This window comes from Salvelinus alpinus, chromosome 7, assembly GCF_045679555.1.
Source record: "Salvelinus alpinus chromosome 7, SLU_Salpinus.1, whole genome shotgun sequence".
Classification (NCBI taxonomy): domain Eukaryota; kingdom Metazoa; phylum Chordata; class Actinopteri; order Salmoniformes; family Salmonidae; genus Salvelinus; species Salvelinus alpinus.
The window spans coordinates 81346100-81490278 of NC_092092.1; the positions used below are offsets into that span (position 1 = coordinate 81346100).

The 144179-nt window shown below is 42.8% G+C and overlaps 1 protein-coding gene across 2 annotated transcripts; it reads left to right on the plus strand.

Moving 5' to 3' along the window:
• The first annotated feature begins 25877 nt into the window (after positions 1-25877).
• Positions 25878-118183, plus strand: tsc22d3 (TSC22 domain family, member 3). 2 transcript variants are annotated; one of them, XM_071411912.1, is made up of 3 exons: positions 25878-26643; positions 115626-115677; positions 116505-118183. In XM_071411912.1, the coding sequence occupies exons 1-3, from the start codon at positions 26306-26308 to the stop codon at positions 116787-116789; spliced, it is 675 nt and encodes a 224-aa protein (XP_071268013.1). In that variant the 5' UTR covers positions 25878-26305; the 3' UTR covers positions 116790-118183. The 2 variants fall into 2 exon arrangements, with proteins under 2 accessions (XP_071268013.1, XP_071268015.1); XM_071411914.1 differs by lacking the exon at positions 25878-26643 and adding an exon at positions 114637-114992.
• Positions 118184-144179: the final 25996 nt, after the last annotated feature.

Sequence of the window (144179 nt, forward strand, 5' to 3'; positions counted from 1 at the left end):
TAGTAGAGTAGATGTCTGTGACAGATAAATCTGTATTCATGCAACTCACGCTTCTTTTATTGGTACACGTTGGTTTTACCAGTACAGGTTGGTTTTACCAGTACAGGTTGGTTTTACCAGTACAGGTTGGTTTTATTGGTACAGGTTGGTTTTACCAGTAGAGATTGGTTTTATTGGTACAGGTTGGTTTTACCAGTACAGGTTGGTTTTATTAGTCCCGGTTGGATTTACCAGTACCGGTTGGTTTTATTGGTACCGGTTGGTTTTACTGGTACAGGTTGGTTTTATTGGTACAGGTTGGTTTTATTGGTATCGGTTGGTTTTATTGGGACAGGTTGGTTTTATTGGGACAGGTTGGTTTTATTGGTACAGGTTGGTTTTATTGGTACAGGTTGGTTTTACCAGTACAGGTTGGTTTTATTGGTACAGGTTGGTTTTATTGGGACAGGTTGGTTTTATTGGGACAGGTTGGTTTTATTGGAACAGGTTGGTTTTATTGGTACAGGTTGGTTTTATTGGTACCGGTTGGTTTTATTGGGACAGGTTGGTTTTATTGGAACAGGTTGGTTTTATTGGTACAGGTTGGTTTTATTGGGACAGGTTGGTTTTATTGGGACAGGTTGATTTAACCAGTACAGGTTGGTTTTACCAGTACCGGTTGGTTTTATTGGTACAGGTTGGTTTTATTGGAACAGGTTGGTTTTATTGGTACAGGTTGGTTTTATTGGTACCGGTTGGTTTTATTGGGACAGGTTGGTTTTATTGGGACAGGTTGGTTTTATTGGGACAGGTTGATTTAACCAGTACAGGTTGGTTTTACCAGTACAGGTTGGTTTTATTGGGACAGGTTGGTTTTATTGGAACAGGTTGATTTAACCAGTACAGGTTGGTTTTACCAGTACAGGTTGGTTTTATTGGGACAGGTTGGTTTAACCAGTACAGGTTGGTTTTACCAGTACAGGTTGGTTTTATTGGGACAGGTTGATTTAACCAGTACAGGTTGGTTTTACCATTACAGGTTGGTTTTATTGGGACAGGTTGGTTTTATTGGGACAGGTTGATTTAACCAGTACAGGTTGGTTTTACCAGTACAGGTTGGTTTTACCGGTACAGGTTGGGTTTTACCAGTACAGGTTGGTTTTACCGGTACAGGTTGGTTTTACCGGTACCGGTTAGTTTTATTGGTACAGGTTGGTTTTACCGGTACAGGTTGGTTTTACCGGTACATGTTGGTTTTACCAGTACCGGTTAGTTTTATTGGTACAGGTTGGTTTTACCAGTACATGTTGGTTTTACCAGTACCGGTTAGTTTTATTGGTACAGATTGGTTTAACCGGTACACGTTGGTTTTACCGGTACACGTTGGTTTTACCGGTACAGGTTGGTTTTACCGGTACAGGTGGGTTTTACCGGTACACGTTGGTTTTACCGGTACAGGTTGGTTTTACCGGTACAGGTGGGTTTTACCGGTACACGTTGGTTTTACCGGTACAGGTTGGTTTTACCAGTACAGGTTGGTTTTATTGCTACAGGTTGGTTTTACCAGTACAGGTTGGTTTTACCAGTACAGGTTGGTTTTACCGGTACAGGTTGGTTTTACCGGTACAGGTTGGTTTTACCGGTACACGTTTGTTTTACCGGTACACGTTGGTTTTACCGGTACAGGTTGGTTTTACCGGTACAGGTTGGTTTTACCAGTACAGGTTGGTTTTACCGGTACAGGTTGGTTTTACCAGTACCGGTTAGTTTTATTGGTACAGGTTGGTTTTACCAGTACATGTTGGTTTTACCAGTACCGGTTAGTTTTATTGGTACAGATTGGTTTAACCGGTACACGTTGGTTTTACCGGTACACGTTGGTTTTACCGGTACAGGTTGGTTTTACCGGTACAGGTGGGTTTTACCGGTACACGTTGGTTTTACCGGTACAGGTTGGTTTTACCGGTACAGGTGGGTTTTACCGGTACACGTTGGTTTTACCGGTACAGGTTGGTTTTACCAGTACAGGTTGGTTTTATTGCTACAGGTTGGTTTTACCAGTACAGGTTGGTTTTACCAGTACAGGTTGGTTTTACCGGTACAGGTTGGTTTTACCGGTACACGTTGGTTTTACCGGTACACGTTGGTTTTACCGGTACAGGTTGGTTTTACCGGTACAGGTTGGTTTTACCGGTACAGGTTGGTTTTACCGGTACAGGTTGGTTTTACCGGTACAGGTTGGTTTTACCGGTACAGGTTGGTTTTACCGGTACATGTTGGTTTTACCGGTACAGGTTGGTTTTACCGGTACAGGTGGGTTTTACCGGTACAGGTGGGTTTTACCAGTACAGGTTGGTTTTACCGGTACAGGTTGGTTTTACCGGTACAGGTTGGTTTTACCGGTACAGGTTGGTTTTACCGGTACAGGTTGGTTTTACCGGTACAGGTTGGTTTTACCGGTACAGGTTGGTTTTACCGGTACAGGTTGGTTTTACCGGTACAGGTTGGTTTTACCGGTACACGTTGGTTTTACCGGTACACGTTGGTTTTACCGGTACACGTTGGTTTTACCGGTACAGGTTGGTTTTACCGGTACAGGTTGGTTTTACCGGTACAGGTTGGTTTTACCGGTACAGGTTGGTTTTACCGGTACATGTTGGTTTTACCGGTACATGTTGGTTTTACAGGTACAGGTTGGTTTTACCGGTACATGTTGGTTTTACCGTTACAGGTTGGTTTTACCGGTACATGTTGGTTTTACCGGTACAGGTTGGTTTTACCGGTACATGTTGGTTTTACCGGTACAGGTGGGTTTTACCGGTACAGGTTGGTTTTACCAGTACAGGTTGGTTTTACCGGTACAGGTTGGTTTTACCGGTACAGGTGGGTTTTACCGGTACATGTTGGTTTTACCGGTACAGGTTGGTTTTACCGGTACAGGTTGGTTTTACCGGTACATGTTGGTTTTACCGGTACATGTTGGTTTTACCGGTACAGGTTGGTTTTACCGGTACATGTTGGTTTTACCGGTACATGTTGGTTTTACCGGTACAGGTTGGTTTTACCGGTACATGTTGGTTTTACAGGTACAGGTTGGTTTTACCGGTACATGTTGGTTTTACCGGTACATGTTGGTTTTACCGGTACATGTTGGTTTTACCGGTATAGGTTGGTTTTACCGGTACATGTTGGTTTTACCGGTACAGGTTGGTTTTACCGGTACATGTTGGTTTTACCGGTACATGTTGGTTTTACCGGTACATGTTGGTTTTACCGGTACAGGTTGGTTTTACCGGTACAGGTTGGTTTTACCGGTACATGTTGGTTTTACCGGTACATGTTGGTTTTACCGGTACAGGTTGGTTTTACCGGTACAGGTTGGTTTTACCGGTACAGGTGGGTTTTACCGGTACAGGTTTGTTTTACCGGTACAGGTGGGTTTTACCAGTACAGGTTGGTTTTACCGGTACAGGTTGGGTTTTACCAGTACAGGTTGGTTTTACCGGTACAGGTTGGTTTTACCGGTACCGGTTAGTTTTATTGGTACAGGTTGGTTTTACCGGTACAGGTTGGTTTTACCGGTACATGTTGGTTTTACCAGTACCGGTTAGTTTTATTGGTACAGGTTGGTTTTACCAGTACATGTTGGTTTTACCAGTACCGGTTAGTTTTATTGGTACAGATTGGTTTAACCGGTACACGTTGGTTTTACCGGTACACGTTGGTTTTACCGGTACAGGTTGGTTTTACCGGTACAGGTGGGTTTTACCGGTACACGTTGGTTTTACCGGTACAGGTTGGTTTTACCGGTACAGGTGGGTTTTACCGGTACACGTTGGTTTTACCGGTACAGGTTGGTTTTACCAGTACAGGTTGGTTTTATTGCTACAGGTTGGTTTTACCAGTACAGGTTGGTTTTACCAGTACAGGTTGGTTTTACCGGTACAGGTTGGTTTTACCGGTACAGGTTGGTTTTACCGGTACACGTTTGTTTTACCGGTACACGTTGGTTTTACCGGTACAGGTTGGTTTTACCGGTACAGGTTGGTTTTACCAGTACAGGTTGGTTTTACCGGTACAGGTTGGTTTTACCAGTACCGGTTAGTTTTATTGGTACAGGTTGGTTTTACCAGTACATGTTGGTTTTACCAGTACCGGTTAGTTTTATTGGTACAGATTGGTTTAACCGGTACACGTTGGTTTTACCGGTACACGTTGGTTTTACCGGTACAGGTTGGTTTTACCGGTACAGGTGGGTTTTACCGGTACACGTTGGTTTTACCGGTACAGGTTGGTTTTACCGGTACAGGTGGGTTTTACCGGTACAGGTGGGTTTTACCAGTACAGGTTGGTTTTACCAGTACAGGTTGGTTTTATTGGGACAGGTTGGTTTAACCAGTACAGGTTGGTTTTACCAGTACAGGTTGGTTTTATTGGGACAGGTTGATTTAACCAGTACAGGTTGGTTTTACCATTACAGGTTGGTTTTATTGGGACAGGTTGGTTTTATTGGGACAGGTTGATTTAACCAGTACAGGTTGGTTTTACCAGTACAGGTTGGTTTTACCGGTACAGGTTGGGTTTTACCAGTACAGGTTGGTTTTACCGGTACAGGTTGGTTTTACCGGTACCGGTTAGTTTTATTGGTACAGGTTGGTTTTACCGGTACAGGTTGGTTTTACCGGTACATGTTGGTTTTACCAGTACCGGTTAGTTTTATTGGTACAGGTTGGTTTTACCAGTACATGTTGGTTTTACCAGTACCGGTTAGTTTTATTGGTACAGATTGGTTTAACCGGTACACGTTGGTTTTACCGGTACACGTTGGTTTTACCGGTACAGGTTGGTTTTACCGGTACAGGTGGGTTTTACCGGTACACGTTGGTTTTACCGGTACAGGTTGGTTTTACCGGTACAGGTGGGTTTTACCGGTACACGTTGGTTTTACCGGTACAGGTTGGTTTTACCAGTACAGGTTGGTTTTATTGCTACAGGTTGGTTTTACCAGTACAGGTTGGTTTTACCAGTACAGGTTGGTTTTACCGGTACAGGTTGGTTTTACCGGTACAGGTTGGTTTTACCGGTACACGTTTGTTTTACCGGTACACGTTGGTTTTACCGGTACAGGTTGGTTTTACCGGTACAGGTTGGTTTTACCAGTACAGGTTGGTTTTACCGGTACAGGTTGGTTTTACCAGTACCGGTTAGTTTTATTGGTACAGGTTGGTTTTACCAGTACATGTTGGTTTTACCAGTACCGGTTAGTTTTATTGGTACAGATTGGTTTAACCGGTACACGTTGGTTTTACCGGTACACGTTGGTTTTACCGGTACAGGTTGGTTTTACCGGTACAGGTGGGTTTTACCGGTACACGTTGGTTTTACCGGTACAGGTTGGTTTTACCGGTACAGGTGGGTTTTACCGGTACACGTTGGTTTTACCGGTACAGGTTGGTTTTACCAGTACAGGTTGGTTTTATTGCTACAGGTTGGTTTTACCAGTACAGGTTGGTTTTACCAGTACAGGTTGGTTTTACCGGTACAGGTTGGTTTTACCGGTACACGTTGGTTTTACCGGTACACGTTGGTTTTACCGGTACAGGTTGGTTTTACCGGTACAGGTTGGTTTTACCGGTACAGGTTGGTTTTACCGGTACAGGTTGGTTTTACCGGTACAGGTTGGTTTTACCGGTACAGGTTGGTTTTACCGGTACATGTTGGTTTTACCGGTACAGGTGGGTTTTACCGGTACAGGTGGGTTTACCGGTACAGGTGGGTTTTACCAGTACAGGTTGGTTTTACCGGTACAGGTTGGTTTTACCGGTACAGGTTGGTTTTACCAGTACAGGTTGGTTTTACCGGTACAGGTTGGTTTTACCGGTACAGGTTGGTTTTACCGGTACAGGTTGGTTTTACCGGTACAGGTTGGTTTTACCGGTACAGGTTGGTTTTACCGGTACAGGTTGGTTTTACCGGTACAGGTTGGTTTTACCGGTACACGTTGGTTTTACCGGTACACGTTGGTTTTACCGGTACACGTTGGTTTTACCGGTACAGGTTGGTTTTACCGGTACAGGTTGGTTTTACCGGTACAGGTTGGTTTTACCGGTACAGGTTGGTTTTACCGGTACATGTTGGTTTTACCGGTACATGTTGGTTTTACAGGTACAGGTTGGTTTTACCGGTACATGTTGGTTTTACCGTTACAGGTTGGTTTTACCGGTACATGTTGGTTTTACCGGTACAGGTTGGTTTTACCGGTACATGTTGGTTTTACCGGTACAGGTGGGTTTTACCGGTACAGGTTGGTTTTACCAGTACAGGTTGGTTTTACCGGTACAGGTTGGTTTTACCGGTACAGGTGGGTTTTACCGGTACATGTTGGTTTTACCGGTACAGGTTGGTTTTACCGGTACAGGTTGGTTTTACCGGTACATGTTGGTTTTACCGGTACATGTTGGTTTTACCGGTACAGGTTGGTTTTACCGGTACATGTTGGTTTTACCGGTACATGTTGGTTTTACCGGTACAGGTTGGTTTTACCGGTACATGTTGGTTTTACAGGTACAGGTTGGTTTTACCGGTACATGTTGGTTTTACCGGTACATGTTGGTTTTACCGGTACATGTTGGTTTTACCGGTATAGGTTGGTTTTACCGGTACATGTTGGTTTTACCGGTACAGGTTGGTTTTACCGGTACATGTTGGTTTTACCGGTACATGTTGGTTTTACCGGTACATGTTGGTTTTACCGGTACAGGTTGGTTTTACCGGTACAGGTTGGTTTTACCGGTACATGTTGGTTTTACCGGTACATGTTGGTTTTACCGGTACAGGTTGGTTTTACCGGTACAGGTTGGTTTTACCGGTACAGGTGGGTTTTACCGGTACAGGTTTGTTTTACCGGTACAGGTGGGTTTTACCGGTACAGGTTGGTTTTACCAGTACAGGTTGGTTTTACCGGTACAGGTTGGTTTTACCGGTACAGGTTGGTTTTACCGGTATAGGTGGGTTTTACCGGTACATGTTGGTTTTACCGGTACAGGTTGGTTTTACCGGTACAGGTTGGTTTTACCGGTACATGTTGGTTTTACCGGTACATGTTGGTTTTACCGGTACAGGTTGGTTTTACCGGTACATGTTGGTTTTACCGGTACATGTTGGTTTTACCGGTACAGGTTGGTTTTACCGGTACATGTTGGTTTTACCGGTACAGGTTGGTTTTACCGGTACAGGTTGGTTTTACCGGTACATGTTGGTTTTACCGGTACATGTTGGTTTTACCGGTACATGTTGGTTTTACCGGTACAGGTTGGTTTTACCGGTACATGTTGGTTTTACCGGTACAGGTTGGTTTTACCGGTACAGGTTGGTTTTACCGGTACAGGTTGGTTTTACCGGTACATGTTGGTTTTACCGGTACATGTTGGTTTTACCGGTACATGTTGGTTTTACCGGTACAGGTTGGTTTTACCGGTACAGGTTGGTTTTACCGGTACATGTTGGTTTTACCGGTACATGTTGGTTTTACCGGTACATGTTGGTTTTACCGGTACAGGTTGGTTTTACCGGTACATGTTGGTTTTACCGGTACAGGTTGGTTTTACCGGTACAGGTTGGTTTTACCGGTACATGTTGGTTTTACCGGTACATGTTGGTTTTACCGGTACATGTTGGTTTTACCGGTACAGGTTGGTTTTACCGGTACATGTTGGTTTTACCGGTACAGGTTGGTTTTACCGGTACAGGTTGGTTTTACCGGTACAGGTTGGTTTTACCGGTACAGGTTGGTTTTACCGGTACAGGTTGGTTTTACCGGTACAGGTTGGTTTTACCGGTACAGGTTGGTTTTACCGGTACATGTTGGTTTTACCGGTACATGTTGGTTTTACCGGTACAGGTTGGTTTTACCGGTACATGTTGGTTTTACAGGTACAGGTTGGTTTTACCGGTACATGTTGGTTTTACCGGTACATGTTGGTTTTACCGGTACATGTTGGTTTTACCGGTATAGGTTGGTTTTACCGGTACATGTTGGTTTTACCGGTACAGGTTGGTTTTACCGGTACATGTTGGTTTTACCGGTACATGTTGGTTTTACCGGTACATGTTGGTTTTACCGGTACAGGTTGGTTTTACCGGTACAGGTTGGTTTTACCGGTACATGTTGGTTTTACCGGTACATGTTGGTTTTACCGGTACAGGTTGGTTTTACCGGTACAGGTTGGTTTTACCGGTACAGGTGGGTTTTACCGGTACAGGTTTGTTTTACCGGTACAGGTGGGTTTTACCGGTACAGGTTGGTTTTACCAGTACAGGTTGGTTTTACCGGTACAGGTTGGTTTTACCGGTACAGGTTGGTTTTACCGGTATAGGTGGGTTTTACCGGTACATGTTGGTTTTACCGGTACAGGTTGGTTTTACCGGTACAGGTTGGTTTTACCGGTACATGTTGGTTTTACCGGTACATGTTGGTTTTACCGGTACAGGTTGGTTTTACCGGTACATGTTGGTTTTACCGGTACATGTTGGTTTTACCGGTACAGGTTGGTTTTACCGGTACATGTTGGTTTTACCGGTACAGGTTGGTTTTACCGGTACAGGTTGGTTTTACCGGTACATGTTGGTTTTACCGGTACATGTTGGTTTTACCGGTACATGTTGGTTTTACCGGTACAGGTTGGTTTTACCGGTACATGTTGGTTTTACCGGTACAGGTTGGTTTTACCGGTACAGGTTGGTTTTACCGGTACAGGTTGGTTTTACCGGTACATGTTGGTTTTACCGGTACATGTTGGTTTTACCGGTACATGTTGGTTTTACCGGTACAGGTTGGTTTTACCGGTACAGGTTGGTTTTACCGGTACATGTTGGTTTTACCGGTACATGTTGGTTTTACCGGTACATGTTGGTTTTACCGGTACAGGTTGGTTTTACCGGTACATGTTGGTTTTACCGGTACAGGTTGGTTTTACCGGTACAGGTTGGTTTTACCGGTACATGTTGGTTTTACCGGTACATGTTGGTTTTACCGGTACATGTTGGTTTTACCGGTACAGGTTGGTTTTACCGGTACATGTTGGTTTTACCGGTACAGGTTGGTTTTACCGGTACAGGTTGGTTTTACCGGTACAGGTTGGTTTTACCGGTACAGGTTGGTTTTACCGGTACAGGTTGGTTTTACCGGTACAGGTTGGTTTTACCGGTACAGGTGGGTTTTACCGGTACATGTTGGTTTTACCGGTGCAGGTTGGTTTTACCGGTACAGGTTGGTTTTACCGGTACAGGTGGGTTTTACCGGTACATGTTGGTTTTACCGGTACAGGTTGGTTTTACCGGTACATGTTGGTTTTACCGGTACATGTTGGTTTTACCGGTACATGTTGGTTTTACCGGTACATGTTGGTTTTACCGGTACATGTTGATTTTACCGGTACAGGTTGGTTTTACCGGTACATGTTGGTTTTACCGGTACATGTTGGTTTTACCGGTACATGTTGGTTTTACCGGTACAGGTTGGTTTTACCGGTACAGGTTGGTTTTACCGGTACAGGTTGGTTTTACCGGTACAGGTGGGTTTTACCGGTACAGGTTGGTTTTACCGGTACAGGTTGGTTTTACCGGTACATGTTGGTTTTACCAGTACCGGTTAGTTTTATTGGTACAGGTTGGTTTTACCAGTACATGTTGGTTTTACCAGTACCGGTTAGTTTTATTGGTACAGATTGGTTTAACCGGTACACGTTGGTTTTACCGGTACACGTTGGTTTTACCGGTACAGGTTGGTTTTACCAGTACCGGTTAGTTTTATTGGTACAGGTTGGTTTTACCAGTACATGTTGGTTTTACCAGTACCGGTTAGTTTTATTGGTACAGATTGGTTTAACCGGTACACGTTGGTTTTACCGGTACACGTTTGTTTTACCGGTACAGGTTGGTTTTACCGGTACAGGTGGGTTTTACCGGTACACGTTGGTTTTACCGGTACAGGTTGGTTTTACCGGTACAGGTGGGTTTTACCGGTACACGTTGGTTTTACCGGTACAGGTTGGTTTTACCAGTACAGGTTGGTTTTATTGCTACAGGTTGGTTTTACCAGTACAGGTTGGTTTTACCGGTACAGGTTGGTTTTACCGGTACAGGTTGGTTTTACCGGTACAGGTTGGTTTTACCGGTACAGGTTGGTTTTACCGGTACACGTTGGTTTTACCGGTACAGGTTGGTTTTACCGGTACAGGTTGGTTTTACCGGTACAGGTTGGTTTTACCGGTACAGGTTGGTTTTACCGGTACAGGTTGGTTTTACCGGTACAGGTTGGTTTTACCGGTACAGGTTGGTTTTACCGGTACAGGTTGGTTTTACCGGTACAGGTTGGTTTTACCGGTACACGTTGGTTTTACCGGTACACGTTGGTTTTACCGGTACAGGTTGGTTTTACCGGTACAGGTTGGTTTTACCGGTACAGGTTGGTTTTACCGGTACAGGTTGGTTTTACCGGTACAGGTTGTTTTTACCGGTACAGGTTGGTTTTACCGGTACAGGTTGGTTTTACCGGTACATGTTGGTTTTACCGGTACATGTTGGTTTTACCGGTACATGTTGGTTTTACCGGTACAGGTTGGTTTTACCGGTACAGGTTGGTTTTACCGGTACATGTTGGTTTTACCGGTACAGGTTGGTTTTACCGGTACAGGTTGGTTTTACCGGTACAGGTTGGTTTTACCGGTACAGGTTGGTTTTACCGGTACAGGTGGGTTTTACCGGTACAGGTTGGTTTTACCGGTACAGGTGGGTTTTACCGGTACAGGTTGGTTTTACCAGTACAGGTTGGTTTTACCGGTACAGGTTGGTTTTACCGGTACAGGTGGGTTTTACCGGTACATGTTGGTTTTACCGGTACAGGTTGGTTTTACCGGTACAGGTTGGTTTTACCGGTACATGTTGGTTTTACCGGTACAGGTTGGTTTTACCGGTACATGTTGGTTTTACCGGTACAGGTTGGTTTTACCGGTACAGGTTGGTTTTACCGGTACAGGTGGGTTTTACCGGTACAGGTTGGTTTTACCGGTACAGGTGGGTTTTACCGGTACAGGTTGGTTTTACCAGTACAGGTTGGTTTTACCGGTACAGGTTGGTTTTACCGGTACAGGTGGGTTTTACCGGTACATGTTGGTTTTACCGGTACAGGTTGGTTTTACCGGTACAGGTTGGTTTTACCGGTACATGTTGGTTTTACCGGTACAGGTTGGTTTTACCGGTACATGTTGGTTTTACCGGTACATGTTGGTTTTACCGGTACAGGTTGGTTTTACCGGTACATGTTGGTTTTACAGGTACAGGTTGGTTTTACCGGTACATGTTGGTTTTACCGGTACAGGTTGGTTTTACCGGTACAGGTTGGTTTTACCGGTACAGGTTGGTTTTACCGGTACATGTTGGTTTTACCGGTACAGGTTGGTTTTACCGGTACAGGTTGGTTTTACCGGTACAGGTTGGTTTTACCGGTACAGGTTGGTTTTACCGGTACAGGTTGGTTTTACCGGTACAGGTTGGTTTTACCGGTACATGTTGGTTTTACCGGTACAGGTTGGTTTTACCGGTACAGGTTGGTTTTACCGGTACAGGTTGGTTTTACCGGTACAGGTGGGTTTTACCGGTACAGGTTGGTTTTACCGGTACAGGTTGGTTTTACCGGTACAGGTTGGTTTTACCGGTACATGTTGGTTTTACCGGTACATGTTGGTTTTACCGGTACATGTTGGTTTTACCGGTACATGTTGGTTTTACCGGTACAGGTTGGTTTTACCGGTACATGTTGGTTTTACCGGTACAGGTTGGTTTTACCGGTACAGGTGGGTTTTACCGGTACATGTTGGTTTTACCGGTACAGGTTGGTTTTACCGGTACAGGTTGGTTTTACCGGTACATGTTGGTTTTACCGGTACATGTTGGTTTTACCGGTACATGTTGGTTTTACCGGTACAGGTTGGTTTTACCGGTACAGGTTGGTTTTACCGGTACATGTTGGTTTTACCGGTACATGTTGGTTTTAACTGTACATGTTGGTTTTACCGGTACATGTTGGTTTTACCGGTACATGTTGGTTTTACCGGTACAGGTTGGTTTTACCGGTACAGGTTGGTTTTACCAGTACAGGTGGGTTTTACCGGTACAGGTGGGTTTTACCAGTACAGGTTGGTTTTACCAGTACAGGTCTATCCACCTATTTGTAGTTCAGGTTTGACTGTATGTATAAATATCTCACTTCCAATAACCAATAGCTCTTATCCTGTGTAGAAATGATGTTTTAATCAGGTCCTAGTCATGCTTCAAAATGAGTTAGGGGAACACATACGTTTGATTGTTTTTGTGGATATTACTTATACAGGTGATACAGCCTATACCAAAGGGCTCAAATTACAGTACTTTCAGCCTTGGGACGATTTTTCCTTGAGTTGATGGTCAAGGTGCCGGAACATAGTTATACATCATTTGTATTCTGTAAATTGACAGCAGGAATCCCAAACAGATATAGCATTTGAGAAAAACATAATCATTTCAAACCTTGATTGACATTGAGATACGATCACATATGCCTCTCGGAATACTTAGGAACAGATTTCCCCCAAAATAAAATCAAGTTGAGCTCATTTCCTGGTCATTTGGTGAGGATTTTATGTCCAAGAACTGAAATTAAATATATATTTTTGAAATAAAACATTTTGGCCGATGGGCCACCTATTGGGGAATCCTGGCCTACACATTTCTGGCATCAAATATGAAATAAAGCAATGTATCTGAGTCTGCTACCCGTTCTGTTACCCGTTCTGTTACCCGTTCTGCTACCCGTTCTGTTACCCGTTCACTCCAGTAATAATATTCATCACTGCAAATAGAGTATATTTGTCTTCCATCAGTGTATCTGTCTGATTTATGATTACGACAGTAATACGATTCATTTATTACTGCATAAAGAGTATATACCATATTTGTCACATTTTGAAAGTGGCTGATCTCTTCCCTGCTGTGCCTGGGCAGACCCTCAGGATTATACAGCAGTGTCTAATCCTCTCATTGGTCTGGGAGGAGATATCACAGTCTCACCCTGAGTTCCTCTCAACCTCTCCAACGTTTCCTAGACTTCACAGTGGAAGTGTGTGTGTGTGTGTGTGTGTGTGTGTGTGTGTGTGTGTGTGTGTGTGTGTGTGTGTGTGTGTGTGTGTGTGTGTGTGTGTGTGTGTGTGTGTGTGTGTGTGTGTGTGTGTGTGTGTGTGTGTGTGTGTGTGTGTGTGTGTGTGTGTGTGTGTGTGTGGATACAGTCAGGTTTCTCTCATCCTGTAGATGTGTGTGCCCTCTTCCGTGTTCAGCTGAACCTATCCGTGTTCAGCTCACCTACCCGTGTTCTGCTGAATTACCCATTTTCAGCCTACCTACCCATGTTCAGCTGACTCTACCCATGTTCAGCTTGATACCACTGATTGCTGTGTCTGTCTAGTCCCACAGCTTTGATGTAGGACTATCTGGAATAACAGAACACAATCTGACTGACTTTAGCTCAACCAATGAGTGAGTCCTGCCGAGGTCATTTCAAAGTTAAACCGCTGTGGAGTGTAGAGAACAGTAGTGTGGTTCACAAGGGTGTCTAAAATAGATGTTCGATTTGATATTGTGTCTCATCTAACTGATGCTCCATTATCCTGAAGTATCTTATTAACTCTGCTGTACAGCAGGAGAGAACAGAATCTTAGAACAGAATCTTAGAACAGAATCTTAGAACAGAATCTTAGAATGTGTAATGATTCCATGTGACAGTTTAATATCCAGACCACTGAGCTAGACTAAATGCATCATGTCTGCCTGTCACTCTGTAAGGCCTTCAGAAACCATACGCTCTGTCAAATCCTTGTCTTGCTCTGAGGAAGGTCGTCGTTGACTGAAAGCTCGGCACATTAAATACTGAAACATGCATCTGATTTAAGTACGCACAGACTTCTTTTCAAAGTAAGACTTGTGAATCTGTCATCAATACATTTGACCAATAACGACATGGAGACAGCTGAGATCATTTGGTGTAGATGATGCTGTGAGATTCAGAGTTTTTATGTTTGAGAGTCAGTTAGTTTTTAAGTTTGCTATTCAGTTAGTTTTTACATTTGGTATTCAGTTAGTTTTTAAATTTGGTATTCCGTTAGTTTTTATGTTTGAGATTCAGTTAGTTTTTATATTTAGGATTCAGTTCATTTTTATGTTTGAGATTCGGTTTGTTTTTATATTTAGGATTCAGTTAGTTTTTATGTTTGCTTGTTGCACCCTCTATTGTATTTTTTCATCCTGAGAATCCTTCCGTTTGTGAGGCAATGCCTCAACACCAGCAGTACACCTTTCTTTCCAACGGGGGGCAGTAAAAACCCAAGTAGCTCAGACTCACATACTGTACACATGTCCAGTGACGTATATTCCATACTGTTGGGATTGAAGACAAAAAATAAAACTCCACGTTGTTCTGGAAAAGCCCCAGAGCTACGTACCACATGACAAATGGTAGTAGTCAGTGGCGACCCGTCATTCAGGGCAGGTGGGGAAGAGCCCACATTTTTTGCAAAAATAAATAAATAAAAAATAATATATATATATATATATAAATACATTTTTTGGGGGGGGCTTACCTGTTTTGTATGTTATTTTGTATTAATACGTGTCACATATCAGTTTGCAGTTTGCAAAAAAATATGTATCATTTTAAAATAAAGCTGCATACACACTCTTTTTTGTTTTCTTGAGTAAGGCAGCTCCAAAACGCAGGTGTTTCAGCCTAGCTCAGTGCTTTCTGTGGTGGCGGGGCGAGCCAGCAGAAAATACAAAGCGTTGCGTCGTGATTGGCTCAGTGTTCTGTCACTCATGGGGACAGTACGTCATCACCAAGTTTAAGTCCTTAGTAGGGTAGACATCCAAAATTTCAATCCTTTGGTTCCTGCCATATAGTTATATTAGTAGTGCCCTTCCAAGAAGGCTCAAGGTCATTGGCCACAGATAAAATTATGTCAAATCACGTTATATCTACAGTAGCTTTGATTGGACAACATCATTCTTTCAAAATCTTAGCTAGCAGTCATCATCATGAATCAAGTCGACAATCTACGGACAAATCCTTTTTAATCCTCGTCATATGAAGAGAAATAATGAAGAGAAATTATAGATAAAACGTATCGGTGCTCATCGGCCATTGGACATAAAGATAACACGAGAAGTTGGAAATTGCAAATCCAGTCTTTTGGAAGGAATCAGTGGCTAACTGCAAGTGTTACATAGAAACCACTAACGTTAGCCTGCTATTCAATGGAGTGGCTGTGTGGTTTTTTCTCTGAATTCCCACCATAAATCCACAGAATGCCAGACTTTGATGACAAAGTTTTATGACAAAATTTGCCCACAAAGGACCGCTGCACCACTTTCACAAGTTGGGTCCAAGAATGTCTTGTATGCTGCTGCATAAATGATGTAATATGCCAGGGAGATATGTATACTGTAGCTAAGAAAGTAATACTAAGTGTATGTTGTGTAGTAAGCTGTTAGTAGCCCATGTGCCTCACCCTAATAATTTGGTGTATTTTCACCAACACGGTATTGTAAACACATCGTTCGTGGCCCGGTGTGTGCTTGTTTTTTTTTTGTACAGCTTTGACAGGTCTACTGATAGTAGTGGTGGCGCTTGGCTTCCACATGCAGATTCAGCACACACAACATTCTATAATAGAACTGTGTTACTTGACGTGTCAAAATAAAATATTATTTAATGCGTCAAATAGTGTTATATGACGTGTATCTTTTAAGACACGCAAAGACCCAAACGGCGTTCAAACTGCCTCACCCTAATAATTTGGTATATTTTCGTCTCTTAATTTCGCCTACTGTTCTAACTTGATGGCGCACAAATAGCCTATAACCTGTTTTAGAGAAATGTCATCATTGAATATTATAAAAGCTTTCATTGTCTGTTTATATGCCCCCTTCATTTATCCTACGGTTCTGACTTGGTGTACAGGGAGAACACTGTAAGAACGGCCTACGTTCTGAATTCTGTCGCTGTACATTTCAAAAGTGCTGAACAAATAGTTATATTGACTATGTCCATCTTAGCTCGGTGTCACGAACATCAATGGGAGAGAGAGAGGACCAAGGCGCAGCGCGTGAAAAATACATCTTCTTTAATGAAGGAAAAAACAACCACTTACAAAATGAACAAAACAAACATGAAACTAAACTGAACTAAGTGCACACATGCAACATAGAACATACCTAGACAACTACCCACAAAAGCCTACTGCCTATGGCTGCCTTAAATATGGCTCCCAATCAGAGACAATGAATGACAGCTGTCTCTGATTGAGACCCAATCCAGGCAGCCATAGACATAACTAGACAACTATACTCTACTCTGCCCCATACACATACAACACCCCATAGACTAGACAAAACACACAAAAACAACCCACCCCAACTCACGCCCTGACCAACTAAATAAATAAAAGAAAAAGGAACAATAGGTCAGGAACGTGACACTCGGTCATTAATGTCTTTTATTATGGAAATGATGGATTTCCTCTTATCCGCTTGTCGTCCCCTTATGCCATAGTTTGTACGTGTGAATTGTCAGTAGATGTCACGCCCTGACTATAGAGAACTTTTACTCTCTATGTTGGTTAGGTCGGGGTGTGATTAAGGGTGGGTCATCTTGGTGAATTATATTTCTATGTTGGCCTAGTATAGTAGCTGTTTATCGTTGTCTCTGATTGGGGATCATATTTAGGTAGCAATTTTTCCCATTGTGCTTTGTGGGATCTTGTCTATGTATAGTTGCCTGTGAGCATTATATTAGCTTCACGTTTCGTTCGTTTTGTTCGTTTTGTTCTTTGAAGTTTCCTATTCCAAAATAAAGGATGGAAACATACCACGCTGCATCTTGGTCTACTCCTTATAACGATCGTGTCAGTAGAAACCACATTAGTTTAAGCAAGTCAGCCATATCAGCTATGTTTTTTTAAAAGGCAGTAAATGAGGCTGAATGAACTGTTTCACTGCCAGACAAGGCTCCACTGAAAGCCAGGCGTAGCAGTGCACTAAAGAGGGAAGAGGCAGTGATTTGGGACACATCCCAGATCTGATTAGAAGACCGGTTCAATATTGGGACTGTGGTCTTACTACAACACCATGGTGGCAGAACATTGGTTAGCCATATCATCATACGATTTCAATGTAGCTTCCTTTTATAATTTTACCTTTTCAAACTTAAATTTGAACATCAATTGTAGTTGATCAACAGGCTGTTTTAGATGTAGCTTCCTGACACAGTCTGATTGTAGTTGATCAACAGGCTGGTTTGGATGTAGCTTCCTGACAGAGTCTGATTGTAGTTGATCAACAGGCTGGTTTGGATGTAGCTTCCTGACACAGTCTGATTGTAGTTGATCGACAGGCTGGTTTGGATGTAGCTTCCTGACACAGTCTGATTGTAGTTGATCGACAGGCTGGTTTGGATGTAGCTTCCTGACACAGTCTGATTGTAGTTGATCGACAGGCTGGTTTGGATGTAGCTTCCTGACACAGTCTGATTGTAGTTGATCGACAGGCTGGTTTGGATGTAGCTTCCTGACACAGTCTGATTGTAGTTGATCGACAGGCTGGTTTGGATGTAGCTTCCTGACACAGTCTGATTGTAGTTGATCGACAGGCTGGTTTGGATGTAGCTTCCTGACACAGTCTGATTGTAGTTGATCGACAGGCTGTTTTAGATGTAGCTTCCTGACACAGTCTGATTGTAGTTGATCAACAGGCTGGTTTGTATGTAGCTTTCTGACACGGAGTCTGATTGGGAAAAGACGAGACAAGAGTCCTTCTACAGATCATGGGTTGCATTCCACGTGTCACCAAATGGCACCAATAGGGCTCAAAAGTAGTGCCCTAAATAGGGAATAGGGTGCCTGAGCCAACTCAGTAAATATTGACATGTTTTGGAATGACAACCTAAATCTCAGATCCCATGTCTCCTCCCCTTCATCTACACTGATTGAAGTGGATTTAACAAGTGACAACAATAAGGGATCATAGCTTTCATCTGAATTCACCTGGTCAGTCTAAGTCATGGACAGATCTTTGTACATTCAGTGTATAGCGAGGAGGACTTTGGCTGAGCCTTCATAACTGGGTCAACATATTAAGCAGTTTTGTTATGGTCCTGTCACCTCAGTATGAGGGGTAATGTTACGGTCCTGTCTCCTCAGTGTGAGGGGTAATGTTATGGTCCCGTCACCTCAGTGTGAGGGGTAATGTTATGGTCCTGTCTCCTCAGTGTGAGGGGTAATGTTATGGTCCTGTCTCCTCAGTGTGAGGGGTAATGTTACGGTCCTGTAACCTCAGTGTGAGGGGTAATGTTATGGTCCTGTCTCCTCAGTATGAGGGGTAATGTTATGGTCCTGTAACCTCAGTGTGAGGGGTAATGTTACGGTCCTGTCACCTCAGTATGAGGGGTAATGTTATGGTCCTGTCTCCTCAGTATGAGGGGTAATGTTATGGTCCGGTCTCCTCAGTATGAGGGGTAATGTTATGGTCCTGTCTCCTCAGTATGAGGGGTAATGTTATGGTCCTGTAACCTCAGTGTGAGGGGTAATGTTACGGTCCTGTCACCTCAGTATGAGGGGTAATGTTACGGTCCTGTAACCTCAGTGTGAGGGGTAATGTTATGGTCCTGTCTCCTCAGTGTGAGGGGTAATGTTATGGTCCTGTCTCCTCAGTGTGAGGGGTAATGTTACGGTCCTGTAACCTCAGTGTGAGGGGTAATGTTATGGTCCTGTCACCTCAGTATGAGGGGTAATGTTACGGTCCTGTCACCTCAGTATGAGGGGTAATGTTGTGGTCCTGTCTCCTCAGTGTGAGGGGTAATGTTACGGTCCTGTAACCTCAGTGTGAGGGGTAATGTTATGGTCCTGTCTCCTCAGTGTGAGGGGTAATGTTACGGTCCTGTAACCTCAGTGTGAGGGGTAATGTTATGGTCCTGTCTCCTCAGTGTGAGGGGTAATGTTACGGTCCTGTCACCTCAGTATGAGGGGTAATGTTGTGGTCCTGTCTCCTCAGTGTGAGGGGTAATGTTATGGTCCTGTCTCCTCAGTGTGAGGGGTAATGTTACGGTCCTGTAACCTCAGTGTGAGGGGTAATGTTATGGTCCTGTCACCTCAGTATGAGGGGTAATGTTACGGTCCTGTCACCTCAGTATGAGGGGTAATGTTGTGGTCCTGTCACCTCAGTGTGAGGGGTAATGTTATGGTCCTGTCACCTCAGTGTGAGGGGTAATGTTATTGTCCTGTCACCTCAGTATGAGGGGTAATGTTACGGTCCTGTCACCTCAGTATGAGGGGTAATGTTACGGTCCCGTCACCTCAGTGTGAGGGGTAATGTTATGGTCCTGTCACCTCAGTGTGAGGGGTAATGTTATTGTCCTGTCACCTCAGTATGAGGGGTAATGTTACGGTCCTGTCTCCTCAGTGTGAGGGGTAATGTTACTGTCCTGTCACCTCAGTGTGAGGGGTAATGTTACGGTCCTGTCTCCTCAGTGTGAGGGGTAATGTTATGGTCCTGTCACCTCAGTGTGAGGGGTAATGTTACTGTCCTGTCACCTCAGTATGAGGGGTAATGTTATGGTCCTGTCTCCTCAGTATGAGGGGTAATGTTACGGTCCTGTCACCTCAGTGTGAGGGGTAATGTTATGGTTCTGTCACCTCAGTGTGAGGGGTAATGTTATTGTCCTGTCACCTCAGTATGAGGGGTAATGTTACGGTCCTGTCACCTCAGTATGAGGGGTAATGTTACGGTCCTGTCACCTCAGTATGAGGGGTAATGTTACGGTCCCGTCACCTCAGTGTGAGGGGTAATGTTATGGTTCTGTCACCTCAGTGTGAGGGGTAATGTTATTGTCCTGTCACCTCAGTATGAGGGGTAATGTTACGGTCCTGTCACCTCAGTATGAGGGGTAATGTTATGGTCCTGTCACCTCAGTGTGAGGGGTAATGTTACGGTCCTGTCACCTCAGTATGAGGGGTAATGTTACGGTCCTGTCACCTCAGTATGAGGGGTAATGTTACGGTCCCGTCACCTCAGTGTGAGGGGTAATGTTATGGTTCTGTCACCTCAGTGTGAGGGGTAATGTTACGGTCCTGTCACCTCAGTATGAGGGGTAATGTTATGGTCCTGTCACCTCAGTGTGAGGGGTAATGTTACGGTCCTGTCACCTCAGTATGAGGGGTAATGTTATGGTTCTGTCACCTCAGTGTGAGGGGTAATGTTATTGTCCTGTCACTTCAGTGTGAGGGGTAATGTTACGGTCCTGTCACCTCAGTATGAGGGGTAATGTTACGGTCCTGTCACCTCAGTATGAGGGGTAATGTTATGGTTCTGTCACCTCAGTGTGAGGGGTAATGTTATTGTCCTGTAACCTCAGTGTGAGGGGTAATGTTACGGTCCTGTCACCTCAGTGTGAGGGGTAATGTTATGGTCCCGTCACCTCAGTGTGAGGGGTAATGTTATGGTCCTGTCACCTCAGTATGAGGGGTAATGTTATGGTCCTGTCTCCTCAGTATGAGGGGTAATGTTATGGTCCCGTCACCTCAGTGTGAGGGGTAATGTTATGGTCCTGTCTCCTCAGTATGAGGGGTAATGTTATGGTCCTGTCTCCTCAGTATGAGGGGTAATGTTATGGTCCTGTCTCCTCAGTATGAGGGGTAATGTTATGGTCCTGTCACCTCAGTATGAGGGGTAATGTTATTGTCCTGTCACCTCAGTATGAGGGGTAATGTTACGGTCCTGTCACCTCAGTATGAGGGGTAATGTTACGGTCCCGTCACCTCAGTGTGAGGGGTAATGTTATGGTCCTGTCACCTCAGTGTGAGGGGTAATGTTATTGTCCTGTCACCTCAGTATGAGGGGTAATGTTACGGTCCTGTCTCCTCAGTGTGAGGGGTAATGTTACTGTCCTGTCACCTCAGTGTGAGGGGTAATGTTACGGTCCTGTCTCCTCAGTGTGAGGGGTAATGTTACTGTCCTGTCACCTCAGTGTGAGGGGTAATGTTACTGTCCTGTCACCTCAGTATGAGGGGTAATGTTATGGTCCTGTCTCCTCAGTATGAGGGGTAATGTTACGGTCCTGTCACCTCAGTGTGAGGGGTAATGTTATGGTTCTGTCACCTCAGTGTGAGGGGTAATGTTATTGTCCTGTCACCTCAGTATGAGGGGTAATGTTACGGTCCTGTCACCTCAGTATGAGGGGTAATGTTACGGTCCTGTCACCTCAGTATGAGGGGTAATGTTACGGTCCCGTCACCTCAGTGTGAGGGGTAATGTTATGGTTCTGTCACCTCAGTGTGAGGGGTAATGTTATTGTCCTGTCACCTCAGTATGAGGGGTAATGTTACGGTCCTGTCACCTCAGTATGAGGGGTAATGTTATGGTCCTGTCACCTCAGTGTGAGGGGTAATGTTACGGTCCTGTCACCTCAGTATGAGGGGTAATGTTACGGTCCTGTCACCTCAGTATGAGGGGTAATGTTACGGTCCCGTCACCTCAGTGTGAGGGGTAATGTTATGGTTCTGTCACCTCAGTGTGAGGGGTAATGTTACGGTCCTGTCACCTCAGTATGAGGGGTAATGTTATGGTCCTGTCACCTCAGTGTGAGGGGTAATGTTACGGTCCTGTCACCTCAGTATGAGGGGTAATGTTATGGTTCTGTCACCTCAGTGTGAGGGGTAATGTTATTGTCCTGTCACTTCAGTGTGAGGGGTAATGTTACGGTCCTGTCACCTCAGTATGAGGGGTAATGTTACGGTCCTGTCACCTCAGTATGAGGGGTAATGTTATGGTTCTGTCACCTCAGTGTGAGGGGTAATGTTATTGTCCTGTAACCTCAGTGTGAGGGGTAATGTTACGGTCCTGTCACCTCAGTGTGAGGGGTAATGTTATGGTCCCGTCACCTCAGTGTGAGGGGTAATGTTATGGTCCTGTCACCTCAGTATGAGGGGTAATGTTATGGTCCTGTCTCCTCAGTATGAGGGGTAATGTTATGGTCCCGTCACCTCAGTGTGAGGGGTAATGTTATGGTCCTGTCTCCTCAGTATGAGGGGTAATGTTATGGTCCTGTCTCCTCAGTATGAGGGGTAATGTTATGGTCCTGTCTCCTCAGTATGAGGGGTAATGTTATGGTCCTGTCACCTCAGTATGAGGGGTAATGTTATGGTCCTGTCACCTCAGTATGAGGGGTAATGTTGTGGTCCTGTCTCCTCAGTGTGAGGGGTAATGTTATGGTCCTGTCACCTCAGTGTGAGGGGTAATGTTATGGTCCTGTCTCCTCAGTGTGAGGGGTAATGTTACGGTCCTGTCACCTCAGTATGAGGGGTAATGTTATGGTCCTGTCACCTCAGTATGAGGGGTAATGTTATGGTCCTGTCACCTCAGTGTGAGGGGTAATGTTATGGTCCTGTAACCTCAGTGTGAGGGGTAATGTTATGGTCCTGTCACCTCAGTATGAGGGGTAATGTTATGGTCCTGTCACCTCAGTGTGAGGGGTAATGTTACGGTCCTGTCACCTCAGTGTGAGGGGTAATGTTATGGTCCTGTCACCTCAGTGTGAGGGGTAATGTTACGGTCCTGTCACCTCAGTGTGAGGGGTAATGTTATGGTCCCGTCACCTCAGTATGAGGGGTAATGTTATGGTCCCGTCACCTCAGTATGAGGGGTAATGTTATGGTCCTGGGGTGGTCATTGAACCAGGCGCGAACCAGAGCAGCCCGATGGAAACTCAAGTTATCCCAAATGACAACATTTTGATGGCTTGCTCTGGTTGCCCTGGCTCCCCTTCCTGTTGAAGAATGTTATTGTGCAGCTGATCTAGAAATTGAAGGAGTTGTGTTGTACGGACCCACTTTGACATGGCTGTGGAAGACGCCACGATTGCTGATGGCTGCACGTAGGGTGACGTTGCCTCCCCTCTTACCAGGAACTTGTACGATGGCACGGTGACCAATGACGTTGCGCCCTCTTTTGCGCCTTTTTGTTAGGTTGAACCCTGCCTTGTCGATGGAGATGTACTCCTGTGGGTCAGCCATGGCATCCAGCTCAAAGATGCTCTACAGAAGTCAAAAACACATATTACTCTACTACAAATACAGTACTGTAGTGTACTACTGTAATGGAATGAAAGATTATAGTAATGTGTTATAGTAACTGCAGTACACACAGTACTGTGTTGATATGGTGTAGAGATGGGTCAGACTCTAAATACAGTAAAAATTCTGTACAGTATAGCAATTACCTGCACATACTGGACTCTTTGTTCCTTAACTCTGTTTGAATTCCTTTCAAAAGGCACACGGTACAGCTGCTTTGTCCTTATGGAGGTTCTTCTGAACGATCCAGTTAATGGTGGAAATGCTGATGCTGTCAAATCTTTGGAAGACTACCTGGACCTCAACTATTTGGGTTTGAATTTCCCTCAAAACGGATGGCATTATTGGCAATCACCATATTCACCAGGGCAGTCTCCTGCTCAGCTGTGAGAAGTCTCCACCTACCTTCATATTCACCAGGGCAGTCTCCTGCTCAGCTGTGAGAAGTCTCCGCCTACCTCCAATAGATGGCCGCCTCTCAGTTCTGCAAAAATGAAATTTGACCATTACTGACCTATGGTTATTCATTACTGACCTATGGTCATCCATTACTGTGGTAAAAACTACACTGAGAACAAAGTGAAGATTCAGTCTCTATGTACTACAGCTGTCCCGCCCTGACCTTAGAGAGCCTTTTTATTTCTCTATTTGGTTAGGTCGGGGTGTGATTTGGGTGGGCATTGTAGTTTTTCTATTTCTTTGTTGGCCCGGGTATGGTTCCCAATCAGAGGCAGCTGTCTATCGTTGTCTCTGATTGGGGATCATACTTAGGCAGCCTTTTTTCCACCTTTAGTTTGTGGGATCTTGTTTGTGTGTAGTTGCTTTCTGCACTGCATATTGCTTTACGTTTGGTTTTGTATTTGTTGTTTTTTCGGTGTTGATTTAATAAATTAAAATGTACGCCTACCAACGCTGCACCTTGGTCCGATCCTTCCATCGATGAACGTAACAACAACAGTACATGAATCACAGTAACAACAAGGCAAATGACCTCTTTTTCCTTCTGAAAGTACGGACAATGGATGCAACCGTGTAACGGTTTAGGTTGGGTTGCACCAGCTGTCCAGCTTCTCTCATAGTCCTCCCATGTCTGAGCACATGATGAACTAGGGTGGCACGGATTTCATCTGAGATTACCTTGTCTTTGTTGTTGTTGTTGTCCTCGTCCTTGTCCTCGTCCTCTTCCTCTCTGTTGTCTTGCAACTTCGGTATTGTTAGGATCCATTGTTCCAAAGCACATGCCTCTAGGCCCTATTTATTGAACCTGCAATTCTGATTGCACTAATATATAATCACACCCAGACCCTCCCCTATAGGTTCAGATTTTGCGGCCAGAGTCCGCACATTTGGGGGGGGGGGGGGGGGGGTACTGTCACGCCCTGACCTTAGAGAGCTTTTTATGTCTCTATTTTGGGTTGGGTCAGGGTGTGATTTGGGTGGGCATTCTATGTTCTATTTTCTACTTTTTTGTTTTTCTTTGTTTTGGCCGGGTATGGTTCTCAATCAGGGACAGCTGTCTATCATTGTCTTGTGAAGCCTATGGGCATCCTAGAGCAAAACAACCAACATGTACGTGTTGCTGAGAGTCGCACCTTCGTGAGAGTCTCAACACAGAGGGGTCATGTTAGTGTGTAACTCAAACTGTTCGGACACTACAGACAGAAGTTGGCAGATCGGCTGTACCGACGTCAGACTAGTCCAAGGACGCTTGTGGGCATCTTAGAACAAAACGGAGAACATCGTTTGCAAGAATCTCATCTTTCCATAGAGGGGTCATAATGTAGGACAAATCATTTGGACACGACAGACGATTTTGTGAGACCAATTTTCGGGATGTCTCATGTTCTGACAAACACTGCTGTAGCTCTGTCACCATTCACCACAGATGTGGAAGTGCGACATAGGCGGATGAGGTTGATTGAGACGCTTCCAATGATATCTCTAGTTTAAACTGAAGGATTTTGATAGAGATATTTGATCATGCTAATTCGATTTCCATATGTATTCATGCTCTCTCTTCCTCTTTCTCTTTCTCTCTCTCTGTCACTCTCTTTCTCTCTCTCTCTCTGTCTGTCTCTCTCTTTCTCTCTGTCTCTTTCTCTCTCTCTCTCTCTCTGTGTCTCTCTCTCTCTCTGTGTCTCTCTCTCTCTGTCTCTCTCTCTCTCTGTGTCTCTCTCTCTCTGTGTCTCTCTCTCTGTGTCTCTCTCTCTGTGTGTCTCTCTCTCTCTCTGTGTCTCTCTCTCTGTGTCTCTCTTACTTTATCTCTCCCTCTCGCTCCCTCTCTCTCCCTCTTTAATAATAACAATCGTGATGTAGCAGAGAGCAGAGAAAGAGGAGGGCCAGTCGTTTACCAATCACAAGGGTTTCCCCCCCTCCCTCCCTCCCTCCCTCCCTCCCTCCCTCCCTCCCTCCCTCCCTCCCTCCCTCCCTCCCTCCCTCCCTCCCTCCCTCCCTCCCTCCCTCCCTCCCTCCCTCCCTCCCTCCCTCCCTCCCTCCCTCCCTCCCTCCCTCCCTCTGTCTACCAATCACAAGGGTTTCTCCACCTCCCTCCCTCCCTCTGTCTACCAATCACAAGGGGTTCCCCACCTCCCTCCCTCCCTCCCTCTGTCTCTAAGCACGCAAACGGTGGACAAAAAAAAGTGATAAGCAGCTTTGAAACGCGTTCCCGCTGAATCAGGGTGAGTGTGTTCGACACAGACACAGACAGCACAGCATTGGCTAACTCTCTCTCCTCCACAGACACAGACAGCACGGCATTGGCTAACTCTCTCTCTCCCCCCACAGACACAGAAGCGAGTGTCTCACAACCAAAGTAAACAAAGCCTTATTAACGTGACGAGTTTGAGACTCAGGGAGACCCGACTGACTGCCTACTCTCAGGGAAGAGGAGGAAGCTGGTCGACACTTGACTTACCAACACCCCAACCCAGAGAACCTGGAGGGAGGCAATCCTTCCCTCTGCATACGCTGAGGAATACACCCTACACACAACAACAACTACAAGCCTGAGAAGAAGAGAGACCAGTGCCAAGGTCTCTCTCTCTCCTGCTGTGGAGCTCTGTACTTGTCTCTCCTGTCCCTCAAGGTGTTCTGCTGACCTGACTGCCTGATCTGCTGTCATCATGTCAGAAGGAGAAGAATGTCGCTCTCCCATCGGTCTGGACTGCTGCTCCTGCTGCCTGGACCTGGCCAACTGTGAAGACCCAGCTGGAGGTGGGGGCGAGGGCAGAGGCCACAGCACCCCTCTGATGGGCAGCCCCACGTCGCTCAGCCACTTCCGCCAGTTCCGGGAGCAGCTGACGTTCCAGAACCAGAACGTGAACACGGACAAGCTGAACAGCATGATGAGACTGGACTCTCTGGAGTCGGTGGTCAGAGACCCCTGTTACCTGCTCAACGAGGGCATCTGCAACAGCAACATCGACCAGACCACTCTGTCCATCCTGCTGTTCTTCCACAGGTACTGTTCTTCACCTCCATACACCACCCATCCTCATTCTCACGTTGTTATGTCATCTGAGGGTGCTTCTCCACCTTTAATTCATCCTGTTAAGTTGTTGATACATGAAACACCTCACAACATCTCTTCACATTATCTCACCACTCATTACTGTGTCATTATTACTGTGTCATTATTACTGTAATTATTACTGTAATTATCACGGTGTCATTATTACTGTAACTACTGTACAATGTAATCATTATTGTGATTACTCATTGTTATATTGTGCTTACAGCAGTAATCCTAACCGGCCCTAGGCCTTGCCATAATCCTAAATGCAGTGTAAGTGCAATGTAACAATGAGTAACTTCAATACTGTCACTGTATTTACAGGTACAATAATAATCATTCAATACTGTCACTGTACTTATGGGTACAATAATAATCCTTCAATACTGTCACTGTACTTATGGGAACAATAATAATCATTCAATACTGTCACTGTACTTATGGGTACAATAATAATCCTTCAATACTGTCACTGTACTTATGGGAACAATAATAATCCTTCAATACTGTCACTGTAATTATGGGAACAATAATAAACCAGGCACTGTTATGTAAAGAGAGACCCTTCCTCCTCCTAATCACCTGAACTGAAAGTGGTTAAACCATCCCTTCCCCCTTTCTGTTTTACGATACAGTTTCACTTTCTGATGATGTACTTTTTCAATGTTAATTTACAAGGAATGTATTGGTGTTATGCCTGTCATAAACACAAATGTCAACAATAATATCATCAACATAATCAAAAACAATAATACAACTCTTCTATCTTAAATCAAAACAATAAGTTGACCAATGAGGATCTTTAAAGCCTTACCTCTAGACGTAACTGTAAACACAACGCATCACAAAGACCTATTTGTTTTTGTTCTAAAAGACAGCTTGTCCTATTGGACTCAGTATTCATTAGTTTGGGTGGGTTGCAGAAGGCTTATTAACCTATACTACGGTTAGTTTAATTCAGGGTTACACAGAGCAGTTTCTTAGTAGTCTTCAACAAATCTACTTTGAAATAAAAGTATACACCTCCACACACATGTTTATGGGCTGATATAGAGTTTAAATGTATTCTATTTTCAGTTTGCATCCCAATATGACACTTTATATACATCACAGAAGACTGAAATATAACAACCGTTTTACATAAAATCACAGGATTTTCGGCAGGTTCTGCAAAATAATGTTTACTAATAATTAAATTATGAATCCTATTAATAACATTCCACATTCATGAAGCTACTAAGTCATTTGACTACAGGAAAGAGATCACATGTCAATACACAGGACTTACTCCTCTCTCATCGTGGCCAAATTGTAAATCTAAATCCCAGGTTTGTTTGGAAACGTGCTGACGTGTTCGTGGGGATTAAACAAGTCATGCAGCAGATTACTGCCAGTTCACATCTATGTTTGGCAACCCTAGGAATGACTTCAACTCAGTTCAAATTCAAATGACCAACATGACCATTGGAACTATTCCATAGCTTCTGCAGCCATCATTGCTGTGCTTCTGATTTATGAAAGTACTAACAGTACTGTCTACAGACTACAAGCACTAACAGTACTGTCTATACACTGAAAGCACTAACAGTACTGTCTATACACTGAAAGTACTAACAGTACTGTCTATACACTGAAAGTACTAACAGTACTGTCTATACACTGAAAGTACTAACAGTACTGTCTATACACTGAAAGTACTAACAGTACTGTCTATACACACTGAAAGCACTAACAGTACTGTCTATACACACTGAAAGCACTAACAGTACTGTCTATACACACTGAAAGCACTAACAGTACTGTCTATACACACTGAAAGTACTAACAGTACTGTCTACACACTGAAAGTACTAACAGTACTGTCTACACACTGAAAGTACTAACAGTACTGTCTATACACACTGAAAGTACTAACAGTACTGTCTATACACACTGAAAGTACTAACAGTACTGTCTATACACACTGAAAGTACTAACAGTACTGTCTACACACTGAAAGCACTAACAGTACTGTCTACACACTGAAAGCACTAACAGTACTGTCTATACACACTGAAAGTACTAACAGTACTGTCTATTCACACTGAAAGTACTAACAGTACTGTCTACACACTGAAAGCACTAACAGTACTGTCTATACACACTGAAAGCACTAACAGTACTGTCTACACACTGAAAGCACTAACAGTACTGTCTATACACTGAAAGCACTAACAGTACTGTCTATACACACTGAAAGTACTAACAGTACTGTCTATACACACTGAAAGTACTAACAGTACTGTCTACACACTGAAAGTACTGACAGTACTGTCTACACACTGAAAGTACTAACAGTACTGTCTATACACTGAAAGTACTAACAGTACTGTCTACACACTGAAAGTACTGACAGTACTGTCTACACACTGAAAGTACTGACAGTACTGTCTACACACTGAAAGCACTAACAGTACTGTCTATACACTGAAAGCACTAACAGTACTGTCTATACACACTTTGAAAGGTACAGATTGCAAGTGGTTTCTGAGCAGTAAAATGTGAAGGCCTACTGAGAAATATCTTAGCTAGGACAGGGAGGAAGACATTATTTTCGACAACGAGCACCGTCGTCAACGGCGACGCCACCTTTGATCTCCATATACATTGATCTGGGAAGCATTCATGTCCGCGAAGCAGAGATATTGGTTAAAAATTCATGTCAAAGAAAAGTGCAATTATATATTTAAAACATATTTCTAAATATATATTACACGTAACAGATAATTAAGTAATAAAAAACATGTTGGACATCTTCTCATTGGTGTGACCTAAGTATTCTCCTTTGACATCAACCTCACCTGAAGCATCAGAGTTCTTGGAAATGTCTGAGAACCACGAGACTACTTTGATTAGAAGGTATTCTGTAACACTTCAATCGTAATGAGTTGTTACGCCTTACAAATTAATTTTAAGACTTGTTGTGGACGTGTATGACCCTGTTAGAATATCGTTTACGTCTTATAATGATCCTCACAACAACAACAAAAAACTGCCGTTTTTAATCAGTCGAAATGTTGACACATAGAGAGACAAAAAAGTCATAAATAATTATACCTGCAGGCTTTAATTATCAAGTCGTCAAATCATCAAGCCCAGTATGATTGGTGTAAGAACTCAAACAAGTCTAAACACAATACATGTACTGTAGCCGATTTGGGTGAGAACAGTTTTTATAGATGTGTTTACATTAGGTGTGTTGCTCAATGGAGTGTTATGAGAAACGCGGCCAAACTTCTGTCGCCATTAAGACTGAAGGTTAGTTATCAGTTGGCTGCCACTGTCATTTTCACAGCTTTATTCTTGTCAAATATGTAACTCACTTCATGGCAGCTTTATTCTTGTCAAATATGTAACTTTACTTCATGGCAGCTTTATTCTTGTCAAATATGTAACTTTACTTCATGGCAGCTTTATTCTTGTCAAAGATGCTAGCATAAATAACTTCATGACAAAGTCACCAAGAGTATCCAAGTAACTCAACTGTTAAAATCAGTTTTTATTGTGTTGGCGGTCACTTCTCTTCTTGGCATTGACTGTACTAGCTACAGTGTCTTCAGAAACTATTCATACCCCTTGGCTTATTGCACATTTTGTTGTGTTACAGCCTGAATTCAAAAATGAGTTAAATATTATTTTATTTTTTACCCATCTACACACAATACCCCATAATGACAGTGAAAAACACGTTTTTGAATTGTTTTGCAAATGTATTGAATATGAAATACAGAAATATCTCATTGACATAAGTTTTCACACCCCTGAGTCAATGCTTTGTAGAAACACCTTTGGCAGCGATTACAGCCATGTGTCTTTCTGGGTAAATATCTAAGAGCTGTGAGTCTTTCTGGGTAAGTCTCTAAGAGCTGTGAGTCTTTCTGGGTAAGTCTCTAAGAGCTTTGAGTCTTTCTGGGTAAAGCTCTAAGAGCTGTGAGTCTTTCTGGGTAAATCTCTAAGAGCTGTGAGTCTTTCTGGGTGAGTCTCTAAGAGCTGTGAGTCTTTCTGGGTAAGTCTCTAAGAGCTGTGAGTCTTTCTGGGTAAGTCTCTAAGAGCTGTGAGTCTTTCTGGGTAAGTCTCTAAGAGCTGTGAGTCTTTCTAGGTAAATCTCTAAGAGCTGTGAGTCTTTCTGGGTGAGTCTCTAAGAGCTGTGAGTCTTTCTGGGTAAATCTCTAAGAGCTGTGCGTCTTTCTGGGTAAGTCTCTAAGAGCTGTGAGTCTTTCTGGGTAAATATCTAAGAGCTGTGCGTCTTTCTGGGTAAGTCTCTAAGAGCTGTGAGTCTTTCTGGGTAAATCTCTAAGAGCTGTGAGTCTTTCTGGGTAAGTCTCTAAGAGCTGGGAGTCTTTCTGGGTAAATCTCTAAGAGCTGTGAGTCTTTCTGGGTAAGTCTCTAAGAGCTGTGAGTGTTTCTGGGTAAGTCTCTAAGAGTTGTGAGTCTTTCTGGGTAAGTCTCTAAGAGCTGTGAGTCTTTCTGGGTAAGTCTCTAAGAGCTGTGCGTCTTTGCGTCTTATTTTCAAAATTCTTCAAGCTCTGTCACATTGGTTGTTGACCGTTGCTAGACAACCATTTTTCAGGACATGCCATAGATTTTCAAGTCCATGTAACTTATTGTGACTTGTATAGCACATCTTTACCTCTGAACTTATTTAGGTTTGCCATAACAAAGGGGTTGAAAAATTAATGACTCAAGACATTTCAGCATTTCAGCATTTACATTTTTTATGAATTAGTATAAATAAAAATAAATAAAAAAACATAATTCTGCTTTCACATTACAGAGTAGTGTGTGTGTGTAGGCTACTGACAACAACAACAAAAAAGTAATCCATTTTAAATTCAGGGCTGTAACACAACAACATGTGGAGAAAGTCAAGGGGTGTGAATACTTTCTGAAGGCACTGTACGTTTATCTCTTGTGATGATATATAAACAACAGAGATAAGAAGAGAGTACATTGGAAGACCTATCACCATTCCACCCTACTGTGTGTGTGTGTGTGTGTGTGTGTGTGTGTGTGTGTGTGTGTGTGTGTGTGTGTGTGTGTGTGTGTGTGTGTGTGTGTGTGTGTGTGTGTGTGTGTGTGTGTGTGTGTGTGTGTGTGTGTGTGTGTGTGTGTGTGTGTGTGATGTTTGCAAAGGGAACACTCTGTTCTTGATGTATTTATGATAGCTGTGGGTGTGTCGGACTTATAGGACTATTACAAAACAGGGGTTAATAAAAGCCTTTTGGCTAAAGCCACTGTGGTCAACTGGTCCTTCCTCCCTCTTCAGAGTTGAGCAAATTTCCTGCAGAAACTAAGATACTTGTTTATGCCAGGCGGTACTTTATTCATCACTTAGATGAAATACTATAAACACATGATTTATACTTGTATATGATGAAGGGGTGTTAAATGCTGCAGGGCGGCCATATACTCTGAGTGCACAAAACATTATGAACACCTGCTCTAACTATGATCCCTTTTTGATGTCACTTGTTAAATCCTCTTCAATCAGTGTAGATGAAGGAGGGGGGAGACAGGTTAAAGAAGGATTTTTAAGCCTTGAGACAATTGAGACATGGATTGTGTACGTTTGCCATTCAGCGGGTGAATGGGCTTGACAAATTATTAAAATGCCTTTGAACGGGGTATGGTAGTAGGTGCCAGGCACACCGGTTTGTGTCAAGAGTTTTTCACGCTCAACAGTTTCCTGTGTGTAACAAGAATGGTCCAACACACAAAGGACATTCAGCCAACTTGACACAACTTTGGGAAGCATTATGGTCAACATGGGCCAGAAATCCCCGTGTAATGCTTTCAACACCTTGTAGAGTCCATGCCCTGACGAATTGAGGCTGATCTGAGAGCAAAAGGCAGGTGGAGAGGGGCAACTCAATATTAGGAAGGTGTTCTTAATGTTTTGTACACTCGGTTTACAATGGTCTGGATTGCAATGGGATGGTGAAAGAAGGGTACAGAGGGAGTAAAACATGTATTTAGGACAGAAGTCTACAATTTCGTTCCTCCACCTGGAACCTCCCTATATCTGCAGACTTTGTAGCTGGCACAGTGTGAGGGTGTGTACCCTGGCGTTGCCCACATTGACCCGTGGTGACACGATGTTGGTAGTGAGACAGAAGGTAGTTGTAACGAGAACATCAGTCTGCAGACAGAACACTCAGCCTAGTACCTGGAACCTCCGTATACCTGGTCTTTGGAGCTGGCATGAGTACCCGTCTCCTCTTCCTGCCAACGCAACTGTTGGATGTGTGTGTATTGTTTTGTACTGTTAGGTATTACTGCCCTGTTGGAGCTAAAAACATAAGCACCTGCGATAACATCTGAAAAATATGTGTACACTATGCGACTAATAACAATTTGATTCGAGACTCAAATAGAACCTTTTGTTCTCAACCTCTCAACCATCTTGATTTTTTTTCTGTGGAACTAGTTTCTTACCAAGACAGATTCATCATTAAGATGGATTAAGGTGTAACTAGGAGCTCCCTCATGTAGACTACACCCACAGACACACACACACACACACACAGACACACACCCACATACACAGACAGACACACCCACAGACACACCCACAGACACACCCACACACACAGACACCAAATAAATAAAACACACACACACACACACACACACACACCGACACACACACCCAGACACACAAACCCAGACACACACCCACAAACCCAGACACACACACAGAGACCAAATAAATAAAAAAACACAAACACACACACACAAACAGACAGATGGACAGATGGACACATGCAAAACTCTGTGAAAATGAGAAATGTGATTCTGTGAACACAATAAATAATTAAGATTAATGAAATGTACACTTGTCATCGCGTGTTAGTGAGTTAAAAAGGGGAAGGAGAAGAGTAGAGCTGGCTGACTTGACGTCTACAGGATTAAGACGTTCTTCGGATATTTTTGTGTCATCTGGGCCAGGAATGTAAAAATGACTCAAAGACTGTCCAGTTGTGTGTTTGTAAGTGGTCCTTCTGATGAGTCCATCCTAACCGCTCCACATAATTATGTCTCACCAGTCATTTAGTTCACTGGGGGGGGGTTTGTTAGAAGTCTATGTCTATGTCTGCTTCCCAAAATGGTCCCCAATGTGTCCTGGTCAAAAGTAGTGCACTATATAGGTCATACGGTGCTATTTGAAATGTAAAGGAACAAGCGGACCAGTGGGCTGTGGCAGCCATGTTACGTAAAATCCTTGGTAGGGTCATGAGAGGCTCCTGGCTTTCTGGCTCAAGAGGCTTTTCCTTGCTTTCCTTTGAATGTGGCTTTGAAAAAAAAACAGATCTGTGATCCAACAGGATGAATAGGGTGGGGGGGGATAGTTGGCTTTGAGGAGCTCTGACTGCAGGCTCTGAGGCTATTGGCTTTAGAGAAGGAACACTAGCTTCTACCGTTGGCAGTGTTAGTGAGCTAGCGCTTGTTATAAACTCATTGACATGGCCACCTCAAGCAGTGAGACCCACGTTACATTAGCAACAAAGCATTTTGGGAATCTGGCCACTGTCCAGTCAGTGAATTTGCATGCTCTCCAGAAGGGAAAGAATACACTCATCCTGTCACATAAGAGTTGCATGTGGACAGCAGGTCCCTCGATGAAGGCAGACCCATTTCAATAGATGTGCCTGATTTCTAAAAGGTGAAGAGTACACAGTGAACTCAAACACAGCAAACTTTGAATAGCAGCAGCTCCTCTCGTCACATGACATCTCAGACAGACTGTAGTTTGGGACTGTGGATGTAGTACAGTCTATATGTGATCTACAAACGTATCATACTGTTGACAGACTTACACTGAACGTTTATTTAACAAAGTACAAACAAGGTTGCCCTACTGAACCAGATACGATACACAATACGGGTGGCAGTTAGCCTAGCAGTACGGGTGGCAGTTAGCCTAGCAGTACGGGCGGCAGTTAGCCTAGCAGTATGGGCGGCAGTTAGCCTAGCAGTATGGGTGGCAGTTAGCCTAGCAGTATGGGTGGCAGTTAGCCTAGCAGTATGGGCGGCAGTTAGCCTAGCAGTATGGGTGGCAGTTAGCCTAGCAGTACGGGCGGCAGTTAGCCTAGCAGTACGGGCGGCAGTTAGCCTAGCAGTACGGGCGGCAGTTAGCCTAGCAGTACGGGTGGCAGTTAGCCTAGCAGTAGGGGCGGCAGTTAGCCTAGCAGTATGGGCGTAGCAGTATGGGCGGAAGTTAGCCTAGCAGTATGGGCGGCAGTTAGCCTAGTGTAACGGATGTGAAATGGCTAGCTAGTTAGTGGGTACGCGCTACTAGCATTTCAATCAGTTACGTCACTTGCTCTGAAACCTAGAAGTAGTGTTACCCCTTGCTCTGCAAGGGCCGCGGCTTTTGTGGAGCGATGGGTAACGATGCTTCGTGGGCGACCGTTGTTGATGTGTGCAGAGGGTCCCTGGTTCGCGCCCGGGTCGGGGCGAGGGGACGGTTTAAAGTTATACTGTTACACTAGCAGTACGGGCGTAGCAGTATGGGCGGAAGTTAGCCTAGCAGTACGGGCGGCAGTTAGCCTAGCAGTACGGGCGGCAGTTAGCCTAGCAGTATGGGTGGCAGTTAGCCTAGCAGTACGGGCGGCAGTTAGCCTAGCAGTACGGGCGGCAGTTAGCCTAGCAGTATGCGCGGCAGTTAGCCTAGCAGTACGGGCGGCAGTTAGCCTAGCAGTATGGGCGGCAGTTAGCCTAGCAGTATGCGCGGCAGTTAGCCTAGCAGTATGGGCGGCAGTTAGCCTAGCAGTACGGGCGGCAGTTAGCCTAGCAGTACGGGCGGCAGTTAGCCTAGCAGTACGGGCGGCAGTTAGCCTAGCAGTACGGGCGGCAGTTAGCCTAGCAGTACGGGCGGCAGTTAGCCTAGCAGTATGCGCGGCAGTTAGCCTAGCAGTACGGGCGTAGCAGTATGGGCGGAAGTTAGCCTAGCAGTATGGGCGGCAGTTAGCCTAGCAGTACGGGCGGCAGTTAGCCTAGCAGTATGCGCGGCAGTTAGCCTAGCAGTATGGGCGGCAGTTAGCCTAGCAGTATGGGCGGCAGTTAGCCTAGCAGTATGGGCGGCAGTTAGCCTAGCAGTATGGGCGGCAGTTAGCCTAGGTCAATAACCTAAAGGTTGCTGGTTCAGATCACTCAGCTGACTAGGTGGGAACAAAATCTGTTGTTGTGCCCTTGAGCACGGTACTTAACCCTCTGGATAAATGTTTCTGCTAAATGACTAAAATGTCAATGTAAAATGAATGTACAAACCAGGGGCATCAATTGGGTAAGTCACGATACCCTAGCTCAACACCAACAACTTAAAACAGGCTGTATTTATATACTTTTTTTCTCTCCAATTTCGTGGCATCCAATTGGTAGAAGTGAAGTTAGAAGTAGAAGTTACTGAATAGACACTGTCAATAGTAGTAGAGTAGTACTGAGTAGACACTGTCAATAGTAGTAGAGTAGTACTGAGTAGACACTGTCAATAGTAGTAGAGTAGTACTGAATAGACACTGTCAATAGTAGCAGAGTAGTACTGAGTAGATACTGTCAATAGTAGAGTAGTACTGAGTAGACACTGTCAATAGTAGTAGAGTAGTACTGAGTAGACACTGTCAATAGTAGCAGAGTAGTACTGAGTAGATATTGTCAATAGTATTAGAGTAGTACTGAGTAGATACTGTCAATAGTAGTAGAGTAGTACTGAATAGATACTGTCAATAGTAGTAGAGTAGTACTGAGTAGACACTGTCAATAGTAGCAAAGTAGTACTGAGTAGATAATGTCAATAGTAGTAGAGTAGTACTGAGTAGACACTGTCAATAGTAGTAGAGTAGTACTGAGTAGATACTGTCAATAGTAGTAGAGTACTGAATAGATACTGTCAATAGTAGTAGAGTAGTACTGAGTAGACACTGTCAATAGTAGTAGAGTAGTACTGAGTAGATACTGTCAATAGTAGTAGAGTAGTACTGAGTAGATACTGTCAATAGTAGTAGAGTATTACTGAGTAGACACTGGTAATAGTAGCAGAGTAGTACTGAATAGATACTGTCAATAGTAGTAGAGTACTGAATAGATACTGTCAATAGTAGTAGAGTAGTACTGAGTAGACACTGTCAATAGTAGTAGAGTAGTACTGAGTAGATACTGTCAATAGTAGTAGAGTAGTACTGAATAGATACTGTCAATAGTAGTAGAGTAGTACTGAATAGATACTGTCAATAGTAGTAGAGTATTACTGAGTAGACACTGGTAATAGTAGCAGAGTAGTACTGAATAGATACTGTCAATAGTAGAGTAGTACTGAATAGATACTGTCAATAGTAGTAGAGTACTGAATAGATACTGTCTAGAGTAGTACTGAGTAGATAATGTCAATAGTAGTAGAGTAGTACTGAGTAGACACTGTCAATAGTAGTAGAGTAGTACTGAGTAGATACTGTCAATAGTAGTAGAGTAGTACTGAGTAGACACTGTCAATAGTAGCAGAGTACTGAGTAGACACTGTCAATAGTAGTAGAGTAGTACTGAATAGATACTGTCAATAGAATAAAGAGACTACTGAAATGCTGACCTCGCCCTTCGCTTGTCCTTGAAGAGATAAGCTAATAATAATTAGACTGTTTAATCTCCAGGGGTCGTTGTGTGAATCAGCTGCTGTTCCGACTGTTCCCTGTAATTCACTGCCTTGTGACTCAGTCTATGGGTCCCGGCTCTGTGTTGACGTTTCACCATGCCCCACTTGATCAATAAGCTTCTGTTTACATCTAATACAGTTTTTTTACAATCACTTTGGCACTAATTTCCGGAACCTTGATGTCATTTTTCAAAAGTCTAGACACAAAACTCACAACCAATGATCAAAATGCAAATTTTTCTTAACTCTAACATTTTTTCCAATTGCTTGGATACAATACACATAAAGCTAAGATCATTTGTTCAGTGAACTAAAATCACCTGTTCAAAATGACACAACTTAACATCACAGTATTACCATTTCAAAATGCAATTCACACATTACATCTGAAACGACTGTCTATTCATGTCATTACAATGATCTATCTATCAATTGATACAACTGCTCAAAATGATAAGTAACTGTTGCATTACTCTTAATGCAGAGTTTTATGGAAACTGACAAACAATTTTCCATGTTTAGATCATGAACGTTTCAGGATAACGAGATCCATTGACACCAATTACCGTGGAACATGAACCAATTGGACTACATTATCTATGGATGTAATATTTCATCATCATTCTTTATCAGACACGGTTTCTATGGTCACATCCACCACTTTTCCAGACCATGTTTTCAGATTTGACATTCCTGTACACTCACCGGCCACTTCATTAGGTACACCTATCTAGTACTGGGTAGGACCCCCTTTTGCCTCCACAACAGCCTGAATTATTCACGGTGTTGTACGTTAAGAGACGCCCTTCTGCACACCACTGTTTTAAACAGCTGTTATTTGAGCATTTGTGGCCTTTCCGTTAGCTTGAATGAGTCTGGACATTCTCCTCTGACCTCTCTCATTAACAAGGTGGTTTTGCCCACAGAACTGCCGCTCACTGAATGTGTTTTGTTTATCGCACCATTCTCTGTAAACTCTAGAGACTGTAGTGCGTAAAAATCCCAGGAAGGCAGCTGTTTCTGAGATGCTGGAACCACCATGTGTGGCATCAACAATCATACCACGGTCAAAGTTACTTAGATTACTCATCTTGCCCGTTCTAATGTTTGGTCAAACAACATCTAAAGCTCTCTACTCTAAATACTCTATATATTGAGTTGCAGGCAGCCAAATGATTCGCTGTTCGAATATAACCTTCCTTGATGGGCTAAATCAGGTCTGTAGAGCTGATGGCATGACCTATGTCATTGTGTGGGATAATGTCAGGTTCCACCATGTTCAAATGGTGCAAGCATGGTTTCAGGCCCTTTACTTACCCCCGTACTCTCCTTTCTTAAAACCCGATTGAGGAATTTTTCTCCACATAGAGGTGGAAGAGTATATGATAGACACCCTCATGAACAAGCCGCCCTTCTCCAGGCCATGGATGACGCATGCAATGACATCACGGCAGACCAGTGTCAGGCCTGGATTCACCATGCCCGAAGATTCTTCCCAAGATGTTTGGCTAATGAAAACATGATGTGGATGATGTGGATGAGAACCTGTGGCCAAATCCACAAGACAGGGTTGATGGATAAATAGAAGTACAGTAATCAAGCCTTTGTTTTGATTTTTACAGTAAGCCAGGTGAGGAACAGTTGACGTTTTACTGTAGTTTTTTTCTTTTTTTGTAGCTAATTATTTTTGCTTTGATTCAAAGAAACCTATGTTGTGATTTTATTGCATTTCATCAATAAATGTCATATTTTGTTCAATGATTCCACTGTGTCTGTAGTATTCTCTCTACTAGTCCTTTTACAGTGATGTATTTACGTGTAGTAGATATGTAAATATGTATCACATATTTTGTACTACAATATTTAATGATTGTACGAACAACTACACAGTGAAACTATCGGTATCTTGTGCGTGGGTGATCTAAATTAATGTTCCTATGGTATTTCATGATAAATGAGTTATTTGAACCAATGATTCTGCAAGTGCAAGGTTTCTTTAAAGATATGAATGCACAATGCAATGTATTGAACATTGGACAGCCTGTGTTTACAAGTGATGACCGTGTTGAGTTTTGTGTCTAGAGTTTTGAAAAATGACCACAAGGTTCTGAAAATAGTGCCAAAGTGATTGTATAAAACTGTAATGACAAACTTGCCACTTCTTGCTCTGTTGATGTACAACAGTGTCTTACAAATAAGATTGATTGATACTTAGAAAAGATTTGGTAGAGCAGGAGGGAAGTGATAATGAGTTATTCTGTGAATAACATTATCTCCGTGAAGAACTCGTCATCTCCGTGAAGAACTCGTTATCTCTGTGAAGAACTCGTTATCTCTGTGAATAACTCGTTATCTCCGTGAAGAACTCGTTATCTCCGTGAAGAACTCGTCTTTATTTTGAGGACACAGATTACTTTTTTTTTCAGTTGGACTATAGTGCAAACTTTTTCTTGAAAACAAATCTTGAATGGCTCAACTCTGCCACACTATCATGACTTCAGTCTTGGGCAGAATTCCACAAAAACAGTCCCACCCATTGGTACAGTACCCACTGTACCCAACAAAGCACAGTACAAAGCCAACACCCCCATATGTAATAGTAATCAGTATTCCAAATCAAAAGGTTCTACATTTTTTTTGGGGGGGGGTTGCCAACTTCAAAAAGACGCAAGGGAGTGCCGCCACCACCCATCCATTACAATCTATGTCTCATTGTGATTGGTCTGCTTGTTGGTGCCACACATTCAGCTAGAACATTCTAGTCGGGATGGAAGGGATTGTGTTACTTAAATTCAGTGGCAGAGGTTGAGTGGTGATAACTGGCTGTAGTGTGTGTGTGTGTGTGTGTGTGTGTGTGTGTGTGTGTGTGTGTGTGTGTGTGTGTGTGTGTGTGCAGTGGTAAAGTGGTGATAGCTGGCTGTAGTGCTGGGCGACACACCAGTCTTATCTGCTTGGACTCAGGCTCAGTCTGGCACGCATTAAAGATAATGAAACAGGCTGTCAACACAACGCACCCCTGTCAATACACAGAACACTAGCCATCCTGGCTGTCAACACAACACACCACTATCAACACACAGAACACTAGCCATCCTGGCTGTCAACACAACACACCACTATCAACACACAGAACACTAGCCATCCTGGCTGTCAACACAACACACCCCTGTCAACACACAGAACACTAGCCATCCTGGCTGTCAACACAACACACCCCTGTCAATACACAGAACACTAGCCATCCTGGCTGTCAACACAACACGCCCCTGTCAACACACAGAACACCAGTCATCCTGGCTGTCAACACAACACACCCCTGTCAACACACAGAACACCAGTCATCCTGGCTGTCAACACAACACACGACTATCAACACACAGAACACCAGCCATCCTGGCTGTCAACACAACACGCCCCTGTCAACACACAGCCATCCTACAGTACCTGTGTATTTAGGGCTAATATAATGATGATATAAGAGTCTTGAAACGGTCTTCCCTTTTCAGTTAGCCAATCAGGAGATATTGCACAACCAGAACATGAGAAAGTTACACTTAACAGAACCAGTGTGCTATCTATCCCTCAGGCTGTCACGTAGACGACTCAAACAGTGCACTACGTACGGAATACAATGCCATTTTGGAAGCATTCAGTACACGCAGATTATCCCTGTCCTGTTGGTACAAACAGGCGACAGGGCAACATGCCTGGCGACAGGGCAACGTGTTCGCAGGGGGGTAGACGTAGTCTGGTCCTAGATAAGTACTGAAGCTCTTCATTCTGCCTGGCGACACCCCAGTGATGTCACAGTCCATTGCTTGGAAAAGATTCTGTAACGAGAAGAAAAATAATGACTTCTCAATTCCGTTCTACATGTTTATGAAGTAATATTAACAGGAAATATGACATATACATTTGCAGTAATGTGTTGTTAAGTTGTTAACATGCATGTCACTATAAAACTTGGTTATTTTGGGGTCATTGTATTTTTAATATAGATTTTTTTTTGTAAACAACTTTCCAACTCAGTTGTTTTCCTGGACTTGGACATATAACGATTGTAACGAAGTCCCCAAAACACAAGTCTCTTGTCACGGCATGAGACAGATGAAATGAAATTACAAGAGAACAGAATGTTTCTCCTGCTGTGGCTCATAAAACAAATTAAACAACAGGCCTCCTCATTAAACTCTGTCTCAGGCCTCCTCATTAAACTATGTCTCAGGCCACCTCATTAAACTCTGTCTCAGGCCTCCTCATTTGACTCTGTCTCAGGCCTCCTCATTAAACTATGTCTCAGGCCACCTCATTAAACTCTGTCTCAGGCCTCCTCATTAGACTCTGTCTCAGGCCTCCTCATTAGACTCTATCTCAGGCCTCCTCATTAGACTCTGTCTCAGACCACCTCATTAAACTATGTCTCAGGCCACCTCATTAAACTCTGTCTCAGGCCTCCTCATTAGACTCTGTCTCAGGCCTCCTCATTAGACTCTGTCTCAGGCCTCCTCATTAGACTCTGTCTCAGGCCTCCTCATTAGACTCTGTCTCAGGCCTCCTCATTAAACTCTGTCTCAGGCCACCTCATTAGACTCTGTCTGCCTCCTCATTAGACTCTGTCTCAGGCCTCCTCATTAGACTCCCTCAGGCCTCCTCATTAGACTCTGTTTCAGGCCTCCTCATTAGACTCTGTCTCAGGCCACTTCATTTGAAGTTAAGTGATAATTACTCCACGTCGTTTCCCAAAATTCATTGTAGAAACTAAGAGGACACTAGAGAAGACTCCTTCCATTCCTGATGCTGTGTTTTTGGGTGGAGAACAGTTGGGCAAGTAGCGTACTTCACAAGAATTCAGCAATCGTTTCGTCAGACTTGTGTGAAATATGTCACTCTGCACCCATCGAAGAGAGTTCTCACCCCTCCCAAAGCATGGCACTTTGCATCAGAGGGCGATGGTCATGCAGAGATGTGCTGCTCTTGTAGAAGCTCCAAGAACATGTGAATGTGAAATATTTACAATGAAAAGGGGAACACTTCTAGTCTGGTGCCAGATCTGTTTGTGCTGTCTGGGCAACTTTGGAAAGAGGGCACAAACCGATCAGCGACCTGACATGAAAGTGTAATTATGAATCACTACATTGGACTGGTCCAAAGCGAAGTCTGACGAGTGAAGACGTAATTAAATCTTCAATGTAATGAATCCACTTTCCTGTTGTCTTTCCACAGTTCCATAGCTTCCCACTTTCCTGTTGTCTTTCCACGGTTCCATAGCTTCCGACTTTCCTGTTGTCTTTCCACGGTTCCATAGCTTCCCACTTTCCTGTTGTCTTTCCACAGTTCCATAGCTTCCCACTTTCCTGTTGTCCTTCCACGGTTCCATAGCTTCCCACTTTCCTGTTGTCTTTCCACGGTTCCATAGCTTCCCACTTTCCTGTTGTCCTTCCACGGTTCCATAGCTTCCCACTTTCCTGTTGTCTTTCCACGGTTCCATAGCTTCCCACTTTCCTGTTGTCTTTCCACGGTTCCATAGCTTCCCACTTTCCTGTTGTCCTTCCACAGTTCCATAGCTTCCACTTTCCTGTTTTCCTTCCACGGTTCCATAGCTTCCCAATTTCCTCACCCTAATTTATTTCTCCATGGATGAGTCCCAAACGGCCCGTTATATGCTATTTAGTGCAACACTTTTGGCCAGAGCCCTATGGACCATGGTGAACAGTGGTGCACTATTCAGGAAATAGGGTACAATTTGAGCCGCAGCCTGTGTGTATTCTCCATGTCCTCATCATAGTGTATTTTGGGGGGGAGAGGTTGAAACTGTAGGCACTGCCACTGGGGAAGCTGGGAAACTGAGAAGGTTCTGGAAACTCTCCTGGGGTTTTTAGGAAATCTTCTGCCCTTCCTAGACTCCATTAGCCAGCCTCTATCACTCATCATAGATATCAGGACACCACCCAACCCATTTAACCCCCACCAAGTCCAGTCTTGATTTCCACAGTTACAGTAATGAGGCAGATTAGGCAGGTCCACTTCAGCCATTTAACTCTCTCTGAGAATGAAAGAAGTTATTCATCCAGGCCATTCCGTGCAGACTACAGAAGAGTAGAGTAGAGTAGAGTCTTCACATCTGTGGATTGTTTACAAGAGCAAGTTGTTATATGGGTACAGGGAGGGTACAGGGCAGGTACAGGGAGGGTACAGGGCGGGTACAGGGTGGGTACAGGGCGGGTACAGGGTGGGTACAGGGCGGGTACAGGGAGGGTATAGGGCGGGTACAGGGTGGGTAGAGGGAGGGTACAGGGTGGGTACAGGGAGGGTACAGTGTGGGTACAGGATGGGTACAGGGTGGGTACAGGGTGGGTACAGGGAGGGTACAGTGTGGGTACAGGGTGGGTACAGGGTGGGTACAGGGAGGGTACAGGGTGGGTACAGGGAGGGTACAGGGAGGGTAGAGGGAGGGTACAGGGCGGGTACAGGGTGGATACAGGGTGGGTACAGGGAGGGTACAGGGCGGGTACAGGGTGGGTACAGGGTGGATACAGGGCGGGTACAGGGTGGGTACAGGATGGGTACAGGATGGGTACAGGGCGGGTACAGGGAGGGTACAGTGTGCATGGGGGCAGCATTAGGCATGTGGGACTGTTGGTGTGAACACTATATCCATATGCGTGTGTTTCTGTTGCCATGACTGTGTTCAAATGGCACCCTATTCCCTAAATAGTGCAGCCCTGTGGGCCCTGATCAGAAGTAGTGCACTAAATAGGGAATAGGATGTCATTTGTAGACAAATCCCATCTTTTTAGAACAACTATGTACGCTAATTGGTGATGCCATTTAGCCTGTACTGGCTGGCTGACTGGTGGGCTGGCGGCATTCTTTCCACTGAGATGTCATGGCAGTGATTCACCATTACAGCGATGCACGGTGATGGTCACTTAGTTTGTTTACGTGCTACAGAGGTTAAACAGACGGAATGAGGAGTAAACAGGACAGAGAGCAGAGCTCTGGAAGGAACACAGAGACACAGAGAGCAGAGCTCTGGAAGGAACACAGAGACACAGAGAGTAGAGCTCTGGAAGGACACAGAGACACAGAGAGTAGAGCTCTGGAAGGAACACAGAGACACAGAGAGCAGAGCTCTGGAAGGAACACAGAGACACAGAGAGTAGAGCTCTGGAAAGAACACAGAGACACAGAGAGCAGAGCTCTGGAAGGAACACAGAGACACAGAGAGCAGAGCTCTGGAAGGAACACAGAGACACAGAGAGTAGAGCTCTGGAAGGAACACAGAGCAGAGAGTAGAGCTCTGGAAAGAACACAGAGACACAGAGAGCAGAGCTCTGGAAGGAACACAGAGACACAGAGAGCAGAGCTCTGGAAGGAACACAGAGACACAGAGAGTAGAGCTCTGGAAGGAACACAGAGACACAGAGAGCAGAGCTCTGGAAGGAACACAGAGACACAGAGAGTAGAGCTCTGGAAGGAACACAGAGACACAGAGAGTAGAGCTCTGGAAGGAACACAGAGACACAGAGAGCAGAGCTCTGGAAGGAACACAGAGACACAGAGAGTAGAGCTCTGGAAGGAACACAGAGACACAGAGAGTAGAGCTCTGGAAGGAACACAGAGACACAGAGAGTAGAGCTCTGGAAGGAACACAGAGAGTAGAGTTCTGGAAGGAACACAGAGACACAGAGAGTAGAGCTCTGGAAGGAACACAGAGCAGAGCTCTGGAAGGAACACAGAGACACAGAGAGTAGAGCTCTGGAAGGAACACAGAGCAGAGCTCTGGAAGGAACACAGAGACACAGAGAGCAGAGCTCTGGAAGGAACACAGAGACACAGAGAGCAGAGCTCTGGAAGGAACAAAGAGCAGAGTTCTGGAAGGAACACAGAGACACAGAGAGTAGAGCTCTGGAAGGAACACAGAGCAGAGCTCTGGAAGGAACACAGAGACACAGAGAGCAGAGCTCTGGAAGGAACACAGAGACACACAGAGTAGAGCTCTGGAAGGAACACAGAGACACAGAGAGCAGAGCTCTGGAAGGAACACAGAGAGCAGAGCTCTGGAAGGAACACAGAGAGCAGAGCTCTGGAAGGAACACAGAGAGCAGAGCTCTGGAAGGAACACAGAGAGCAGAGCTCTGGAAGGAACACAGAGACTGGATAATGCAGGCTTAGTTAGGAGTGATGTAGGAATGTGAAACATTTCTCTCTCTCTATGCCTCTCTCTCTCTCGCTCTATGCCTCTCTCTCTCTCTCTGCCTCTCTCTCTCTATGCCTATCTCTCTCTCTCTCTCTCTCTCTCTCTCTCTCTGCCTCTCTCTCTCTCTCTCTCTCTATGCCTCTGTCTCTCTCGCTCTATGCCTCTCTCTCTCTCTCTATGCCTCTCATCCGTATAGCTCTATAAGGACTTGCAGTGCTACGGCTGGGGTGATCCAGGGAGAGAGTTTCTCAGGCCAGGCTGCTGTGCATACAAAAATACCTTTCTATCACGGAACTGGATGAAAGGTGTCATACAGGAGACGTTAAGTTGACGGGGAAGTATGAACACGGTGAAGGAAATGAAGTAACATTTCACTTGGCTGAGGAGAATATTGTAACTATTGTCAATATGGTGGTTAAAAGACAGGGTTTAGACTGTTTCTACACTGAACAAAAATATAAACGCAACATGTCAAGTGTTGGATCCATGTTTCATGAACTGAAATAAAAGATCCCAGAAATGTTCCGTACGTACTAAAAGCTTCTTTCTCTCAGCTTTGGAAGTTTGAATCAACAGAGATACAGAGACGAGATCCTGAGGTCCGTCGCCATTCATCCACCGCCATCACCTCATGTTTCAGCATGATAATGTACGGCCCCATGTCGCAAGGAGCTGTACACAATTCCCCAAAGCTGAAAATGTCCCAGTTCTTCCATAACCTGCATACTCACCAGACATGTCACCTATTGAGTATGTTTGGGATACTCTGGATCGACGTGTACGACAGCGTGTTCCAGTTCCCGCCAATATCCAGTGACTTCACACAGCCATTGAAGAGGAGTGGGTCAACATTCCACATGTCACAAACAGCCTGATCAACTCTATGTGAAGGAGATGTGTCGCGCTGCGTGGAGGTAAATGGTGGTCACACCAGATACTGACTGGTTTTCTGATCCAGCCTCTTTTTTTAAAGGTGTCTGTGACCAACAGATGCATATCTGTATTCCCAGTCATGTGAAATCCATAGATTAGGGCCTAATGAATGTATTTAAATTGACTGATTTCCTTGTAAGAACTGTCACTCAGTCAAATCTTTGAAAGGCTGCTACCCTCCGACCTGTCCGGTTTGGTTACACCTGCCAGGGGGACTGCATATACCACTCTGCTTTAACTCTAAGGGTCGTTGGCCTCTTGCTCTGGCTGCCTAATCTGCTTTGACAAGGTGACAGATGACCCCTAAATTCACCTGTAAAGTAAAGCCTTATTGGGGTCAACTAAGGTCCTACAGTCCCACTACACTGGCACCTTTCTCTTGGTAGAGAGGCCATCCTATTACAGTCCCACTACACTGGCACCTTTCTCTTGGTAGAGAGGCCATCCTATTACAGTCCCACTACACTGGCACCTTTCTCTTGGTAGAGAGGCCATCCTATTACAGTCCCACTACACTGGCACCTTTCTCTTGGTAGAGAGGCCATCCTATTACAGTCCCACTACACTGGCACCTTTCTCTTGGTAGAGAGGCCATCCTATTACAGTCCCACTACACTGGCACCTTTCTCTTGGTAGAGAGGCCATCCTATTACAGTCCCACTACACTGGCACCTTTCTCTTGGTAGAGAGGCCATCCTATTACAGTCCCACTACACTGGCACCTTTCTCTTGGTAGAGAGGCCATCCTATTACAGTCCCACTACACTGGCACCTTTCTCTTGGTAGAGAGGCCATCCTATTACAGTCCCACTACACTGGCACCTTTCTCTTGGTAGAGAGGCCATCCTATTACAGTCCCACTACACTGGCACCTTTCTCTTGGTAGAGAGGCCATCCTATTACAGTCCCACTACACTGGCACCTTTCTCTTGGTAGAGAGGCCATCCTATTACAGTCCCACTACACTGGCACCTTTCTCTTGGTAGAGAGGCCATCCTATTACAGTCCCACTACACTGGCACCTTTCTCTTGGTAGAGAGGCCATCCTATTACAGTCCCACTACACTGGCACCTTTCTCTTGGTAGAGAGGCCATCCTATTACAGTCCCACTACACTGGCACCTTTCTCTTGGTAGAGAGGCCATCCTATTACAGTCCCACTACACTGGCACCTTTCTCTTGGTAGAGAGGCCATCCTATTACAGTCCACACTGGCACCTTTCTCTTGGTAGAGAGGCCATCACATTACAGTCCACACTGGCACCTTTCTCTTGGTAGAGAGGCCATCACATCACAAGACAATTGTGTTTTGTGCAGTCAGTCAGTGAGTCAGTGAGTCAGTCAGTCAGTCAGTCAGCGAGTCAGCCAGTCAGTCAGTCAGTCAGTCAGTCAGTCAGTGAGTCAGTCAGTCAGTCAGTGAGTCAGTCAGTGAGTCAGTCAGTCAGTCAGCGAGTCAGCCAGTCAGTGAGTCAGTCAGCCAGTCAGTGAGTCAGTCAGTCAGTCAGTGAGTCAGTCAGTGAGTCAGTCAGTCAGTCAGCGAGTCAGCCAGTCAGTGAGTCAGTCAGCCAGTCAGTGAGTCAGTCAGTCAGTCAGTGAGTCAGTCAGTGAGTCAGTCAGTCAGTCAGCGAGTCAGCCAGTCAGTGAGTCAGTCAGTCAGTCAGTCAGTCAGTCAGTCAGTCAGTCAGTCAGTCAGTCAGTCAGCCAGTCAGTCAGTCAGCTCACCTAAAGTACTAGGAGTTCAGCCAAGACCGCTACTATCAGAGGAAGGACAGCAGAATAACAGCTGTGTGAGACGAGCCCTCCCTCCCTCCCTCCCTCCCTCCCTCCCTCCCTCCCTCCCTCCCTCCCTCCCTCCCTCCCTCCCTCCCTCCCTCCCTCCCTCCCTCCCTCCCTCCCTCCCTCCCTCCCTCCCTCTCCTCCCCCCTCCCTCTCCTCCCTCTCTCTCCTCCGCCTCGTCTTTCTCTTCCTCTTTTGTCATTTCTCTATTTTGGTGTTATTTTAGCTACCCTGTCAGGCACCTGGAGATACAGGGTGAGGTCTCTCCTCACTTCTCTAACAAACACTGCTGCTACTGCTATTATCAGATGATCTATGTCTCTGTAAAATAGGATTGTATTGGTATAACACTAGTTTTTGGTGCATGTCTGCATAGAGGAGAGCCCTAGTCTATCTGTTTGATACAAAAACTATCTTGTAGAATTATTAGCTTGCATTCGGTGTCACCAGTTCCAAAACAAGTGACAAACACAATATCCTGAAAATGTACTGATAATAACAAAAATAATTCCCCTTATTTTTTGTAACATAAACAGGAAATTCAGTGACAGAATGTGGTCAGTAATATCTTGAAAATATAATATGTCACTTCCATGACCCTGTGTCATCCAGGGTCTGCCTATTAATAGTGACCTTTCTCTCTCTCTCTGTATCTCAACTTCCTTGTTGTCCCTATGACACGGTCACGCTATGTTCCATCCTGTGTTCTACTAACCAATCACCATTCATCCACAGAGAGAAAAAAAGAAAAGTGTTGTTGTAGAAATTCTTACACAGGATACTCAAAGTCAATATTAAATGAATCACTCTTTTGTTGTCAGCAAGCCGAAGAGGTCACGGTTAAACTTAGATGCATAAGTACCTGTCTGACGTGAGCTCCCTAAGGGGCCTTCCTTACATAGAGCCTTATTTACTGTTATCTAAACATACATAACCATGATTCATTGGATCAGTTCACACATGTTACTGGCTCCGTCTCCTATCTTAACTTAAAGCACATGTTCTGGGCGTTCTGCCAGATGTTCCTCCGGAGGGGGCCCTACCCCTCCTCTCTTGATCAGACACAGGCAGAAACCAAGGAGTGTTTATGACACCAAAGATAAGATGCACAAAGTCAACGTCATTCATTACAGTGTTTGGTGGGTGTTGAGTTGTGTTTGGGGGCTGTTGAGTAGTGTTTGGGGGCTGTTGAGTTGTGTTTGGGGGATGTTGAGTTGTGTTTGGGGGCTATTGGTAGTGTTTGGGTGCTGTTGGTTGTGTTTGGGGGCTGTTGAGTAGTGTTTGGGGGCTGTTGAGTAGTGTTTGGGGGCTGTTGGTTGTGTTTGGGGGCTGTTGAGTAGTGTTTGGGGGCTGTTGAGTAGTGTTTGGGGGCTGTTGGTTGTGTTTGGGGGCTGTTGGTTGTGTTTGGGGGCTGTTGAGTAGTGTTTGGGGGCTGTTGGTTGTCTGGGTGGCTGTTGAGTAGTGTTTGGGGGCTGTTGGTTGTGTTTGGGGGCTGTTGGTTGTGTTTGGGGGCTGTTGAGTAGTGTTTGGGGGCTGTTTGTTGTGTTTGGGGGCTGTTGGTTGTGTTTGGGGGCTGTTGAGTAGTGTTTGGGGGCTGTTTGTTGTGTTTGGGGGCTGTTTGTTGTGTTTGGGGGCTGTTTGTTGTGTTTGGGGGCTGTTGGTTGTGTTTGGGGGCTGTTGGTTGTGTTTGGGGGCTGTTGGTTGTGTTTGGGGGCTGTTTGTTGTGTTTGGGGGCTGTTGGTTGTGTTTGGGGGCTGTTGGTTGTCCGGGTGGCTGTTGGTTGTCCGGGTGGCTGTTGGTTGTCCGGGTGGCTGTTGGTTGCGTTTGGGGGCTGTTGGTTGTGTTTGGGGGCTGTTGGTTGTGTTTGGGGGCTGTTGGTTGTCTGGGTGGCTGTTGAGTTGTGTTTGGGGGCTGTTGGTTGTGTTTGGTGGGTGTTCTACTGACCAACATTCTACATTCTACAGGCCAACATTCTCTATTCTACTGGCCAATATTCTACATTCTACTGGCCAACATTCTACATTCTACTGGCCAACATTCTACATTCTACTGGCCAACATTCTACATTCTACTGGCCAACATTCTACATTCTACAGGCCAACATTCTACATTCTACAGGCCAACATTCTACATTCTACAGGCCAACATTCTACAATATAGAGGTCTACATTTTACTGGCCAACATTCTACATTCTACAGGCCAACATTCTTTATTCTACTGGCCAATATTCTACATTCTACTGGCCAACATTCTACATTCTACTGGCCAACATTCTACATGCCAACATTCTCTATTCTACTGGACAATATTCTACATTCTACTGTTGGTTGTCTGGGTGGCTGTTGAGTTGTGTTTGGTGGGTGTTGAGTTGTGTTTGGGGGCTGTTGAGTTGTGTTTGGGGGCTGCTGAGTTGTGTTTGGGGGCTATTGGTAGTGTTTGGTGGGTGTTCTACTGACCAACATTCTACATTCTACAGGCCAACATTCTCTATTCTACTGGCCAATATTCTACATTCTACTGGCCAATATTCTACATTCTACTGGCCAATATTCTACATTCTACTGGCCAATATTCTACATTCTACTGGCCAATATTCTACATTCTACTGGCCAATATTCTACATTCTACAGGCCAACATTCTCTATTCTACTGGCCAATATTCTACATTCTACAGGCCAACATTCTCTATTCTACTGGCCAATATTCTACATTCTACAGGCCAACATTCTACATTCTACTGGCCAACATTCTACATTCTACTGGCCAACATTCTACATTCTACTGGCCAATATTCTACATTCTACTGGCCAACATTCTACATTCTACTGGCCAACATTCTACATTCTACTGGCCAACTGACTAACTCACCTTGATTCACCCTGCCGTAGGCATTCTGACTGTCAACACTACTACTTAACATAATACTCTTCACTTGAGCCTCAAATAGCCCTTAACCAGACGCCACAGAGTACATGACGCAGACAGGTGACAGACATGCTAATTATTAAGCGTGGGCAGGGCAAGGCTATACTGACAGACTGATTAACTCGTGCCAGATACGATTTAGCTGGTGCTCACACACTGTGAACAGAGAATAGAGAAGGCTTGTGTAAAGACATGGAACACAAAGGAATGGGATGGTAGAGGAGTGTCAGTATTGCTTGGCACTGCTTTCCATTGACACAGTTCAGATTCTGTAAATGTTTTTTTACTTTGTATGACTGTATTTATAAAATTAAGCTGGGAGTCAGAGGTAGTAAAGTGTCCACAGAGGTTCTGGTGTTGTCCCTGTAGAGTAAAACTGTCTGACTGTTCTCTGGTCCTGGTGTTGTCCCTGTAGATTAAAAACGGTCTATCTCTAGGCTCTGTTGGCTCCGAGGCAGCAGAGACACCCAGCTGTGTGCTTTTCCTGTGTGGTGGAACCATCATTACAGTGTTGTCAGAAAGATTACCACCAGACTCACCAAACCACACGCTGCCTGGCTGCTGACTGTCTCTGGATACCATTGATGTTCAGACAATTAGTTACATAACACCAATGACTGACAGGTTGCATGCCTGTGTTGACAAACATAGGTAAATACTAGTTCACTAATAAACCATAGCCTTATTGGATTGAAATCATACAACTGAGATTTGACTTGAGGTTTTGGGTGGGTGGGGTCATTAAGTAGCAAATGGGTGTGGCTAACAAATAGCCCCACCTGATTCTCAGTTCTGCAGAAAATAACAGTTAATCTATTAATTGTTCCTGAACTACTTGTGTAATGTTCTCATGTATCAACCGTACCTGTAAGGCGGAGATTCATCACGTGTGAGTTAGACGGGAACAGACGCAAGGCGTTTTTAGATTACACAATGGTGTGCATGTCTGTGCAACGGTGCGCAGAAAGTTCATCCAAGCAGCTAGTCTCCCTGACACTCAACCCATATTTGGTCACATATTAGATTAACTTCTATTAATATTACATTCATCAAGTCATTTAGTATTGATCAATTCGTTTATCAAATCATTTAAATTTTGGTATTCAGAACGTTGTGCCCTAATAAATGACTTAATAATAAGTCCACATCACACATTCTACCAATGCGTTGGCAGTACTGTTTAATAATAGGTTTATGCAATGTTAAAAACCAGCAGCATGATCACATGAACGGTCTAAGACCCCGGTTCTGATCAGATGTTAACATGATAAGAGGTTCTGGCCCTCTGTTGGTGTTTTAAATCACTCAACAACATCTGCACAGCTTTATACTGTTTTGAAAGACTGTATCTGCACAGCTTTATACTGTTTTGTAAGACTGTATCTGCACAGCTTTATACTGTTTTGTTACTGTCGACTTCATCTGGAAGAATTTATAGCGTGTATGCAATTGTCTCTTTCTTTAAAAAGTTAAATATGCGCAGATAACGCTGCGGCTATGAAAAGGTGATGACGTAAAATCTCTATATCAAAGTCAACCAACCAGGAGAGGACGTGCGCAGGACAAGTAGAGATGAATTGTTTAGAGATATTTGGTCACGTAGGCAGAACTGAGAGCCAGCTAGCTGTCAAAATGTTTGAGTCCCAAAGGACACACTGTTCCCTATATCTTGCAATACTTTTGACCAGCTCTGGTCAAAAGTAGTGCACTACATAGGGAATGGGAATATAGTTTGGTACACAGTCATTATCTTCCCCCAGCATCGGAGAGCTCTGTCAGTGGTTCCCACAAACATGTCAGGAGGATTCCAGAGCGTGACGGACATGCTAGCTACACTCTACAGAGGGGTTCAGGAGATATAAAGGGACTAGCTACACTCTACAGAGGGGTTCAGGAGATATAAAGGGACTAGTTACACTCTACAGAGGGGTTCAGGAGATATAAAGACACTAGCTACACTCTACAGAGGGGTTCAGGAGATATAAAGACACTAGCTACACTCTACAGAGGGGTTCAGGAGATATAAAGGGACTAGCTACACTCTACAGAGGGGTTCAGGAGATATAAAGACACTAGCTACACTCTACAGAGGGGTTCAGGAGATATAAAGACACTAGCTACACTCTACAGAGGGGTTCAGAAGATATAAAGACACTAGCTACACTCTACAGAGGGGTTCAGGAGATATAAAGACACTAGCTACACTCTACAGAGGGGTTCAGGAGATATAAAGACACTAGCTACACTCTACAGAGGGGTTCAGGAGATATAAAGGGACTAGCTACACTCTACAGAGGGGTTCAGGAGATATAAAGACACTAGCTACACTCTACAGAGGGGTTCAGGAGATATAAAGGGACTAGCTACACTCTACAGAGGGGTTCAGGAGATATAAAGACACTAGCTACACTCTACAGAGGGGTTCAGGAGATATAAAGGGACTAGCTACACTCTACAGAGGGGTTCAGAAGATATAAAGACACTAGCTACACTCTACAGAGGGGTTCAGAAGATATAAAGGGACTAGCTACACTCTACAGAGGGGTTCAGAAGATATAAAGGGACTAGCTACACTCTACAGAGGGGTTCAGGAGATATAAAGACACTAGCTACACTCTACAGAGGGGTTCAGAAGATATAAAGACACTAGCTACACTCTACAGAGGGGTTCAGGAGATATAAAGACACTAGCTACACTCTACAGAGGGGTTCATGAGATATAAAGACACTAGCTACACTCTACAGAGGGGTTCAGGAGATATAAAGACACTAGCTACACTCTACAGAGGGGTTCAGGAGATATAAAGATGCTAGCTACAGTACATTCCATATCACAATGAGTCTGAATATGCACTGTCCTGGCACAACCTGAGTATGCAATCATTCAAATTAAATTTGTAAAAGTACTGTACAGATGATGAAGTTAAATGTAATCAAATCAAAGTGAAGGAGCATGTGAGGGAGTGCTAGCCAGGTACTGTACATCTACACTGTCTGAAGCGCCAGACAATTTAGACTTTCTTGTTTTAACCTGAAGCCCCATACAATTTAGACTTTCTTGTTTTAACGTGAAGCCCCATACAATTTAGAATGTCTTGTTTTAACCTGAAGCCCCATACAGGAGAAGTACAGGGGCTTGATGTTGACTTGGTTTGCTCTTATACTTTTAAAACCTGGAGAAACAAGCCCCAAAGGACCGTTTGTGTTTACGTCCTCAGGTTTAAAGATAATTCGGTGAGAATATCCTTTCTCGGGAATATACTGTAGATATTGCTCCTTCCTCTCCTTTGTGGCGAGAAGTCCCACAATTAGGCAGGAGCCTTTGTGCCAAACAACAAACAGTATTAACACTGAATCTACGTCTTAAGCCTGAAGAGATCAACGTCAATTTAAAAAGTAAAAGCAAACTCCTCTGCAAGGCAACCTATCAATGTCAGTTGTGTTTCTCTAGACCCAGAGATCAAGGAGAAAGTACTCCAAGCCCACACCACCCTGTTGTTTTTCCCTTTTTTTTCTCTCCACACCTTTTTTTTCTCTCCACACCTTTAGACAATGATGATAATTGTATTCTGGATTCATATGCATTAATTTCAAAGTTCATTGCTTTTAAGCAAATAAGCAGTTGTCGTCTTTATTTTTAGTGAGAAGACAGTGTCTGCGTCCTAAGTAGATCCTGGTCAAAAGAAGTGCACTATAAATGGAATCGAGTGCCACTTGGGACACATTCAGTGACGCATAGCCAAGAGAATCTGATTAAAGGAATGACATGCTCTCATCTGTTTTAAGATCAAAACAACAGAGTCTCAAAGTAAGGCCTTGTCATCCCGTTGAAACGCTGTGTCGAGAGAAATGTACTGTATGAATTTATCATAGTTGTTCTTGTAATATTCTGGCTGGTGACGTTAGTCACATTAATCTGGGAAAGTACAGGGAGAGCTAAGGTTGATATTCTTCAATAATCAATGGGTGTATAACATTCATTAAAAAGGACCACTGAACCCAATATAAATATATACCAGAGTGTGTCTTCTAAATCAGGCTCTCTGGAAACAGGGCCTGATTAAAGGCACGCTTCTGGGTTATTTTATACTGTTCAATGGTCGTTAGTCCACTTTTCTACGTCAGAACTACGCCTCTACCACCACCCCACCAATTCTGCACGTCCACCAAACAGCGGAGGCAGCTTCCTGTCTGTGTCGCTAATGGCACCGTATGCCTTACGTAATGCCCTACTTTGATCAGAGCCCTATGAACCCTGGTCAAAAGTAGTGCACTATATAGGGAATAGGGTGCCATTTGGGAGCTCCCTGTGTCTGTAGGGCTGAAGCAGAGGGGCTTTGAACTCAGGAAAGGAGAGGCTCGGGTCCCTGTTAACTCCCAAACAACCTCCCTCCCCATCGAGCTCTTACAGCTCCAGTGTTTGTGCGTGGATATGGCGTTTGGTGGGCTCCAGAAGTGACACGCTGTTCTGTAGAACAATAGTTGGACTTTAGACCCATTCTCCATGGTGGCGGAGAGGAAAGAGAGCAATTTACCTGAAACCCCATATAACTTAGACCCTATTTTTAAAAATGTATTTATCCAGGCAAGTCAGTTAAGAACAAATACTTATTTACAATGACAGCCTTCCCCAGACTAACCCTAGCGGCATGCACCGCCGTATGGGACTCTCAATCACGGTCAGTTGTGATATAGGCTGGAACTGAACCAGGGTTTGCAGTGACACCTCTAGCACTGAGATGCATTGCCTTAGACCAATGTGCCACTCGTGAGCTTACTTGAAGCCACATACAATTTGGACCCTATTGAGGATTGAGGGGTGCAGCAGAGTGGCTTTGAACTCAGGAAAGGCACGGATCCTGTAAACTACCTCCCGTTCGAGCTCTTAAAGTAACGGCTTTAAATAACGCGGCAGCAGCGGTTGATGCCAACTGATTTCGCCCTCTAAATGGTACTCATGCTATACCGTAATTCCAATTTATTTGGGCATTCAGGGTTTCCATGTTTATCTTCTGCGTTTCTGGGATTTTTAATCTCTCCCCTGTGAGATGGTCACTGGTCACTATCTGTGAGAGTGTACAGTAAAGTACCTGCAGCTGCAGTTTCAGAGTTGACAGAGATATTCTGTGTGGACAGAGATATTTGTTGGCTCTAACGGGGAGATGTATGAAAAGGGAACTTTCCACTCTTGATTGGTTGACAGAGATAGGACTTGATGCCTGACGGGGACATGTAAAGGGAGTGTTTCTCAGTCTGTCACAGTCGTGAGGACAGAGCTCTCTTTCACAGTTGACATAGATATTAGCTGAAAAGAGGGAGTGGCAGGGCTTACATAGTCAGTCACCAGTAAGACGTAAAGCACTGCAGGGCCTTATGTAAAGTCCATATACAGTTGAAGTAAGAAGTTTACATACACCTTAGCCAAATACATTTAAACTCAATTTTTCACAATTCCTGACATTTAATCCTAGTAAACATTCCCTGTCTTAGGTCAGTTAGGATCACCACTTTATTTTAAGAATGTGAAATGTCAGAATAATAGTAGAGAGAATGATTTATTTCAGCTTTTATTTCTTTCATCACATTCCCAGTGGGTCAGAAGTTTACACACTCAATTAGTATTTGGTAGCATTGCCTTTAAATTGTTGAACTTGGGTCAAACGTTTTGGGTAGCCTTCCACAAGCTTCCCACAATAAGTTGGGTGAATTTTGGCCCATTCCTCCTGACAGAGCTGGTGTAACTGAGTCAGGTTTGTAGGCCTCCTTGCTCGCACAAGCTTTTTCAGTTCTGCCCACAAATGTTCTATATGATTGAACTCAGGGCTTTGTGATGGCCACTCCAATACCTTGACTTTGTTGTCAAGCCATTTTGCCACAACTTTGGAAGCATGTTTGGGGTCAATGTTCATTTGGAAGACCCATTTGTGACCACGCTTTAACTTCCTGACTGATGTCTTGAGATGTTGCTTCAATATATCCATATAATCTTCCTTCCTCATGATGCCATATATTTTGCGAAATGCACCAACCCTCCTGCAGCAAAGCACCCCCACAACATGATGCTGCCACCCCCATGCTTCACAGTTGGGATGGTGTTTTTGGGCTTGCAGGCCTCCCCCTTTTTCCTCCAAACATAACGAGGGTCATTATGGCCAAACAGTTCTATTTTTGTTTCATCAGACCAGAGGACATTTCTCCAAAAGTACAATCTTTGTCCCCATGTGCAGTTGCAAACATTAATCTTGCTTTTTTATGGCGGTTTTGGAGCGGTGGCTTCTTCCTTGCTGAGCAGCCTTTCAGGTTAAGTCAATATGGGTCTCGATTTACTGTGATTATAGATACTTTTGTACCTGTTTCCTATAGAATCTTCACAATGTCCTTTGCTGTTGTTCTGGGATTGATTTGCACTTTTCGCACCAAAGTACGTTCATCTCTAGGAGACAGAACGCGTTTCCTTCCTGAGCGGTATGATGGCTGCGTGGTTCCATGGTGTTTATACTTGCGTACTATTGTTTGTACAGACCAACGTGGTACCTTCAGGCGTTTGGAAATGTCTCCCAAGGATGAACCAGACTTGTGGAGGTCTACAATTTTTTTCTGAGGTCTTGGCTGATTTCTTTTGATTTTCCCATGATGTCAAGCAGAGGCACTGAGTTTGAAGATAGGCCTTGAAATAAATCCACAGGTACGTCTCCAATTGACTCAAAGGATGTCAATTAGCCTTTCAGAAGCTTCTAAACCCATGACATAATTTTCTGTAATTTTCCAAGCTGTTTAAAGGCACAGTCAACTTAGTGTATGTAAACTTCTGACCCACTGGAATTGTGATACAGTGAATTATAAGTGAAATAATTTGCCTGTAAACAATTGTTTGAAAAAAATACTTGTGTCATTCACAAAGTAGATATCTTAACCGACTTGCCAAAACTATAGTTTGTTAACAAGAAATGTGTGGAGTGGTTGAAACAGGTTTTAATGACTCCAATCTATGTGTATGTACATTTCCAACTTCAACTGTATGTTTCTTCAGTGTTTAGAGGAAGTGGATCGGTGGCAGACATGCAGTAAATTGGGGCAAGGAGGTGTGTTTGTGTGCATGATACCGTATGTGTGTGCAATTGTGTGTTTGTGTTCATGTGTGTGTGTGCGTGTGTGTGTGCAATGCCTCTCTTTTTCAACAATGCCCTGCACCCCACTCTTCTCCACACTGCAGATGGACTTGATAATATAAGCCTGACGTGACAGAGAGGTCTCGCTTTGCTTTGTTATTCCCCCCCATCGAAAAATACACACAGACAGACACACATCCATACTAGAGGTCGACTGATTAATCGGAATGACAGACAGACAGACACACACACACAGACACACACACACACACACACACACACACACACACACACACACACACACACACACACACACACACACACACACACAGACACACACACACAGACACACACAGACAGAGACACACACACACACACACACACACACACACACACACACCTCCTCCCCCATCGGCAGGCCCCATGCTATAGAAGGCCATTGTATAATTGGAAGCATTGATTGCCTCCGGCCTAGCTATGACCCACCGGCCGTGTGTAACACACACAGACAGGTTTGGGGTTCTCTGTAGAAAACAATACATTATTAATGAGTTAGTATTGTTAACGGAACCACTTTCACAGCACATGGAGGAATGAGTCACATCTGGAACAGTTGTGACTGGATGCCTCTCAAATGGTACCCTATTCCATATCTAGTGCACTACTTTTGACCAGAGTCCTATTGTTCACCCTATTCCCTATATAGTGCACTACTTTTGACCAGAGTCCTATGGGTCACCCTATTCCCTATATAGTGCACTACTTTTGACCAGAGTCCTATGGGTCACCCTATTCCCTATATAGTGCACTACTTTTGACCAGAGTCCTATGGGTCACCCTATTCCCTATATAGTGCACTACTTTTAGTAGGCTCTTGACTAAAGCAGTGCGCTAAATAGGGGAATAGGACACCAATTAGGACATTACCACACATTCTCTGTCTTTAGTGCTCCCCTGAGTTGGTTATCATGCAGGCTGAGGGTACTGTACTGTAGACACTGAACAGTACCATTCTCTGAGACCCTACTGTACTCACAGCCATGTTCATAGCTGTATCAGATTCCCCTATGGCCCAGAGCAGCCTCTGTCTGGAATGAAGAAGCGATTCTATAGAACTAGATAAATATGGGCCTGTATTCCTAATGTGTCTCACAGTAGGAGTGCTGATCTAGGATCAGTTCAGCCTTTTTAGATCGTAATGAAGAAGCGATTCTATAGAACTAGATAAATATGGGCCTGTATTCCTAATGTGTCTCACAGTAGGAGTGCTGATCTAGGATCAGTTCAGCCTTTTTAGATCGTAATGAAGAAGCGATTCTATAGAACTAGATAAATATGGGCCTGTATTCCTAATGTGTCTCACAGTAGGAGTGCTGATCTAGGATCAGTTCAGCCTTTTTAGATCATAACAAAACATCCTAGATCAGCACTCCTACTCTGAGAATCCTTTATGTCCTGGACTGGCTAATAGCTACCTTACTAAGTGGTAACAGAGGAGGAGTAATACTGAAGTTTACCAAATATGTTTACACCACAGAATTACTATTTCATACCACTTCATACGGTAGCTGTTCCTCTGTTACCACTTAGTAAGGTAGATTTTATTCCTCTGTTACCACTTAGTAAGGTAGCTATTATTCCTCTGTTAACACTTAGTAAGGTAGCTATTATTACCCTGTTACCACTTAGTAAGGTAGCTATTATTCCTCTGTTACCACTTAGTAAGGTAGATATTATTCCTATGTTACCACTTAGTAAGGTAGATATTATTCCTCTGTTAACACTTAGTAAGTTAGCTATTATTACCATGTTACCACTTAGTAAGGTAGCTATTATTCCTCTGTTACCACTTAGTAAGGTAGCTATTATTACCCTGTTACCACTTAGTAAGGTAGATATTATTACCCTGTTACCACTTAGTAAGGTAGGTATTATTACCCTGTTACCACTTAGTAAGGTAGATATTATTACCCTGTTACCACTTAGTAAGGTAGCTATTATTACCCTGTTACCACTTATTAAGGTAGCTATTATTACCCTGTTACCACATAGTAAGCTAGCTATTATTACCCTGTTACCACTTAGTAAGGTAGCTATTATTCCTCTGTTACCACTTAGTAAGGTAGCTATTATTCCTCTGTTACCACTTAGTACGGTAGCTATTATTCCTCTGTTACCACTTAGTAAGGTAGCTAATATTCCTCTGTTAACACTTAGTAAGGTAGCTATTATTACCCTGTTACCACTTAGTAAGGTAGCTATTATTCCTCTGTTACCACTTAGTAAGGTAGCTATTATTCCTCTGTTACCACTTAGTAAGGTAGCTATTATTCCTCTGTTACCACTTAGTAAGGTAGCTATTATTCCTCTGTTACCACTTAGTAAGGTAGCTATTATTCATCTGTTACCACTTAGTAAGGTAGCTATTATTCCTCTGTTACCATTTAGTAAGGTAGCTATTATTCCTCTGTTACCACTTAGTAAGGTAGCTATTATTCCTCTGTTACCACTTAGTAAGGTAGCTATTATTCCTCTGTTAACACTTAGTAAGGTAGCTATTATTCCTCTGTTACCACTTAGTAAGGTAGCTATTATTCCTCTGTTACCATTTAGTAAGGTAGCTATTATTCCTCTGTTACCACTTAGTAAGGTAGCTATTATTCCTCTGTTACCACTTAGTAAGGTAGCTATTATTCCTCTATTACCACTTAGTAAGGTAGCTATTATTCCTCTGTTACCATTTAGTAAGGTAGCTATTATTCCTCTATTACCACTTAGTAAGGTAGCTATTATTCCTCTGTTACCACTTAGTAAGGTAGCTATTATTCCTCTATTAACACTTAGTAAGGTAGCTATTATTCCTCTGTTACCACTTAGTAAGGTAGCTATTATTCCTCTGTTACCATTTAGTAAGGTAGCTATTATTCCTCTATTACCACTTAGTAAGGTAGCTATTATTCATCTGTTAACACTTAGTAAGGTAGCTATTATTCCTCTATTACCACTTAGTAAGGTAGCTATTATTCCTCTGTTACCATTTAGTAAGGTAGCTATTATTCCTCTGTTACCATTTAGTAAGGTAGCTATTATTCCTCTGTTACCACTTAGTAAGGTAGCTATTATTCCTCTGTTACCACTTAGTAAGGTAGCTATTATTCCTCTGTTACCACTTAGTAAGGTAGCTATTATTCCTCTGTTACCATTTAGTAAGGTAGCTATTATTCCTCTGTTACCACTTAGTAAGGTAGCTATTATTCCTCTGTTACCACTTAGTACGGTAGCTATTATTCCTCTGTTAACACTTAGTAAGGTAGCTATTATTCCTCTGTTACCACTTAGTAAGGTAGATATTATTCCTCTGTTAACACTTAATAAGGTAGCTATTATTACCCTGTTACCACTTGGTAAGGTAGATTGTATTGCTCTGTTAACACTTAGTAAGGTAGCTATTATTCATCTGTTAACACTTAGTAAGGTAGCTATTATTACCCTGTTACCACTTAGTAAGGTAGCTATTATTCCTATGTTACCACTTAGTAAGGTATATTTTATTCCTCTGTTACCACTTAGTATGGTAGATATTATTATCCTGTTACCACTTAGTAAGGTAGCTATTATTCCTGTTACCACTTAGTACGGTAGATATTATTACCCTGTTACCACTTAGTAAGGTAGCTATTATTCCTGTTACCACTTAGTACGGTAGCTATTATTCCTCTGTTACCACTTAGTAAGGTATATATTATTACCCTGTTACCACTTCGTAAGGTAGCTATTATTCCTCTGTTAACACTTAGTAAGGTAGCTATTATTCCTCTGTTACCACTTAGTAAGGTAGCTATTATTCCTCTGTTACCATTTAGTAAGGTAGCTATTATTCCTCTGTTACCACTTAGTAAGGTAGCTATTATTCCTCTGTTACCACTTAGTAAGGTAGCTATTATTCCTCTATTACCACTTAGTAAGGTAGCTATTATTCCTCTGTTACCATTTAGTAAGGTAGCTATTATTCCTCTATTACCACTTAGTAAGGTAGCTATTATTCCTCTGTTACCACTTAGTAAGGTAGCTATTATTCCTCTATTAACACTTAGTAAGGTAGCTATTATTCCTCTGTTACCACTTAGTAAGGTAGCTATTATTCCTCTGTTACCATTTAGTAAGGTAGCTATTATTCCTCTATTACCACTTAGTAAGGTAGCTATTATTCATCTGTTAACACTTAGTAAGGTAGCTATTATTCCTCTATTACCACTTAGTAAGGTAGCTATTATTCCTCTGTTACCATTTAGTAAGGTAGCTATTATTCCTCTGTTACCATTTAGTAAGGTAGCTATTATTCCTCTGTTACCACTTAGTAAGGTAGCTATTATTCCTCTGTTACCATTTAGTAAGGTAGCTATTATTCCTCTGTTACCACTTAGTAAGGTAGCTATTATTCCTCTGTTACCATTTAGTAAGGTAGCTATTATTCCTCTGTTACCACTTAGTAAGGTAGCTATTATTCCTCTGTTACCACTTAGTACGGTAGCTATTATTCCTCTGTTAACACTTAGTAAGGTAGGTAATATTCCTCTGTTAACACTTAGTAAGGTAGCTATTATTCCTCTGTTACCACTTAGTAAGGTAGCTATTATTCCTCTGCTACCACTTAGTAAGGTAGCTATTATTCATCTGTTACCACTTAGTACGGTACATATTATTCGCCTGTTACCACTTAGTACGGTAGATATTAATCCTCTGTTACCACTTAGTAAGGTAGCTATTATTCCTCTGTTACCACTTAGTATGGTAGATATTATTCCTCTGTTACCACTTAGTAAGGTAGATATTATTCCTCTGTTAACACTTAATAAGGTAGCTATTATTACCCTGTTACCACTTGGTAAGGTAGATTGTATTGCTCTGTTAACACTTAGTAAGGTAGCTATTATTCATCTGTTAACACTTAGTAAGGTAGCTATTATTCATCTGTTAACACAGTACGGTAGATATTATTCCTCTGTTACCACTTAGTAAGGTAGCTATTATACCTCTGTTAACATTTAGTAAGGTAGCTATTATTACCCTGTTACCACTTAGTAAGGTAGCTATTATTCCTATGTTACCACTTAGTAAGGTAGATTTTATTCCTCTGTTACCACTTAGTATGGTAGATATTATTATCCTGTTACCACTTAGTAAGGTAGCTATTATTACCCTGTTACCACTTAGTACGGTAGATATTATTACCCTGTTACCACTTAGTAAGGTAGCTATTATTCCTGTTACCACTTAGTACGGTAGCTATTATTCCTCTGTTACCACTTAGTAAGGTATATATTATTACCCTGTTACCACTTCGTAAGGTAGCTATTATTCCTGTTACCACTTAGTAAGGTAGATAGTATTACCCTGTTACCACTTAGTAAGGTAGCTATTATTCCTGTTACCACTTAGTACGGTAGCTATTATTCCTCTGTTAACACTTAGTAAGGTAGCTAGTATTCCTGTTACCACTTAGTAAGGTAGATAGTATTACCCTGTTACCACTTAGTACGGTAGCTATTATTCCTCTGTTAACACTTAGTAAGGTAGCTATTATTCCTCTGTTACCATTTAGTAAGGTAGCTAGTATTCCTGTTACCACTTAGTACGGTAGCTATTATTCCTCTGTTAACACTTAGTAAGGTAGCTAGTATTCCTCTGTTAACACTTAGAAAGGTAGCTAGTATTCCTCTGTTAACACTTAGTAAGGTAGCTAGTATTCCTCTGTTAACACTTAGTAAGGTAGCTAGTATTCCTCTGTTTAACACTTAGTAAGGTAGCTAGTATTCCTCTGTTAACACTTAGTAAGGTAGCTAGTATTCCTCTGTTAACACTTAGTACGGTAGCTAGTATTCCTCTGTTAACACTTAGTACGGTAGCTAGTATTCCTCTGTTACCACTTAGTAAGGTAGCTAGTATTCCTCTGTTAACACTTAGTACGGTAGCTAGTATTCCTCTGTTACCACTTAGTAAGGTAGCTAGTATTCCTGTTACCAGTTAGTACGGTACATATTATTCCTGTTACCACTTAGTACGGTAGATATTATTCCTCTGCTCCCAGAAGTGAAACCATATCAATGAATCTCATCCTCTGATGAAGCTCTTTATCTAATTTACTGCCAGAGGAGAAATTCATGCAGATAAAACCCACAATTCAATATTACTGATGAAAATGTTCACGTGGCCCAATTGGAAGTCTATTGCCTGTTTAGTACATTACTTTTGACCTGAGCCCTTTGGGTCCTGGTGAAAAGTAGTGCACTATCTAGCGAATGGAGTGCTATTTGGGCCACCACAGAAATAAATGTAATAATCAACGACGGTGACATCCTTGTTATTCAGAACATGTCCATATTGGATCGGGAAAGGTCTGACTCAGGTTGTTGCAAACATAATAATCATTGTGGTACTGTAGACGGAAGGTACATGTGATTTGTAAATCTCATTGAGCTCATTTGTCCCTCCTGTCCATGGCTTCTCTTTCACCATGGGGACAAATGCTCTCAGTCTGTGAGGAAAAGATAATGACGATCCTAACAGTTACAGTACCAAATGTCACTCCATTCCCTATACAGGGCAATACAGATGTAGTAACTTAATTTGAGCCAGTTTGCTACAGCAGGAAAATAATCCTACAGCAACAGGAAATGTGAATTGTTACGTGGATTATAATTAATGTACATTTTTGTAGGGGTTTGATACATTTTTTTGAGGGAAAATCAAGTCTATTAAAATATGTCAAATGAAATAAAATCTAAGCAGAAAACTACTGGTGGTGTAGAGCTGTAATGGACAGTTACAAGTGATGGTGTAGAGCTGTAATGGACAGTTACAACTGGGGGTGTAGAGCTGTAATGGACAGTTACAACTGGTGGTGTAGAGCTGTAATGGACAGTTACAACTGGTGGTGTAGAGCTGTAATGGACAGTTACAACTGGGGGTGTAGAGCTGTAATGGACAGTTACAACTGGGGGTGTAGAGCTGTAATGGACAGTTACAACTGGTGGTGTAGAGCTGTAATGGACAGTTACAACTGGTGGTGTAGAGCTGTAATGGACAGTTACAACTGGTGGTGTAGAGCTGTAATGGACAGTTACAACTGGGGGTGTAGAGCTGTAATGGACAGTTACAACTGGGGGTGTAGAGCTGTAATGGACAGTTACAACTGGGGGTGTAGAGCTGTTAATGGACAGTTACAACTAGGGGTGTAGAGCTGTAATGGACAGTTACAACTGGGGGTCTAGAGCTGTAATGGACAGTTACAACTGGGGGTGTAGAGCTGTAATGGACAGTTACAAGTGGGGGTGTAGAGCTGTAATGGACAGTTACAACTGGGGGTGTAGAGCTGTAATGGACAGTTACAACTGGTGGTGTAGAGCTGTAATGGACAGTTACAACTGGGGGTGTAGAGCTGTAATGGACAGTTACAACTGGGGGTGTAGAGCTGTAATGGACAGTTACAACTGGGGGTGTAGAGCTGTAATGGACAGTTATCAACTGGTGGTGTAGAGCTGTAATGGACAGTTACAACTGGTGGTGTAGAGCTGTAATGGACAGTTACAACTGGTGGTGTAGAGCTGTAATGGACAGCTACATTTCTTTTTAACAATGATGGGGATGGCTTGGCAAAATCAGGTTGGAGTGAGTTCCAGATCACATGGCCTCTGTACATGATTCGTAAATGAAAAGTGGTTGTTCTTGAATGTGGGTGGCGTAACTTGTGTTTCTTGTTGAGTGGTCATGGAATTCATATATGATCCTCAAAAGGTTCTACACCTCAAAAGGTTCTACAGCTGCACCATCGAGAGCATCCTGACAGGTTGCATCTGGTATGGCAACTGCTCGGCCTCCGACCGCAAGGCACTACAGAGGGTAGTGCGTACGGCCCAGTATATCGCTGGGGCCAAGCTTCCTGACACCCAGGACCTCTATATCAGGCGGTGTCAGAGGAAGGCCCTAAAAATTGTCAAATACTCCAAACATTTTTTACTTAACTTTATTTTTTTTCTTAACTTCTTAAAGCATTGTTTGTTAAGGGCTGGTAAGTAAGGTCTACCTACACCTGTTGTATTCGGCGCATGTGACAAATACAATTTGATTTGATATGATTTGATGGTAAGAATTGTTTTTGAAGAAAGAGGGTAATAAGTGATTTAAAGAGCAGTAAACAAATTGAGCAACTGAAAGATAGTTCATCTGATAAATATTCAGGAGTTGTAATTGTTTGAAAAGTGACGCTGAATGGATTCTAAAACCGTCAGACGATGTCACTCTTACAGAGTGTTTCTGCAGACGACAGGCTGATAGTAGTTTGGTATGTTGTGTACTGGTCCATGTAATATTACAGTAACTGATGAATGTTAAGATCGTTGCACTATAGAGACTTGAGAGCAGTGCTTACAGTGCCTTCAGAAAGTATTCAGACCCCTTGACTTTTTCCACATTTTGTTACGTTACAGGCTTATTCTAAAATGGATTAAATAAATAAAAAATCCTCAGCAATCGACACACAATACCCCATAATGACATCACAATACCTCATAATGACATCACAATACCCCATAATGACATCACAATACCCCATAATGACATCACAATACCCCATAATGACATTACAATATCCCATAATGACATTACAATACCCCATAATGACATTACAATACCCCATAATGACTTCACAATACCTCATAATGACAAAGAGAAAAACAGATTTTTAGATAATTTGTCAAATAAAAAAATGTATAATAAGAAACCTTATTTACATAAGTTTTCAGTCTGTTGTGACCTGAGGTTGTGTTTTTCAGAGATAATAAGATGCCACATATCTCAGTACAGAACACAGGGTTTTAACTGAAAATTGCTAGATTGGGACAGATTCATAAATTGTATTGGGCATTCATCAGTCACAGGAATTGTGTCTGCTAAAGTAGGCCCAATTTCTGTGAAAAACAGAAATAAGTGATCCGTCGCTTAGGAATTCATTGGAAAAGGGATTTAGGTTTCATCCTTTTATTGAGAAGGTAATTGATAGTGCCCCATAATGCTCTCATATTGTTCTGATGCTTTGAGAGTTCACTGTCATTTTTTTGGGCGGGGGGGTTGTTTTAATAATTCAATTCTACATCTGTATTTTTGACAAAGAGCCCTCAGGGAATAGGGTACTATTTAGGACGCTGCCCATCCCTACTTCTACTTTTATTTTATCATCCAGATTCTCTATGCAGAAGACTTGGTCATCGTAGTTCATGGTGGCAGCACAGGTGCCAGCTAGTAGATAAGTGAGGTTGTAGTTTTGACAAATGAGCCAGTCAGTGCCAAGGGGATAACCGTGGGATTGTTCCATCCAGACACTACTTGATATTGGAGCACAGTTTTTAGTCCGGGGGGTTTCGTCAGACGGTTTGATCCAGATCTTCTGCTGACTAGACAGAGACAGACAGTTTGGGGGGATCCTCCAGCCTCAGTCCTGCGCTGTCCCTGTCACCATGTCACAGGTGTTCCGGTGAGGCACCCTACTAGAGGAAGGGATGGAGGGAGAGGAGGGTCAACCTCAGAGACCAGTATAGAGTAGACAGGGACCAGTATAGAGTAGACAGAGACCAGTACAGAGTAGACAGGGACCAGTATAGAGTAGACAGGGACCAGTATAGAGTAGACAGAGACCAGTATAGAGTAGACAGGGACCAGTATAGAGTAGACAGGGACCAGTATAGAGTAGACAGAGACCAGTACAGAGTAGACAGGGACCAGTATAGAGTAGACAGGGACCAGTATAGAGTAGACAGAGACCAGTATAGAGTAGACAGGGACCAGTATAGAGTAGACAGGGACCAGTATAGAGTAGACAGAGACCAGTATAGAGTAGACAGGGACCAGTATAGAGTAGACAGGGACCAGTATAGAGTAGACAGGGACAAGTATAGAGTAGACAGGGACCAGTATAGAGTAGACAGGGACCAGTATAGAGTAGACAGGGACCAGTATAGAGTAGACAGGGACCAGTATAGAGTAGACAGGGACCAGTATAGAGTAGACAGGGACCAGTATAGAGTAGACAGGGACCAGTATAGAGTAGACAGGGACCAGTATAGAGTAGACAGGGACCAGTATAGAGTAGACAGGGACCAGTATAGAGTAGACAGGGACCAGTATAGAGTAGACAGGGACCAGTATAGAGTAGAGAGGGACCAGTATAGAGTAGACAGGGACCAGTATAGAGTAGACAGGGACCAGTATAGAGTAGACAGGGACCAGTATAGAGAAGACAGGGGCCAGTATAGAGTAGACAGGGACCAGTATAGAGTAGAGAGGGACCAGTATAGAGTAGAGAGGGACCAGTATAGAGTAGACAGAGACCAGTATAGAGTAGACAGGGACCAGTATAGAGTAGAGAGGGACCAGTATAGAGTAGACAGGGACCAGTATAGAGTAGACAGGGACCAGTATAGAGTAGACAGGGACCAGTATAGAGTAGACAGGGACCAGTATAGAGTAGACAGGGACCAGTATAGAGTAGACAGGGACCAGTATAGAGTAGACAGGGACCAGTATAGAGTAGACAGGGACCAGTATAGAGTAGACAGGGACCAGTATAGAGTAGACAGGGACCAGTATAGAGTAGAGAGGGACCAGTATAGAGTAGACAGGGACCATTATAGAGTAGACAGGGACCAGTATAGAGTAGACAGAGACCAGTATAGAGTAGACAGGGACCAGTATAGAGTAGACAGGGACCAGTATAGAGTAGACAGGGACCAGTATAGAGTAGACAGGGACCAGTATAGAGTAGACAGGGACCAGTATAGAGTAGACAGGGACCAGTATAGAGTAGACAGGGACCAGTATAGAGTAGACAGGGACCAGTATAGAGTAGACAGGGACCAGTATAGAGTAGACAGGGACCAGTATAGAGTAGACAGGGACCAGTATAGAGTAGAGAGGGACCAGTATAGAGTAGACAGGGACCAGTGTAGAGTAGACAGGGACCAGTGTAGAGTAGACAGGGACCAGTGTAGAGTAGAGAGGGACCAGTATAGAGTAGACGGGGACCAGTATAGAGTAGACGGGGACCAGTATAGAGTAGACGGGGGGGACCAGTATAGAGTAGACGGGGGGGACCAGTATAGAGTAGACGGGGACCAGTATAGAGTAGACGGGGACCAGTATAGAGTAGACGGGGACCAGTATAGAGTAGACGGGGACCAGTATAGAGTAGACAGGGACCAGTATAGAGTAGACAGGGACCAGTATAGAGTAGACAGGGACCAGTATAGAGTAGACAGGGACCAGTATAGAGTAGACAGGGACCAGTATAGAGTAGACAGGGACCAGTATAGAGTAGACGGGGACCAGTATAGAGTAGACAGGGACCAGTATAGAGTAGACAGGGACCAGTATAGAGTAGACAGGGACCAGTATAGAGTAGACAGGGACCAGTATAGAGTAGACAGGGACCAGTATAGAGTAGACAGGGACCAGTATAGAGTAGACAGGGACCAGTATAGAGTAGACAGGGACCAGTATAGAGTAGACAGGGACCAGTATAGAGTAGACAGGGACCAGTATAGAGTAGACAGGGACCAGTATAGAGTAGACAGGGACCAGTATAGAGTAGACAGGGACCAGTATAGAGTAGACAGGGACCAGTATTGAGTAGACAGGGACCAGTATAGAGTAGACAGAGACCAGTATTGAGTAGACAGGGACCAGTATAGAGTAGACAGGGACCAGTATAGAGTAGACAGGGACCAGTATAGAGTAGACAGGGACCAGTATAGAGTAGACAGGGACCAGTATAGAGTAGACAGGGACCAGTATAGAGTAGACAGGGACCAGTATAGAGTAGACAGGGACCAGTATAGAGTAGACAGGGACCAGTATAGAGTAGACAGGGACCAGTATAAAGTAGACAGGGACCAGTATAGAGTAGACAGGGACCAGTATAGAGTAGACAGAGACCAGTATTGAGTAGACAGGGACCAGTATAGAGTAGACAGGGACCAGTATAGAGTAGACAGGGACCAGTATAGAGTAGACAGGGACCAGTATAGAGTAGACAGGGACCAGTATAGAGTAGACAGGGACCAGTATAGAGTAGACAGGGACCAGTATAGAGTAGACAGAGACCAGTATTGAGTAGACAGGGACCAGTATAGAGTAGACAGAGACCAGTATTGAGTAGACAGGGACCAGTATAGAGTAGACAGGGACCAGTATAGAGTAGACAGGGACCAGTATAGAGTAGACAGGGACCAGTATAGAGTAGACAGAGACCAGTATTGAGTAGACAGGGACCAGTATAGAGTAGACAGGGACCAGTATAGAGTAGACAGGGACCAGTATAGAGTAGACAGGGACCAGTATAGAGTAGACAGGGACCAGTATAGAGTAGACAGGGACCAGTATAGAGTAGACAGAGACCAGTATTGAGTAGACAGGGACCAGTATAGAGTAGACAGGGACCAGTATAGAGTAGACAGAGACCAGTATTGAGTAGACAGGGACCAGTATTGAGTAGACAGAGACCAGTATTGAGTAGACAGGGACCAGTATAGAGTAGACAGGGACCAGTATAGAGTAGACAGGGACCAGTATAGAGTAGACAGGGACCAGTATAGAGTAGACAGAGACCTGTATTGAGTAGACAGGGACCAGTATATAGTAGACAGGGACCAGTATAGAGAAGACAGGTCTGGATGGTCACAGCACACTTTGTACCACTCACTTGGATGTCAGCACTTGTGAAGCCTCCTGTTCAGAGAAGGCGTCCACATCTGTGTTAAATCTGTACTGTGTGTGAACAGACAAACACAAACGGATGACTTTGACCTCTGTGGTGACCTTTTGTTCTAGTACATGACTCAACTCAAGGCAGCTCATGTTTTATTTATTTTTTCTTCAGAGCGCCACAAATATGTTTCCTAAGGAGGAAGGCTGAAGGCCATTACATTTTAGCTATTCGTGTTTTTCAGATCGATGTGTCATGGAAGAGTCTTGCTTTGCACGACAACACTGTCTGTGTATGGTATAGAAACTCTAGCATTTTCCACTGCTTTTTCAATTTAAACAGAATACTAGGAGGATATACTTGTAATTCATTCCCATTGGTAAAATGTTTGTATTCAAAAGATAAGCAAAGCAACTCAATAACATGACTGAAATAGCAACTTGAAAGACAACCCCTGTAAATAAATGACCATTTGGGCATGGAACATGTACGTTTTTAATCCCCCTCTGAAGTCAAGTTAGCCACACATCTGTCAATAGAGTGTACTGGGCTCCATAAAACCATGACGGAAAACCCAGAGAACGAGAATACATATAGTAACTACCCGGTATATTTATATTCTTAAGAGTATAGCTGTACAATTATAACTAGAACAGTAAAGAGTAACATGACTGACCGGATCGTACAGAGTAACATAACTGACCCGATCGTACAGAGTAACATGACTGACTGGATCGTACAGAGCAATAGGACTGACTGGATCGTACAGAGTAACATGACTGACCCGATCGTACAGAGTAACATGACTGACTGGATCGTACAGAGTAACATGACTGACTGGATCGTACAGAGTAGCATGACTGACCCGATCGTACAGAGTAGCATGACTGACTGAATCGTACAGAGTAACATGACTGACCCGGTCGTACAGAGTAACATGACTGACCCGATCGTACAGAGTAACATGACTGACTGGATCGTACAGAGTAACATGACTGACCCGATCGTACAGAGTAACATGACTGACCCGATCGTACAGAGTAACATGACTGACCCGATCGTACAGAGTAACATGACTGACTGGATCGTACAGAGTAACATGACTGACCCGATCGTACAGAGTAACATGACTGACTGGATCGTACAGAGTAACATGACTGACTGGATCGTACAGAGTAACATGACTGACTGGATCGTACAGAGTAACATGACTGACCCGATCGTACAGAGTAACATGACTGACACGATCGTACAGAGTAACATGACTGACCGGATTGTACAGAGTAGCATGACTGACACGATCGTACAGAGTAACATGACTGACCCGATCGTACAGAGTAACATGAATGACTGGATCGTACAGAGTAACATGACTGACCGGATTGTACAGAGTAGCATGACTGACACGATCGTACAGAGTAACATGACTGACCCGATCGTACAGAGTAACATGAATGACTGGATCGTACAGAGTAACATGACTGACTGGATCGTACAGAGTAACATGAATGACTGGATCGTACAGAGTAACATGACTGACTGGATCGTACAGAGTAACATGACTGACTGGATCGTACAGAGTAACATGACTGACTGGATCGTACAGAGTAACATGACTGACCCGATCGTACAGAGTAACATGACTGACTGGATCGTACAGAGTAACATGACTGACCCGATCGTACAGAGTAACATGACTGACTGGATCGTACAGAGTAACATGACTGACTGGATCGTACAGAGTAACATGACTGACTGGATCGTACAGAGTAACATGACTGACTGGATCGTACAGAGTAACATGACTGACTGGATCGTACAGAGTAACATGACTGACTGGATCGTACAGAGTAACATGACTCTCTACGGTCAGGGCGTGACAATGTCCTGCTTCAGCTTGTTTTAAATGTGAATAACAACTGTAACAGGTAGGAACAGTACTTCCACAGAACAATATATATCTCTACATTTTTATTAGCATTTTGCCCAGGTACAAAAGAGTGCCAAATCAAACTGTGCACGCCCCACTTCTGTCGAACTGGACTGACTCACCTCTTCAGACAACCCTGACATTTTCCAGGGAATTACCATTGATCTGTCCCTGTGTTCCCACCATGTCAGGAAATATATCTGTTTCATTAGTCTGCATTACAATATGTTGGCACTGTGGGATCACAATTTGTGATCATCATCATTCAGAATGACGTGTCAAATGTCAATCTAGCTACAGTTTATATCTGACATCGTATGTTATATTATATCTGACATTATCTGACATATATCTAATAGTTTATACTGAATCTTACATCCAAATAATGGCAAATCAACGACTTGAACTTGAACGTATTACAACTGTTTCGGAGGCATTATACTGAGAGACAGTTTCATGAGGTCTGTCATAACACTGAGAGACAGTTTCAAGAGGTCTGTCATAATACTGAACCAGAGTCTGTAATGACGCCTCTAGCACTGAGATACGGTGCCCTAGACCGCTGTGCCACTCGGGAGCCTCAACATACTCTAGAGCTTGGCTACGTGTTCCATGTCACAGAACAATGAAAGACTAGTGTTCCACTACAAACACAAACAGGGTGTCATTCAACAATAGAGATCGTTATGACGATTAGCTATGCCTCTCTGAGACAGTCAGAGAAGATTTACTCCAGTCTGTTGCACAAAAGATTCCATCAGTAATCAATACATAAAACCGTTTAAAGAAATGTTTCAGATTAAAGAATTTTCCCTCATTGTAAATGAGGTTCACATTCAGTGCATGGACAGCTGTTGTGTTAGAATGGTTCCTGATGGTATAGGCCTGATACGGCCTTGGAACATCACATGACGAGTGCCACTGTGTGCTGCGTAGTGCGTAGGCCTTGGCCCACATCCAGAGGTATCCTCGTCAGTTTTCTCTTTGTGTTTTGAGAGAGAGAGAGAGAGATCGCTGAAAAAAACTGAAACAATGGTGAATAACAGAACAGTGAAAGCATCCCTGTCTCTCCACTATCCTCTCATTCGTTTGTTGGTCGTTGGGATGGGAGCCTGTTGGTCGCGTCCCCGCGTTGTCCCACTCCCTAGCCAGGCCAGAAGCAGACCACCTCTCCCATCCCCTGCGCCAGCCCAGCAAACCATCCAGCGACCAGCCGAGCCGCCTGCTGCCGTCCCAGCCCCACTGCAGACACAGAGACGTCTGAGCAGCGTTGCGAGAGCCATGAACTACCACTACCAACCCCCCTACTCACCTAGTCTGTCCCAGAGGGGGTATTGGCGGTAAGTGGTGGTCGGAGCACGTTCAAAGTGTGTTCAGAACATTTTTGGAGCGTGTGGATGGTTGAATGTGTCATTACGTTGTCAAGAGAAAGGGGATTGGTTGGTTTGTTGAGAAGGTACAGGGACAGTCAGGAATAGTAGGGAAGGTTGACATTTGGTTGATTTGTAACTGGTTAATAAACACTGGGGAAGTTATATTCCTCTGTAACATTGAATAAAATTGGTTTGGAAGGTTGGATGTATAACATAGTAAAATACTTCTGTCTGTATATAAAATACTGAACCATTCTGTTTGATAAGAAAGGGGAAGAACTGCCCATATTATTCGTTCTTAGAACCTTGTTTTGCTGCCAGTAGGACAGTGGATCCATTGTCTATGGGTGAAGAACATGCATTGTGTTTACAGAGAAGAAGAGTCTGTCAGAGACATCTCCCCTTTTCTCTATGTGACTGATGGCTTGTGATTTGGTTTTCATTGTATATCTCACTCCCACTTGTCAGTCCATGTCTTTATGCTATTCTCTGCATCGTAGAGGCTTACCTTCAGGATGATTAGTTATGGTTTTTCCCATGAATGCTAGGCACAGGATATTGATGAAATCTGTTGATTTCTCCACATAATGTGAAACTCATAATTCCTCTGGGCTACAGAGGCGAATAGAGATTGTAGACTACGTCCTAAAGATAACAGTGCACTACATTTGACCAAAGCCCTGCTCTGGTCACCATGGGGTTCCAAAGCCCTGCTCTGGTCACCATGGGGATCCAAAGCCCTGCTCTGGTCACCATGGGGATCCAAAGCCCTGCTCTGGTCACCATGGGGATCCAAAGCCCTGCTCTGGTCACCATGGGGATCCAAAGCCCTGCTCTGGTCACCATGGGGATCCAAAGCCTTGGGCCACGGGAGGTCACCATATGTATCCAAAGCATTGGGCCTCTGGAGGTCACCATATGTATCCAAAGCCTTGGGCCTCTGGAGGTCACCATAGGGATCCAAAGCCTTGGGCCTCTGGAGGTCACCATAGGGATCCAGATGAGAGACTAAATTGTTAGAATGTGTTGTGCGTGGCTCTCAGACCAGGACATCTGATGGAAAGTCTGGCTCAACGCCTAACTGTCTGTATCATGACTCATAGATCCAGGGATGTGTACCAAATGGCACCCTTTTCCCTGTATAGTGTTCTATTTATGACCAGAGTCCTATGTGCCCTGGTCAAAAGTAGTGCATTCTGGCGAAATATACTGCCCTTTGGGAGGCTCTGTAATGAGTCATAGATCCTGCTGGTCCCTTTAGGCTGGAGCACACTTATCTTAATGGACGCTGGCTGACAGTTTATCTTATAGCGTATAAACGCTAGGAGGACTGAGGGTAGTATGGATGAGGATAATATAAACAGTAGGGCTCAGGGTAATATGGCTGAGGATAATATAAACAGGAAGGCTCAGGGTAATATGGATGAGGATAATATAAACAGTAGGACTCAGGGTAATATGGATGAGGATAATATAAACAGGAAGACTCAGGGTAGTATGGCTGAGGAGAATATAAACAGTAGGACTCAGGGTAATATGGATGAGGATAATATAAACAGTAGGGCTCAGGGTAATATGGCTGAGGATAATATAAACAGTAGGGCTCAGGGTAATATGGCTGAGGATAATATAAACAGTAGGGCTCAGGGTAATATGGCTGAGGATAATATAAACAGTAGGGCTCAGGGTAATATGGCTGAGGATAATATAAACAGTAGGGCTCAGGGTAATATGGCTGAGGATAATATAAACAGTAGGGCTCAGGGTAATATGGCTGAGGATAATATAAACAGTAGGGCTCAGGGTAATATGGCTGAGGATAATATAAACAGTAGGGCTCAGGGTAATATGGATGAGGATAATATAAACAGTAGGGCTCAGGGTAATATGGTTGAGGAGAATATAAACAGTAGGGCTCAGGGTAATATGGCTGAGGATAATATAAACAGTAGGGCTCAGGGTAATATGGCTGAGGAGAATATAAACAGTAGGGCTCAGGGTAATATGGTTGAGGATAATATAAACAGTAGGGCTCAGGGTAATATGGCTGAGGATACTATAAACAGTAGGGCTCAGGGTAATATGGCTGAGGATAATATAAACAGTAGGGCTCAGGGTAATATGGCTGAGGATAATATAAACAGTAGGGCTCAGGGTAATATGGCTGAGGATAATATAAACAGTAGGGCTCAGGGTAATATGGTTGAGGAGAATATAAACAGGAAGACTCAGGGTAATATGGTTGAGGAGAATATAAACAGTAGGGCTCAGGGTAATATGGCTGAGGATAATATAAACAGTAGGGCTCAGGGTAATATGGCTGAGGATAATATAAACAGTAGGGCTCAGGGTAATATGGTTGAGGAGAATATAAACAGGAAGACTCAGGGTAATATGGATGAGGATAATATAAACAGTAGGGCTCAGGGTAATATGGATGAGGATAATATAAACAGTAGGGCTCAGGGTAATATGGTTGAGGAGAATATAAACAGTAGGGCTCAGGGTAATATGGCTGAGGATAATATAAACAGTAGGGCTCAGGGTAATATGGCTGAGGATAATATAAACAGTAGGGCTCAGGGTAATATGGCTGAGGATAATATAAACAGTAGGGCTCAGGGTAATATGGCTGAGGATAATATAAACAGTAGGGCTCAGGGTAATATGGCTGAGGATAATATAAACAGTAGGGCTCAGGGTAATATGGCTGAGGATAATATAAACAGTAAGACTCAGGGTAATATGGTTGAGGAGAATATGAATAGGAAGACTCAGGGTAATATGGATGAGGATAATATAAACAGTAGGGCTCAGGGTAATATGGATGAGGATAATATAAACAGTAAGACTCAGGGTAATATGGTTGAGGAGAATATAAACAGGAAGACTCAGGGTAATATGGATGAGGATAATATAAACAGTAGGGCTCAGGGTAATATGGATGAGGATAATATAAACAGTAGGGCTCAGGGTAATATGGTTGAGGAGAATATAAACAGGAAGACTCAGGGTAATATGGATGAGGATAATATAAACAGTAGGGCTCAGGGTAATATGGATGAGGATAATATAAACAGTAGGGCTCAGGGTAATATGGATGAGGATAATATAAACAGTAGGGCTCAGGGTAATATGGCTGAGGATAATATAAACAGTAAGACTCAGGGTAATATGGTTGAGGAGAATATAAACAGGAAGACTCAGGGTAATATGGATGAGGAGAATATAAACAGGAAGACTCAGGGTAATATGGATGAGGATAATATAAACAGTAGGGCTCAGGGTAATATGGTTGAGGAGAATATAAACAGTAGGGCTCAGGGTAATATGGCTGAGGATAATATAAACAGTAGGGCTCAGGGTAATATGGTTGAGGAGAATATAAACAGTAGGGCTCAGGGTAATATGGCTGAGGAGAATATAAACAGTAGGGCTCAGGGTAATATGGCTGAGGATAATATAAACAGTAGGGCTCAGGGTAATATGGCTGAGGATAATATAAACAGTAGGGCTCAGGGTAATATGGCTGAGGATAATATAAACAGTAGGACTCAGGGTAATATGGCTGAGGATAATATAAACAGTAGGGCTCAGGGTAGTATGGCTGAGGATAATATAAACAGTAGGACTCAGGGTAATATGGCTGAGGAGAATATAAACAGTAGGGCTCAGGGTAATATGGTTGAGGAGAATATAAACAGGAAGACTCAGGGTAATATGGTTGAGGATAATATAAACAGGAAGACTCAGGGTAATATGGTTGAGGATAATATAAACAGTAAGACTCAGGGTAGTATGGCTGAGGATAATATAAACAGTAAGACTCAGGGTAGTATGGCTGAGGATAATATAAACAGTAAGACTCAGGGTAGTATGGCTGAGGATAATATAAACAGTAAGACTCAGGGTAGTATGGCTGAGGATAATATAAACAGGAAGACTCAGGGTAGTATGGCTGAGGATAATATAAACAGTAAGACTCAGGGTAATATGGCTGAGGATAATATAAACAGTAGGGCTCAGGGTAATGTGGCTGAGGATAATATAAACAGTAGGGCTCAGGGTAATATGGATGAGGAGAATATAAACAGGAAGACTCAGGGTAGTATGGCTGAGGATAATATAAACAGTAGGGCTCAGGGTAATATGGCTGAGGATAATATAAACAGTAAGACTCAGGGTAATATGGTTGAGGAGAATATAAACAGGAAGACTCAGGGTAATATGGTTGAGGAGAATATAAACAGGAAGACTCAGGGTAATATGGTTGAGGAGAATATAAACAGGAAGACTCAGGGTAATATGGTTGAGGAGAATATAAACAGTAGGGCTCAGGGTAATATGGCTGAGGATAATATAAACAGGAAGGCTCAGGGTAATATGGTTGAGGAGAATATAAACAGGAAGACTCAGGGTAATATGGTTGAGGAGAATATAAACAGGAAGACTCAGGGTAATATGGTTGAGGAGAATATAAACAGTAGGGCTCAGGGTAATATGGCTGAGGAGAATATAAACAGGAAGACTCAGGGTAATATGGATGAGGATAATATAAACAGGAAGACTCAGGGTAGTATGGCTGAGGATAATATAAACAGGAAGACCCAGGGTAATATGGATGAGGATAATATAAACAGGAAGACTCAGGGTAGTATGGCTGAGGATAATATAAACAGGAAGACTCAGGGTAATATGGTTGAGGAGAATATAAACAGTAAGACTCAGGGTAATATGGCTGAGGAGAATATAAACAGTAAGACTCAGGGTAATATGGTTGAGGAGAATATAAACAGTAAGACTCAGGGTAATATGGTTGAGGAGAATATAAACAGTAAGACTCAGGGTAATATGGCTGAGGATAATATAAACAGTAAGACTCAGGGTAATATGGTTGAGGAGAATATAAACAGTAAGACTCAGGGTAATATGGTTGAGGAGAATATAAACAGGAAGACTCAGGGTAATATGGTTGAGGAGAATATAAACAGGAAGACTCAGGGTAATATGGTTGAGGAGAATATAAACAGTAAGACTCAGGGTAATATGGTTGAGGAGAATATAAACAGGAAGACTCAGGGTAATATGGTTGAGGAGAATATAAACAGGAAGACTCAGGGTAGTATGGCTGAGGATAATATAAACAGGAAGACTCAGGGTAGTATGGCTGAGGATAATATAAACAGGAAGACTCAGGGTAATATGGTTGAGGAGAATATAAACAGTAGGGCTCAGGGTAATATGGCTGAGGATAATATAAACAGGAAGACTCAGGGTAGTATGGCTGAGGATAATATAAACAGGAAGACTCAGGGTAGTATGGCTGAGGATAATATAAACAGTAGGACTCAGGGTAATATGGCTGAGGATAATATAAACAGGAAGACTCAGGGTAGTATGGCTGAGGATAATATAAACAGGAAGACTCAGGGTAATATGGTTGAGGAGAATATAAACAGTAGGGCTCAGGGTAATATGGCTGAGGATAATATAAACAGGAAGACTCAGGGTAGTATGGCTGAGGATAATATAAACAGTAAGACTGAGGGTAATATGGCTGAGGAGAATATAAACAGGAAGACTCAGGGTAATATGGCTGAGGATAATATAAACAGTAAGACTGAGGGTAATATGGCTGAGGAGAATATAAACAGGAAGACTCAGGGTAATATGGCTGAGGATAATATAAACAGGAAGACTCAGGGTAATATGGCTGAGGATAATATAAACAGTAAGACTGAGGGTAATATGGCTGAGGAGAATATAAACAGGAAGACTCAGGGTAATATGGCTGAGGATAATATAAACAGTAAGACTCAGGGTAATGTGGCTGAGGAGAATATAAACAGTAGGACTCAGGGTAATATGGCTGAGGAGAATATAAACAGTAGGGCTCAGGGTAATATGGTTGAGGAGAATATAAACAGGAAGACTCAGGGTAATATGGTTGAGGATAATATAAACAGTAAGACTCAGGGTAATATGGCTGAGGATAATATAAACAGTAAGACTCAGGGTAATATGGCTGAGGATAATATAAACAGTAAGACTCAGGGTAATATGGCTGAGGATAATATAAACAGTAAGACTCAGGGTAATATGGCTGAGGATAATATAAACAGTAAGACTCAGGGTAATATGGTTGAGGATAATATAAACAGTAAGACTCAGGGTAATATGGCTGAGGATAATATAAACAGTAAGACTCAGGGTAATATGGCTGAGGATAATATAAACAGTAAGACTCAGGGTAATATGGCTGAGGATAATATAAACAGTAAGACTCAGGGTAATATGGCTGAGGATAATATAAACAGTAAGACTCAGGGTAATATGGCTGAGGATAATATAAACAGTAAGACTCAGGGTAGTATGGCTGAGGATAATATAAACAGTAGGGCTCAGGGTAATATGGTTGAGGATAATATAAACAGTAAGACTCAGGGTAATATGGCTGAGGATAATATAAACAGTAAGACTCAGGGTAATATGGCTGAGGAGAATATAAACAGGAAGACTCAGGGTAGTATGGCTGAGGAGAATATAAACAGTAGGGCTCAGGGTAATATGGTTGAGGATAATATAAACAGTAAGACTCAGGGTAATATGGTTGAGGATAATATAAACAGTAAGACTCAGGGTAATATGGCTGAGGATAATATAAACAGTAAGACTCAAGGTAATATGGCTGAGGATAATATAAACAGTAAGACTCAGGGTAATATGGCTGAGGATAATATAAACAGTAAGACTCAGGGTAATATGGCTGAGGATAATATAAACAGTAAGACTCAGGGTAGTATGGCTGAGGATAATATAAACAGTAGGGCTCAGGGTAATATGGTTGAGGATAATATAAACAGTAAGACTCAGGGTAATATGGCTGAGGATAATATAAACAGTAAGACTCAGGGTAATATGGCTGAGGAGAATATAAACAGGAAGACTCAGGGTAGTATGGCTGAGGAGAATATAAACAGTAGGGCTCAGGGTAATATGGTTGAGGATAATATAAACAGTAAGACTCAGGGTAATATGGTTGAGGATAATATAAACAGTAAGACTCAGGGTAATATGGCTGAGGATAATATAAACAGTAAGACTCAAGGTAATATGGCTGAGGATAATATAAACAGTAAGACTCAGGGTAATATGGCTGAGGATAATATAAACAGTAAGACTCAGGGTAATATGGTTGAGGATAATATAAACAGTAAGACTCAGGGTAGTATGGCTGAGGATAATATAAACAGTAAGACTCAGGGTAATATGGCTGAGGATAATATAAACAGTAAGACTCAGGGTAGTATGGCTGAGGATAATATAAACAGTAAGACTCAGGGTAGTATGGCTGAGGATAATATAAACAGTAGGACTCAGGGTAATATGGCTGAGGATAATATAAACAGTAAGACTCAGGGTAGTATGGCTGAGGATAATATAAACAGTAAGACTCAGGGTAATGTGGCTGAGGAGAATATAAACAGTAGGACTCAGGGTAATATGGCTGAGGAGAATATAAACAGTAGGGCTCAGGGTAATATGGTTGAGGAGAATATAAACAGGAAGACTCAGGGTAATATGGTTGAGGATAATATAAACAGTAAGACTCAGGGTAATATGGCTGAGGATAATATAAACAGTAAGACTCAGGGTAATATGGCTGAGGATAATATAAACAGTAAGACTCAGGGTAATATGGCTGAGGATAATATAAACAGTAAGACTCAGGGTAATATGGCTGAGGATAATATAAACAGTAAGACTCAGGGTAATATGGTTGAGGATAATATAAACAGTAAGACTCAGGGTAATATGGCTGAGGATAATATAAACAGTAAGACTCAGGGTAATATGGCTGAGGATAATATAAACAGTAAGACTCAGGGTAATATGGCTGAGGATAATATAAACAGTAAGACTCAGGGTAATATGGCTGAGGATAATATAAACAGTAAGACTCAGGGTAATATGGCTGAGGATAATATAAACAGTAAGACTCAGGGTAGTATGGCTGAGGATAATATAAACAGTAGGGCTCAGGGTAATATGGTTGAGGATAATATAAACAGTAAGACTCAGGGTAATATGGCTGAGGATAATATAAACAGTAAGACTCAGGGTAATATGGCTGAGGAGAATATAAACAGGAAGACTCAGGGTAGTATGGCTGAGGAGAATATAAACAGTAGGGCTCAGGGTAATATGGTTGAGGATAATATAAACAGTAAGACTCAGGGTAATATGGTTGAGGATAATATAAACAGTAAGACTCAGGGTAATATGGCTGAGGATAATATAAACAGTAAGACTCAAGGTAATATGGCTGAGGATAATATAAACAGTAAGACTCAGGGTAATATGGCTGAGGATAATATAAACAGTAAGACTCAGGGTAATATGGTTGAGGATAATATAAACAGTAAGACTCAGGGTAGTATGGCTGAGGATAATATAAACAGTAAGACTCAGGGTAATATGGCTGAGGATAATATAAACAGTAAGACTCAGGGTAGTATGGCTGAGGATAATATAAACAGTAAGACTCAGGGTAGTATGGCTGAGGATAATATAAACAGTAAGACTCAGGGTAGTATGGCTGAGGATAATATAAACAGTAGGGCTCAGGGTAATGTGGCTGAGGATAATATAAACAGTAAGACTCAGGGTAGTATGGCTGAGGATAATATAAACAGTAGGGCTCAGGGTAATGTGGCTGAGGATAATATAAACAGTAGGGCTCAGGGTAATATGGATGAGGATAATATAAACAGTAAGACTCAGGGTAATATGGTTGAGGAGAATATAAACAGGAAGACTCAGGGTAATATGGTTGAGGATAATATAAACAGGAAGACTCAGGGTAATATGGTTGAGGAGAATATAAACAGGAAGACTCAGGGTAATATGGTTGAGGAGAATATAAACAGGAAGACTCAGGGTAATATGGTTGAGGAGAATATAAACAGGAAGACTCAGGGTAATATGGTTGAGGATAATATAAACAGTAAGACTCAGGGTAGTATGGCTGAGGATAATATAAACAGTAAGACTCAGGGTAGTATGGCTGAGGATAATATAAACAGTAAGACTCAGGGTAGTATGGCTGAGGATAATATAAACAGTAGGGCTCAGGGTAATGTGGCTGAGGATAATATAAACAGTAGGGCTCAGGGTAATATGGATGAGGATAATATAAACAGTAAGACTCAGGGTAATATGGTTGAGGAGAATATAAACAGGAAGACTCAGGGTAATATGGTTGAGGATAATATAAACAGGAAGACTCAGGGTAATATGGTTGAGGAGAATATAAACAGGAAGACTCAGGGTAATATGGTTGAGGAGAATATAAACAGGAAGACTCAGGGTAATATGGTTGAGGAGAATATAAACAGGAAGACTCAGGGTAGTATGGTTGAGGAGAATATAAACAGGAAGACTCAGGGTAATATGGTTGAGGAGAATATAAACAGTAGGGCTCAGGGTAATATGGTTGAGGAGAATATAAACAGGAAGACTCAGGGTAATATGGTTGAGGAGAATATAAACAGTAGGGCTCAGGGTAATATGGCTGAGGATAATATAAACAGTAAGACTCAGGGTAATATGGCTGAGGATAATATAAACAGTAAGACTCAGGGTAATATGGCTGAGGATAATATAAACAGTAAGACTCAGGGTAGTATGGCTGAGGATAATATAAACAGTAGGGCTCAGGGTAATATGGTTGAGGATAATATAAACAGTAAGACTCAGGGTAATATGGCTGAGGATAATATAAACAGTAAGACTCAGGGTAATATGGCTGAGGAGAATATAAACAGGAAGACTCAGGGTAGTATGGTTGAGGAGAATATAAACAGTAGGGCTCAGGGTAATATGGTTGAGGATAATATAAACAGTAAGACTCAGGGTAATATGGTTGAGGATAATATAAACAGTAAGACTCAGGGTAATATGGCTGAGGATAATATAAACAGTAAGACTCAAGGTAATATGGCTGAGGATAATATAAACAGTAAGACTCAGGGTAATATGGCTGAGGATAATATAAACAGTAAGACTCAGGGTAATATGGTTGAGGATAATATAAACAGTAAGACTCAGGGTAGTATGGCTGAGGATAATATAAACAGTAAGACTCAGGGTAATATGGCTGAGGATAATATAAACAGTAAGACTCAGGGTAGTATGGCTGAGGATAATATAAACAGTAAGACTCAGGGTAGTATGGCTGAGGATAATATAAACAGTAAGACTCAGGGTAGTATGGCTGAGGATAATATAAACAGTAGGGCTCAGGGTAATGTGGCTGAGGATAATATAAACAGTAAGACTCAGGGTAGTATGGCTGAGGATAATATAAACAGTAGGGCTCAGGGTAATGTGGCTGAGGATAATATAAACAGTAGGGCTCAGGGTAATATGGATGAGGATAATATAAACAGTAAGACTCAGGGTAATATGGTTGAGGAGAATATAAACAGGAAGACTCAGGGTAATATGGTTGAGGATAATATAAACAGGAAGACTCAGGGTAATATGGTTGAGGAGAATATAAACAGGAAGACTCAGGGTAATATGGTTGAGGAGAATATAAACAGGAAGACTCAGGGTAATATGGTTGAGGAGAATATAAACAGGAAGACTCAGGGTAATATGGTTGAGGATAATATAAACAGTAAGACTCAGGGTAGTATGGCTGAGGATAATATAAACAGTAAGACTCAGGGTAGTATGGCTGAGGATAATATAAACAGTAAGACTCAGGGTAGTATGGCTGAGGATAATATAAACAGTAGGGCTCAGGGTAATGTGGCTGAGGATAATATAAACAGTAGGGCTCAGGGTAATATGGATGAGGATAATATAAACAGTAAGACTCAGGGTAATATGGTTGAGGAGAATATAAACAGGAAGACTCAGGGTAATATGGTTGAGGATAATATAAACAGGAAGACTCAGGGTAATATGGTTGAGGAGAATATAAACAGGAAGACTCAGGGTAATATGGTTGAGGAGAATATAAACAGGAAGACTCAGGGTAATATGGTTGAGGAGAATATAAACAGGAAGACTCAGGGTAGTATGGTTGAGGAGAATATAAACAGGAAGACTCAGGGTAATATGGTTGAGGAGAATATAAACAGTAGGGCTCAGGGTAATATGGTTGAGGAGAATATAAACAGGAAGACTCAGGGTAATATGGTTGAGGAGAATATAAACAGTAGGGCTCAGGGTAATATGGATGAGGATAATATAAACAGTAAGACTCAGGGTAATATGGTTGAGGAGAATATAAACAGGAAGACTCAGGGTAGTATGGCTGAGGATAATATAAACAGTAGGGCTCAGGGTAATGTGGCTGAGGATAATATAAACAGTAGGGCTCAGGGTAATATGGATGAGGATAATATAAACAGTAAGACTCAGGGTAATATGGTTGAGGAGAATATAAACAGGAAGACTCAGGGTAATATGGTTGAGGAGAATATAAACAGTAGGGCTCAGGGTAATATGGATGAGGATAATATAAACAGTAGGGCTCAGGGTAATATGGTTGAGGATAATATAAACAGTAAGACTCAGGGTAATATGGCTGAGGATAATATAAACAGGAAGACTCAGGGTAATATGGTTGAGGAGAATATAAACAGTAGGACTCAGGGTAATGTGGTTGAGGAGAATATAAACAGTAGGACTCAGGGTAATGTGGTTGAGGATAATATAAACAGTAGGACTCAGGGTAATATGGCTGAGGATAATATAAACAGGAAGACTCAGGGTAATATGGTTGAGGAGAATATAAACAGTAGGACTCAGGGTAATGTGGTTGAGGAGAATATAAACAGTAGGACTCAGGGTAATGTGGTTGAGGATAATATAAACAGGAAGACTCAGGGTAATATGGTTGAGGAGAATATAAACAGGAAGACTCAGGGTAATATGGCTGAGGAGAATATAAACAGGAAGACTCAGGGTAGTATGGCTGAGGATAATATAAACAGGAAGACTCAGGGTAATATGGTTGAGGAGAATATAAACAGTAAGACTCAGGGTAATATGGCTGAGGAGAATATAAACAGGAAGACTCAGGGTAGTATGGCTGAGGAGAATATAAACAGGAAGACTCAGGGTAATATGGTTGAGGAGAATATAAACAGTAAGACTCAGGGTAATATGGCTGAGGATAATATAAACAGTAAGACTCAGGGTAATATGGCTGAGGAGAATATAAACAGTAGGGCTCAGGGTAATATGGCTGAGGATAATATAAACAGTAAGACTCAGGGTAATATGGCTGAGGATAATATAAACAGTAAGACTCAGGGTAATATGGCTGAGGAGAATATAAACAGGAAGACTCAGGGTAGTATGGCTGAGGATAATATAAACAGTAAGACTCAGGGTAGTATGGCTGAGGATAATATAAACAGTAAGACTCAGGGTAATATGGCTGAGGATAATATAAACAGTAGGGCTCAGGGTAATGTGGCTGAGGATAATATAAACAGTAGGGCTCAGGGTAATATGGATGAGGAGAATATAAACAGGAAGACTCAGGGTAGTATGGCTGAGGATAATATAAACAGTAGGGCTCAGGGTAATATGGATGAGGATAATATAAACAGTAAGACTCAGGGTAATATGGCTGAGGATAATATAAACAGTAAGACTCAGGGTAATATGGCTGAGGATAATATAAACAGTAGGGCTCAGGGTAATATGGCTGAGGATAATATAAACAGTAAGACTCAGGGTAATATGGATGAGGATAATATAAACAGTAAGACTCAGGGTAATATGGCTGAGGAGAATATAAACAGGAAGACTCAGGGTAGTATGGCTGAGGATAATATAAACAGTAAGACTCAGGGTAGTATGGCTGAGGAGAATATAAACAGTAGGACTCAGGGTAATATGGCTGAGGATAATATAAACAGTAAGACTCAGGGTAGTATGGCTGAGGAGAATATAAACAGTAGGACTCAGGGTAATATGGCTGAGGATAATATAAACAGTAAGACTCAGGGTAATATGGCTGAGGATAATATAAACAGTAAGACTCAGGGTAGTATGGCTGAGGAGAATATAAACAGTAGGACTCGGTAATGTGGCTGAGGATAATATAAACAGTAGGACTCAGGGTAAGGTGGCTGAGGAGAATATAAACAGTAGGATTCAGGGTAATATGGCTGAGGAGAATATAAACAGGAAGACTCAGGGTAATATGGCTGAGGATAATATAAACAGGAAGACTCAGGGTAATGTGGCTGAGGAGAATATAAACAGTAAGACTCAGGGTAATGTGGCTGAGGAGAATATAAACAGGAAGACTCAGGGTAATATGGCTGAGGATAATATAAACAGTAAGACTCAGGGTAATGTGGCTGAGGAGAATATAAACAGTAAGACTCAGGGTAATATGGCTGAGGATAATATAAACAGTAGGGCTCAGGGTAATATGGCTGAGGAGAATATAAACAGTAAGACTCAGGGTAATATGGCTGAGGAGAATATAAACAGTAGGACTCAGGGTAATATGGCTGAGGAGAATATAAACAGGAAGACTCAGGGTAATATGGCTGAGGAGAATATAAACAGGAAGACTCAGGGTAATATGGCTGAGGATAATATAAACAGGAAGACTCAGGGTAATATGGTTGAGGAGAATATAAACAGGAAGACTCAGGGTAATATGGCTGAGGATAATATAAACAGGAAGACTCAGGGTAATATGGCTGAGGATAATATAAACAGGAATACTCAGGGTAATATGGTTGAGGAGAATATAAACAGGAAGACTCAGGGTAATATGGCTGAGGATAATATAAACAGGAAGACTCAGGGTAATGTGGCTGAGGAGAATATAAACAGTAAGACTCAGGGTAATATGGCTGAGGATAATATAAACAGGAAGACTCAGGGTAATATGGCTGAGGATAATATAAACAGGAAGACTCAGGGTAATATGGTTGAGGATAATATAAACAGGAAGACTCAGGGTAATATGGCTGAGGATAATATAAACAGGAAGACTCAGGGTAATATGGTTGAGGAGAATATAAACAGTAGGGCTCAGGGTAATATGGCTGAGGAGAATATAAACAGTAAGACTCAGGGTAATATGGCTGAGGATAATATAAACAGGAAGACTCAGGGTAATATGGCTGAGGATAATATAAACAGGAAGACTCAGGGTAGTATGGTTGAGGAGAATATAAACAGGAGGACTCAGGGTAATATGGTTGAGGAGAATATAAACAGTAGGGCTCAGGGTAATATGGCTGAGGAGAATATAAACAGGAAGACTCAGGGTAATATGGTTGAGGAGAATATAAACAGGAGGACTCAGGGTAATATGGTTGAGGAGAATATAAACAGTAGGGCTCAGGGTAATATGGCTGAGGAGAATATAAACAGGAGGACTCAGGGTAATATGGCTGAGGATAATATAAACAGGAAGACTCAGGGTAATATGGTTGAGGATAATATAAACAGGAGGACTCAGGGTAATATGGCTGAGGATAATATAAACAGTAGGACTCAGGGTAGTATGGCTGAGGATAATATAAACAGTAGGGCTCAGGGTAATATGGTTGAGGATAATATAAACAGTAGGGCTCAGGGTAATATGGCTGAGGATAATATAAACAGTAGGGCTCAGGGTAATATGGCTGAGGAGAATATAAACAGTAGGACTCAGGGTAATATGGTTGAGGATAATATAAACAGTAGGACTCAGGGTAATATGGTTGAGGATAATATAAACAGTAGGACTCAGGGTAATATGGTTGAGGATAATATAAACAGTAGGACTCAGGGTAATATGGTTGAGGATAATATAAACAGTAGGACTCAGGGTAATATGGTTGAGGATAATATAAACAGTAAGACTCAGGGTAATATGGTTGAGGATAATATAAACAGTAGGACTCAGGGTAGTATGGTTGAGGATAATATAAACAGTAAGACTCAGGGTAATATGGTTGAGGATAATATAAACAGTAGGGCTCAGGGTAATATGGCTGAGGATAATATAAACAGTAGGGCTCAGGGTAATATGGTTGGGGATAATATAAACAGTAGGGCTCAGGGTAATATGGCTGAGGATAATATAAACAGTAGGGCTCAGGGTAATATGGTTGAGGAGAATATAAACAGGAGGACTCAGGGTAGTATGGCTGAGGATAATATAAACAGTAAGACTCAGGGTAATATGGCTGAGGATAATATAAACAGTAAGACTCAGGGTAATATGGCTGAGGATAATATAAACAGTAAGACTCAGGGTAATATGGCTGAGGATAATATAAACAGTAAGACTCAGGGTAATATGGTTGAGGATAATATAAACAGTAAGACTCAGGGTAGTATGGCTGAGGATAATATAAACAGTAAGACTCAGGGTAATATGGCTGAGGATAATATAAACAGGAAGACTCAGGGTAGTATGGCTGAGGATAATATAAACAGTAAGACTCAGGGTAGTATGGCTGAGGATAATATAAACAGTAGGGCTCAGGGTAATATGGTTGAGGATAATATAAACAGTAGGACTCAGGGTAATATGGCTGAGGATAATATAAACAGTAGGGCTCAGGGTAATATGGTTGAGGATAATATAAACAGTAAGACTCAGGGTAGTATGGCTGAGGATAATATAAACAGTAGGGCTCAGGGTAATATGGCTGAGGATAATATAAACAGTAGGGCTCAGGGTAATATGGCTGAGGATAATATAAACAGTAAGACTCAGGGTAATATGGCTGAGGATAATATAAACAGTAGGGCTCAGGGTAATATGGCTGAGGATAATATAAACAGTAAGACTCAGGGTAATATGGCTGAGGATAATATAAACAGTAAGACTCAGGGTAGTATGGCTGAGGATAATATAAACAGTAGGGCTCAGGGTAATATGGCTGAGGATAATATAAACAGTAGGGCTCAGGGTAATATGGCTGAGGATAATATAAACAGTAGGGCTCAGGGTAATATGGTTGAGGATAATATAAACAGGAGGACTCAGGGTAATATGGCTGAGGATAATATAAACAGTAGGACTCAGGGTAATATGGCTGAGGATAATATAAACAGTAGGGCTCAGGGTAATATGGCTGAGGATAATATAAACAGGAAGACTCAGGGTAGTATGGTTGAGGAGAATATAAACAGGAGGACTCAGGGTAATATGGTTGAGGAGAATATAAACAGTAGGGCTCAGGGTAATATGGCTGAGGAGAATATAAACAGGAAGACTCAGGGTAATATGGTTGAGGAGAATATAAACAGGAGGACTCAGGGTAATATGGTTGAGGAGAATATAAACAGTAGGGCTCAGGGTAATATGGCTGAGGAGAATATAAACAGGAGGACTCAGGGTAATATGGCTGAGGATAATATAAACAGGAAGACTCAGGGTAATATGGTTGAGGAGAATATAAACAGGAGGACTCAGGGTAATATGGCTGAGGATAATATAAACAGTAGGACTCAGGGTAGTATGGCTGAGGATAATATAAACAGTAGGGCTCAGGGTAATATGGTTGAGGATAATATAAACAGTAGGGCTCAGGGTAATATGGCTGAGGATAATATAAACAGTAGGGCTCAGGGTAATATGGCTGAGGAGAATATAAACAGTAGGACTCAGGGTAATATGGTTGAGGATAATATAAACAGTAGGACTCAGGGTAATATGGTTGAGGATAATATAAACAGTAGGACTCAGGGTAATATGGTTGAGGATAATATAAACAGTAGGACTCAGGGTAATATGGTTGAGGATAATATAAACAGTAGGACTCAGGGTAATATGGTTGAGGATAATATAAACAGTAAGACTCAGGGTAATATGGTTGAGGATAATATAAACAGTAGGACTCAGGGTAGTATGGTTGAGGATAATATAAACAGTAAGACTCAGGGTAATATGGTTGAGGATAATATAAACAGTAGGGCTCAGGGTAATATGGCTGAGGATAATATAAACAGTAGGGCTCAGGGTAATATGGTTGGGGATAATATAAACAGTAGGGCTCAGGGTAATATGGCTGAGGATAATATAAACAGTAGGGCTCAGGGTAATATGGTTGAGGAGAATATAAACAGGAGGACTCAGGGTAGTATGGCTGAGGATAATATAAACAGTAAGACTCAGGGTAATATGGCTGAGGATAATATAAACAGTAAGACTCAGGGTAATATGGCTGAGGATAATATAAACAGTAAGACTCAGGGTAATATGGCTGAGGATAATATAAACAGTAAGACTCAGGGTAATATGGTTGAGGATAATATAAACAGTAAGACTCAGGGTAGTATGGCTGAGGATAATATAAACAGTAAGACTCAGGGTAATATGGCTGAGGATAATATAAACAGGAAGACTCAGGGTAGTATGGCTGAGGATAATATAAACAGTAAGACTCAGGGTAGTATGGCTGAGGATAATATAAACAGTAGGGCTCAGGGTAATATGGTTGAGGATAATATAAACAGTAGGACTCAGGGTAATATGGCTGAGGATAATATAAACAGTAGGGCTCAGGGTAATATGGTTGAGGATAATATAAACAGTAAGACTCAGGGTAGTATGGCTGAGGATAATATAAACAGTAGGGCTCAGGGTAATATGGCTGAGGATAATATAAACAGTAGGGCTCAGGGTAATATGGCTGAGGATAATATAAACAGTAAGACTCAGGGTAATATGGCTGAGGATAATATAAACAGTAGGGCTCAGGGTAATATGGCTGAGGATAATATAAACAGTAAGACTCAGGGTAATATGGCTGAGGATAATATAAACAGTAAGACTCAGGGTAGTATGGCTGAGGATAATATAAACAGTAGGGCTCAGGGTAATATGGCTGAGGATAATATAAACAGTAGGGCTCAGGGTAATATGGCTGAGGATAATATAAACAGTAGGGCTCAGGGTAATATGGTTGAGGATAATATAAACAGGAGGACTCAGGGTAATATGGCTGAGGATAATATAAACAGTAGGACTCAGGGTAATATGGCTGAGGATAATATAAACAGTAGGGCTCAGGGTAATATGGCTGAGGATAATATAAACAGTAAGACTCAGGGTAATATGGCTGAGGATAATATAAACAGTAGGACTCAGGGTAATATGGCTGAGGATAATATAAACAGTAGGGCTCAGGGTAATATGGCTGAGGATAATATAAACAGGAAGACTCAGGGTAATATGGCTGAGGATAATATAAACAGTAAGACTCAGGGTAATATGGCTGAGGATAATATAAACAGTAGGGCTCAGGGTAATATGGCTGAGGATAATATAAACAGTAGGGCTCAGGGTAATATGGCTGAGGAGAATATAAACAGTAAGACTCAGGGTAATATGGCTGAGGAGAATATAAACAGTAGGGCTCAGGGTAATATGGCTGAGGAGAATATAAACAGTAGGACTCAGGGTAATATGGCTGAGGATAATATAAACAGTAGGGCTCAGGGTAATATGGCTGAGGAGAATATAAACAGTAAGACTCAGGGTAATATGGCTGAGGAGAATATAAACAGTAGGGCTCAGGGTAATATGGCTGAGGAGAATATAAACAGTAAGACAGGGTAATATGGCTGAGGATAATATAAACAGTAGGGCTCAGGGTAATATGGCTGAGGAGAATATAAACAGTAGGACTCAGGGTAATATGGCTGAGGATAATATAAACAGTAGGGCTCAGGGTAATATGGCTGAGGAGAATATAAACAGTAGGGCTCAGGGTAATATGGCTGAGGATAATATAAACAGTAGGGCTCAGGGTAATATGGCTGAGGAGAATATAAACAGTAGGGCTCAGGGTAATATGGCTGAGGAGAATATAAACAGGAAGACTCAGGGTAATATGGCTGAGGATAATATAAACAGTAGGGCTCAGGGTAGTATGGCTGAGGAGAATATAAACAGTAGGGCTCAGGGTAATATGGCTGAGGAGAATATAAACAGTAGGGCTCAGGGTAATATGGCTGAGGATAATATAAACAGGAAGACTCAGGGTAATATGGCTGAGGATAATATAAACAGTAGGGCTCAGGGTAATATGGCTGAGGAGAATATAAACAGTAGGGCTCAGGGTAATATGGCTGAGGATAATATAAACAGTAGGGCTCAGGGTAATATGGATGAGGATAATATAAACAGTAGGGCTCAGGGTAATATGGCTGAGGAGAATATAAACAGTAGGGCTCAGGGTAATATGGATGAGGATAATATAAACAGTAGGGCTCAGGGTAATATGGCTGAGGAGAATATAAACAGTAGGGCTCAGGGTAATATGGCTGAGGATAATATAAACAGGAAGACTCAGGGTAATATGGTTGAGGATAATATAAACAGTATGGCTCAGGGTAATATGGCTGAGGATAATATAAACAGGAAGACTCAGGGTAATATGGTTGAGGATAATATAAACAGTAGGGCTCAGGGTAATATGGCTGAGGATAATATAAACAGGAAGACTCAGGGTAATATGGCTGAGGATAATATAAACAGTAGGGCTCAGGGTAATATGGTTGAGGATAATATAAACAGTAGGGCTCAGGGTAATGTGGCTGAGGATAATATAAACAGTAGGGCTCAGGGTAATATGGCTGAGGATAATATAAACAGTAGGGCTCAGGGTAATATGGATGAGGATAATATAAACAGTAGGGCTCAGGGTAATATGGCTGAGGAGAATATAAACAGTAGGGCTCAGGGTAATATGGATGAGGATAATATAAACAGTAGGGCTCAGGGTAATATGGCTGAGGAGAATATAAACAGTAGGGCTCAGGGTAATATGGCTGAGGATAATATAAACAGGAAGACTCAGGGTAATATGGTTGAGGATAATATAAACAGTATGGCTCAGGGTAATATGGCTGAGGATAATATAAACAGGAAGACTCAGGGTAATATGGTTGAGGATAATATAAACAATAGGGCTCAGGGTAATATGGCTGAGGATAATATAAACAGTAGGACTCAGGGTAATATGGCTGAGGATAATATAAACAGTAGGGCTCAGGGTAATATGGCTGAGGATAATATAAACAGGAAGACTCAGGGTAATATGGTTGAGGATAATATAAACAGTAGGGCTCAGGGTAATATGGCTGAGGATAATATAAACAGGAAGACTCAGGGTAATATGGTTGAGGATAATATAAACAGTAGGGCTCAGGGTAATATGGCTGAGGATAATATAAACAGGAAGACTCAGGGTAATATGGCTGAGGATAATATAAACAGTAGGGCTCAGGGTAATATGGTTGAGGATAATATAAACAGTAGGGCTCAGGGTAATGTGGCTGAGGATAATATAAACAGTAGGGCTCAGGGTAATATGGCTGAGGATAATATAAACAGGAAGACTCAGGGTAATATGGTTGAGGAGAATATAAACAGTAAGACTCAGGGTAATATGGCTGAGGAGAATATAAACAGTAAGACTCAGGGTAATATGGCTGAGGAGAATATAAACAGGAAGACTCAGGGTAATATGGCTGAGGATAATATAAACAGGAAGACTCAGGGTAATATGGTTGAGGAGAATATAAACAGTAGGGCTCAGGGTAATATGGCTGAGGAGAATATAAACAGTAAGACTCAGGGTAATATGGCTGAGGAGAATATATACAGGAAGACTCAGGGTAATATGGCTGAGGAGAATATAAACAGTAAGACTCAGGGTAATATGGCTGAGGATAATATAAACAGTAAGACTCAGGGTAATGTGGGTGAGGAGAATATAAACAGGAAGACTCAGGGTAATATGGCTGAGGAGAATATAAACAGTAAGACTCAGGGTAATATGGCTGAGGATAATATAAACAGGAAGACTCAGGGTAATATGGCTGAGGAGAATATAAACAGGAAGACTCAGGGTAATATGGCTGAGGAGAATATAAACAGGAAGACTCAGGGTAATATGGCTGAGGATAATATAAACAGTAAGACTCAGGGTAATATGGCTGAGGAGAATATAAACAGTAAGACTCAGGGTAATATGGCTGAGGAGAATATAAACAGGAAGACTCAGGGTAATATGGCTGAGGAGAATATAAACAGTAAGACTCAGGGTAATATGGCTGAGGATAATATAAACAGTAAGACTCAGGGTAATGTGGGTGAGGAGAATATAAACAGGAAGACTCAGGGTAATATGGCTGAGGAGAATATAAACAGTAAGACTCAGGGTAATATGGCTGAGGATAATATAAACAGGAAGACTCAGGGTAATGTGGTTGAGGAGAATATAAACAGGAAGACTCAGGGTAATATGGCTGAGGATAATATAAACAGTAAAACTCAGGGTAATATGGCTGAGGATAATATAAACAGTAAGACTCAGGGTAATATGGCTGAGGAGAATATATACAGGAAGACTCAGGGTAATATGGCTGAGGAGAATATAAACAGTAAGACTCAGGGTAATATGGCTGAGGATAATATAAACAGTAAGACTCAGGGTAATGTGGGTGAGGAGAATATAAACAGGAAGACTCAGGGTAATATGGCTGAGGAGAATATAAACAGTAAGACTCAGGGTAATATGGCTGAGGATAATATAAACAGGAAGACTCAGGGTAATATGGCTGAGGAGAATATAAACAGGAAGACTCAGGGTAATATGGCTGAGGAGAATATAAACAGGAAGACTCAGGGTAATATGGCTGAGGATAATATAAACAGTAAGACTCAGGGTAATATGGCTGAGGAGAATATAAACAGTAAGACTCAGGGTAATATGGCTGAGGAGAATATAAACAGGAAGACTCAGGGTAATATGGCTGAGGAGAATATAAACAGTAAGACTCAGGGTAATATGGCTGAGGATAATATAAACAGTAAGACTCAGGGTAATGTGGGTGAGGAGAATATAAACAGGAAGACTCAGGGTAATATGGCTGAGGAGAATATAAACAGTAAGACTCAGGGTAATATGGCTGAGGATAATATAAACAGGAAGACTCAGGGTAATGTGGTTGAGGGGAATATAAACAGGAAGACTCAGGGTAATATGGCTGAGGATAATATAAACAGTAAGACTCAGGGTAATATGGCTGAGGATAATATAAACAGTAAGACTCAGGGTAATGTGGGTGAGGAGAATATAAACAGGAAGACTCAGGGTAATATGGCTGAGGAGAATATAAACAGTAGGACTCAGGGTAATATGGCTGAGGATAATATAAACAGTAGGACTCAGGGTAATATGGTTGAGGATAATATAAACAGTAAGACTCAGGGTAATATGGCTGAGGAGAATATAAACAGTAAGACTCAGGGTAATATGGCTGAGGAGAATATAAACAGTAAGACTCAGGGTAATATGGCTGAGGATAATATAAACAGTAAGACTCAGGGTAATATGGCTGAGGAGAATATAAACAGTAAGACTCAGGGTAATATGGCTGAGGAGAATATAAACAGTAAGACTCAGGGTAATATGGCTGAGGAGAATATAAACAGGAAGACTCAGGGTAATATGGCTGAGGATAATATAAACAGTAAGACTCAGGGTAATATGGCTGAGGATAATATAAACAGTAAGACTCAGGGTAATATGGCTGAGGAGAATATAAACAGTAAGACTCAGGGTAATATGGCTGAGGATAATATAAACAGGAAGACTCAGGGTAATATGGCTGAGGAGAATATAAACAGTAAGACTCAGGGTAATATGGCTGAGGATAATATAAACAGTAAGACTCAGGGTAATGTGGTTGAGGAGAATATAAACAGGAAGACTCAGGGTAATATGGCTGAGGATAATATAAACAGTAAGACTCAGGGTAATATGGCTGAGGAGAATATAAACAGTAAGACTCAGGGTAATATGGCTGAGGAGAATATAAACAGTAAGACTCAGGGTAGTATGGCTGAGGATAATATAAACAGTAGGACTCAGGGTAATATGGCTGAGGATAATATAAACAGTAAGACTCAGGGTAATATGGCTGAGGATAATATAAACAGTAAGACTCAGGGTAATATGGCTGAGGATAATATAAACAGTAAGACTCAGGGTAATATGGCTGAGGAGAATATAAACAGTAAGACTCAGGGTAGTATGGCTGAGGATAATATAAACAGTAAGACTCAGGGTAATATGGCTGAGGATAATATAAACAGTAAGACTCAGGGTAATATGGCTGAGGAGAATATAAACAGTAGGACTCAGGGTAATATGGCTGAGGATAATATAAACAGTAAGACTCAGGGTAATATGGCTGAGGATAATATAAACAGTAGGACTCAGGGTAATATGGCTGAGGAGAATATAAACAGTAAGACTCAGGGTAATATGGCTGAGGATAATATAAACAGTAAGACTCAGGGTAATATGGCTGAGGAGAATATAAACAGGAAGACTCAGGGTAATATGGCTGAGGATAATATAAACAGTAGGGCTCAGGGTAATATGGCTGAGGATAATATAAACAGGAAGACTCAGGGTAATATGGCTGAGGATAATATAAACAGTAAGACTCAGGGTAATATGGCTGAGGAGAATATAAACAGGAAGACTCAGGGTAGTATGGCTGAGGATAATATAAACAGTAAGACTCAGGGTAATATGGCTGAGGAGAATATAAACAGGAAGACTCAGGGTAATATGGCTGAGGATAATATAAACAGTAGGGCTCAGGGTAATATGGCTGAGGATAATATAAACAGGAAGACTCAGGGTAATATGGCTGAGGATAATATAAACAGTAGGACTCAGGGTAATATGGCTGAGGATAATATAAACAGTAAGACTCAGGGTAATATGGCTGAGGATAATATAAACAGTAGGACTCAGGGTAATATGGCTGAGGATAATATAAACAGTAGGGCTCAGGGTAATATGGTTGAGGATAATATAAACAGGAAGACTCAGGGTAATATGGTTGAGGAGAATATAAACAGTAAGACTCAGGGTAATATGGCTGAGGAGAATATAAACAGTAAGACTCAGGGTAATATGGCTGAGGATAATATAAACAGTAGGACTCAGGGTAATATGGCTGAGGATAATATAAACAGTAGGGCTCAGGGTAATATGGCTGAGGATAATATAAACAGTAGGGCTCAGGGTAGTATGGCTGAGGATAATATAAACAGTAAGACTCAGGGTAATATGGCTGAGGATAATATAAACAGTAAGACTCAGGGTAGTATGGCTGAGGATAATATAAACAGTAAGACTCAGGGTAATATGGCTGAGGATAATATAAACAGTAAGACTCAGGGTAATATGGCTGAGGATAATATAAACAGGAAGACTCAGGGTAGTATGGCTGAGGATAATATAAACAGGAAGACTCAGGGTAATATGGTTGAGGAGAATATAAACAGTAAGACTCAGGGTAGTATGGCTGAGGATAATATAAACAGGAAGACTCAGGGTAATATGGCTGAGGATAATATAAACAGTAGGGCTCAGGGTAATATGGCTGAGGATAATATAAACAGTAAGACTCAGGGTAATATGGTTGAGGAGAATATAAACAGTAAGACTCAGGGTAATATGGCTGAGGATAATATAAACAGTAAGACTCAGGGTAATATGGTTGAGGAGAATATAAACAGTAGGGCTCAGGGTAATATGGCTGAGGATAATATAAACAGTAAGACTCAGGGTAATATGGTTGAGGAGAATATAAACAGTAGGGCTCAGGGTAATATGGCTGAGGATAATATAAACAGTAAGACTCAGGGTAATATGGCTGAGGATAATATAAACAGTAAGACTCAGGGTAATATGGCTGAGGATAATATAAACAGTAAGACTCAGGGTAGTATGGCTGAGGATAATATAAACAGTAAGACTCAGGGTAATATGGCTGAGGATAATATAAACAGTAAGACTCAGGGTAATATGGCTGAGGATAATATAAACAGTAAGACTCAGGGTAATGTGGCTGAGGAGAATATAAACAGGAAGACTCAGGGTAGTATGGCTGAGGAGAATATAAACAGTAAGACTCAGGGTAGTATGGCTGAGGATAATATAAACAGTAAGACTCAGGGTAATATGGCTGAGGATAATATAAACAGTAGGGCTCAGGGTAATGTGGCTGAGGATAATATAAACAGTAGGGCTCAGGGTAATATGGATGAGGAGAATATAAACAGGAAGACTCAGGGTAGTATGGCTGAGGATAATATAAACAGTAGGACTCAGGGTAATATGGCTGAGGATAATATAAACAGTAAGACTCAGGGTAGTATGGCTGAGGATAATATAAACAGTAAGACTCAGGGTAATATGGCTGAGGATAATATAAACAGTAGGGCTCAGGGTAATGTGGCTGAGGATAATATAAACAGTAAGACTCAGGGTAGTATGGCTGAGGATAATATAAACAGTAAGACTCAGGGTAATATGGCTGAGGATAATATAAACAGTAGGGCTCAGGGTAATGTGGCTGAGGATAATATAAACAGTAGGGCTCAGGGTAATATGGATGAGGAGAATATAAACAGGAAGACTCAGGGTAGTATGGCTGAGGATAATATAAACAGTAGGGCTCAGGGTAATATGGCTGAGGATAATATAAACAGTAAGACTCAGGGTAGTATGGCTGAGGATAATATAAACAGTAAGACTCAGGGTAGTATGGCTGAGGATAATATAAACAGTAAGACTCAGGGTAATATGGCTGAGGATAATATAAACAGTAAGACTCAGGGTAATATGGCTGAGGATAATATAAACAGTAAGACTCAGGGTAGTATGGCTGAGGATAATATAAACAGTAAGACTCAGGGTAGTATGGCTGAGGATAATATAAACAGGAAGACTCAGGGTAATATGGTTGAGGAGAATATAAACAGTAGGACTCAGGGTAGTGTGGCTGAGGATAATATAAACAGTAAGACTCAGGGTAATATGGTTGAGGATAATATAAACAGGAAGACTCAGGGTAATATGGCTGAGGAGAATATAAACAGTAAGACTCAGGGTAGTATGGCTGAGGATAATATAAACAGGAAGACTCAGGGTAATATGGTTGAGGATAATATAAACAGTAGGACTCAGGGTAATATGGTTGAGGAGAATATAAACAGTATGACTCAGGGTAGTATGGCTGAGGAGAATATAAACAGTAAGACTCAGGGTAGTATGGCTGAGGATAATATAAACAGTAAGACTCAGGGTAGTATGGCTGAGGATAATATAAACAGTAGGACTCAGGGTAATATGGTTGAGGATAATATAAACAGTAAGACTCAGGGTAGTATGGCTGAGGATAATATAAACAGTAGGACTCAGGGTAATATGGCTGAGGATAATATAAACAGTAAGACTCAGGGTAATATGGTTGAGGAGAATATAAACAGGAAGACTCAGGGTAATATGGTTGAGGATAATATAAACAGTAAGACTCAGGGTAATATGGCTGAGGATAATATAAACAGTAGGACTCAGGGTAATGTGGCTGAGGATAATATAAACAGTAAGACTGAGGGTAATATGGCTGAGGATAATATAAACAGTAGGACTCAGGGTAATATGGCTGAGGATAATATAAACAGTAGGACTCAGGGTAATATGGCTGAGGATAATATAAACAGTAGGACTCAGGGTAATATGGCTGAGGATAATATAAACAGTAGGACTCAGGGTAGTATGGCTGAGGATAATATAAACAGTAGGACTCAGGGTAATGTGGTTGAGGAGAATATAAACAGGAAGACTCAGGGTAATATGGCTGAGGAGAATATAAACAGTAGGACTCAGGGTAATATGGCTGAGGAGAATATAAACAGGAAGACTCAGGGTAATATGGTTGAGGAGAATATAAACAGGAAGACTCAGGGTAATATGGCTGAGGATAATATAAACAGTAAGACTCAGGGTAGTATGGCTGAGGATAATATAAACAGTAGGACTCAGGGTAATATGGCTGAGGATAATATAAACAGGAAGACTCAGGGTAATATGGCTGAGGATAATATAAACAGTAAGACTCAGGGTAATATGGCTGAGGATAATATAAACAGTAGGGCTCAGGGTAATATGGCTGAGGATAATATAAACAGTAGGACTCAGGGTAATATGGCTGAGGATAATATAAACAGTAGGACTCAGGGTAATATGGCTGAGGAGAATATAAACAGTAAGACTCAGGGTAATATGGCTGAGGATAATATAAACAGTAAGACTCAGGGTAATATGGCTGAGGATAATATAAACAGGAAGACTCAGGGTAATGTGGTTGAGGAGAATATAAACAGGAAGACTCAGGGTAATATGGCTGAGGATAATATAAACAGTAAGACTCAGGGTAATATGGCTGAGGAGAATATAAACAGTAAGACTCAGGGTAATATGGCTGAGGAGAATATAAACAGGAAGACTCAGGGTAATATGGCTGAGGAGAATATAAACAGTAAGACTCAGGGTAATATGGCTGAGGATAATATAAACAGTAAGACTCAGGGTAATATGGCTGAGGAGAATATAAACAGGAAGACTCAGGGTAATATGGCTGAGGATAATATAAACAGTAGGACTCAGGGTAATATGGCTGAGGAGAATATAAACAGTAGGACTCAGGGTAATATGGTTGAGGAGAATATAAACAGGAAGACTCAGGGTAGTATGGCTGAGGATAATATAAACAGTAGGGCTCAGGGTAATATGGCTGAGGAGAATATAAACAGGAAGACTCAGGGTAATATGGTTGAGGAGAATATAAACAGGAAGACTCAGGGTAATATGGTTGAGGAGAATATAAACAGGAAGACTCAGGGTAGTATGGCTGAGGATAATATAAACAGTAGGGCTCAGGGTAATATGGCTGAGGAGAATATAAACAGGAAGACTCAGGGTAATATGGTTGAGGAGAATATAAACAGTAAGACTCAGGGTAATATGGTTGAGGATAATATAAACAGGAAGACTCAGGGTAATATGGTTGAGGAGAATATAAACAGTAGGGCTCAGGGTAATATGGTTGAGGAGAATATAAACAGTAGGGCTCAGGGTAATATGGTTGAGGAGAATATAAACAGTAGGGCTCAGGGTAATATGGTTGAGGATAATATAAACAGTAGGGCTCAGGGTAATATGGTTGAGGAGAATATAAACAGTAGGGCTCAGGGTAATATGGTTGAGGAGAATATAAACAGTAGGGCTCAGGGTAATATGGCTGAGGATAATATAAACAGTAGGGCTCAGGGTAATATGGTTGAGGAGAATATAAACAGTAGGACTCAGGGTAATATGGATGAGGATAATATAAACAGTAGGACTCAGGGTAATATGGTTGAGGAGAATATAAACAGTAGGACTCAGGGTAATATGGTTGAGGAGAATATAAACAGTAGGGCTCAGGGTAATATGGCTGAGGATAATATAAACAGTAGGGCTCAGGGTAATATGGTTGAGGAGAATATAAACAGTAGGACTCAGGGTAATATGGATGAGGATAATATAAACAGTAGGACTCAGGGTAATATGGTTGAGGAGAATATAAACAGTAGGACTCAGGGTAATATGGATGAGGATAATATAAACAGTAGGACTCAGGGTAATATGGCTGAGGAGAATATAAACAGTAAGACTCAGGGTAGTATGGCTGAGGAGAATATAAACAGTAAGACTCAGGGTAGTATGGCTGAGGAGAATATAAACAGTAGGACTCAGGGTAATATGGCTGAGGATAATATAAACAGTAGGGCTCAGGGTAGTATGGTTGAGGAGAATATAAACAGTAGGGCTCAGGGTAATATGGTTGAGGAGAATATAAACAGTAGGGCTCAGGGTAGTATGGTTGAGGAGAATATAAACAGTAGGGCTCAGGGTAATATGGTTGAGGAGAATATAAACAGTAAGACTCAGGGTAGTATGGCTGAGGAGAATATAAACAGTAAGACTCAGGGTAGTATGGCTGAGGAGAATATAAACAGTAGGACTCAGGGTAGTATGGCTGAGGAGAATATAAACAGTAGGGCTCAGGGTAATATGGTTGAGGAGAATATAAACAGTAGGGCTCAGGGTAATATGGCTGAGGAGAATATAAACAGTAGGACTCAGGGTAATATGGTTGAGGAGAATATAAACAGGAAGACTCAGGGTAGTATGGCTGAGGAGAATATAAACAGTAAGACTCAGGGTAGTATGGCTGAGGAGAATATAAACAGTAGGACTCAGGGTAGTATGGCTGAGGAGAATATAAACAGTAGGGCTCAGGGTAATATGGTTGAGGAGAATATAAACAGTAGGGCTCAGGGTAATATGGCTGAGGAGAATATAAACAGTAGGACTCAGGGTAATATGGTTGAGGAGAATATAAACAGGAAGACTCAGGGTAGTATGGCTGAGGAGAATATAAACAGTAAGACTCAGGGTAGTATGGCTGAGGAGAATATAAACAGTAAGACTCAGGGTAGTATGGCTGAGGAGAATATAAACAGTAGGACTCAGGGTAGTATGGCTGAGGAGAATATAAACAGTAGGGCTCAGGGTAATATGGCTGAGGATAATATAAACAGTAAGACTCAGGGTAGTATGGCTGAGGAGAATATAAACAGGAAGACTCAGGGTAGTATGGCTGAGGAGAATATAAACAGTAAGACTCAGGGTAGTATGGCTGAGGAGAATATAAACAGTAAGACTCAGGGTAATATGGTTGAGGAGAATATAAACAGTAGGGCTCAGGGTAATATGGCTGAGGAGAATATAAACAGGACTCATTGTTGGTCAAACACCAGTACTTTGTTTACATTCTCATGGTGAGAGGTATAAGAAATACACCTTTCTCTCTCTCTCTCTCTCTCACGCTCTCTCGCGCTCTCTCTGTCTCTCTCTCTCTCCTTCTCGCTGTCTCTCTCTCTCCGTCTCGCTGTCCCTCTCTCTCTCTCTCTCTCCTTCTCGCTGTCCCTCTCTCTCTCTCTCTCCTTCTCCATCCCCCCGTCTCTCTCTCCCTCTCTCTCTCCCTGTCCCTCTCTCTCCCTGTCCCTCTCTTTCTCTCTCTCTCTCTCTTTCTCTCTCTCTCCCTCTTTCACTGACTATCCCTTTTTCACTCACTATCCCTCTCTCTCTCTCTCCTTCTCCATCCCCCCTCTCTTTCTCTCTCTCCCTGTCCCTCTCTCTCTCCCTGTCCCTCTCTCTCCCTCCGGCATGTAGATAGAAAACAGTACAGTACAGCTTTTTAAAGTACCAGTACTAAGCCATGACCCCTGTGACTACCACCCAGGGTCAATAAACTTGTCCAGTCTGGGACCCAAATGAGAAATGATGTGTTTTCCTGGGACCCAAGCTTAGGAAAATATGCAACTGTATGTAAATATTGGTACATTTCATTTCCCTTATGCCTAAAACAAATGCAATATAGACAAAAACAAATAACAATGAAATGAAATAGCCATATAAATAGCTAGTCATGTTTATTTCCCCCATTAAAAACTCATATCTACATATCTGTCTAGGTTGGAACTGTTAAATTGCAATACATTCTGAACTGGAACGAACGGATTGATCACATCACACTGATGAATAACAGAACAAACACACAGGCTTTTTGATAGAGCAACCCTAAGTAACAGTACAGATGAAAACTGACCAGGCCTACTATACATCTTACTGTACATCCTACTGTACATCTTACTGTAGAAATGACCAGGCCTACTATACATCTTACTGTACATCCTACTGTACATCTAACTGTAGAAATGACCAGGCCTACTATACATCTTACTGTACATCCTACTGTACATCTAACTGTAGAAATGACCAGGCCTACTATACATCTTACTGTACATCCTACTGTACATCTAACTGTAGTAATGATCAGGCCTACTATACAACTTACTGTACATCTTACTGTACATCCTACTGTACATCTTACTGTAGAAATGACCAGGCCTACTATACATCCTACTGTACATCTTACTGTAGAAATGACCAGGTCTACTGTACATCTTACTGTAGAAATGATCAGGCCTAGTATACATCTTACTGTAGAAATGATCAGGCCTACTGTACATCTTACTGTAGAAATGATCAGGCCTACTGTACATCTTACTGTAGAAATGATCAGGCCTACTGTACATCTTACTGTAGAAATGATCAAGCCTACTGTACATCTTACTGTAGAAATGATCAGGCCTACTGTACATCTTACTGTAGAAATGATCAGGCCTACTGTACATCTTACTGTAGAAATGACCAGGCCTACTGTACATCTTACTGTAGAAATTATTGTTGAAAGAAAGTCTAGGTTGGAGCTGTTACTGTTAAAATACAAATCATCATTTTTTTCCCTGAACTGGAATAAACTGATTGATCCTGGGCTGTCTAGAAGAAAAATAATCTAGAAGAGAAAGAAACGCACACCTATTTAGGCGAGGTGCTGGCTAGCGGAGTAGAACACTAGAAAATAAAGGAGAGCCGCACACTCTAGGAGCTCAGATGCAAAAATGTAATGTCCAAACGTTTCATCAGCCAAGCTCTTCATCAGGGTATAATCACAAACACTGCCGGATGACTCGTTTATATAGTGTCAAAAGACACACAGGTGTCTGTAATCATGGCCAAAAGTGGCCTAATATCATTGGTTAATTCTCAAATATTAAAATGGCATATAAAGAGCAGCATACAAAAAAACAAATGGATAGCATACGATCATAGATTCATTTTAGACTACACAAGCTTACAAACAATTACAATAGCAAAGTCACAATAATCACAAGAATGGATTCAGATCAAATTCTACGTTGAGACCAAAGGGAGCAAGGGCCTTTAAATTAAAGATCCAGGCAGGCTTTCGTTTTAACAATAAATTATCACGTTCACCCCCTCTTCTAGGGAGGGTGACATGTTCGATGCCAATATAACGCAGAGACGAAATCGAGTGGCCTGCCTCCACTAAGTGGGCCGCAACTGGGTAAGTCAAGTTTTTGCACCTAATGGTGCTCCGATGCTCTGAGACACGTACTTTTAATTCGCGCTTTGTTTTACCCACATCATTTTTACCACAATGACAAGTTATAAGATAAATAACTGCCTTAGTGGAGCAGGTGATAACACCTTTGATTGGGATCAACTTCCCTGTTTGAGGGTGTTTGAAGGATCTGCATTTATAAGTGCCATTGCATTGAGCACAGCCAATACACTTGTAATTTCCATCGAGTAGGGGCGCAAATAGACTTGGGGTGGTAAATCAGAGTGTACCAATTGGTCTCTGAGATTTCTGCCCCGCAAAAATACGACCAAGGGAAGGTCCGAAAACACATTACAGAGACTATCATCGGATTTTAGAATGTGCCAATGTTTGTGAACGATTCCCTTAATTTGTTCAGAGCGCTTTGAATAGCGGCTAGTTAGAATACAAGAATGCGTCTTTTTGCGTGGCTGCCCTTGAAAAAGGTCATGTATCACATCCGGCCATGATTGGGAGTCCCAAAGGGCGGCGCACAATTAGCCCAGCGTCGTCCGGGTTTGGCCGGGGTAGGCCCTCATTGTAAATAACGATTTGTTCTTAACTGACTTGCCTTGTTCAAAAAGGTTCAATTTAAATTTAAAAAAAAGATTTATAAAAAATAATCACATGGATGTTGACCAGAAAACACACACACACACACACACACACACACACACACACACACACACACACACACACACACACACACACACACACACACACACACACACACACACACACACACACACACACACACACACACACACAGTCCTAATGAGAGTTGTGCTGCTGGTTGAAGTTTTCAACAAGCATGTCTATTCTGGACTCAGTTGTTGACAGTGCAGCATTGAGGTCATGCTCAGCATTGCGACTGTTTCTGTACTTGTTTTTTTAAGTATGTGAGAGTTGAGAACCCTGACTGACATAGAAACATGGTGACAAACAGGACCAGAACATCTACTGCTTCCTCAGTCAGGCAGGAGGCCACTTCCTGCTGTAGATGAACAACCCAGACCTCTGTGTGTGTTTTGCCTCAAAAAGTATCTTGCTTCAATCAGTTGTTTCAAGTTAAGAATAAAAATGATGACTTGTATTTTAACAGCAACGGTTTCAACCTAGACTGGTTTTCTCCAATACTTTCTACAGTAAGATGTACAGTAGGCCTTTTCATTGTTCATCTTCATCTGTACTGTTACTTAGGGTTACACTATCAGGAGCTAGCTAACTTGCTTTGGCTAACGTTAGCTATTAGCTGTGTACAAGGCCTGGGGATTGTTTGAAAGAGAAACTCACATATACATTTACATTTACATTTAAGTCATTTAGCAGACGCTCTTATCCAGCGCGACTTACAAGTTGGTGCATTCACCTTATGATATCCAGTGGAACAACCACTTTACAATAGTGCATCTAACTCTTTTAAGGGGGGGGGGGGGGGGGGGGGGGGTTAGAAGGATTACTTTATCCTATCCTAGGTATTCCTTAAAGAGGTGGTGTTTCAGGTGTTTCCGGAAGGTGGTGATTGACTCCGCTGACCTGGCGTCGTGGGGGAGTTTGTTCCACCATTGGGGTGCCAGAGCAGCGAACAGTTTTTACTGGGCTGAGCGGGAGCTGTACTTCCTCAGAGGTAGGGAGGCGAGCAGGCCAGAGGTGGATGAACGCAGTGCCCTTGTTTGGGTGTAGGGCCTGATCAGAGCCTGAAGGTACGGAGGTGCCGTTCCCCTCACAGCTCCGTAGGCAAGCACCATGGTCTTGTAGCGGATGCGAGCTTCAACTGGAAGCCAGTGGAGAGACCGGAGGAGCGGGGTGACGTGAGAGAACTTGGGAAGGTTGAACACCAGACGGGCTGCGGCGTTCTGGATGAGTTGTAGGGGTTTAATGGCACAGGCAGGGAGCCCAGCCAACAGCGAGTTGCAGTAATCCAGACGGGAGATGACAAGTGCCTGGATTAGGACCTGCGCCGCTTCCTGTGTGAGGCAGGGTCGTACTCTGCGAATGTTGTAGAGCATGAACCTACAGGAACGGGTCACCGCCTTGATGTTAGTTGAGGACGACAGGGTGTTGTCCAGGATCACGCAAAGGTTCTTAGCACTCTGGGAGGAGGACACAATGGAGTTGTCAACCGTGATGGCGAGATCATGGAACGGGCAGTCCTTCCCCGGGAGGAAGAGCAGCTCCGTCTTGCCGAGGTTCAGCTTGAGGTGGTGATCCGTCATCCACACTGATATGTCTGCCAGACATGCAGAGATGCGATTCGCCACCTGGTTATCAGAAGGGGGAAAGGAGAAGATTAATTGTGTGTCGTCTGCATAGCAATGATAGGAGAGACCATGTGAGGATATGACAGAGCCAAGTGACTTGGTGTATAGCGAGAATAGGAGAGGGCCTAGAACAGAGCCCTGGGGGACACCAGTGGTGAGAGCACGTGGTGCGGAGACAGATTCTCGCCACGCCACCTGGTAGGAGCGACCTGTCAGGTAGGACGCAATCCAAGCGTGGGCCGCGCCGGAGATGCCCAACTCGGAGAGGGTGGAGAGGAGGATCTGATGGTTCACAGTATCAAAGGCAGCCGATAGGTCTAGAAGGATGAGAGCAGAGGAGAGAGAGTTAGCTTTAGCAGTGCGGAGCGCCTCCGTGACACAGAGAAGAGCAGTCTCAGTTGAATGACTAGTCTTGAAACCTGACTGATTTGGATCAAGAAGGTCATTCTGAGAGAGATAGCAGGAGAGCTGGCCAAGGACGGCACGTTCAAGAGTTTTGGAGAGAAAAGAAAGAAGGGATACTGGTCTGTAGTTGTTGACATCGGAGGGATCGAGTGTAGTTTTTTTCAGAAGGGGTGCAACTCTCGCTCTCTTGAAGGCGGAAGGGACGTAGCCAGCGGTCAAAGATGAGTTGATGAGCGAGGTGAGGTAAGGGAGAAGGTCTCCGGAAATGGTCTGGAGAAGAGAGGAGGGGATAGGGTCAAGCGGGCAGGTTGTTGGGCGGCCGGCAGTCACAAGACGCGAGATTTCTTCTGGAGAGAGAGGGGAGAAAGAGGTCAAAGCACAGGGTAGGGCAGTGTGAGCAGAACCAGCGGTGTCGTTTGACTTAGCAAACGAGGATCGGATGTTGTCGACCTTCTTTTCAAAATGGTTGACGAAGTCATCCGCAGAGAGGGAGGAGGGGGAGGGAGGGGGAGGAGGATTCAGGAGGGAGGAGAAGGTGGCAAAGAGCTTCCTAGGGTTAGAGGCAGATGCTTGGAATTTAGAGTGGTAGAAAGTGGCTTTAGCAGCAGAGACAGAAGAGGAGAATGTAGAGAGGAGGGAGTGAAAGGATGCCAGGTCCGCAGGGAGGCGAGTTTTCCTCCATTTCCGCTCGGCTGCCCGGAGCCCTGTTCTGTGAGCTCGCAATGAGTCGTCGAGCCACGGAGCAGGAGGGGAGGATCGAGCCGGCCTGGAGGATAGGGGACATAGAGAGTTAAATGATGCAGAAAGGGAGGAGAGGAGGGTTGAGGAGGCAGAATCAGGAGATAGGTTGGAGAAGGTTTGAGCAGAGGGAAGAGATGATAGGATGGAAGAGGAGAGAGTAGCGGGGGAGAGAGAGCGAAGGTTGGGACGGCGCGATACCATCCGAGTAGGGGCAGTGTGGGAAGTGTTGGATGAGAGCGAGAGGGAAAAGGAGAGGGAAAAGGATACAAGGTAGTGGTCGGAGACTACTATACTACTATATACTACTATGAGATAGGACTCCCTTATTTCAGCTGATCGTCACCTTCTATAAAATGACAACAACGCCTTGTTTCCTGAAGCCCTGTTTCCTGAAGCCCTGTTTCCTGAAGCCCTGTTTCCTGAAGCCCTGTTTCCTGAAGCCCTGTTTCCTGAAGCCCTGTTTCCTGAAGCCCTGTTTCCCGAATCCCTGTTTCCTGAAGCCCTGTTTCCCGAATCCCTGTTTCCTGAAGCCCTGTTTCCTGAAGCCCTGTTTCCTGAAGCCCTGTTTCCCGATGCACTGTTTCCTGAAGCCCTGTTTCCTGAAGCATTCTGCCCTGTTCTGAAAGAATTCCCTGTGTTTACCGTCATGCTGTGGATGTTTGGTCAGGACTTGTCGTTATATGAATTTGTTCGTTTTGATTGACTCATCACTAAGCACTTCCCAGCACAAAACACATTGTTGGAGCTCCTCGTTAATTCTCGCAGTTTGTATGAAAGAGAGAAACTCATCGGTGTATTGGCTTTTCATGACGATTGAGCTCAGTCAGAACTTGTTGCGAGCATGAGTCCATTTGGCGAGTGGGAATAAGTGGCTGTTCTGGTGGGGGGAGGGGGGAGGGGGGGGAGGGGGGGGGGGGGGGACAGTTTTGGACCCCCTTGTGGAGCCCCTAAATGTGGAGTATGAAATAATTTTTACATAACACATTTTTGCTATCGTTCTTATTTTACATCCGTTATTAGACAGTGGCAACGCTGATGATTATGAACATGGTCTTTTGCCTGCTAATGCCTGCTAATGCAGTGAAGAAAACGATATGACAACAATAACGTCTAATGTAACTGGCCCCTCTAACAGTACAACTGGGCCCCTCTAACAGTACAACTGGGCCCCTCTAACAGTACAACTGGGCCCCTCTAACAGTACAACTGGCCTCTCTAACAGTACAACTGGGCCCCTCTAACAGTACAACTGGGCCCCTCTAACAGTACAACTGGGCCCCTCTAACAGTACAACTGGGCCCCTCTAACAGTACAACTGGGCCCCTCTAACAGTACAACTGGGCCCCTCTAACAGTACAACTGGCCCCTCTGACAGTACAACTGGCCCCTCTAACAGTACAACTGGCCCCTCTGACAGTACAACTGGCCCCTCTAACAGTACAACTGGGCCCCTCTGACAGTACAACTGGGCCCCTCTAACAGTACAACTGGGCCCCTCTAACAGTACAACTGGAACCCTCTAACAGTACAACTGGGCCCCTCTAACAGTACAACTGGGCCCCTCTAACAGTACAACTGGCCCCTCTGACAGTACAACTGGCCCCTCTAACAGTACAACTGGGCCCTCTAACAGTACAACTGGGCCCTCTAACAGTACAACTGGCCCCTCTAACAGTACAACTGGGCCCCTCTAACAGTACAACTGGCCCCTCTAACAGTACAACTGGCCCCTCTGACAGTACAACTGGCCCCTCTGACAGTACAACTGGCCCCTCTAACAGTACAACTGGGCCCTCTAACAGTACAACTGGGCCCTCTAACAGTACAACTGGGCCCTCTAACAGTACAACTGGCCCCCTCTAACAGTACAACTGGCCCTCTAACAGTACAACTGGCCCCTCTAACAGTACAACTGGCCCCTCTAACAGTACAACTGGCCCCTCTAACAGTACAACTGGCCCCTCTAACAGTACAACTGGCCCCTCTAACAGTACAACTGGCCCCTCTAACAGTAAAACTGGCCCCTCTAACAGTACAACTGGCCCCTCTGACAGTACAACTGGCCCCTCTAACAGTACAACTGGCCCCTCTGACAGTACAACTGGCCCCTCTGACAGTACAACTGGCCCCTCTAACAGTACAACTGGGCCCCTCTAACAGTACAACTGGGCCCTCTAACAGTACAACTGGCCCCTCTAACAGTACAACTGGCCCCTCTGACAGTACAACTGGCCCCTCTAACAGTACAACTGGGCCCCTCTAACAGTACAACTGGGCCCCTCTAACAGTACAACTGGCCCCTCTAACAGTACAACTGGCCCCTCTAACAGTACAACTGGCCCCTCTAACAGTACAACTGGCCCCTCTGACAGTACAACTGGCCCCTCTGACAGTACAACTGGCCCCTCTGACAGTACAACTGGCCCCTCTAACAGTACAACCGGCCCCAGTTTGCCCCCCCCCCAGTTGAAATGGTCTAGAACCGCCACTGGTGGGAATGACAAGTCAGTGGTTTACAGCGTATCACCTGCTGTTGAACGACATCGCTGCAGCGTGTGTTGTGGAGCGATCTCCAAGAAAACTCTAAAAAAAATATCTGGTAAACCGCGAAACACACGGGCATCTCCCTCTCCCACTCACACAGCTGCCAAACTGAGCAGAGACCGCCGCTAAGCAGAGAGCGCACTGAACAAAGACCGCTGCTAAGCAGAGAACGCACTGAACAGAGACCGCAGTTGCACTTGGCCAAATAAATTCATGAAATAATTATACATTTACTCTGACATGTCGCGACTCACCATTAACAGGTCCCATACTTTAAGAAAGGCTGCCCCAGTGTGTTTCCAACCAGAGACAATAGATGTACTACACTAGGGCTGCAACTGGCACTTTATTCACTACCCTATGGGCCTCTGGTCAAAAGTAGTGCACTACCCTATGGGCCTCTGGTCAAAAGTAGTGCACTACCCTATGGGCCTCTGGTCAAAAGTAGTGCACTACCCTATGGGCCTCTGGTCAAAAGTAGTGCACTACCCTATGGGCCTCTGGTCAAAAGTAGTGCACTACCCTATGGGCCTCTGGTCAAAAGTAGTGCACTACCCTATGGGCCTCTGGTCAAAAGTAGTGCACTACCCTATGGGCCTCTGGTCAAAAGTAGTGCACTACCCTATGGGCCGCTGGTCAAAAGTAGTGCACTACCCTATGGGCCTCTGGTCAAAAGTAGTGCACTACCCTATGGGCCTCTGGTCAAAAGTAGTGCACTACCCTATGGGCCTCTGGTCAAAAGTAGTGCACTACCCTATGGGCCTCTGGTCAAAAGTAGTGCACTACCCTATGGGCCTCTGGTCAAAAGTAGTGCACTACCCTATGGGCCTCTGGTCAAAAGTAGTGCACTACCCTATGGGCCTCTGGTCAAAAGTAGTGCACTACCCTATGTGCCTCTGGTCAAAAGTAGTGCACTACCCTATGGGCCTCTGGTCAAAAGTAGTGCACTACCCTATGGGCCGCTGGTCAAAAGTAGTGCACTACCCTATGGGCCTCTGGTCAAAAGTAGTGCACTACCCTATGGGCCTCTGGTCAAAAGTAGTGCACTAAATAGGGAATAGAGTGCCAGTTGGGACACAGAAAGCCCTGTCTGGTACTAAGCCTGGCAGCTCCACAGCGTGAAATCACCAGTGACAGGTACTATTGATACCAATACGTTCAACAAGGCTCTGTGAGATCTGGTTGGTGTAGAGAGACTAAACTGGAGTCTCACCTTGCTAATTGGATCAGAGGGTTACAGATAAATGATGTCTTTCCTCACAAAATGGTTTACAGTACACCTTTTTTTTGTCTTATATGAACTAAAATTAGCAACACAACGGGGTGTTGGAGGTGTTACAGTTGTAACTGTGTTGCTATGCAGTGAAAGCCCATAGCAACAAGGCAGCTAGTATGGTGCATGCACTGGGTAGAGCTATGTATGGAGGACAGCATTGACCCCTATAAGATGTCCTTATGCTGAAACTCTTGCCTGATAGTGAGAGTCTTTTAGGACAACAAAACCACATTGCGTATTACAAATCAGCTCTAATATTTTTAATTCCATTGTTCAAAAATCCTAAAATGCTCGCGAAGTAGGCTCGTTGTTTGTCCTCCTAAAATATAACACCAGTAAAAATTAGTAAAAACTAGTGGAAAAGTTCAACTGTCGGCCACCAGGGGGTGGCAGAGTTCTAGAGGAAAGGATGGAAAATAACCAGAGCCTTGCATTGGGTGGAAAAATACCCTTATGGATGAGGAGTTCCCCAAAACTTCCTTTTGGAACATGCTGCAATGTCTTCTACTATTACACCTGCAGATAACACCGACTCAAAACAACAAACATTATGTAGACATCCTGTTATAAACCAATAATACATGCGTTACTAGTGCATTCAATATATGCAGATTCTAGTTTGCCTCTATAGGCTATGTTTCATAATATCGCCATACTGTTTGTTGCACATGGTCACTGACAAAATTAATGATTGAATGAAAAATAGCAATAAATAGGTATACGAGGCCTATAATAATTATACATAATTCCGTTGTAGCATTCCTTTAAAAATATTTTCAGCTGATGCAAAACAACAACGAAAAAAACAAGCCAAATTATGTATGACATGTTATACAACCAAAACCATTCACTCAAAACAGACGCATAAAGAAACATAAGCACACACTTTATTGGTGCATTTATTTTTGCCTATTTGCTTCAGGGTGTAAATGAATTCGGTCTGCGGGACAACTGAGTGCTTACTGTGTTTTGTAGGAGTTCAGAAAGGGGGCAGATGGGCACTTATGCCACGGTGGATTTGCATAATGTATTCTGGCGTCAGGTGACGTCAGGACTCAGTTCAGCTATAAGGGCCGCCGGTGGCAGAAATAGAATCACTCGCTGAAACCTAACGTGGCTCATATCACCGACATCAACCTACCGCACTACGCTCAACTCAACTCACAACAAAAAAGCAACCGAATCGAGTCGTGCAGTCACTCGAGTGATTAAGCTGAATACAGTAACCCCGGATTTGTATCTATCTAGGTAGATTTATCTACTCAACCAGTCGCAAACGTGGCGAGAAGCATTATACAAACGGGTCTACTGCTGAACATGAGTACGGAGATCTTCAAAACACCAATGGAGGTTGCTGTCTATCAGTTACATAACTTCAGCATCTCGTTCTTCTCCTCGTTAGTAGGAGGAGATGTGGTGTCTGTAAAACTCGACAACAGGTAAATAGATAACCGCACTTGATTTAGTGTGTTATTGATGCGTAATAGATTTCATAAAAAATATTTAATCAAAATTGTTGCAATTCGAGATTGAGATAGTCATATGTATTTATTTGCAAATAGACTCAACACATCCAGGTTATGCCGGTATTCGTTATGATATCATTAGAAATACCGTAATGCTGTGCAATCTGAGTAATGCAATTTGACTCCAACCTGCCGCATGTATCCCCCGGGTGCGTCTTCAAACACAAAAGTAGAGGGAGTGGATTGAGTATCTTGAAACACTCTCGATATTATGTCATCCTTTGCAGCGCGCAACAATGTATCTAGCTAGCTAGGTTGCAACAACAAAAAGAAAATGCAGAATTTTAGGACAAGGGTGGTGCAGGCAGGCTGTTTTTTTCATACACATGTCCAATCTAAAATAGGATCAGAGTCGTAGCAACGTTCATTCGTGGACAGAAATAGCCTAAACACGAATTAAACAAACATTTGTGATGGCTTTACATGGCAATTGCATCTAAAAAAAAGACTCTAAATAAGTTGTATCTTGGCCCCGTTTGTTTGTTTTGATCAAATGCTTTGATTTGTTATGTTGACTTATGTCATCTCTTCTTCTCTCCTCCACAGTGCCTCGGGTGCTAGCGTTGTTGCCATTGACAACAAGATAGAACAGGCAATGGTATGTATCAGCAGCAGCAGCATTATACACTTTATCATTCATATCATCGCTCATAATAAGCCATAACCCATAATAGTAGACACCATATTCATGCACTTTGCCCATAGTAATCATATACTGTACAGTACATTGGTCATCATAGCAGACTAATCTTTAGTCAACTACGTAAGTATATTATCTTGGCCAGGTCGCAGTTGTAAATGAGAACCTGTTCTCAACTGGGCCTACCTGGTTAAATAAAGGTGACATTAAAAAATAGTACAGTAGAAGCTTCAAGTGTTAATGGCACAAGTAGAGTGAAATGCCTTTCTTGTCAACTCAAAACCCAACAATTCAATAATCAATAACAATGTATTACTAAAAACACAAGAAATACACTAAGTAAGTAAGTGTACTAAAAAGTGAGTTTTACATACCATATTTACAATATGCAGGGATACTAGAGAGATGGAACTATACGTGCCTGCAGCATTGGGTGGCTACAGGGCCACGTGATGTGGCATGTGACTATGTTCTTTCTGCTGCGTTCTGAGTCAGACAGGGAGTCGGGCAGGTACAACAGTCGGACTATTAAATATTTAGTTTATTGATAAACTTTAGTACCTTAATACAGGCCATATGGGTACAAATCTCTGTATTCATATGGCCTGTTACTACAAGTTACCACAGGTGTTTGTAAGGCACGGTAGGTTAAGCTTATGCTATAAATCACCCTAAATGGATAGATTTAGTTTGTATGAGTTGCACAGAACTCTCTCTCTCTCTTGCTCTCTCTATCTAAACAGACGTCTCTAACAGTAGATCTCATTCCTTCTCTCCTATCTTAGGATCTGGTGAAGAACCACCTGATGTACGCAGTCAGGGAGGAGGTTGAGATCCTCAAGGAGCAGATCAGAGAGCTGGCTGAGAAGAACAACCAGCTAGAACGTGAGAACAGCCTTCTGAAGAACCTGGCCAGTCCAGAACAGATGGAGAGCTTCCGCGAACGGGTTCCGTCCGACTCAGACGCTCTGGTTCCCCTGCAGCTGGACAACCAGTACCAGCAACAGGCCCAAATTGGACTCCATAACCCTGACCAGTCCTGCCACATCAGCGCTGGCTCTGCTGTATAGGTGGTTCTGCCTTGGACCTCCAGTTGTAAACTAATCGTCGCTGCCAACTTCAGTGAAGCTGTCTGTAACAGATGATGAAACACAATTGATGAACGGAGCACATGAAAAAAATGCTCTAACTAGCGGCTATAGGCTGAAGCTATAAGCTAAAATGAGCCTTTCCGACGACATCTAGACTCTTTCTCTTTAGACAAAAGCGCTAAACGAGAGGGCTCACATGTAGCCAGCCGGAGAACGCTTGCATTGGGACAGAGGGGAGGCTCCGGCCTTCTGGGGCCAGGAGGGCCAACCCTTCAGCCATTCTCTACCACCCCTGCTACAGAGGGGGGAGAGGGCTAAGAGACAGGGCTGGCCCAGGGACCTGATCCTGGGGATGCCTCTCCACGCCAGAGTGGCCCGTCCTCCAGCTTACCTCTCCAGGTTCAGCCAAGGAAAAAGGAAATCTTCTCCAAGACAGATAGAGAGACGGCCCTCCAGTCTCTGCTAGACCCCCCCCCCCCCCACCATGTGGATTTCTTCTGATAGTACAAGTTCTGGGGAGTCAGTCAGACCATATCTCAGCCATCTTGTGACTGTTTCCACCTGCCACCATCTACTGATATTCTCTGTCAATATTCCTTAAGAAGAAGCAACGTGTCTTCGTGGGAACCAAACCTGAGCTCCAGTACAACGAGGAGAAGGAGGATCTAGGAGATCCTGGACTGTTGCTGGGAGAGAAAGGCCTGTTGCTTCTCTATCTCAACCTCACTGCTGATAACTGATTACCATAATCATGATTCAGAACATCATAGCTTGTATTCTCTGCAGTTGGGGTGTGTTGCTTATGGGGGAAAATCCTGCTATTTTACTTTTCTTCTGATTCTGAACAAAATGGAATACTTGTTAATAGGTGCATTGTAACTGTTCAGTTAAATTATGTATTATGGGGATGGAAGAATCTACTACCCAGTATGCCTAGCTCTGTACATTTGACTAACGTGTTCAGAGTAGTGGGCTGGAGATGAATTTGAGCAGCTGATTTGTCTTCTAAAGGCTGTGAATGTGATCCTGACCTAGCAGACATGTTCTGCGTGTTCAGATGCCAACCTCAACTTGAATCAATGGCATGACTATAGTGCCTATCTCCAGAAGAGGAATACCAACATTTCCACAATGGACTTTTGTGTTTTCTAACTACCAAAGACGATGTCTCATTACTACTCCAAACGACAACAAGCAACCTGGACCATGTGTACATCGTTCACAGGGAGAACTCTTGTTAGCAGTAATGTTTTGTTTTTTGATAAACGTTGGGTATTGTTGCTGTATTGTGTCCATGAAACAGGTATATATTTTTTAAATGATGTAATGGATACAAAATGCACATTTGCAATAAACCCTATGTTTACACTACAGCTATGTTTCCCTTTCAGTTGTTGTTACTCAAGGGCATTGCAATCTACACGGACAGTAACATGATTATATCATTATTAAGCAATAAGGCACGAGGGGATGTGGTATATGGCCAATATACCACGGCTAAGGGCTGTTCTTATGCATGACGCAAAGCGGAATCCCTGCATACAGCCCTTAGCCGTGCTATATTGGCCAATATACCACAAACCCCCAAGGTGCCTTATTGGTATTATAAACTGGCTACCAATGTAATTAGAGCAGTAAAAATACATGTTTCGTCATACCTGTGGTATACGGTCTGATAGACCACGGCTGTCAGCCAATCAGAGTTCATGACTCAAACTACCCAGTTAATAATGAACTATTTAACATACAACAACTCGTGTTAGCCATGCGATTAAGAGCTTCAAGACCCACTGCTATTTGGATTTAAGTTCTTTAGGATCTTATCTAAGTAATTATGCGAAAGTGAATCATTTACACAGGCTTACATCTTAAAGCTGTTAAAATGTTATTTTTTTCCCCCCAAGAAAACATTTTACATCTAATTAATGATCATTTTAACAGAGGAACTAAATGATTCTTACAGGTGTAGGTCAATTGAAAATCAACATTTTCTTAAATCTTTTTCCAAAGTAGCACGTATGAACTTTTCAAACAACTACGTATGTTAAATGTAACCTCAGCCTCAACATAAGATTAGGGACCTGATGTGACCTCAGCCTCAACATAAGACTAGGGACCTGATGTGACCTCAGCCTCAACATAAGACTAGGGACCTGATGTGACCTCAGCCTCAACATAAGACTAGGGACCTGATGTGACCTCAGCCTCAACATAAGACTAGGGACCTGATGTAACCTCAGCCTCAAGGTAAGACTAGGGACCTGATATGACCTCAGCCTCAACATAAGACTAGGGACCTGATATGACCTCAGCCTCAACATAAGACTAGGGACCTGATGTGACCTCAGCCTCAACATAAGACTAGGGACCTGATGTAACCTCAGCTTCACGTTAGACTAGAGACCTGATGTAACCTCAGCCTCAAGGTAAGACTAGGGACCTGATGTAACCTCAGCCTCAACGTAAGACTAGGGACCTGATGTAACCTCAGCCTCAACATAAGACTAGGGACCTGATGTAACCTCAGCCTCAACGTAAGACTAGGGACTGGTGTAACCTCAGCCTCAACGTAAGACTAGGGACCTGATGTAACCTCAGCCTCAACGTAAGACTAGGGACCTGATGTGACCTCAGCCTCAACATAAGACTAGGGACCTGATGTAACCTCAGCCTCAACATAAGACAAGAGATCTGAGGTGACCTGTCTTCTTCAGATTTATGGTCATAAAACTGGTCTAGACTGGTTCAACCAATTAAATTGTCCCATTGACCATTTGTTGGCACAAAAACTTGGTGAGTGTTAACCTGTCATTGAGTCCATCGGTAAGGAACACAATGCAGATCTACTGAGCTGAATCAATGTCCGGTTCTTTGAGAATCTGAGGATGTTCTCCAAATGGAATTTGTTGGGCCTAGTCTCCGGGGGACTAGAACTGACAAGACCTGTATCAGGGTTTCTGAGATCACCTTTACATGGTGTTGGGCTGCTTGCTTGTTTTTTATAGAGTTGTAATTCCAACTGACTTCATTCTCAATTTCACAAGCTGGTACTTAGGTCCTGTCCTTGACTGACCGTCAGATCAAGTATGAATGGTATGGTACAGGATTAATTTCTCTTAGCTCAATTATAGGCCGGAAAAAGTCCTGGAATGATTCATGATCTGAATGACAGTTAGTTCTGCTTGGCAAATATTTAAAATGAAATACATTTTTTTTTACTGTCACATGCTTGGTAAAACAACAGTGAAACAAACAATAGTGAAATGTTTACTCGCGGGACTTTCCCAACCATGCAGAATCCTTCCCAACTATATGTACTGTACGTGTGGAGTTATTGATGTTACGAAACACACCTCTTATGAAAGCAAAGAAACGTTTGACAGGGAATATGTGCCAGAGGGAGTCTGCTATGTTAACGAGTACAGACATAAATCACAGTCCAGTTTCTCCGGACACTCCAGTCATAACATAACATGACTTGGAACAAGTCAGTTGACTCGCTAACAACGATGTATTTTCCACCAATACTGTTAAATATCACTGACCAGAAAATGGCCTCATGGGATGGAATGTTACTTTAATGTTACTTTTGATTGGAGTTGCAGGATGATTTCCTGCCTGCATGGGAGCCTGTGATTGGTTGTTAGGAGTTCTGATGTTATGCAAAGAGAACACATCTGTTTCAGTTGGAAATATGGTGGATGTGTGTGGAGCGTGAGTCGGGCCCAGCCTAAATGTGGTTAGGGTTTTGCATGCAAAGAGATCATTTGTTTGCATGCCTTGGCTTTCTGCAGACATATACAACATGTTTGTCCCTCTCTGATAGCTATTTATTCTTAATGTCAACCCTTCGCCTGGTCTACCAGAGAACAGTAGGACAGAATACTGATTTAAGTGGGGTATTACGGAAACTCAATGCAACTTCACTCTCATAGGCCTAGTCTTTCCACGAAGAAAAATAAACTATAGTTCAGATGACTGTTGTTTGTCCATTGAAAATAGGAATATTACAAGACATTTTATATCCCATTAGAAAGAGTGGTATTCGTCAGCACAGATTCAGTTAAGACAAAAACAAGGTATTCCATGATAAACCTTTATTCACACGGACTTGATTCATCTTGACGCGGAACTACAATGGCGAGGTCTATGAACAGAGTGCAAATCCTAAGATTACTGAAGGGTTACGTCCTAAATGGCACCCTGTCCTCTATGTAGGGCACAACTGTTGACCAGGACGCCACTGTAAATAGGGAATGCGGGGGTCATTTGGGACACTGCCAAGAAAAGGAGGATGGAACACAGAACAATGCATGGTACCATGTTGAGACTGGTCACAATCTGTCAAGTTAATCAGTATTTACTGCCATAGTAACACAGCTAACGCTACCGCCGTGTGTGTTGGTGCCATAGTAACACAGCTAACGCTACCGCTGTGTGTGTTGGTGCCATAGTAACACAGCTAACACTACCGCCGTGGGTGTTTCTTCAGAAATAACAAAAACAAAGGCACAGCTGTGCGTGAAACCCTGTTGATGTGAATTTCAATAATCCTAACCAGTTGTGTTGATCCCTCAAACCCAAAATGTATAATTTAATGCAAATATTTTTTAAACTGAATTGGGCCATGTAAAGTGCAGTTGCATAAGTGTGAGTTCAGTTTTGGAAATGTTTTATTTTTTTCGTGACTCATTAGGAATTCTTCCAACATTGGCATGTATAGGACTAATTAATTCAATTTTTCATTTTAAAGGTGCCTGCTACAATCTCTTCTGTCTTCAAAAATCCAAATATGTAGGTGAACGAGCCAGCCTTCATGTCTGGCACGTAGGCTGTGCTCTAGATAAGCAACGTAGACACTAGGTCTGTGCCCCAAATGGCACGTACACCATTATTAACAGCAGGTAGAACAAGGTGCAGTGAAATTATTTGCAAGTTCCCTCAACAGTGCAGTACAAATATCAATATCAATATAACCAAAGGTCAAATAACAAAGTACAAGTAGAGGTAGGAAAGTAGTACACATAGTGATAAAAACTGATATGTACACAATAGGATATACAGTATATATCATAAATGTGCTATGTCACGTATGACTGTATTTACAAATAGGCCTATGAAGTGGATGGTGTCCTGGTCGAGCAGTTGAATAAAATATTCTATAAATATATAGCGAATAGGCAGCCACTTGGGACACATCCTGTAGTGACCAAAATTGCCACACATATTCTGTTGTTTCTACTGCGCGTGTAATGGTGTCCGAGGTGAAGGGAAAAAAATACGATGTTAGCTGTTTGAAGTCATTTCTTGTTGTTGTTGTACTATCCTATCCATGGCAGTTTCACCAATTTATGATTCCAGCTGGCTGCACGGGTGTGTCTACGTGAGATAGTAATTATGATATAGAATTAGGCTAAGGGGGGCGGCGACTTGTGACGCTCTTTTGGTTGGCTCAAGGGCCAGAATAAGCCAAGGCAGCCATGTTAGGAATGTGGCCAGCCAAGCTCAATAACATATTATTCCAAAACAAGTTTAGGGTTTAAAGGTGATGCCTCAGTTCAGGGTACCACCACAAAAGGTAGGAGATTTTGGAGGGAGGGGCCTCTCTCTGTCTCTCTGTCTCTCTCTCTCTCTCTCTCTCTCTCTCTCTCTCTCTCTCTATTACATAACAAAGTCTAGCAACTTGCTGCTGTCACATCAATGTGAACCTAGGCCAGTTGTTCTTCCTTGTCTAATTGTACTGGAAAGCACACAAAAACCCACCCCATCCAAGATCAGCTGTTGGCCTGGTTCCCGCCGGTAGTCTTCCTTTTAGTCATTGTTAGTTTGAAAAGCAAACACACTGAGAGGCCTTGCGAGCGCAATACGCTGAGACACATGGGACGGGAGGACATGTCATAGACATGTATAGATTGGACACCGATATTGCAGACCCACACACACACACTCATCCCAGATTTGGGGATAAAAAGGGACTTTATTAAATGAACAAGGTATCAGAGTTCAAACTCAAACCGTTTTAAAGTGAACATCAGCTGAGTGTTCAATTGGATATAGGCAAGCTCATATCTGGGATTACACTCCATTATTAAAATAACCAGTGTTCCATTATTATTAAAGTAACCAGTGTTCCATTATTATTAAAGTAACCAGTGTTCCATTATTATTAAAGTAACCAGTGTTCCATTATTATTAAAGTAACCAGTGTTCCATTATTATTAAAGTAACCAGTGTTCCATTATTATTAAAGTAACCAGTGTTCCATTATTATTAAAGTAACCAGTGTTCCATTATTATTAAAGTAACCAGTGTTCCATTATTATTAAAGTAAGCAGTGTTCCATTATTATTAAAGTAACCAGTGTTCCATTATTATTAAAGTAACCAGTGTTCCATTATTATTAAAGTAACCAGTGTTCCATTATTATTAATGTAACCAGTGTTCCATTATTATTAAAGTAACCAGTGTTCCATTATTATTAAAGTAACCAGTGTTCCATTATTATTAAAGTAACCAGTGTTCCATTATTATTAAAGTAACCAGTGTTCCATTATTATTAAAGTAACCAGTGTTCCATTATTATTAAAGTAACCAGTGTTCCATTATTATTAAAGTAACCAGTGTTCCATTATTATTAAAGTAACCAGTGTTCCATTATTATTAAAGTAACCAGTGTTCCATTATTATTAAAGTAACCAGTGTTCCATTATTATTAAAGTAACCAGTGTTCCATTATTATTAAAGTAACCAGTGTTCCATTATTATTAAAGTAACCAGTGTTCCATTATTATTAAAGTAACCAGTGTTCCATTATTATTAAAGTAACCAGTGTTCCATTATTATTATTAGCAAATGTTCTCATGCAGGAAACAATAACATAGAAAGTAGGACTTTGCCCTTGGTGTTGTGGAGAGGGACGAGCTGTGTTCTGTATGAGGGCAGCTTCATTCATTCCTGTTCTTACTCTGACTATAGCAGTTTTAAAATCTTTAACTCCAATACTACAACACGAATCCCACATGCTTGTACTTTCTGTCCTTCTCAGCACCAAACAAACACTGTTTTTGGACCTCAAATAGAATTCTCTGGTGTGTTAAAAGAATCCACTTGGAATGTTATGTAACTGTCTTTTGATTCCATAGAACTGTTCTTTAGTTCCAATGTTGGTTGTATTGTAAACTCTTCCAACCTCCTGCTCCAGTTCAGTGCCCTCCCTGGTCCTGACTCTGGGGTCTCAGGAAGCACTGGATGTAAACATGGAAGTTAATGAACTTCAGACAGTACTGTACTGTATATAGCCACACTGTGTGTTGGCGGAGGGAAGAGGAGAACAGGAAGTTACCTTCAGGGTTGTTGTTGTGGTTCAATGTTCTCTACAGAGTTAATTACACGTTGTATATTGTGTAGTGTATATTTAGAACAATTAAAAACACGTGGTGGAAAAGTGACGTAATCTAAGAATATTTTGAATGTTTTGTGACAACAGCATTGACTGCACATGACATTGCCAATCTCAGATACATCCGAGGGAGAGGCTATTAAGGTCGGTAGCTAAAATAGTGAAAGATCTGGCTGCATGACGACTGCTCCATAAATTATCTTCCATAGGGATTGCCGGTGTTTCAATAAGTTTAAAGCCAAAACCAGATCCAAATCAAATCAAATCAAATGGTATTAGGCAACACAACAGGCGTACATTACAGTGAAATTACTTACAAGCCTCTAACCAACAATGCAGTTTAAAAAAAATACAGATAAGAATAAGAAATAAAAGTAATAAGTAATTAAAGAGCAGTAAAATAACAATAGCGTGACTATATACAGGGGGGTACTGGTGCAGAGTCAATGTGCGGAGGCACCGGTTAGTTGAGGTAATTTGTACTTGTAGGTATTTGGAATTTGGTATTTTATTAGGATCCCCATTAGCTGTTGCAAAAGCAGCAGCTACTCTTCCTGGGGTCCACACAAAACATGAAACATAATACAGAATGACATAATACAGAACATCATTAGACAAGAACAGCTCAAGGACAGAACTGCATACATTTTTAAAAAGGCACACTTAACCTACATATCAATGTATACACACAAACTATCTAGGTCAAATAGGGGAGAGGCGTTGTGCCGCGAGGTGTTGCTTTATCTGTTTTTTTAAACCAGATTTGCTGTTTATTTGAGCAATATGAGATGGAAGGAAGTTCCATGCAATAAGGGCTCTATATAATACTGTACGTTTTCTTGAATTTCTTCTGGATTTGGGGACTGTGAAAAGACCCCTGATGGCATGTCTGGTGGGATAAGTGTGTGTGTCAGAGCTGTGTGTAAGTTGACTATACAAACAATTTGGGATTTTCAACACATGAGTGTTTCTTATAAAAAGAAGAAGTGATGTTGTCAGTCTCTCCACAACTCTTAGCCAAGAGAGACTGCCATGCATAGTATTTATATCAGCCCTCTGATTACAATTAAAAGCAAAACGTGCTGCTCTGTTCTGGGCCAGATGCAGCTTAACTAGGACTTTCCTTGCAGCACTGGACCACATGACCGGACAATAATCAAGATTAGACAAAACTAGAGCCTGCGGAACTTGCTTTTTGAAGTGTGGTGTCAAAAAAGCAGAGCATCTCTTTATTACGGCTAGACTTCTTTACAACCATTGAATCTATATGTTTTGACCATGACAGTTTACAATCTAAGGTAACGCCAAGTAATTTAGTCTCCTCAACTTGTTCAACAGCCACACCATTCATTACCAGATTCAGCTGAGTTCCAGCACTTAAGGAGTTATTAAAGTGACTATGCATAGATGAAAACAACAGAGAGTAGCAGCAGTGTAAAATAGGGGGAGGGGGAGGGGCGCAATGCAAATAGTCTGGGTAGACATTTGTGTAGGTGTTCAGGCTTGGGGGTAGAAGCTGTTTAGAAGCTTTTCGGACCTAGACTTGGCGCTTCGGTACCGCTTGCCATGCGGAAGCAGAGAGAACAGTGTATGACTAGGATGGCTGGAGTCTTTGACAATTTTTAGGGCCTTCCTCTGACACCGCCTGGTATAGAGGTCCTGGATGGCAGGAAGCTTGGCCCCAGTAATGTACTGAGCCGTTTGCACTACCCTCTGTAGTGCCTTGCAGTCGGAGGCCGAGCAGTTGCCATACCAGGCAGTGATGCAACCAGTCAGGATGCTCTCAATGGTGCAGCTGTAGAACCTTTTGAGGATCTGAGGACCCATGCCAAATCTTTTCAGTCTGCTGGGGGGGGAATAGGTTTTGTCGTGTCCTCTTCACGACTGTCTTGGTGTGCTTGGACCATGTTAGTTTGTTGGTGATGTGGACACCAAGGAACTTGAAGCTCTCAACCTGCTCCACTACAGCCCCGTCGATGAGAATGGGGGCTAATTTCTGGGATAATGCTCGGTCCTCTTTTTCCTGTAGTCCACAATCATCTCCTTTGTCTTGATCACGTTGAGGGAGAGGTTATTGTCCTTGCACCACACGACCAGGTCTCTGACCTCCTCCTTATAGGCTGTCTCATTGTTTTCAGTGATCAGACCTACCACTGTTGTGTCATCGGCAAACTTAATGATGCTGTTGGAGTTGTGCCTGGCCGTGCAGTCATGAGTGAACAGGTAGTACAGGAGGGGACTGAGCACGCACCACTGAGGTTCTCCTGTGTTGAGGATCAGCGTGGCGGATGTGTTGTTGCCTACCCTCACCACCTGGGGGCGGCCCGTCAGGAAGTCCAGATGGAGGTGTTTAGTCTCAGTGTCCTTAGCTTATTGATGAGCTTTGAGGGCACTATGGTGTTGAACGCTGAGCTGTAGTCAATGAATAGCATTCTCACATAGGTGTTCCTTTTGTCCAGGTGGGAAAGGGTATTGTGGAGTGCAATAGAGATTGCATCATCTGTGGATCTGTTTGGGCGGTATGCAAATTGGAGTGGGTCTAAGGTTTCTGGGATAATGGTGTTGATGTGAGCCATGACCAGCCTTTTAAAGCACTTCATGGCTACAGACGTGAGTGCTACGGGTCGGTAATCATTTAGGCAGGTTACCTTAGTGATCTTGGGCACAGGCACTATGGTGGTCTTCATAAAACATGTTGGTATTACAGACTCGGTCAGGGAGAGGTTGAAAATGTCAGTGAAGACACTTGCCAGCTGGTCAGCGCATGCTCGGAGTTCACGCCCTGGTAATCCATCAAGCCCTGCGGCCTTGTGAATGTTGACCAGTTTTTAGGTCTTACTCACATCGGCTGCAGAGAGTGTGATCACACAGTCTTCCGGAACAACTGGTGGTCTCATGCATGTTTCAGTGTTATTTGCCTTGAAGCGAGCAAAGAAGTACTTTAGCTCGTCTGTTAGGCTCGTGTCACTGGGCAGCTCTCGGCTGTGCTTCCCTTTGTAGTCTGTAATGGTTTGCAAGCCCTGCCACATCCGACGAGCGTCAGAGCCGTTGTAGTATGATTCGATCTTGGTCCTGTATTTTTGCTTTGCCTGTTTGATGGTTTGTCTGAGGGCATAGGGATTTCTTATGAGCTTCCGGGTTAGAGTCCCGCTCCTTGAAAGCGGCAGCTCTAGCCTTTAGCTCAGTGCGGTTGTTTCCTGTAATCCATGGCTTCCTGTTGGGGTATGTATGTACTGTCACTGTGGGGACGACGTCATTGATGCACTTATTGATGAAGCCAATGACTGATCCGTCTGAGGAATCGGAGGAATCCCAGAACATATTCCAGTCTGTGTTAGCAAAACAGTCCTTTAGCTTAGCATCTGCTTTATCTGACCATTTTTTTTTGTGATCTAGTCACTGGTGCTTCCTGCTTAAATTTTGTAATGTAAGCAGGAATCAGGAGAATAGAATTACCTAAAAACCATAGAAAGAAGATCCATGTTGCTGGATGGGGAAGGCTGACTGGAAGATCCATGTTGCTGGATGGGGAAGGCTGACTGGAAGATCCATGTTGCTGGATGGGGAAGGCTGACTGGAAGATCCATGTTGCTGGATGGGGAAGGCTGACTGGAAGATCCATGTTGCTGGATGGGGAAGGCTGACTGGAAGATCCATGTTGCTGGATGGGGAAGGCTGACTGGAAGATCCATGTTGCTGGATGGGGAAGGCTGACTGGAAGATCCATGTTGCTGGATGGGGAAGGCTGACTGGAAGATCCATGTTGCTGGATGGGGAAGGCTGACTGGAAGATCCATGTTGCTGGATGGGGAAGGCTGACTGGAAGATCCATGTTGCTGGATGGGGAAGGCTGACTGGCAGATCCATGTTGCTGGGTGGTGAAGGCTGGCTGGAAGATCCATGTTGCTGGGTGGGGAAGTTTAACCCTTTATCATGGTTGGTGTCTTGACGGATTTGTCCAAAATCGTGGGATATAAAACATTACTTTTCAGTCCTTGCATTTATGGCAGTGTAAGTTGTCTTTATATCATATATTAAACTTTAATCAGTTGAATTGGACATTCAACTTTAACCCTGTATGAATCCTGGATCTAGCTGTCAGACAGTTTTTAAGATCTCAGAAATGCAGTGTAAATATGTAACACTTTGTGTCTCCTCTTACGTGGTGAAAACAGTTTTCATGGGCTAACAAATCCAAAATGAAAAATGTGAAAAATGTAATGCTTCTAACCGGTTCCAAAATAATGATGCATAATACTTTTGTTGGATTCGCGTTTGTTGTCGAGCTTTTAATTACAACGGGATATTTTCACACATCAGCATGTGATACAGGAAGGAATTTTCCGAATGACAGCCAAGTGACGAACAGCTGTTGTGATAGAGCATGCGATGCAACAACAGCCCAAGTGCTGGAAAGAATGTGTTTGAGAAGAATGTGCAGAATACTTTGGTGTATCATTCGTTATGCAGGTGAAGACAGTTGTGCCTTGGAACCACATTGGATCTAACATCCCTTGTGACTTGATGTTGATAATCTGTTGTAGTCTGCTTGATTTACAGCAGGGTCTCGCTAGATTTAACAGCGAAAGCATCAAGGTAATGAGTTCATGTTTTCATGTGTTTTTTTTGTGCCTCGATTGGACACATTGTCTACTGTGCGCAATTGTGTAGGATAAACTATTGTGTAGAATAGACTATTACTCAACACCCAATGCTCTTCCTATTAATTATTCTGGATATAATGACAACAAATTACATAGTCTAGTGGGCTTCTTTACACTTTGATCTGGTAATTAAATAACATGACACGTTGTTTTTCTTCTTCACGTTATACCTGCCATTTTAAACACTACAAGGGGTTTGAAGAGCCTACTTGAACTTGAATTTTGAGCTCAGAAATTCTGCTTTAGGCCTTTCCTCAATTTGGTGCTTGAAAAGTCCTTGTAATTATTGTAGCCAAGTTCTCCTGCTCCCTTATTAATTATCTGTGATTTTATTTCTGTTTTTGTGAGAGATGAGGCTCCTTTTGTTTGTACACGTGGAACTGCATAAATTTATTTTTTATTTTTGTTTCAAACCATTTTTTAATTTTGATCCCAATGTCACACACTGGCCCCCTTATTTATAGAAAGATCCCTAAATATAACGACTAGCTAATAAGTTATAAATATAGGGACTAGCTAATAAGTTATAAATATAGCGACTATCAAATAAGTTTATTATTTAACCCTCTGTTCCACATGTTGGGTTCGTGAGTGATTGTTTATTGTATTTCGGTCCCTCTTTGTGGGCTTGTGATGTTACTTTGTAAATTTGTCTTTTTGAGTAAAGTACGTTAATTACTCATATCTGCTGTCCTGCTCCTGACTCTCTACACCAGCTACACACAGGACCCTTACAGGTCCAAGGTAGTGTACCAGGTAATAGGGTGCCAGTATGTCTTCTCCCACTATGTCTATTTAATGTGTGTCCGCACTGGAGGCATGTCCTGATGTCTATTATAAACTGGATGGTTCGAGCCCTGAATGCTGATTGGCTGACAGCGGTGGTATATCATACCGTATACCACCGGTTTGACAAAACACTTATTTTTACTGCTCTAACTCCGTTGGTAAACAGTTCATAATAGCAATAAGGCACCTCGGGGGGGTTGTGATATATTGCCGAAACACCACGGCTAAGGACTGTGTCCAGGCACTACACTTTGCATCGTGCATAAGAACAGCCCTTAGCCGTGGTATATTGGCCATATACCACACCTCCTCGGGCCATATTGCTGAAACATACAACAGTGATGATGTGATGAGCAGTTGAACCCATAGCCGCTGAAGATATTTGCACAGGCACACACACACGCACACATGCACATTTTAGTGTACCATATGCATGCTTTGGCACATTTGAGTCACAGAGGCTCCTTTTTCTCACAAGTCCTATGAAAGATCCTGTTTTGTACCTTTTCCCACGGGCGTAATGTCTTATGAAAGATCCTGTTTTGTACCATCAGAAGACTTGCAACATATTCTACATTTCCCCAAATATATTTCTCATAAAAGCAGAATGAGTAATTTATGTGAAATAATGTATTTATTTCACAACAGGCGTTCCCAGTATACTAGGCCTTATACAGTGCCTTCGGAAAGTAATCAGACCGCTTGACTTTTTACACATTTTGTTACGTTACAACCTTATTCTAAATTGGATAAAAATACATTTTTCCTTTAGCAATCTACACACAATACCCCATAATGACAAAGCGAAATACCTTATTTTACACAAGTACTCAGCGCCTTTGCTATGAGACTCAAAATTGAGCTCAGGTGCATCCTGTTTCCATTGATCATCCTTGAGATGTTTCTACAACTTGATTGGAGTCCACCTGTGGTAAATTCAATTAATTGGACATGCTTTGGAAAGTCACACGCCTGTCTATATACGGTCACACGGTTGACAGTGCATGTCAGAGCAAAAACCAAGCCATGAGGTCGAAGGAATTGTCCGTAGAACTCCGAGACAGGATTGTGTCGAGGCACAGATCTGGGGAAGGGTACCAAAAAATGTCTGCAGCGTTGAAGGTCCCCAAGAACACAGTGGCCTCCATTATTTTTAACTTGAAGAAGTTTGTAACCACCAAGACTCTTCCTAGATCTGGGCCCCCAGCCAAACTGAGCAATCGGGGTAGAAGGGCCTTGGTCAGGGAGGTGACCAAGAACCTGATGGTCACTCTGACATAGCTCTAGAGGTCCTCTGTGGAGATGGGAGAACCTTCCAGAAGGACAACCATCTCTGCAGCACTCCACCAATTAACCCTTTATGGTAGAGTGGGCAGACGAAAGCCACTCCTCAGTAAAAGGAACATGACAGCCCGCTTGGAGTTTGCCAAAAGGGACCTAAAGACTCTCAGACCATGAGAAACAAGATTCTCTGGTTGACGAAAACAAGATTGAACTCTTTGGCCTGAATGCCGATCGTCACGTCTGGAGGAAACCTGGCACTATCCCTACAGTGAAGCATGGTGGTGGCATCATCATGCTGTGAGGATCTTTTTCAGAGGTAGGGACTAGAAGACAAGTCAGGGTCGAGGGAAATATGAACGGAGCAAAGTACAGAGAGATCCTTGATGAAAACCTGCTCCAGAGCGCTCAGGACCTCAGACTGGGACAAAGCTTAATCTTACAACAGGACAACGACCTTAAGCACACAGCCAAGACAATGCAGGAGTGGCTTCATGACAAGTCTCGGAATGTCCTTAAGTGGCCCAGCCAGAGCCTGGACTTGAACACAATCTAACATCTCTTTAGAGACCTGAAAATACTTGTGACAGAGCTTGACGGAGCTTGAGAGGATCGGCAGAGAAGAATGGGAGAAACTTCCCAAATACAGCTGTGCCAAGATTGAAGCATCATACCCAAGAAGACTCGATGCTGTAATCGATGCCAAAGGTGCTTTAATTAACAAAGTCTAAGTAAAGGGTCAGAATACTTACGTAAATGTGATATTTCCTTTTTTTCTTTTCTGATTAATTAGCAAAAATGTCTAAAAAACAGTTTTTCTTTGTCATTATGGGGTATTTAGTGTAGATTGATGAGGAAAAATGTATATTTAATACATTTTAGAATAAGACTGTAACGTAACAAAATGTGTAAAAAGTCAAGGGGTCTGAATACTTTCCGAATAGGCACTGTACATAGCATAGAGCCATCTGAATGTCACAAACCAGCAAACCAGCTAGCTCAATAGACAACGCCTAAAGAGAAGATTTCGTGTGAATGCTCACTTAGACATGAACATAAAGCACATTTTATTAAATTGAATTAGAGATCCATCAGAGGAAAACGTATGACACATTTTTATTGAGACGATTATCAAAACCATTTGGTTTATTATCAAAACCGTATGTTTATTTCCCTCTTCTGTCTGTCTTTCTCTGGCGCCTCGGACAGGGAACTATCTCTTGAACAAATGGGCGTGAACATTTCTTATTAAGACATTTCTTATACGTAACTCACAGTCTGAAACCTATCCCTATTTAGTGCACTATGCAGTGCGCAACAAAATAAAATGTGCCATTTTGGACGCAACCTTCATCACAGGCCCGTGCCTGTCCTCTGTCACATTTCACCGAACAGCACTGTCTCAAAATGTCTTTACCAAAAACGTTGAAGTATTTGTCTACAGGTGCAGAATCAGACATGCTGGTTCCAATAGGAACTCCTCAGCCAGGAACTCCTCAGCCAGGAACTCCTCAGCCAGGAACTCTTCAACCAGGAACTCCTCAGCCAGGAACTCTTCAACCAGGAACTCCTCAACCAGGAACTCCTCAACCAGGAACTCCTCAGCCAGGACCTCCTCAACCAGCAACTCCTCAACCAGCAACTCTTCAACCAGGAACTCTTCAACCAGGAACTCCTCAGCCAGGAACTCCTCAACCAGGAACTCCTCAGCCAGGAACTCCTCAACCAGGAACTCTTCAAACAGGAACTCTTCAACCAGGAACTCCTCAACCAGGAACTCCTCAGCTAGGAACTCCTCAACCAGGAACTCTTCAACCAGGAACTCCTCAGCCAGGAACTCTTCAACCAGGAACTCCTCAGCTAGGAACTCCTCAACCAGGAACTCCCCAGCCAGGAACTCCTCAGCCAGGAACTCCTCAGCCAGGAACTCTTCAACCAGGAACTCCTCAGCTAGGAACTCTTCAACCAGGAACTCCTCAGCTAGGAACTCTTCAACCAGGAACTCCTCAGCTAGGAACTCCTCAACCAGGAACTCCTCAGCTAGGAACTCTTCAACCAGGAACTCCTCAGCTAGGAACTCCTCAACCAGGAACTCCTCAGCCAGGAACTCTTCAACCAGGAACTCCTCAGCTAGGAACTCTTCAACCAGGAACTCCTCAGCTAGGAACTCTTCAACCAGGAACTCCTCAGCTAGGAACTCCTCAACCAGGAACTCCTCAGCTAGGAACTCTTCAACCAGGAACTCCTCAGCTAGGAACTCTTCAACCAGGAACTCCTCAGCTAGGAACTCTTCAACCAGGAACTCCTCAGCTAGGAACTCCTCAACCAGGAACTCCTCAGCTAGGAACTCTTCAACCAGGAACTCCTCAGCTAGGAACTCCTCAACCAGGAACTCCTCAGCCAGGAACTCCTCAACCAGCAACTCCTCAACCAGCAACTCTTCAACCAGGAACTCCTCAGCCAGGAACTCCTCAACCAGGAACTCCTCAGCTAGGAACTCCTCAACCAAGAACTCTTCAACCAGGAACTCCTCAGCCAGGAACTCCTCAGCCAGGAAAGTGGTGCTTGCTTATTGTGTAACAGATCCAGTAGGCGTTTTCTACAACATCTCTCAGCATGTTAAAGTTCTCACATTTGATTATTTACATTGGATTGATTGTTACAATCACAAGATTGTAGATCAAAATGTGGTGACACAGAAAAATACCTGTTTGACACATTATGTCTCCTTTCACACAATGTCCTAGATTCAACTTCATTTGAAGCAATGTAATAAATGTGTTTACGGCTTGTCACAAAGGTATACCACTAAAACATATAATTGTATCGTGACAATAGAGGTAAAGCGTTGACACCCAAGGGAGCTAGAGGAGTGGAGAGTGGGGTAACACACACACACACACACACACACACACACACACACACACACACACACACACACACACACACACACACACACACACACACACACACACACACACACACACACACACACACACACACACACACACAGTGGAGGGCGAAGTGTGTTTACTCTAGTATCCTATAATGAGAATAATTATCCCACACCTCCCACTATGGAGCGTGACTGTTTGAACTCAATGTGTGAGAGAGAGAGAGAGAGGCAGAGAGAAAGAGAGAGAGAGAGAGAGAGAGAGAGAGAGAGAGAGAGAGAGAGAGAGAGAGAGAGAGAGAGAGAGAGAGAGAGAGAGAGAGAGAGAGAGAGAGAGAGAGAGAGAGAGAGAGAGAGAGAGAGAGAGAGAGAGAGAGAGAGAGCGAGAAGGAACCAGGACACAGTGTTCTCTGAGGAGTTTAAGGCCTTCCTGTGGTTTCCCGGGTTGTGCACTTCTCAGCGCTACGCTACAGACGTTTAGAAGTGCCAGGCCGAGCCCAGCATATAGGATAACGGACACTAGTAGACGACTAGCTAGCTACGCTACAGACGTTTAGAATTGTCAGGCCGAGCCCAGCATATAGGATAACGGACACTAGTAGACGACTCCATGCAGCTAGCTACGCTACAGACGTTTAGAAGTGCCAGGCCGAGCCCAGCATATAGGATAACGGACACTAGTAGACGACTCCATGCAGCTAGCTACGCTACATACATTTAACCATGCCGAGGTAAGGCTTAGACAACGCAGAGTAGACGACTCCATGCAGCTAGCTACGCTACATACATTTAGACATGCCGAGGTAAGATTTAGACAACACAGAGTAGACGACTCCATGCAGCTAGCTACGCTACATACATTTAGACATGCCGAGGTAAGACTTAGACAACGCAGAGTAGACGACTCTATGCAGCTAGCTACGCTACATACATTTAGACATGCCGAGGTAAGGCTTAGACAACACAAAATAGATGGCTACATGTAGCTAGCTTCATCAGAGACACAAAAACAACATCATAGAGCTATATACGTTTAGACGCGCCAGGCCGAGCCAGCCGTAGCTATGTTAGATAACTCAAGCAGACGACTCCGTGCAGCTAGCTAGGTTACAGATGTTTAACATGCCAGGATAAGGCTTAGAAAACACAGAGTAGACTTCACCTTGCAGCTAGCTACAATCATTTATAAACCCATAGCTATGTGCATTAGATAACGCCTAGATGACTCCATGCAGCTAGCTAGGCTCAGGTTGAAGGATTATTACCGTGGAAACGACATGCCACCCGTTTGTTTTCCTGACTTTATGTAACGCTTGTTGGCTTCTGACGGCAGGGAAGTCTTATCTACGTACCACGGCCAACACACACCTTTTCTTAGAAACACTTGTACAGATGAGGGATCTTAATTTGATCACTATTTTGTTGCTGAGAACTTGAAAACTTGAAATATAATTGAAATGTAAGGTTTAAAAAAGGTTCTAAAGTTTGTAATTCCACTTTAAAATGTCATTGATTTGCCCCCAACGAAAAATAAAGGCAAGACATTATTGACACTATAATACAACTTTATTTGATTCATTAAGATAAATTGAAACACATGCATCTCACCTAATAAATGGATCTTTCTAACTAGCACCGTATACTTTTCAATCTCTCATTTGTGGAACTTGAACGTCAAACCTCCTCAGCTCTGAAGGCTGTGAATACTGAATGTTCCACATGATGCTATATCCTTGACGCATTGCTTAGAATAACCAAACAAGCATTACAGTTAAGCAACTTAATAATTTAACCCAAAGCTCTTCTGGGGCGGCATATAGCCTATCGATCAAGAGCGGAAAGTTGCTGGTTAGAATCCCCAATCCGGGAAATTGTAAAAATCTACCCTTGAGCAAGGCAGTGAACCCCCAACAATGGCTCCCCGATTATGTTGATTAAGCAGCCACCTGCACCTTTTTACTTAATTCAGAGGGGTTGGGTTAAATGTTGAAGACACATTTCGGTTGAATGCGTTCAGTTGTGCAAACTCACTGGGCTATCCTCCTTTCCCAAGTAACACATGAAAACTAAGATATGAAAAAGCTGCAATTGGGTGATTTGAAATGTTTTGCATGGAAATTCTTCACAGGCGTTGTATTTGCATAACATCTGTTTAATGTCAGTTATGACATATCAACACTTTGTGGTTAATACTCACACACCTTGGCCTGTCGCCGCAGGTCTCAGATCCGTGTACTGGAACTCTGTGGACATGGTAGTACACATAACTCAACGAGGTAGTACTCATGAATCAAACTGGTGACTGATGTGCGTGATGACTTCTGTTCCATAGGACAGTGTTGTTCTAGCATGAGAGAGTATCACATGAATTTGCATTATGGAAAAATTACCATTTACAATGTCATTACTCCACAATATATTTCCGTGCAGAGTTTATTTAAAAATCGAATTATACAAAAAATATTTATGTCATATTTCTCACTGCCTGACCTTAGTTTCTTGTTTATGTCTCTATTTTGGTTTGGTCAGGGCGTGAGTTGGGGTGGGCATTCTATGTTTTGTATTTCTAGGTGTTTGGCCTGGTATGGTTCCCAATCAGAGGCAGCTGTCTATCGTTGTCTCTGATTGAGAACCATACTTAGGTAGCCTGTTTCCACATGTGCTTGGTGGGTAGTTGTTTTCTGTTTTGTGTATTGCACCTTGCAGAACTGTTCGTTTGTCGTTTTGTTGTTTTTGTTCAAGTGTTCGTATTTATTAAAAGTATTATTTATACTTACCACGCTGCATCTTGGTCCTCTTTTCCTTCTCCCGACGACGTTCGTTACCATATTGATATTTTCTCATGGAAGAATCCTGACACATTTTTACAACAAAATAACATACACTGAGTGTACCAAACATTTGGAAGACGTTCCTAATATTGAGTTGCACCCCCTTTTGCACAGCCTCAATTCTTCAGGGCATGGACTCTACAAGGTGTCGAAAGCGTTCCACGGGGATGCTGGCCCATGTTGACTCCAATGCTTCCCACAGTTGTGTGAAGTTTGCTGAATGTCCTTTGGGTAGTGGACCATTCTTGATACACACTGAAAACTGTTGAGCGAGAAAAACCCAGCAGTGTTGCAGTTCTTGACACACTCAAACCGGTGAGCCTGGCACCTACTGCCATGCCCCGTTCAAAGGCAATTAAATCTTTTGTCTTGCCCATTTACCCTCTGAATAGCACACATACACAATCCATGTCTCTATTGTCTCAAGACTTTAAAATAATTTAGCTTAGGAGCTAGAAGCGGAGCAGCCATGTCTGTCATCGTCATCTTTACCAGTCATGTCAGTTTTATTCATCAGCCATTAGCCATATATAACATGATATCATAAATAAGACGTCTCAGTCTTATTCCGCCTCATGAAAATAACAATAATAATCTTTCTTACTAAAGGGAAAGGGGAAAGGCAGATACCTAGTCAGTTGTACAACTGAATGCCTTCAACTGAACTGTGTCTTCCTGCATACTGCCACTGGCTTTGTTGATTACTACTTTTTAGAGGGAAAACGTACTTACTAAGATTGTGATATGTGGTTGTCTCACCTAGCTGTCTTAAGATGCACGCACTGTAAGTCGCTAAATGACAAAAATGAACAAATGTATGCCATTGGCTCTTCATGAAGGACAATACAACAATATATGTTGAATTCGGCGCATGTGACAAATACATTTTGATTTGAAAAATATGGACTCTGTCAGAAGGGTCTAAACTCTAGTGGGTGGCAGGGCCTGCTATGATGAGTACTGAGCAGCAGGGCCTGCTATGATGAGTACTGAGTAGCAGGGCCTGCTATGATGAGTACTGAGTAGCAGGGCCTGCTATGATGAGTACTGAGTAGCAGGGCCTGCTATGATGAGTACTGAGTAGCAGGGCCTGCTTTGATGAGTACTGAGTAGCAGGGCCTGCTATGATGAGTACTGAGTAGCAGAGCCTGCTTTGATGAGTACTGAGTAGCAGAGCCTGCTATGATGAGTACTGAGTAGCAGGGCCTGCTATGATGAGTACTGAGCAGCAGGGCCTGCTATGATGAGTACTGAGTAGCAGGGCCTGCTATGATGAGTACTGAGTAGCAGGGCCTGCTTTGATGAGTACTGAGTAGCAGGGCCTGCTTTGATGAGTACTGAGTAGCAGGGCCTGCTATGATGAGTACTGAGTAGCAGGGCCTGCTATGATGAGTACTGAGCAGCAGGGCCTGCTATGATGAGTACTGAGTAGCAGGGCCTGCTATGATGAGTACTGAGTAGCAGGGCCTGCTATGATGAGTACTGAGCAGCAGGGCCTGCTATGATGAGTACTGAGCAGCAGGGCCTGCTTTGATGAGTACTGAGTAGCAGGGCCTGCTTTGATGAGTACTGAGCAGCAGGGCCTGCTTTGATGAGTACTGAGTAGCAGGGCCTGCTATGATGAGTACTGAGTAGCAGGGCCTGCTTTGATGAGTACTGAGCAGCAGGGCCTGCTTTGATGAGTACTGAGTAGCAGGGCGTGCTATGATGAGTACTGAGCAGCAGAGCCTGCTTTGATGAGTACTGAGTAGCAGGGCCTGCTATGATGAGTACTGAGCAGCAGATAGATTGTCAGTACTACAGAGAGATTAATAAACAACATTGTCAGCTGTTCCAGAGAGAGAGAGAGAGAGCGCCTCACACACACACACTTTGGGAGAGAGCTTGGCAGGCAGTCACACCAGCAGTCAGACACACAGAGGGAAAAAGTGCAGGGCCAAACCATTAGTGTCATCTAAAAAAGGAGAAACACAGACGAGTATGGACGGATGAGTATGACAGGAAGCAAGCACTATTGGTTTTCAAAGTACACGCTGTACATACACATTTAGACATTGTTATGATGAAGCCATCATAGGTTTATAAAAACAGTGCAAGTCAAAACGACAAAAATCATTTATAGGTCTTTAAAGGGGCCACTGTTTCAGTCAAAAGCTGAGGAATATGGCTGAAAAATGTAACCACTCTCACATTAATAAACAGGGCTAGGGATTCAGGGACTGACCGTCCATGATTTAAAAGTTATAGTTAGAACCATGTTTTAAGGCTATGGAGTGTTTGTTTACCTGTAATTTGTTTACAAACATTAGAGTAAAACAAGCTTATATTCTGGTCTCTGAGGTGGTTTGACCAGTTGAACTAAGCTCATGAGGTATTTGTGAGTTATTTAATTCCAGAATCGATCTGTATAAATCATTAACTTAAAAGTAAAAACATGTATGTGCCAATCGCAGATTGCCCCTTTTAAGTGGAAGATCAAATGACAGATCTCAGACGTTTTATTTGGCCTATGTTCTTATCTGGAGGAATGTACAGACTGAGTCAGAGACACAGTAAAACTCTTTTAACACTGACTGGGTGTCTAGCTCTGCCTTGGTGCTGCGTTGGTGCTGCGTTGCTGTGGCTAGTCCAAGTCCGAGACTCCCTGGCAGGCGTCCATTATAGCTACTATGGATGCCACATTAAATGGCACATTAGAGCGTCTGAACATTTAGTCCTAACTCCGTGGGAACAGACCTGGGTCGAAATAGTATTGGACATCTCTCGAATACTTTTAGTCGTGCTTCATTGAGCTTCCCCACGGCACAATAGAACCAATGGAATAAACCCCAAAAGAGCAAACCCAGGAACATCCAGGAAGACTAACGCTAAACAAACTTAGTTTTTGAAAGATATCCAAATGCTATTTGAACCCAAGTGTTGTTGAGGAGTCTAGGCAGCCGCTGTACCGCAGCACCAACTGATAGGATTAGCATATGCACACGACCCTGGCCGCGTCCCAAATCACATCCTATTCACTACGCGGAGCATTACTTCTGACCAGGGCCCATAGGTCAGCCCAGAGACAATGGCTACACGGCGATGCTTGTATAGGGAACCTTATGTAACTGTGCATAATGCAGGCAGAGAGGCGGCTGGATCTGTGTGTGTGTGTGTGGATCTGTGTGTGTGTGTGTATGTGTCTTTGTGTACAGTTCCCCCTCCATTCCACTCCTCTCTCACTCTCAGTCATTGGTAGCGTTGGGTGTCTATGCTTTACCTCCCACTCTGATAATGATTCATTACATTTCTCTGAATTAAGTTGAATCCAAGACATTGTGTGACAGGACACACATAACAGGGCCATCTAATACCCTCTATGAAGACACTATGTTGATGTTTCCTTCTGTCTTTAGTTACCTTCACATGGCCAGCGACAGTATCTCCTGCTGTCAAGCTGTCTCCCATTGTGTGTTTGTGTTTGTGTTTGTGTGTGTGTGTGTATGTGTGTGTGTATATATGTGTGTGTGTATATGTGTGTTTGTGTGTGTGTGTGTGTGTGTGTGTGTGTGTGTGTGTGTGTGTGTGTGTGTGTGTGTGTGTGTGTGTGTGTGTGTGTGTGTGTGTATATATGTGTGTGTGTGTGTGTGTGTGTATATATGTGTGTGTGTGTGTGTGTGTGTGTGTGTGTGTGTGTGTGTGTGTGTGTGTGTGTGTGTGTGTGTGTGTGTGTGTGTGTGTGTGTGTGTGTGTGTGTGTGTTTGTGTGTGTACATAGAGAAAGTGGCTGGGCTAAGAGGTGTGAGAGAAGAGCTGAATGCTGCTTGTGAGGAACATGTTAAGCAGAGAGAAGCTAGGGCATTGGTTACCCTGGTAACGGTGGTGGCTAAAGTCTACATCCAAGACAGGAGGCCCAAAAGCAGGGCCAACCTCCACACACACACACACACACACACACACACACACACACACACACACACACACACACACACACACACACACACACACACACACACACACACACACACACACACACACACACACACACACACACACACACACACACACACACACACACACACACACACACACACACACACACACACACACCCTGACAGGGAATGTACATTAGATTTTCCATATGCCGGTCAAGTCATAAAGTACTACACGTTCACACTAACGTTTTCTCACCTGCGCTTTCTCTTGTCATGTCAGCTTGCATAAGGGAACTATTGAAGGTAATGAGACTGTTCCTCCCTCACACGCTCTAGGCCAAATGTCTCCCACGATCTGTGTGACTGACAGAAGAAACGCTGGAGGGTAAAGACTTCTATTAGCATGTCCTTCAACATGAACCTATTGCATAAATGACATCTTGAAGAGCACACTTAAGTGCATTGGCTGTGATTGCTGTGTACTAAAGTGTAACAAGGAATGTAGCTTTTGTTGTACCCTCTCATCATATGTCTGTAGATGCCTACAGATAGTGTACCCAGTGTACTACAGATAGTGTACCCAGTGTACTACAGATAGTGTACCCAGTGTACTACAGATAGTGTACCCAGTGTACTACAGATAGTGTACCCAGTGTACTACAGATAGTGTACCCAGTGTACTACAGATAGTGTACCCAGTGTACTACAGATAGTGTACCCAGTGTACTACAGATAGTGTACCCAGTGTACTACAGATAGTGTACCCAGTGTACTACAGATAGTGTACCCAGTGTACTACAGATAGTGTACCCAGTGTACCTCATAGACTGTATAAATACTTCACGTTACAGTGTAATTGAGTAGACAATACTAATGTGATATTGTGAACATTTGCTGTAGCACAGCCCTGACACGATAACTAATACAACACAATACAATACAATACACTATAACACACAATAACTAATACAACACAATACAATACACTATAACACACAATAACTAATACAACACAAGGGTACCTGTTCCTAGTATCCCTATTGTTCTCTTATAAATGAAAGGGATGGCAAGATATGTAGTGACAGGCGGGTAAAGGGACGGCCAGATCTATAGTGACAGGCGGGTAAAGGAACAGCCAGATCTATAGTGACAGGCGGGTAAAGGGACGGCCAGATCTGTAGTGACAGGTGGGTAAAGGGACGGCCAGATCTATAGTGACAGACGGGTAAAGGAACAGCCAGATCTATAGTGACAGGCGGGTAAAGGGACGGCCAGATCTGCAGTGACAGGCGGGTAGTGGAACGACCAGATCTACAGTGACAGGCGGGTAAAGGAACAGCCAGATCTATAGTGACAGGCGGGTAAAGGAACAGCCAGATCTATAGTGACAGGCGGGTAAAGGAACAGCCAGATCTATAGTGACAGGTGGGTAAAGGAACAGCCAGATCTATAGTGACAGGTGGGTAAAGGGACGGCCAGATCTATAGTGACAGGCGGGTAGTGGAACGAACAGATCTATAGTGACAGGCGGGTAAAGGAACAGCCAGATCTATAGTGACAGGTGGGTAAAGGAACAGCCAGATCTATAGTGACAGGTGGGTAAAGGGACGGCCAGATCTATAGTGACAGGCGGGTAGTGGAACGAACAGATCTATAGTGACAGGCGGGTAAGTACTCAGGGCCGTAAAGAAAGGAGAGGCCATTTATAGGACAAACAGCAGCACACGTACCAGGCCTCCCCCTACCCACACATAAACACAACCACACACACAAACTCAGAATCTCCCCTCCGCAACATGTAACCCAATGCACTTTGAGGGTCAAACTTTGTAATGCTTGTAGTCTTTCCAACATAGACAAGAGTACACATCCGAAAAATACTTCTTCGAGCTGAAGTTATGAATTGAGCTCGTGCCACCAGCCACTAAGTGACAGCTGAGAGCATGTTCACATATGTGCACCCAGCAGCATGTACTGTATACTCAACTCAGCCCTCATACGGTTTCATCCTCAGCTATTGTACATACTGTCCTAGTTGGACACAGGCCTTCTTTGTACAAGTTTTACAGCTCACTTCCCACATGATCATCTGTATACCGTAAAAGCTATGCCTTCCACGAAACTCTCTATGGTGTTGAGAAACACTGCCAGATAGACTAGAATGAAATGAATGAAACAACAGTCTGTTCTGATGTTCATGCCAGTAAATACTAGGTGATGCCCTCATAAACAACAGTGTGGGTTATGCCTTCCAGGAAACTCTGGAGCTGCTCATAACCCAAGTAGCACAGCAATACAGCTAGATAGACCATAACAACCTGAGTAATACAGTAATACAGCTAGATAGACTATAATAACCTGAGTAATAAAGTAATACAGATCGATAGACTATAATAACATGAGTAATAAAGTAATACAGATTAATAGCCTATAATAACCTGAGTAATACATTAATACAGATATATATACCATAATAACCTGAGTAATGTATTAATACAGATAAATATATAATAATAACCTGAGTAATACATTAATACAGATATATATACCATAATAACCTGAGTAATGTATTAATACAGATAAATATATAATAATAACCTGAGTAATAAAGTAATACAGCTAGATAGACCATAATAACCTGAGTAATGTATTAATACAGATAAATATATAATAATAACCTGAGTAATACATTAATACAGACAGACATTAGACCATAATGAAATGAATGAAGCAACAGACATTCAACAGAGAGTATTATGCATGGTGATGCCAGCTGATATCCTCTGAAAGCAATGTCTCAAGGACAGCTGTTTTTGGAACGAGGTATGTTTGGTTGTTAGAGATTACAGTGTTTGTTCAGGTTAGGCATACGTATTCTTGGACGAGAGAGCAGGAGCGAGAGGGAGAGAGACAAAAAGAAAGACGTGTGTTGACGCAGGATCCAGGATGTTTTGGCAGCTAGCTAACCCTTGTCCCTTTGTTAGTTTCTCTGGAGGCATGGCCGGTTCATGTGGTGGGAGAGAGAGAGAGAGAGAGGTAGAGGAAAGGGGTTGGTTTTGCTGCATGAGAAAAGGGAAAGCGAAACAATGTGCCCACAAAAGACACAACAAATGATTGATAAACAGCCTACAGAAATAGTACACCAGTGACCTGAGAAGGCCTGGGAGGACGGAAACAGACAGTGATCCTACAACAAGAAACAGCGGCAAGGTTTTACTGTAACAGGGAACCTTTTATTCAGGGAGATATGGAGGTGAAATGTATTTGTATTTATTTGTATTGATTGAGGATGACCAATAGCTGTTGCCAAGACAGCAGCTACACTTCATGGGGTTCAAACAAGATTAACGCAATTATATATATACAGTATATAACAAAAACACAGTACCTCATACAGCACATTACTACACCACTACATATCTACAATACAACACATTATTACACCACTACTCTACCACTACATATCTACAATACATCACATTATTACACCACTACTCTACCACTACATATCTACAATACAACAAATTATTACACACTATATATCTACAATACAACACATTATTACACCACTACTCTACCACTATATATCTACAATACAA

Coding starts and splice junctions, on each gene's coding strand:
- tsc22d3 (XM_071411912.1), top strand. CDS start 26,306: ATGTCAGAAGGAGAAGAATGTCGCTCTCCCATCGGTCTGGACTGCTGC. Junction 26,644..115,625: donor ATCCTGCTGTTCTTCCACAG/GTACTGTTCTTC, acceptor TCTCCTCCACAG/TGCCTCGGGTGCTAGCGTTG. Junction 115,678..116,504: donor ACAAGATAGAACAGGCAATG/GTATGTATCAGC, acceptor CTCCTATCTTAG/GATCTGGTGAAGAACCACCT.